At 25.4% G+C, this 128,807-nt stretch overlaps 5 protein-coding genes, 1 long non-coding RNA gene and 1 pseudogene across 6 annotated transcripts; 1 reads left to right on the plus strand and 6 right to left on the minus strand.

Annotated features, from left to right (window-relative positions):
• Nucleotides 1-6,148: 6,148 nt before the first annotated feature.
• Nucleotides 6,149-9,743, minus strand: LOC145835180 (uncharacterized). The gene is made up of 3 exons (XR_014369837.1): nt 9,614-9,743; nt 9,103-9,169; nt 6,149-6,293 (listed from the first exon to the last, which is right to left on the minus strand). It is a non-coding gene; the product is annotated as an uncharacterized LOC145835180 (long non-coding RNA).
• Nucleotides 9,744-10,377: 634 nt separating this feature from the next.
• On the minus strand, nt 10,378-14,758 carry LOC145834762 (uncharacterized). Its single transcript, XM_082942272.1, has 2 exons — nt 14,372-14,758; nt 10,378-11,659 (listed from the first exon to the last, which is right to left on the minus strand). Exon 2 carries the CDS (start codon nt 11,505-11,507, stop codon nt 10,446-10,448), a length of 1,062 nt encoding a protein of 353 aa, XP_082798398.1. The 5' UTR covers nt 11,508-11,659; nt 14,372-14,758; the 3' UTR covers nt 10,378-10,445.
• A 9,844-nt stretch (nt 14,759-24,602) lies between these two features.
• Nucleotides 24,603-38,879, minus strand: LOC145833876 (NEDD8-activating enzyme E1 regulatory subunit-like). The gene is made up of 7 exons (XM_082941112.1): nt 38,735-38,879; nt 35,126-35,229; nt 31,445-31,661; nt 30,374-31,073; nt 27,220-27,391; nt 26,180-26,268; nt 24,603-25,122 (listed from the first exon to the last, which is right to left on the minus strand). Exons 1-7 carry the CDS (start codon nt 38,877-38,879, stop codon nt 24,969-24,971), a joined length of 1,581 nt encoding a protein of 526 aa, XP_082797238.1. The 3' UTR covers nt 24,603-24,968.
• A 5,631-nt stretch (nt 38,880-44,510) lies between these two features.
• On the minus strand, nt 44,511-69,454 carry LOC145834341 (uncharacterized). The gene is made up of 15 exons (XM_082941751.1): nt 69,129-69,454; nt 68,988-69,056; nt 67,013-67,255; nt 59,788-60,009; nt 58,046-58,365; nt 56,938-57,097; nt 53,289-53,433; nt 53,012-53,097; nt 49,890-49,949; nt 48,674-48,748; nt 47,979-48,101; nt 47,539-47,733; nt 46,377-46,514; nt 45,581-45,892; nt 44,511-45,074 (listed from the first exon to the last, which is right to left on the minus strand). The coding sequence occupies exons 1-15, from the start codon at nt 69,441-69,443 to the stop codon at nt 44,997-44,999; spliced, it is 2,541 nt and encodes an 846-aa protein (XP_082797877.1). The 5' UTR covers nt 69,444-69,454; the 3' UTR covers nt 44,511-44,996.
• A 13,249-nt stretch (nt 69,455-82,703) lies between these two features.
• Nucleotides 82,704-87,165, plus strand: LOC145834104 (TM2 domain-containing protein almondex-like). The gene is made up of 2 exons (XM_082941450.1): nt 82,704-82,947; nt 86,242-87,165. The coding sequence occupies exons 1-2, from the start codon at nt 82,712-82,714 to the stop codon at nt 86,609-86,611; spliced, it is 606 nt and encodes a 201-aa protein (XP_082797576.1). The 5' UTR covers nt 82,704-82,711; the 3' UTR covers nt 86,612-87,165.
• Nucleotides 87,166-91,877: 4,712 nt separating this feature from the next.
• On the minus strand, nt 91,878-96,835 carry LOC145834608 (uncharacterized). The gene is made up of 10 exons (XM_082942078.1): nt 96,741-96,835; nt 96,295-96,455; nt 95,579-95,691; nt 95,154-95,257; nt 94,923-95,028; nt 93,485-93,630; nt 92,919-93,038; nt 92,628-92,795; nt 92,369-92,492; nt 91,878-92,271 (listed from the first exon to the last, which is right to left on the minus strand). Exons 1-10 carry the CDS (start codon nt 96,817-96,819, stop codon nt 92,037-92,039), a joined length of 1,356 nt encoding a protein of 451 aa, XP_082798204.1. The 5' UTR covers nt 96,820-96,835; the 3' UTR covers nt 91,878-92,036.
• A 9,776-nt stretch (nt 96,836-106,611) lies between these two features.
• LOC145834228 (uncharacterized) lies at nt 106,612-108,243 on the minus strand (annotated as a pseudogene).
• Between the last annotated feature and the right edge of the window lie 20,564 nt (nt 108,244-128,807).

Genomic DNA, 128,807 nt, shown 5'->3' on the forward strand with positions numbered 1-128,807 from the left:
TGTGTTATATTTTTATTTTACTGATCAAACGCTTACTTTATTTAAATAATTGTTATAGTTGTGTTACTCTTTTTTAATTTGTTAAAAACTTAAGTTTCTCAGTACTTGTATTTATTTGTTTATGTTTATTAAAATTTATATGTAAATACAACAGACGTTAAAAAGTTCATTCCTTATTTTATTATTTCTTATATGAAGTTAAAAATCTAAAGCATGTATCAGTTAAAAAAGCATAGCTATCAAAGAGTAATAGTAATCCTATTTGTAGTTATATTATTATGCTTTAGAATCACCTTTTTTAGGTATAACTTCTTGGAAATTAAGGTTTTCGTCACTCGCTTTAGAACCGTTTTTGATATCCACAAGAAGCATCGAAAAAAGCTTGACTAAAAAATTAAATACAGTTTACTTTATTTTAATGTTGTGAAAAACTACTCAACTAAAAATTTAGATTAAGCATAGTAAAACTTAGGAAAAATTAAACTTTTACAAAATAATTTTGCTTTATTTGAATGTTATTTGTTTTAAAAAAGTTCGTACAAGTAATTTTAAACAAACAAATCAGCTAAACTTACTGACAACTTCTCGATCAAGGTCATCTACAAAAATGTTAGACATCCAGTTTCTTGTTAATAGATTTATTTTTTGATTTGGGCACAACAAAACTTTTAAAGTTCTTTTAACAAAACTATTAAGTTCAAAAGAAAACTTTTCTTTTTGCAGCCAAAAGAGATAGTTTTTATCTTCAACTGAAGCTTTAAGCCATGGAAAACTTAACGCATTAATATAGTAAAGACAAATACCAGCAGACCACATAGTTTGATGAATCGAGTAGTTATCATTGTTTTTATTTATGTTTTCCGGTGCTACATAAAGATCTAACATATCCACACTGTCAAATTCTGATTTTTCTAGATCTATGGTAAGGTTACATTTGTCATCAATGTAAATGGACTCAAGAGTAATGATTACGAATTTATCTCTAAAACATTGTTGTAACAAAACTAGTTTGAGCACGAGTTGTTCACTCCATTTCTGTCGCATTTCTAAGCTTGAGTTCTTAAGTTGCTGGCGTATCTCAGCTACGTGACATACTGAATTTTTTTCATCTACTTTTGTTGAACACAAGGAAACGCTACTTAAATTTTTATTTTTGTGTTTTACTCCGCTAGGAGTTGTTGTTGCATTAAATTTACTCAGAGGTTGACGATCAAATGTAGTAAATGATTGTACTTTTGAAGATTTAAACTTTTCTTTTGCGTTTAGTTTTAGGTCCATAATGACAAAACGTTTTTACAAAACTAAATTAAAGTACACATAAATATTCTTTGAACTAAATTATTATCTTATAAAACTATTTTTTATTCTTTTTTACCATAGGTTATTTAAATATACTACGTATATGATAAAGTAACAAACTTTATATTTTAAAGATTACAGTTCTATCTAATGGTTATGAAATAAACTCACTTTAGAAAGTAAAGCTTGTTTATAAAAATGTAAATTTAAATCACATATAAAACATTTTGACTTTACATTAAACAAATAGATGTACAAGTGAACATATGTACATACATAACAAAAACACATTGTTAGTAGCTAACCTTAAAGAAAAAAAGTTAAGTTTTACAGAAATAAAGTTTTGCATATTTATGAAGATTATAATTTGATGCCTGAATGAAAGAAATATTTAATTTCTTATCTTTTGAGACTAATCTATTATTTCAAAAACGTTTTTGAAAAAGTTTGAAATCATAGCTTTTTTTGTCAACTAAAATTCTAAATACCAATGGTTACTCTGACCCGTGTTTTGAAAATACCTAACATAGTGAAAAAATGAAAATAATTAACATATCATACCCTTTTTGTAAAAAACATAAGACATTTTTGTAAGCTATAAGATATAAGCTGTTAATTTAGTCTTTGGTTATATAAAGTGATTTTTAACCTCATACTTTTTATTTAAAAAAAAAAAAAATTCAACTTTATAGTTGAAAAAATTAATGTAGGAGATTTGATGTTTAAGCTCATTATCCAACTAATCATGATACATCAAGACTTCATTGTTGTTAGATTTATAACTTAATTTCTTTAAATAACTTTTTGTAATTTACTTTTGTTAGAAAATAATATTAAGAACAGTCATACAGCTTTCAAAACTAAAACAGTTATCAACTGAATTAAAATCAAAAGACTTAAGTAAACAAAGAATTAGAAGTAATCATCTGAATTAAGTTTGAAAAACTTTAAAGCTTAATTAGCATCACAACAATAGTTAATAAAGTAAATAAATTTTTGTTAGTTTATTAAAATTAAAAGTATAAAACTCCATAAATCATTTGAAAAGTCTTCTTTTTATCACTTAGTTTATGAAAAAGAATCTATCAAAAAATTAAGTTGTGTAAAACATTTTTTATTTTGATTTTCATAATTAACAACAGACTAAACTTTTTTTTTTATCCTTTTAGTTAAAATGTTTTGTATTTGTTTTTATGCGACTTTTATCATAAATACAGAATTTTACTAAATTTCAAAAAAAAATATTTCTGTTAACATTTAAACTACTTATGCTTATTTTTGGAAAATTTGTTTAAAATTCGTTCTATAAAGAAAATAATAATGTTCATTTTTTAGGTCATACAATACTACTTAAGATACAAAAAACTATGATTGAACTAATTTAAAGCAATTTGTTATCAGCAAAAGGTTGATATAGATTACTTGCCTTGTAAACAAAAATGAAACAGTAGTAATTTTCAAAATGAGTCTAAATTTTTAAAAATCCAATCAAAGAATTAATGATGTTTTATAAACATACTTAAAATAAAAATATTTAAAGTTTACGAGCTAATCGTTTCTTAATAAAGATCCCAATGAAGAAAGTCTCGTTGAATTAATAACAATAATTTGCACAGTACTTTTTTTTACTCAACTAACATATGTTTCTCTGCCTATAACTAGTTTACACAGTTCCACGGAGTTCTAAAATATTATTATGTATTTGTATTATATTTTTAATTAGTCATAAATTAATAATGATTTTGGCTTATATTTTAGTAAATACACATATTCATCTGCTTGACCTTCTACTCTTTCCTTTCAGTACTTACTTTTAAAGAGCTCCGTGCATTTATGTGAAGTTGGTTGAAAAATAGAAGCAGTTGTTATTTGAATTTAAAAAAGACTGTGATTTTTTTTTGCTCACTTTACTATAAAATTAATACTCTTAATAAAAATTGTGCTTATTTTTCTTAAGAAAATTTATAAAGAAAATCAAATCTTTTAAAAGTAGTGTTAAATATTACCATGTTAAAAACATATTGTTTTAATTTTCTAGATTTCTCACTGTCTATAAAGATGATAAAGTCTTTCTCACTGACTATAAAAATAAATAATGTTCGATACATTTTTTAACATTTTATTATTTTTCTGCAATCTGAAGAACTTTGTTCATTAAAACAAAAAAATGTAACGTTCATTACGCTTTTCAGGATTGGAATAGTAAAAATGTTAGTAGCCTATTTTATACCTGAGGTAAATTTTAAAAAAGTTTGAATTTTAATCGAAAAATCAAAGTACAAACTAAAACAAAGCAAACAAAATTTGTTTGTTCAAACTAGTTTTAAACATTAAAAAAGAAGAAATTTTTATTACACTACTAATTAATTTTATTTCCAACTTTGTTTTATGTTTTTTTTTAATTATAAATTAGAATTTGACGCTACTTTCATCATAAAAAGTACAAACAAAAAATAAATAAGTTTTAGATGACATAAGATCAATTTTTCTAAGCACCTATAAACTTATTAAAACTAGTGATTTTTTTCTATAAATATTGGCCGTTGTTTTTATTAAATCGCTCGCGTTTATAATTTTTAAATTTATTTGGCTTTTATTAAAAATCATCTAATTTTAAAAATATTAACATAACTTAAAACAGAAAAAAGCAAAGCTAAAAAGTTATTTTCACAATCAACAACTGTGAACTTTAAATAAAATATCTTAAATCAACAAACTTAACTACTAACTGTTTTTGAGAACAAAACTATAGTGTTACTTACTAAATTTAAAAACAAAAAAATCAGTATCTCAATTTAAAGTGTTTGTAATTAAAAAAAAATCTACCGCACAAAAAATTCTATACCTCTGCAACCTCAACAGTTGCTTGTAATCTAAAGAGCTGGTTAGGTCTAGAGTTTTTTTTGAGAGCGAGTTATGCTCCCAGAGTACAGAGGGTCACCTTTAAAAAGTTCTAGATTCGTTAAAATTTATTAGAGTTTATATTACAGTTTAAATATAAACTTTAGCCTGAACACTTAGTAGCTGCCTATGTTTCATGCGTGCTGATTTTTAAGCTTAATTTCTTATAAAATCCTTAATATTATACACTTAAATTCACGTAAAGTATATTACCTTAGAAGAAAAATCTACTTAAATCTACATTATTAAAATTTAAAAATAAGTTTAAAAAAACCTTTAGACTACATAAGTCTAATGAAAACATAATAAATTACAATAATTTCATTAGAAATATATCTTTAATGCTTCTTTAGTTAACTATAAAGAAGCTACAAAATCATAAAAAAACACACAAATAAATACTTTGTTGATCTGCAATTGTTGTTTTAATTCGTATATTTTCTTAAGTTTTTGAAACTCATGTAACTTTAGTATCATTATAGCAACTCTTTTTGTATTCGAAAACTTATATTGCTAAAGCTTACTCGAAACTTTTTGAATTTAAATTACGTCTTTAGCCATAAAAAAAAAAGTGTTTTTTAAATTTTCTTAATTTTATGTTCGGTTTCTGTTTATTTGTAAATAGTTTAATTAGTTTCTAATTTAATTTTGAACACTTTCTTGTACAAAACGCCCTAATTTTCATACTTTAACATAGTAAATATTAAATTTTATAATCTTTTTTCTTGCTTGTTATCATTAGCTAAATCACATTAAACTAGATACGCTTGTGATATTTTCATAATGGTTTCAAGAAGATGCAACTCTGTTTTATATTAATTATTTTTTTTTCAAATAGTTTAAATGTTCTTTATAACTTTCTATAATTTTTTTAATACCTTTAGTAGCTTGTGCCTAAACTACAACTTAATATCCATAAAAAATAGTTTTATAATAACTATTTTTATTTTCTTCAAAATTTAAGTCAAACACATTCTAAAGACAATTATTATGTTTAAAGTATTTTAAGTAAAAGTATTTTAAGTATAAAAAAAGTATTGTATGAAGGCTTATACAGTTTTATATAATAATATAAAATCTGTTGTTTCGATCGCAATAAGTAAACACAAAAGTATATTTTTATAACAGTAAAGTTTTAAGAAACTTGTTTTGAACATTTCGTTTCAAAATCGTAATTAATTAATATATTACTTAAAAATAAGCTCACATTTTAGTAAAAGCATTAAATCTGAAAAAAATTAAAAAAGTCCTGGACAAGACGTTAAAAGGTATCCGTGGTGTTCGACTTGATAAGCAAAAAGTTCTTTGTGCACCAGGTTCTAGGGCCAAATATTTTGAGCTTCTTTTTTTTTTGTTGTTCAATAAGCTATAACAAAAGACATATTAAAAAACTATTTAAAAAAGTTGCTTTGACGCTGAAACTTAATTTTGCTTTTTTATTTAGAAGATAATTCAAGTTTTGTAAAAAAAAGATACTATAGGTTGAAGCTAAGTAGGAGTATTTAAATATTATAAAAACTAAATCATATAAATAATTAAATACTATTTTATAGCAAGACAGACGACTTTTTCCATTATAACTTTTATATAAAATTTAAGAGCTTTCGGAACTCACTTACACTAAACACTCACAGATTAGTTAAAAATAATATAGATAGAAAATAAATACTTAATAAAGACAAAATTAATTAAAACGATATGAAATTAACAAAAATATATTTTTTAAACAAAAAACCATAAAAAAAGGATCATTTAAGTATGTTAACAGTTACTATTGATCCTTTATCAGGACCAAGCTGATTATTTAAATTTATTTGAAGTTTTTTAATTAGTAATAAAGCTTCTGTAGATAAAAGATCATTATAAGAACTGCACGTTTTAATGATTTCAAAACAATTATAAATGTCATTATAATTTGTACAATATGCACAGTTCTCAATATGTTTAAATACTGCACTATTAGTTGGAGTCACATTCTCTTTGATTCTTACAAAAAGTTGTCTTTCAATCTCACCAAAATATTGGTTGTTCAGATCACCTGGACACGTAAACTTGTAGACTAAGCAACTTTGATACACACGATTTATTGAGTCCTATAGAGAGAAATATTTAGTATCTATATCTGAATATAAAAAAATTACTATACTATTTAATAACATAAAACCTCTGCTAAAACGTTTTTAGCTATATGTATAAAAAATTACCATATAGTATACTAAACGTTAAATTTAAAAAAATTTAAAACAATGTACTAAATATTAGTTTCTTTTAAACAAATGTAACATTTTAAAAAGCTTTTCAATTGTTTTAACTTTTTTGTAGTACACTAAGAGTACTTCGATTGATAACTTAATTTATGTTTATCTGTATATTTATATGTAATTATATGTAATATATGTAATTTAAGTACATGTAAAAAATAAAACACACCAGTTATTTTGTTAGATTTTTACTTAAAAAAACAACTAAAAACAAATTTAATAAAAAAACAGTTTCAAAAACTTACTAAACCTTGTAAGTACTAATTAAGATATTATATAGAGCTATTAAATACCCTTACAGATAACTCCTCTTTATTTTAAACTAATGTTATAAGTACTTTGATCTAGAATATTCAAACTACATTAAACTTTAAGTCTACATTTTTGTTAAGGTTTTGTTTTTCAGATTAAAAACAAAAATAGCGATAATTCCATACGTAAATTTAAATTTAATAAAGTTATTAAAAGAGTAAGTGTTACTTTTATAGGTCTTAAATTTAAACTAGGACGTAGAGTAATCTTTTTTGTTGTATCTGCAATTAGTCAAACAAACAATAAAAACAATATTTATCTTTATTATTGACCTATTGTAAGAACCACTAAAAATATAATTTTTAAACAAAATAAAAAAAGCATTTTGGTAAAATAGCAGAATTAAAGAATAAATTTCAAAACAGAAAGATTTCAAAACAATTTAAAGTTATTAGATCAGCTTGAAAAATTACTTTTAAATATCTTATAAATTTCAATTTGACTTTCATTAAAAAAAATAATGCATTTTTTAATTCCTAAAAAATTATTTTTTGTTGATTAATTTAATCTGTTTAGGCTAGTTGTGAAATTTAGCATGTTCAACAAAAACGTACTATGAAAAACGTGTCAATTAGAGTTAATTTAATACTAAAGTTAAACTTATAATTGTGAACATCATCTAAAAAAGCTTCATTGTTAAATTTTCAGAACTAACAAGACATTTTTTTCCTTAACAATAGAAGCTTTACTTTTAAGAGTTACAATTTTTTGACATTTAAAAATTAGCATATTAATGTAAAGTATATCTGCTTCTGAAACAGTTGGTCCTTTATTTTTTCAATATATTTTTTTAATGTTAAACCTGCAAAAAAGTTTAATGAAGCAACAAAAGAATTCAGTGTACATTCTTATACAGAGTTTGTTTACTTTTTTCTTATAATATTTTTATAATCTTTTCTACAAGCATTCATTACATTAAAAATCAATTAATAAATAAGTTTATTTTATGTGTGGGTAGAATTTTTTTATAACTGTTCAATATTTTTTTAATTAAAGTTAGTCAACACTTAAGATTTCATACTAGTTAATATACTTATTGTTTCAAAACTTTATTTTGCAAACTATAAAGTAGCTGAGATCATTTTGTTTGTTTTCTAAAAATCAAAACATACAATACTAGTTAATATTATAAAGATTAAATAAAAACAACCAAAAATTGGGATTTAAACATCTATCATTAATCATAAATTGATTTATTATAAATTACATTTTTCCTATAAAAAATGTCTAAATATTTCAAAACAATCATCGGATTTTGATGAAGAATATTATAGTAAAAGTTTACAAAAATCATATTTTTAACACTTCGTTTTCAAACTACACGTTTTTTTAATTTTACTTATATTATAAAAAGAAAAACAGATAATGATTGGTATAAATTTAATTATTCCATCTTAACTTTATCATTTTTTATGTCTATTTTTTTTTCTATTGATAGTGCAGTTAAGTAAAAACTTAGTTTAATATCTTTAACACGAAATGATAACTATCAAAATTTGTTTGTTGTAAACTTAAAAAACGCGTGTAATTATGGTATAATTAAAACTTTTTTTATTTAAACTCAAATTTATACTAATACAAAAATCAATTAAGTTTAAAAAAATTATGATATTTGTCACCATTGTTGCTAGCTCAAGTTGTTTAACTTCAAAATTTTCAAGTGGTTTTAATTATGTCATTTTTGTTGTAGGGAAATACTCAGCTAGGACGAAAATATTTATACTAAAATAATATTACATTCTTAAACTACACACAAATAAATCATTTATTTAAATTATTTCTTTATTCAAATATGGACTTTAACTTTTTTATTTGAATTTAAAAATTTTTAATATGAGTAACCAATTAAAAACATGAAAAAATGCTTCTTTTAAACCTTATAACTATAAAGAATAAAAAAGCTTATCAATTATTATGACTTTGAACGCTTTTAAACTTAATTATATAAACTGTTCAATAGTAAATTTAAAGTATCTTATGAAATTATAAGTTAAATTATTATAAAATACAAAATTTATTTTGTCAATCATGCTATAAATAAAATAACTTACTTTTCAGTATCTTTTTATTTACTAAACAAAAACCTTACTCCTAATAGCAAATTTTGCTCAAGTATTTTACATTTAGTATAAAAAGGTTAAAGGTGTATTGTAAAGTTTTATTTTACAAATTTTTTATAACACTATATATGGTAGGTTCCCCATTTTAGATTAGAACAATTTATTTATCAATTTTTTTAAAAATTCAATTATACACCTGATTCAATAATTATAACACAGTCAAATTTTTTTTATCTTAATGTTTAAGTAAAAATGTATTAACTACTTACTTATACTTTATCCTTCTGTTTCAAAATACACTCGTTTTTGTTTACACCATTGTTAGATTTTGTTGACCTAGAAAAAATAATTTTAAAAACATTGTCAAATACACTATCAACTAAATATAAATTAGCATAAAATAATGAGTTAAGCTCAAGCTAATAAAAAGATTAACAGTTTAGCCATGCTAAAAGTACATGCAAGCTTTATTACTTTGTTCCACTTTGCCTACTAAGTATAGAGTACTATATACTAACTTCAAAATTAAACAACATAAGATAGAAGTTTAATTATATACTATGATAAAAAACAATTAAGTACAAAAAAAATAATTATAATTCTTGAAAATGCTTTTGAAAATTTAATTAAACCATGTTTTTAAATTAATTTCAATAAACCCTTTTTAATTACTACTCGTTCTATCTGGTATTATGTTCCAAATAATGTTATAATTAAAAACTTTTAGAATATAGAGCTTCAAAACAAAATAAAAATGCTATAAATAAAATAAGATCTAACCTCTAAGATTTTTTTCTTAAAGTTTATAGCATTGTAAATTTCAAAGATGCATGTACGTACTTAAAAAAATTCTTTGCATTTTCCTTCCAAGTTTTTTAAACACTTTTGTTGAGAAGTTTTGCTCAATAACACTAAAAAAAAATTCAATGCACCTCTATAAAACTAATAACTTATGCTACGCAGTATCAATTTAAAAGCAATATTTTGAATTTAATTGCAGGTAAAGTAAAAACAAACAAAACAAAGTTAAGTTTCAAAAAATATTAGTTATGAAGAAATGTTATGACTTACTGCTACTAAATATAAACTAAAACTTGGCATGAACAATGCAACAATCAGTATAACATAATTAAATTCTATTAAAAAGTAGTTTAGATATTAAAAAGAAAAAATATCATATCAATTTAAGTATCAGAAAACTAACTATTGCACAGAAAGTTTTAAAAAATAAGCTTAGATTATTAATTTTAAGAATGAAAAGTGATTAAACAGATGTAAGAAACATTATATATTTTAAATTTGTTTCAATTAATTATTTTTCATACATTAGTTGAAAACTACAGATTAAACGTTACGTAAAATAAAATAACAGTATACACCTAAAAACAATACGCATAAATATATACAACACAGACAACTTAAATATTAGAGAAGTGCAAATAGTAATAAGCCTAATTTTAAGATACAAAAGTATAACAAAATTGACTCAGTTGCATATCATACTGATTTTTTCATAATAGTAATGCACAAGGAAACAACACAATTAAAACAATTTTTGATTAATCTAAAGTTTTAACTTGAAGAGTTATAGTTTGCTTGAGGTAGAAAAATTTCACAGTGATATATTTGTGCTGTCTGAACTTTTTGATATATTTTTACCATGGTTTTGTTCTTTGCTTGTTTCTAGCTCTGCATCAAACAATTTTAGATCCCCTTCATTGTTTAGGTGCCTTCTGATTAATTCATCAATTATTTTAGGATTTTTCTTGCACTCATTTTTGTACTTTCTTTTAATTTCTTTGTCAGTGTGGCTCTTCATAATGTCACTCATCATGCTAAAGTTTGAGCCACAACACAGCAAAGCCTCATAAAACTTTTCTGTTTGAGATTTACTCCATTTGCACCTTTTACTGACAGGGTTTACTCTAAAGCTGTTTTGATTAACTGGTGGAGCTTCTGTTTGGTAAGTGAGTTCTAACTCGGTTTCAGGAGATACAAACCGCTCTTCAACAACTACAATGTTTCCACTACAGTCTAATTCGAGTCTTGGTGCTAATAATGAAGTTTGTTCAACTACTTTTTTTTCTAATGGCTTTTCAGGACTTTTTACACTTTTATTTTTCAAATCATTCTCTTTTTTCTTTAATCCTAGCTCTTTACCACTTTCTTCTGGTGGGTTTATGTATAGATAATTAAGCAAGGTCAACTGGTCCTTATTTGTGTCTGGCCATTTATTACTGTTATTACGCTTCATTTGCTCCAATATATTAAAAAAATGATATTCTGCTTCTTTTTTGTTAATATCAACTTTTCTACGTTTTTTAGGTATCTTTGATGGAGCTGCTAGATTTAAAGACTGAGAATTGTTTATGTGTGGATAATTGTAGTTAAAAAAAGAAGATTGGTTATTATGATATGGAAATCGATTATCATAAAAGTATAGTCCAGCATTCACCATATCTAAAGGTGAGGGCTCAGAATTAGAATTTAGCATGTCAGTAAAAGTTGGTTGATAATAAGGCAGTGAATGGTTAAAAAACGAGCTAACACCATGTGCTTGAGAGTAGTAAACATTTTCAGGGTAAGGACTACTGCTCAAAAAACTAGAGTAAGGCGAATTCGAACTGTAGTGACCAGAAAAAGAGTTGCTGTTGAACGAACTTGGTAGATTCATTTTTAATGTGTTAAAATCATTTATTTCAGAATAGTCATTTTCTTGGTAGTGTAATTGACGTTGACTAGAATCATTGTAGTTGCAGTTTAATTCTGTTTGAATATTTGTTTCACATGATTCAGTCTGTGATCCACTATTTGATTCATGGATGCCTGTTTAACAAAGAAAGTTAAGCCTTTTCATTCAAAAATAAACTTTTTTTCAGTTTATATAGTAACACCTAACAACATTAAATTGACAAAACTAGTAATTTTTCAATTGTTTTTAGGTAAATCTAGTTTAAATAATTTAAGTAGTAGTAATTAAGTCATGCATATTTAATATAAAAATATACTTAATAAAAAGTATAGTAAGATTTGAAGGTGTTGGTTTTGTTAAAAGTTATACTTGTTATCATTTTTATATTTAACTTATTTTACTTGTACATTTTTTGATAAATAGATTTAATTTTCTTTTTTTCATTCACTAAAAAATATTATATGTAGTGTAAAACTAAGTTGTGAACAATTTAAATAAAAATAAGTGAGTTAGTTTATTGTAGTTTTCATAGGTCTATGGATTTACTACAGTTTCTTGTACTATGTTGCTGATTATATTTAAAACTATACTAAAAGTTATGGTTATTCCTTTTGCTTATATACTGTAGGCCATTTAACAACTAAAAATATATTTTTTTAAATATTTAAAAGCACTAAAGTTTGTTAAATGTAAAAAAGAACTTGTTAGGATAATGTTTTAAATATGAATTCTGGTGGTAACTCTTGATGGAAATATAGTTATCTCTAATACTTTAGTGTTCTTTTTTAGCAGTTTTCTTAAATCTAGAATAAAACAAACTACAACAGTTCTACAAGTAGTTATAAAGAAAACACATCCCCTTAATAATGAACCAACCTTAGATATTACTAAATACCAAACAAACAGTTTGATTTAGATTTTTTAAATAAGGCATTCTATCAATTTATTACTCCACAAACAATACAACTGATTACTTATCACAAAAAAAAACTGTTAAGTAATACTGTGCTTAAAGGGGTGCCAAACTGTAAGTTTTTAGATTATAAAAATGTTTTTTTTTTTTTGAGATATAATTAGTAAAGTTTAAAATTTTTAATGCGAAAATATAAAAATAAAATCTATAGTTTCTTATTGTCTTCTATTTTCTAAAAATTACAAAAATCTGTTTTTTTCTTCATTTCTGAGGCAATTAGTCTGAAATACTTAGGAAAAGTTCCTGGTAATTTATGAATAATTTTTATTGTAACATTTAAAAAAAAAAAACTATGATCAAAAATGCAACAAGAATTTATTAAATAAAAATAATCTTACTCAAAACTTCAAAACTATGATAGTATTGTTAATTAAAACTGTATTGAGATTGTTTGAGATGGATTGCTTAAATTGTTAAAAACTATAGATTAGCATAGTATTTTTAGTTCACCCACAAGGACATAATTAAACTCTCTCACTTAGTACCTTTATACCTCAAAACTTTAAACACTACTTTAAACACTATAAACAATTAAAGCATGAATTTTTTTTTAAACTAAAAATATTTTAAAAGAAATGAATTATAAAGTAAGTTCCTTTCTCTTTCTATGACCTCAACTTATACATTTAATTGTTTTTGGTTAAAATAAGTTTTTATTTCATTTGTTCAAAGTTTAAAACCTCTAATCAATTGATAACTATATAACATAGTAGTACCACAGATGTTTTGGTGTTAAAACTTTATTTTGACTAACGGCGTTTCACTGCTCTCAAATAAATTTAAGAACAGATCTACGGAGTCTATCAAATATTAATACGCATTAGAAAAAAAGCATGTATAATATTTATGTGAGTAGTAATTATAAACAAACTTTATGGTTTAAAAACAAACTTTGGAATAAAAACATAAAAATATAAAATTGTCTACAAAAACTACAAATTTAATAAATGCAAGTACTAACCTCAAAAAAACTCTAAGAATAGGCAAGTTTTTTAAAATAAAACAAAAATTAAGTTGTGCAGAAATGTTACGTCATAATAATTTTAACAAACTAATCAATAAGTTTTCCAGCTTAAAAACAAACTATGCAGCAAAATGTTTACAAAAATTTTTGCATAGTTTGTTTTTAGCAGGAAAACTTATTGATTAATTTGTTAAATTCATTATGACGTAACATTTTTGCACAACTTAATTTATGTTTCTTTTATAAAAACTTGCCTATTCTTAGAGCTTGTTTGAGGTTAGTACATGCATTTATTAAATTTGTAGTTTTTGTAGACTATTTTATATTTTTATGTTTTTATTCGAAACTTTGTTTTTAAACCATAAAGTTTGTTTAGAGTTACTACTCACATAAATACTATACATAATTATACATGCTTTTTTTCTAATGTGTGTTAATATTTTATAGACTCCGTAGATCTGTTCTTAAATTTATTTGAGAGCAGTGAAACACTGTTAGTCGGAATAAAGTTTTAATACAAAAACATCTGTGGTATATATTCTGATAAGCTTAGCTTATCAGGATCTCTAGGATTTAACGCCTTATAATGTTACATCTTATAACATAGTAGTATTAAACTCTAATGAAAAAAAATAGCAAAGTATAAAACATAAATCCAATGTCCATTTGTAAACCAATAAGCTTTTAATATTTGTAGAAAACCATCAGTGTCTTATTTCAAAATTAGATAAACTTAAAACATTATACAAATTGAAAGCTTTTATTCATATACATAAATACTAATTTTCTACTATTTTAAGGACAATTAGAATAAAAAAATTGATAGACTTTTGAAAAATTTTCTTGCTAAGACTTTTATAAATAAAAGTATTTTTTAATAGTTTTAGATAAAAATTAATCGTAATTTACCTAGGTGAGCTGTTTCATTGGGTAAACTTTCAATTCTAAAGTTGTTTAGAAGAGTTGAACTTAAAGTTTCAGCATTTTGAAGCTCTGGAATTGAACTTAAGGATGTTGCTATTAAATTACATGGTTGTATCTTATTCACTTCATCATATATTACATTTAAAGATGTTTTTGAAATAAAACTGTTATCTTTTTGGAGTTGTGTGTCACTTTTTGACACAACAGTGTTTTTTACAAGTTCTTTTTGACTATTTAAAATTGAAACATTATTACTATCTTCACCTTTCAAAACTTCAGTATAGTTATCATTTTTAAACAAATTGCTCTTCTTATTTTTTAAGGAATTTATAATTGAAGATTTAATTTTCACTTTGGAAACTACAGGTGCAAACTTTTTCTTTCTTTTCATACTTGAACTATTTAGTGACAACAAGCAAGCTTAGAATTATTAGTTTGACAACGGGGAATTACATATGTGTAACAATGTGTAGTATTTGATAAAATGTCTTATTACGTGTTTTAAAAAAAGTATTTTTTACTTTCTACCGTTGCCACAAAACATCGGGCAAAAAAGTTTAACATAAATTACTTTGTAACCAAAAAACATATAAAAATATAGATAGATCTAAAAACTTTTTTTTAACTTTTACTTTTATCTTAAAAGATAAGTTTTTAAAAAAGACAAAAACTCTACAAAAATATAGGTTTTTTTTTAATGAATAAGTACAACAACATTCGCTCTATTTAAAAAAATCAATACAGCAGTTTAAGAACTTTATAATTTTCATACAGTTAAAAAATATTTGGCTTTATTTAAAAATGCATACGAAGTACTACTACTCTATTGATTAAGATAGTAAAACTTTTAAAACTTCTATCAAAAAAAATATTTTAACCAACCTGATAGTATTAAAAATGTTTATAATTACTAGAACTTATCAGTTTTAAACTAATGTGTGGTATAAACTTCCAATAAATAAGCTTACGAACACCATAATATTAACCTGTTGAGTGTAAAAGCATATTACAAACTTAAATTAAGAACTTGTTGTCAGTTGTTCGTTATGATTTTAACTGGTCAAAACCTTTAAAGTACAATCAAGAAACTATGTTTAACTGCAACCCAGGATATGTAGTGTACGTGGATTTTTTTTGTTAACTATATCAAGTTTAAATAGTTATTATGTTAAATCAGTTTATTCGCTTAAACTAATTATACACTACAACTTATTTTAATAAAATGTTTTTATTTCACTTTTTTAGACCGAAAAACAATTAAGAACATAAAAACAGTTTTAAAACAAAAACTTTATTTTGGTTTAGTACTTTAGGTTTTATACTAAAAAGGATCAGATGCAGCAATGGGTTGAATTTCCAAAGTGTGTCCTATTTTGATTTTGCAATTTAAATTAAAAAACTATGTTACAAAAAAACTTAAGTTTAAACAGTTTTAATGTTTTTTGTACCTAGTTGACAATTCAAAACTATTTAATTCGAATGTTCCGGATTTGGTTTTATTAAGTTTTTTTTAACAGTAAACTTTTTGTATTATTAGAGTGATAAACTAAAAAGCATTAGTTCTTTACTATATTTATACAAAATAAATTTTAACTAGTTAGTAGTTTTTAAATTTTAATAATTACGTTTGTGTTCAAAATTTTAACAAGCTTTCCTAAAACAGAGTTTTTTATTCATACATTGAGAGTGAAGTATAGTAAACATACAAACAATCAACAGTGACCGCTGATATTTCATAAACAACTATAAAAAATACCTGATATATAAAACTTAAATGCGTATAAAAACTTTTTAAATATTTATTTATCGTAATTAAAACTTTTTTGCATATAAAAAAAGTTGTTAAAAATTAAGGAAATGAAATTTTTGTTTATGTTAATTTTTTTTCACTGTACTTAAACTTTCTTGTTATTCTTTACACCAGGGTTTAAGTTATTTACATTACCACGACCCTCGGTAGAAAAAAAAAATCGCCAACCTACTCGGAGATCGGTAGTAAAACCTCAAAATATCTAATTCAAGTTTCAAATCTCTTGTAAATTGTCCCTCAGATCGTGTTTTCTTTCAACTCTTAATAGTTATTGCTCCTTACTACCCTAATAAAGTGTTTTAGTACTTGAACAATATTTAAAATCAAAAATAAAACCTTTTTTTTTTGTTTAGCAAGAAAAAATTTTGCTACTAAAATAAATCAATTTAACGTTTCTGCTGTGTTTAATTTATTTATCATAAGTTGAAATACAACAAGTTAGCTAGATCCAAAAAGTATTAACTATATAATGAAACTGGTTTTAATGTAAATATTGTTTGAAACTATGAACTAAATCAAGTTTTATACCCTTTTATCAAAAATTGTCATATACTTAATCTAACTTTAATTAAAAAATAGCAATATAAAGTTTTTCTTATTGAAAAAAATAAAGCCGTTTTTTTTTTTTTTTCCGACTGGATAGTCTTAATCAAAATAAAAGTTATTTTTTGTACTTTACAGCTAACTACAAAACAACTATTCAAAATATAAATTTAAGCGTTTCTTAACAAAAGATCCTTGCGAAACAAGCTCACTGGAATATATAATAATAACAAGTTATACAATAACAAATGTAATAAAAGAAGGATACTGTATAATTTGTTATTATCTACAAAATATAAAGTTGATAAAACCTTTTGATGATAAAGTAAACAATTATAATGTTAAAAGGTTTCATATTACTAAAGTGTATTTTCAAAGTTTCTGTGTATGTGTGTACACTGACGTTTTTTTTTTTGGGCTAAAGTTACCGTTTTTTTTTCGTTTTTTCAAAACTAATAGTTTTTATTAATATTCAACTAATTAAAAAGTTTTATTTGTCTTATTGTTTCATTTGATAGTTATAGTTTAATTTTTTTTGCATAAAATTATTTTTTAGTTTCAATACATTTTTTAACTATTCATTTTTAATCTTTGTTATTTTTACTAAAGTGGTTTTTATTTATTTGGGAGTTAGTTTTTACTAAGATGCTTATATATTAGTAATCTTAATTTGCGTTCATGGTCAAGATTATTTCTTTGACACTTTGTGCGCTTTTTTTTTAATTGTTAATTAATTACTTACGTTTTTTAAATTAACTAATAATTAAGAAGCCATCAATTTCGATTTCAGATAATGTTCACTAAAACTTTAATATATCACTTAATTCTTATGACTAAGTTTCAGTTTATAGTTAACTTTAAGGCTTAAAACTGTATTTAACAATACCTTTGATGTAGAATACATAAAAACAAACATAAACTTATACTAATTTTTATTTTTCATACTCTTGTTTTATAATTTCTTTTTTACACAATAGAAACTGTTGTTAAAAATCTAAAAAAAAAACTATTTATACTTATGTATTATTTATTTATCCATTGTAACATCTCAGTTGCTAGGTTTCAGCCAATTATATACTACTAGTTTTTTAATTACATTATGCTCTTTTTTATCGACCAGTAAACTTTTAAATTTGTGTAATAAGTAGATGCTTAATAAATTTAGCTTTGAAGTCAAAATTTACAAGCTTTAATATAAATTCAAGTTAAGATAAATTGAAAATGTTAAGTCAATTAACCATTAAAGCAAAACTAGTTATAACAGTTTTTAAATGCGCAAACATAAAGTTGCCTAAAGTTCAAAATATTAAAATAATGTTTCAATTAAGTAACTTAAAAAGTAAATTTGAAATTAGATTCCTGTGAAAGCTAAAAAATATTTTTTTTAAACTTTTACCATGATTTAGTCTTAAATAAAATTTTTAATAAGTAAATTTCAAGGTAGAGTCCTAGTAATAACCATGTAAATATTATTTATTAAAAAATAATGAAACTTTTCAATGTAGGCATAAATTCAAAACAGTTACTGCTCCAGTCATGGTTGAACTTGACTTTTTGTTTATTTTTTACGTGAACAATGAATGGGAGCTCATGTCATCTAGATACTCCTGTACGCCGCAAGCGGATGAAATATTTACGAATTGTGAGGGCGATCCGACATTAGACGGTCATCTCAGAACAAAGCATGAAAACAAGCTGAGCTTAGCAAATTTGAGCTATGAAGGTTCAAAATTGTACATAATGAATCCAAACCATCATGACTCGTATTACCCGTATGCCGGTTACTTTCTGGAAATGGATCAGAACTCAACTACCAGGCAACTTCTTCAAAGATCAAATGATCTTTTTCCTGCATCAAAGCCCCTAGTAGTACTGAAGTTGTTTTACGTAACAAGTCCTTGAGTCTTCAAAACTTCGTAAATATAGTTGCGAGCCGTTTTCCTAACAAAGTTTTTCTAAATTTCTTGTGTTTTATTGATATGCTACGAACATATGTATGCATCTCACTGCTTATTTTTAATCGTAGTAGTCCGTTGGTATATTACTTTAGTTTGCTATTATAAAATAAGAATCAAATTACGTCATGTTTAAAGTTTTGAATTTAGTTATTTTGATGTACTAATTGTTTAATATGCTCCTTAATAAATCTCCACAAAATATAAATCCTGTTTTTATTTTGAAAGTATATTTTTGTTATAATAGTTTATATATATTAAGTTAAAGAAGCGTAAATTTCATTACAGCTTAAAGAAAAGTGATCAAGCTAAAAAAAAAAATTAAACTTAGTCTTATATAAAATACCATCCTCGAAAACACTGGCGAAAGGCTACGAAGCCGAAGCTTGGACTCTCGTATGCCGTGAGACAAGCTCAATCTATCAGAAGTTTGATATAAAATAGTGCACATAAATAAAGAACATATACCAGAAGATATTACAAGCTAAAAAATGAATAAAACAATATTTATTTATTCTAATTGAATTTGTATTTAGTTACGGTCAAACCAATGTTTTACTAAAAGCACAATTATATTAAAGTTTTTGAAGCTCCTTAACTAAACACAACACAATAATATACAAATTTAAATACAAAGAAAAGTTAATAATTATAACAACATCTAGCTTACTGTTGAAACTTTTCTAAGCATTATATTTAGTATAGAAATATAGTGGCTATTGAAAATATTTCTTAACGAACCTTTTTGCAATGATTTAACGATTAACTTTTTTTTGACAAATTTTTTTGTGTCAATTACGTTTTATTTGTAGCAAAATTTCTTTAATAAAATCTTTTAAATAAACCATTCTTTTCTTAGACATGTTATAATAAATACTTCGAATGTTGCATTAACACTTTTTATACATAACCATTAACAATTAACAAACTAAGAAAGTTAAGTCATAAGATATTTTTGAAAGATATATAATCGTGTACTTATACTTGTAATTAAAAAGAAATTTGAGCAACAAATAAGTACATCTAGATGCATTTTGTACTTAAAAAGTTTAAAAAGTTAATTTAATAAATAAAATGCAATTTTAAAAGGAGACAAACTTATTTTCTTATACAAAACTATTTTTTGATTATTATTATTATTTTAATCTAATACTTAGTTTTTAAAACAGCATTAAGTTGAAAATTTTTGCAGGCTAATTAGGTTTGACGACCTCTCAACTAATCAATATGGTTTTAAATTTTTAAACTTTTGTTGTGTTTTCGTTCTAAAATTTCAGATTACAAATAGATATTTATTTTTTTGAAAGCAGTAAAGTTCAAGATTTAAATTGTTTTATAATAACTGCAATAACTTAGAATGCTAATTTAGACTTATAAGTGAATTTACACAGTGAGAAAATGTTTTATTTCACAAGTTGTAATTAAAAATAAATATTAATAAATAGTGAAATTTATCTATATCACTCAATAAACGCAGTAACATGTTTCAAATATTGTAAATAATTATTGAAGTATGTAAGTAACTACTTCACAATTGATAGGCTTCCTTACTTATTGAAAGTAGTGATTTTTTTGCAACTAAAACAAATATAATTGACAAAAACTACTTTGAAATAAAGCTGTCATTATAAATATGTTATATGGTTTTCAAAGTTTCAACATTTACTCCTGTTTTTGATGAATAAAATCAATAAAATGCGTGGTAACAAAAAGTTTTACTAAATATACTAGTTAAATTTTAAACAAAAATTCTTACAAAATTTGTCGATCATTACTGTTTACTCAGCTATGTTTTAATAATATTGTGCATTGAAACTAATTACACTATATGTAGTATTTTGTCGGATATTTTGTCAAAGTTTTTTTTATATATGCATAAACACGTTCCTGGTATCATAACGTGTCTATAAAAAAGAAACAGAGGCAATTTTACTCTTTTGTATTTCTTTTTTTTTTTGTATTGTATGTATTTTTTTTTTGTTATAATTCAATGTATGTAAACAAATATGCATTTAGAAATAAAACCTTTTAGCAAAGTATTTTTAGTGTGTGTTTTTCTTATAAATTTAATTATTTTAAACTAAAAAAAGTTTAATTTATTATTAAAAATAGTTTTAATTTTCAATTAGAAAATAATTATTAGTGATCATTCCTACTCGTCTGTTTAACTTGTTTAAGGAGTTAATAGTATTTGTCATTTAGTATCAAAAATTTTATTTTATTTTATTTTATTTTTTTTTTCGAAAATTGATTTGTTTGGTTACAGTAACTTTGGTTTAGTCTAGGTTTTAGCATTTTCTATCTGGTTGTATTTTTAGATTATTCTTTAATATTAATATTTTGAATTATGTTCAGAATACTTAAAAACTCCTTTTTTTTTCTTGTGCTTACAATTTTTTTTTTCTTTTTGCATGCAAATGTAAAACAATAGTTATAGATGTTTTTACTTTAGCATAAAATAAGGTATTTGAATATTAAGCTTAGATAACTGTTCTAAGCAAACTTAAGTTTTTTTTTTTGAGGAGATTAAGAAAAAAAATCTCTTTTTTATGTTAGCAAATGTTGCTTGCTTTCTATTATTAAAGTCTAACATTTGGACAAGTATTCAAAAAATTTTTTTTTTTTAATAGAAGGAATATTGTTGTCGTTAATATCATTACTGTTAAAGTTATTATATATATATTTTTTCTTTTTAAAGGCATAAAATTTACATTATTTATCTTCATATTTTATAAAAGTTAAGTTCAGTTATTATAAAAATCACTTCTTTAAAAATTCTTAGATATAAAATTTACAATAGTTTATTTAACTATTCAAATGTAAAATTGTTTTTACTGTTCAAGTTAAACTATTAGATAAATAAAAAATTGCCTTTTTAACAAAAATACTTATAAAATAAAACTTTGTTAGAAAATTTCAATGTATTACATATTACTTTCTTTAAAGAAGTTGTAACCTGTAATTCAAGTATTCACACGTTTGTTATTAATGTTGTTTTTTATCTACTTTCAAAAGTTAATATAAAGTGACATGTATATTTTGTAGTTCATATGTTACTAAACAAGATTCATAGTACATTATTAAACAAAAAATTCAGTTAATATTCGTTTAGTTTTATTTTCTTTCATTTTTCTTTTCGTCTAACTGATTGTTTATCACTAAAGATTTAAATGATAAAAAAACTATGTGTAATAGCTCGTAAGAAACTTTATAAGCATGTGGTATACGACTCGATAACCGAAAGGCTCCTTTGTACACCAGGTCCTTAGACCAAACTTTTTGAACGCTTTTTTTTATTCTTCAATAAACAATATATATTAACTGTTTATTTTTAAAATTATTTTAACCTAAAGTATTTTAAATGAAATATTATCATTGCTTAATACTAGTCACAATACTATTAAGCCTTCCGACTTGCTATTAATGCCCGATTTAGGTAATCCTGCTTTACATAAATTTTTTCAATGTAAGCATTCAACTCTTAATTAGTAAAGAAAATATAAAACTATAGTTTATTTAAGTACTAATATAGGAAGGTTTTTGAACGTATTTATGTACCATTTGCAACTTAATATCAATAGATTATTCATTTTGTTTTATATACAGCGCAACAGATAAAAACAGCGCAATATTTGAACATCTTTTTAATTCCACACCCTGTCAAAAATCTGACATAATTCAAAACTTTAAAGTTTTGAAACGATGTAAGCAAAGCGAACTCTACAGCCAAGAGTCAATATTGATTGAGGAAGAGCGACCTTATTCAAATACGCAAATAGCATTGAATGGAAAAACAAAGTTATTAACAATCTATTAAAAAACATATCTTTACTTTAGTTTTACTTGCTAAATCTATCTAAATTTTGTATTTATTTGAATTTATTCATACGTCATAATTTAAATTTATTTTTAAGCTGTTCACTTACCAATTTTTTTTTAAATTTCATTTAAATTTATCACTTGACAATGAAACTCGTATAGTTTTAAAAAGCTTTGTGTAATAAAATATAAAACAAAATTAACAACCTATTGATATTAAGTTGCAAATAGTATATAAATATAGTTTATTTAAGAAACAAAACAATAAAACTAAACCTAGCTTAAATGTTTAACTGATTTTTATGTTTTACTTTTAGCATTACATATCAATTTCATATTTTTATCAATATATTATCAATTACTAGTTTGTTTTACAAAAAATGCTTATAAACGTTTACATTTCTATGTAACTGATATTGAAATAAATATAAACAAGCTTCGAAATCACACCCAGAAATTTTCAACTTCGAATTTAAAGATATAGCAATTCTTTAGAAATACCATAAAGATGACTTATTGCTTTTTTAAATCTAATTTAAACATAACTGTAGGTATTTTATAAATTAATTATATAAGGTATGAAGTTTTAAGTACAAAATAAAACCTCTAAATTTTTAAACTATAGGTATTTCAAATAAGAATCGGTCTTTTGGTAACTTATGTTGTTGTTACCAAACTGTTAGATATATTTTATACTGTTTTACTTTTAATTAGTGATCTACCGGATCCAAGTATCCGGCCTGATCCTAATTAGATAAAATTATCCGAATTCGGCCAGATCCAAAATTTTTGGATCCAGTAGATCACTAGTTTTTTTTAAATAAATATGCCTAATTATTTAGCTTAATATCTAGTTTAACACAAAAAAAGTGTCATAAATCGAAATAATTTTGTCTTACTTTTAATTCTTAAAAACTACATAATGTTTACTGATACGTTTAAAACAATGTTCTAGAATTTTCTAGTAATAGATATATTAAAACAAATTTAGATATTTTTTCTTAAGCTATTAAGAGGAGTAAATAATTTTTAATTTATCAATTGAAAAAAGCTAGTTCACAGTTTTTTTTTAAAGCTATTTGTTATCTAATACTAAAAAAAATAAACCTACTTCTTACATTCGTTTTTCTCTTGTTTATCTGGTTTAAAGATATTTTTATATTTATAAATCAGTACATATACTCACGTTTTAACATGCATACTATGGTGCATCTGTTACCCCTCAAAAATGAAAATTTTAGAATTTTGCGTTGGGAAATTACATAAATAGACAGCACAAAAAAAAAATAGCTTACTAGCTTTAAGCCTGTTGGCGAAAATTACTTTTGAAAATTTTGTTTTATACTTGTATATTTGTTAAGAGAAAAAAGGACTATTTCACTAAGAATTCATTTTCTTCTACGTTTTTTGAGATAGTTACCTGAAACGGTTTGAAAATGTTCCTTGCCACATTTATAAATTTCTGTATAAACAAAGTTTGAAAAAAAATAAAAAATTTATGCAAAAATAACGCAAAAAAATCAGTTATTTTCTTATTCTTTTTATCATTCTTTTTTTTTTAATTTTGTTTACACAGAACTTTATAAATATGGCAAGGAACATTTCCTAACCTTTTCAGGTAATTATCTTAAAAAACGTAGGAGAAAACAATTTTTTAGTGTTATGGTCTTTTTTTCTCTTTTTAACCCGATATAAAGCAAAATTTTCAAAAATAATTTGCTCCAAGCTAACTTTTTTTGTGCTTTCTATGCATGTGATTTCCCAACGTCAAAAAATTTAACTCAGCGAAATTTCAAGATCAGGACAACAGATGCACCCTAATGCATACGCTTTAGCTGTTAACTAAGGTTAAATAAAAGTGTAAGCTATTTTTTTAATAGAAATTTAGTATGAAAAACTTTGTATAAAAATTTTGAAAGTTTATTTGAAGTACCTTGAAGTACATATTTCAAAAAAAATGTTTGTAGTAGTTGTTTTATTTACTATTTTTTAAACATAACAATTTTTTGAGTGTAACCAAGTATTAAAAAAAGACCACTCTAAGCAGCACAACCTAAAGACAATATGAAATAATAAAACTTTTCTGAATAAGCTATTATACATAATTAATAAAGTTTAAGTACTACAGACTTTATAAAAATATTGCAGTTTAAGAAACAAGTTTAAAAAAATTCAAAATAATGCTTTAAACAACGTTATCGTGTTTATTGATGTGGTAATCTTATTTTCTATCACAAATAAGTAAACCAAGCTGAAATTAATGATAGTTGTGTTTCCTAGATAAAATACACACTTCAATATACCACATAGCATTACAAACAAAAGCATTCGAAATGCACAAGGTTGTGCAACATAAAAATCACTGCATCATGAAACGAAACGAGACAACTTTCCTACGAAAATCAACTGAAAACAAAACATCAGTTGACCACCAACAAAGTTCCAATCAATTTTATCAAATATCAAACGAGCTGGTGGTTGAAGTGATGCCATTGTACACAAAGGTGTGGCATATTGGAACGTACTGGCACGTGATCAGCTTTATCACCTCCTGCGCCACCACGCCTCCCATGAACGACGCCACCGAGTTCAGCTCGGTTCCGTTGTACCTGTGTGACGTCACAATGTTAACTTGGTTGGAACGTAGTTACAGGGAGTAATAAGTTACACTGTAAAAAAGAATTTCATCATGGAAAACTAAAAGTTTGTTGAAAAGGTTTATGTACTTTTTACAAGTACTGCTTGTTTTAATAAACATTAAATCTTTTCTGTTAAGTTTGCTTTAAGGATCTCTTTTTAAATAAGTTGTCCAAAATAACTTACTTTGTGATGTATTCATAAATGTGCTATTTAGCTTACAATCCTACTAATTTTTGTAATATTTAATTTTTCAAGTTTTTAAAATTTATCAACTATAATCATATGCTCAAGAAAACTATTACTTTATATCTAAAAGCGAAATGAAGCTATATACAATTTTTTAAAGTTTTAAAGTGTAAAAATTACTACTAATTTTTTTTTAAACTTTTGTAACTTTAATTTTAAAAAACTCAAAGTTTCCGTGATTTTTGTTCATAACTCAAGTATTTTTTCAAAACTTCTCAAAACCAAGATTTTTCTAGGTTTTTTTGATTAAATTCTTTAACTCGAGGTTTTTACAGGTTTTACGGCAACCAAAGACTGTAAATGATAAACTAAAAACATACAAATAAACTAATTTTAACTACTTGTTCAACGAGTAGATATTTAAGAGAAAACTAAGTCAAAAAAATAAATATGTTGTTTCAGAAAGCACATTAAAAATTGTGATAACCAACTTTTAAAAAATCACAAAAATTCTTCAAAAATTTCTGTAGTGCATACAGGTATATAGTTTAAACTTTAAAAATATTTATTTAAAAAATCAGATAGTTACTGAATTTCACAGCAAACGAATTATCAACTTATGATTCTTATAAAAATAGAATAGTTTAAAATTTGTAATAAGTGTTAACAATTACAGTTTGATGTCAATGTATTCAATTATTTTTAAAGTTTGGGTTCAAGTATTGTTTGTTATCTATTAAACAAACTTCGTCATCTTTTAAACTTATCTTTTTAAAATAGCTGTTAGTTATACTTTACAAAAATAAAAATGTTATTTATATAGTACTATTTTAAACGTACTTGCATGTTTCTTCTAAGTATTTACTTAAACTTTTATCAAGATTTCCGCATGAAAGTCCCCAATCTGATATCAAGCTTGAAGCACAACACTAAAAAATTATTTCTTTTTTATAAAATCTTTTAATCAACAACATTTTTTCTAGTCTACTTAAAATACCATACTTTTCATTATAAGTTTTTTTATGAATTTCTTAAAGGCTTCCTAAATTTCTTTTAAGTTTTTAAAAAACTAGTTTTTTTGTCCACTTTTAATATAAATAGAAATAAAAAACAGTTAGGAACAATTAAAAACCACTGTCTCAGTCTTTTACAAAACACTAAGAGTGAAAAGACCTTTCGTTTATTAAATAAACGAAAAATCTTTTCAATGTTAATGTTTTGTGAAAGACTTTTTCAGTGGTTTTTTAATGGTTCCTAACCATTTTTAATTTTTATTTGATCAAATTTTCAAAAACTGTTAAGTTTTCAAAATCAAAAGAGGCAGACTACCTCCATTCCATCATTTTAACGTTTAGTATAACATTAAGCTTAAGTTTAAAAAGCTGTTTCCTATAGTATAACAATATTGAGAATAAACTGTAAAGCTACTTTAAATTTGCTTTCTATGAAAAACAGAATAATAGTACAATAAAAAAATTTAACTTAATGATTAATTTTTTGTATCTAATCAAAATTTGGTTTCTTTACATGTAAAAATAATTTTAAAATTACAGGTTTTTCTAGGTTTTTTTTAAATTTCTTAAATTCCATGTTTTTCCAAGTTTTATTCGTGTAAGTTCTTAAATTCCTGTTTTTTTTTCAGGATTCTAGATTTTTTTGCTACCCTTTAATTATTTTTACAGCTTTAGAAACATAACTCATTTGAATATACTTATTTCTTTTAACAACAGTTTTAATAATAAAATTATAAGAAAATAGTTCAAGATGCTTTTAACAGTTAGGTACACTTTTTTTAAATAGTCGTGCAACCATTAATAGTATTCAACAAAATTTGTTATGATACTAGGAGTTAAACTAATTATCAATTAAAAAATGCTTACTTTAAGTTTGTCAAAATCACAATTGTTAGGTAGTCTAGAATGTAGACTTGTGAATCTCTGAACAGATCTGACGACTACGTACCACATCAGGTTTTCTTCGTTGCCACTTTTGATTCTTTCCAAAATATCGTTTCCTAAGCGAGTTTTAAATTCATCTTCTAGACTTTTGGATCTGTTTAATGTTTCATTAACTTTTTTCAGTTATGATACACAAGGAAGTGATATAAATTTCAAGTTTTTAATTAAAAGAAACTTACTTACTAAAACATACTACAAAACATTTTTAATTACATTATAATCTTTTACTTTCTCAGTATAACCTAAAAAGTAGATTTGTTTTTAAAAATGGAAAATAGTATAGCGTAAAATTTATCTGAACTTTTAACTATAGGTTTACTGGGTATAACAAGAATCAAATTTTCATTCCTACTATAATATATTCTTTAAATTTGTTTCAAAATGCATTTTTAAGTTATCAACCAACTTAAAATGTTTCTTACTCTTTGCTGATATAAAAATGTATCATACATGGTTGCCACTGATCAAGCTAGGAAAAATTTCTTGACTTTTTCCTGACTTTTTACCAAAATTTTCCTGACTTTTTAAAATCAAACTCTTAAATCAAACCTATTCTAAAATACATAATCTAACACTTGAAACTATATAAAGCTTTCAATCCAATTTTAATACAGGTTAAAACAACAGTTTTTTGCTGAATTCTATCATCAAACTTCCAGTACGTCCAGGGTTCGTGCGCGTCAGGCTAAGTCAGGCTAAATCATTTTTTTTTGAAAAAAGTTGAAAAACGTCAGGCTTAAGCAGTTTTTGTGTTTAAAAATTTGAGAATCTCAGTTTTTGTCAGTTCAAATGCATGAAATTTTTTTAATTAAGATCAAATTGAGATGTGAATTTATTTCTAAATAAAGATTTAGTTATTAAAGACAAAATCAGTCAGCATTTGTAAAAATAAGTGCTTAAAACCTTTTGTTGAATCTCTAAAATAATTTTAAGAATCTTCATTATTTTGTTTTTAGTAGATTATATACGTCATAATTATAAAAATTCATAAAAAAGTACAGTTTAAACATTACAGTTTAGTTCAACAACTTGACTGTTTGTTTGAATTTGTTTACATGAGCTTTGTTTTTCAGAGCTTAGTTGGTTAAACTGTTTTAATTTCTAATATAAAGGCTTTATACCAAAAACTTTATAGATTAATACTCTTAGCAGTTTGTTCATATATTTTATTTTCTGTTTATTCAAAGTTATTAGAGATATTCACAAGACTAAAAAATTACTTATGTAATATCATGATTATTTTAATTAGTTATTTTAAAAATTAAGATGCTTTAATGATAACATAAAGTTTTTGAGAGATGTGTTTAATTACATTTTGTTTTTCTTTTACAGACTTATTCACATTTCTGTTTTAATAAAAGCTTCTGGTCCAGTCATGTAACTTATAATTGACGAATTCAAGTACTAATTGACACGAACCTTGTATATGGGTGAGAAGTGGTGGATGTAACTAAACCCCAAAATTTAATAAAGGTATTAATTCATTGAAGCAGAAATTATAATGACAAGTTAAAAATATTCAAGTTGCTGGGTAAGGGATTGATAGATATTGAAAAATAATTCATTTAAATTTTTATTTTCCTTAAAAGTAGTTTTGTGAATACTAAGTAGTTTTGTGAATACTTTTATTGTGTTAATTTGCTAATTAAGACCCCCTGATACCCAAAATGCCTTCTGAAGGTGATTTTTTCTACTTTAAAAAAATGTCAGGCTAAATAGGTCTCTGTCAGGCTAAATGAAAAGAAATTTCGCGCACGAACCCTGTACATCACTTAAACCATCTGTGTATGATTAATGTTTGTAATAAACAGCTCTATCAGCAAAATACTTGTAGTATTACCTTAAAACAGAGCTTATCTGAAAAAAGACGCAATTTTTTAGTATTTCCTAGCATAAATGTATCTAAATAAACGAAACAACATATAAGTAACTTTAACAATTAAAACCTTAAATCAATAAGGAGCTTTCACAACTCAAACCTTAAAACAATAACGAACTTTTACAGTTAAAACATTAAAACAATAAAGAACTTAATCAAATACTGTTTTTTTAAATGTGTGTACTAAAATTTATTTTTTCCGTTTTTTATTAGCACTTCAACCTCTTCATCTAATGAAGATATGGTTTCCTTCATCTGAACTGCATTCCGCTTCATTTTCTTGGCATTTATAATCATTTGCCTCATTTTATTTAAATTGCTCTCATCTGCTGCCGCTACACTTGTTGAAGAGAATCTTTTCTTTAAATCAAGCCACAACTTGTGGGCTTCATTTCTTTTCTTTTGGCACTCATTTATTTTTACTTTCATTTATAAAATATTTCCTCTTATCATTTAGTATAAAATTTGTGACAAATAAATATACTCTTATTTACTTTAAAAACTTAAGTTACTCAACAAAAAATACAAATGAACTTAATCTTGGCATATACCTGTCTTATAACTTATTTTATAAATTTAAACAACTTTGAAAAAATTATAAAGAGGTAAAGTATACACATTAACTTGTTACATAAAATACTAAACTAACTGCTTAGTTATAAAGAACTCAATTATTTACTTGAACAAAAAACACTTTGATTCTAAAATTATGCTAGATAAACTTTTTGTATGTATCACAGTTTCACTATGGAAGTGTCCTTATTACAGATCATTAATACTAAAAAGCTTACAAAATCTGCTTGTTCAAGTAGGGTAAAAGTAGGTCTTTTGTTCAATATGTTAATAGAAAATTTTTGCAGTTTTAAGTATAATGTACTAATTTATACCAGATGAAGGCATTGGAAGTTAAATAATTTTGTAAATTTCTAGGAAAATTTTTTAATTTTTTTTTTTTGACTTTAAAGGACTTTTAATTAATTTTTACCATTTGAAGGCTTTGGAAAACAAGGATTTTTGTAAATTTAAACTGACAAAATCTGACTTTTTTTTTTATTTTATCAAATTTCCTGACTTTTGTCATTTTTTTTTAATTTTTCCTGACTTTTCCTGATTTCCTGACTTTTCCTGACCGAGTGGCAACCCTGATCATATACAAAAAATACAAAATTTTACTTAAACAGTCAACCATTTATAAACCTGACCACTTTCAGGTTTTGCACGTTTTTGCAGAACCTCTTTATGTCCTCGCGCCCAACACGATTGTCCATGTCCATGCAGTCCATCTCCTTGTACGCGTTTTCCACAAAAACTGCCATCTTTTCCAAGTCCTCTGTCGCCTTCTTCTGGTACACCTTCTGCAACTCAATGTATCCTTCCGAGTCCGAAACCATGTCCGGAAGCGTCCCCGCCAGAGGTACTGTGCCCGTTTCCGTGTGAAAGCACTTGAGTGCGCGACAGAGCACCCAAAACGGCTTGCTGAATGGGTTGAGGTCCATGACCGAGGGGTCAGTGATTAGTTTTTTTATATTTGAGAAATTCAGGGGCACTAAAGCTTTGTTGACTTTAGTGAGCGCCTCAGAAAAATTTTCCTCGTCTTCAAAAACACCGTTTTCGTTTTTCAGTCGGCCTTCCATTATGAATTGGCCGAACAATTTCTTCTGCTTGTATGTTTTAGGCACTTCCCCGTTATTTTGCTGTTTCCAGGAGTCCAGGAACTTGTGCATTAGGACGAGGTAGGGAACGTGCTTGTGCTGTTTGGAAGTCATCGAGTGCAGATCGATGGAGGTGAGGTAGCTCTGGAGTTCAGGAAAGGGAGAAAACAACCTGTAATCGTAGTCAGGGTGTTCTGGGTGTGACTCCACAACACACATTTCCTTGTAAATTAACCTCGTGTAACCTTAAAAAAAAAATTTTTTTTGATATTCACTCTTTTTTTTAACTTGTAACTATGTAATACTATTTGTAAAGAATAAACGTATCTTAAATTATAGCCTATTTTTCAATTTAATTTAAAAAGTTATCTGTTAATTTTAAAATATCAAAAACTGTATAATTTCGAAATATTTCATAAAAATATAAACATTTAATAATAAAATTAATTTAAAGTATTGTCAAAGTTTTAATTTCATTATTGATAAAAATTGTTGAAAAATATCCAACTTAAAATTAAATCTTTTAAATTTAAAACTTATTATTTAAATTTATTCCCTAAAAAAATACACTTTAAAAACAGAATGAGAATTTTTTAAACATTGTTCAAAACTTCACCTACAAAACCAAACGAGTGGCACAATACAAGAGGAATGTCACTTTTCCATAAGATATGACTCAACTTTATTAAACTTTGCTCGTCCATGTTGCAAGCAATGACTTGCGTGAACTTTGTAAAGAAGGAAGGATTGTCGTTTATCATGACTTCTGGCTTCATCAGTGAAAAACTGCCTACTACGTCCGGGTTCATTTCTTTTAGCAATTCTGCAGCACACTGTTATTTGAAAAAAATTTATTATTGTAATTAATTTCATAATTAGCAAGTAATAGTTTTGTATTAAGCTAGCGTAAAAATTAATTTTAAATAAAATTTCACAAGTCTTCTTATCGAAAAAACTGTGTAAACATAGCATAAAATTTAACTTAATTACCAACGTGTTTATCTTTTATACTCAATTTTTTTAAACCTCAATAAACTAATATTTGTTGAAGTTAAAACTACTTATGCATAATTTTTTTTATGGAAAAAAGTGTTCTTTTTTGGGTCTTTTTAAAATTTTTCATCTAACTTTTTTAGAAAATTAGAATTTCTGGGCTACATGACAATTCGAATTCTTAAAAATTACTAAATTGGCCAAAACTCAAAAAGTAATATATTTTTGAAACAAAAAAACGTATGAAGGTTTAAATGATAACTACAAACACATTTTTTGTTTAAAGAAAAAAAAAAGTTTTAAGGAAAATGTTTAAAATTACTAAAAAAAATATTTTAAAATTTATTCAACCGACATCTCAAAGAATGGTTTTAAATTTTACAAATATAAAAATTGTTTATTAATTTTTGAGTTGCGGTCCTTTAATTATTTTTAAGAACTTGAATTGTCCAATTTGAATTGTTGGCACCCGAATTTCTATATTAAAAGATTTTAAACTATTTAAGATTGTTTTTCTTTAACTTTATTATGGTTATTACTTGATATTTTTAAGCTAATTCAATAGTTATAAAATAAGGGTTAATCAGCATTTAAGTGTGTTTTTAACTAGTATGCACTTCATAAGTATAAGGAAAACTCGTATTGGAAAGTTTTCCTAAATCTAAAACTAAATAAAAAACAAAGAATCATAATACTTAGGAACCAAACAAATCTTTGAACATAAACATAGGTATCAGTGGCGTAGCGTGTATTTTGGTCAGGGGGTGCGCAAATTTTTTCTCAAAAAATCCTCTAAATTAAAACTTTTGTAATTAGCTATAAAAAAACTTTTTATAAGTAATATAATTGAAATAAATTTATTAAGTAAAATAAGTTCGTTAACTGTTTTAAAAAATATTTATATATTACAAAATTAAACAATTAAATAAAAGTATAAATTTCATCAGAATTACTTATACTTGCAAAAATGTTAACTTACTAAACAAAAATTGTATTATTACTTACAGTAAACTTTATATCTTTAAAAATTAATATATTCAATAAAACGAAAGTATCTGTATTATTTACGACAAAAATATCAATCTCTTTAATATACAAAACAACAGTGATAACAACACATCATTGCACATAATTTTAATAAAGTTACACAGAAGTTAAAATAGACCAACTTAATAACTGTTATGACAGTTTATTACAACTTTGTAAAATAGTTAAAAGTATACTTTTTAAATTTAATTCATTTGATTGTATTTGTTTAAAATAAAAATCACAAACAAAGTTTATTTCTCATAGGTCGACACGCTTTTTATTGATGTTTACAAAAATAAAGTTCAGAAAACTAGCAATGTCTTAACAATGTAGCATAAAAAAAAATTGTAAAATTGTTTAATTTTTCTTTAAGCGTGACACATTTTTGTAAACTTTTTGTAGAAAATAATCTGCTATAAGGTTATACTACAGCGGTGCGCTATATTAATTACGTGCTTTTTGAGTCTAAATTCTTATGAAGTTAATAAACTTATAAAATTTTTCCTTATAAAGTTTTTATCAACATCGGTGCGCATTTGCAATTACATACTTAAAACCTTTTTAAATTAATGCCAAACACTTATTAAACAACTTTGATTGTGCAAAGTATTATAATGACAGTTATTATTCAATTATAAGTAAAGCTCGTAATGATTACCATCTAAGTGTTTTGAAATCTTTATTTATAAAAACGTTTAAACCTATTTTGTGTAAGCAACAGTACGTTTCAGTGGCGTAGCGTGGTATTTTGGTCAGGGGGTGCGCAAATTTTTTTCTTAAAAAAAATCATAAATTAAAACTTTTGTAATTAGTTGTAAAAAGATCTTTTTATAAGTAATATAATTGAAAAAAAAATCATCAAGTAAATTAAGTTCAAAGTAACTGTTTTAAAAAATATTTTTATATTACAAAATTAAACAATTAAAAAAGTATAAACTTCATTAGAATTACTTGCACAAATGTAAACTTACTAAATAAAAATTATTTTTACTATACAGTAAACTTTATATCTTTAATAATGAATACATTCAATAAAACGAAAGTAACTGTTTTATTTACGAAGAAAATATTAAAATCTCTTTAATATACAATACAACAGTGATAACAACACCTCATTGCACATAATTTAAATCAAGTTACACAGAAGTTAAAGTTGACCAACTTTATAACTGTTATTACAGTAAATTACAACTTTGTATAATAGTTAAAAGTATACTTTTTAAATTTAATTAATCTGATTGTATTTGTTTACAATAAAAAAACACAAACAAAGTTTATTTCTCATAAGCCGACACGCTTTTTCTTGTATGTTTACAAAAATAAAATTCAGAAAACTAGCAGAATAAAAAAAAACTTGCAAAATTGTTTAATTTTCCTTTAAAAAAATCTGCCATAAGCTTATACTACAGCAGTGCACTTATTAGTTGCGTACTTTTTGAGTCTAAATTTTTATGAAGTTAATGAAGTTATAAAAATTTTCAGATTGGAGTTTTTCATCACAACATTGGTGCGCATTTTCGTTTGCACCGAATCAGTATATTGGGTAATTTCTCTAACTTGTCACTAATGGGTATTCAAATTTTTGTTTAATTTTTCGAATACTAGATAAAAATAGTTGAAAAAAGGCAAATCAAGCAGAAAAAATAAAGGATAAAGATATTACATTCTTTTTTTTACTTTTTTTCTTGGTGGCACGCATGCGCCAGTGTCCCTCCCTACGCTACGCCCCTGGTAAGTTTATAATTATAATCTTTGTAAGTTGTTATGAATTTTATTTTATTTCAATTTTGTTGCTTATTTTATTGTTTGTTTTGTTATTGTTGCTTATGTTATTGTTTGGTTTGTTATTGTTGCTTATTTAAGTTAAATTACAGTGTAACTATTTATAAATATGTAGTTATGAATTGTGAATGTCTAATTAATTTTGCTCACTTATGCTAATTAGTGTTAATTGATTTTTTTTTTCTGATGAAACCTTTAACTATTTATTTACTCAAAATTTAATCTTAAAATAAGTTGCTAACATAAGTAGTTGATAAGATTTAGCAAAAACATCTTTGATTTTACTTGTTTGTTTGTTTGAATAAAAATGTTTTTGAATGGATCATGTGTTAAATTTCTGTAATAAACATAGGTGTTAGAGTAAAAAGTTAAAATACTTTTCAATTTTCTCTAAATAAAAAAGAAGGTATTATAATTGTGTTTTTATTCCTAAAATAGCTAGATACTCTTGCAGGTTAACAATCATACACAAAAAAAAATCATAAGTACAAACTTCAGCTTTATTTTTGCCAACTTGATCAAAGGGAACAAAAAAATCATTGTCAGCATCTTCACAACTTATTTTGGTATCATCAACTATAATGAAGTTTCCAATTCCTTAAAAAATTAGAAGTATCAATTATAATGTAATTATATTGTTCAATTGAAAAAATAAAAAATCTTAAATGAATTAAAACAATTGTATTCATAAAAACATACATCAAATTAATTCTAAAATCTAAATTTTCATATAACAATATAATCAACAAATCTACAAAATTGCTCAGCGTTTTGTCATTAAAACCTTTATATAAAATCAATAAAAACGAGCTTTAAGTAAGTGACAACAATTTAAATAATAACCACTTTTTTTATGTAAAAACAATAATTAAAAAAATTAAAATCATAAAATTGCAGCACAGGAATAAATAATAACATTCAAGTTGTTTACAAATTTAATATCTTACAATACAATATCTGACCAAAAAATCCAATATAAAAATTGTCCATCTTATGACTTAGTTGTTTTCAAGTATAGATGTACATTGTACATACAAGCTTTAAAAAAATTACTCTACAGAAATTTTGAAAAAAAAAAATTCTGGAAATGTTTTTAGAACTAAACTTAAGTTTGTACACAGGTAAATAGTTTATACACAGACTACTTTCATTTCTAAAAAAAATAAGTAATTAATACAAATAGTAATGTGTAATCTTTTCTAGTCTATGCATAGGTTTTTATATGAGAATTTATTTCGTTTTGTTCTATGTGCATACTAAGTTATTATTTATCGTACAGGACTATTTGTTTGTAATTTTTTTATTTTATTTTTTTTACTGTGTTGTTTTTAGATTTTAGTTTTCATTGAATGTAATTTGTTTGTTTCTTTTTTCGTGTGTATTGTTTAAGCGGCTCGGGTTTTAATGCCCGAGTCCATCTTTGCACAATAAACTCCAATAATAATAATAATACCACTTATAAGGAGCTACTATACACTATTGCTACACAAATTTGAAGTAACAAAAAAATATGAATTTAGAATAAACTTTTACTCATAATGTTTAATTATGAACATAGTTGCCTTCGTGACATAAGTACTAACTATATGTATATTAAAATTATCAAATCAAACCTGAGAAAAAATTTTAAGTAATATCATCCATTACTATTATTAAAAAAGAAATTACAATTTTTTTAAACAATTTTATGAAAAAAAAAACTATTTTTTATTAAATTATTTGATATATTAAATGGAGAAAGAATTTTTAACAAAAATCTTAGCTTGCTGTAGTTTTAATTTTAGTATCATGATCTCTTATCTTTATTACAAACACCATAATACCTAGTCTTAGTTTCAAAACTCCAGACTTCAGAAAATATCTGGTCTAAGCTTTATACTTCCTGTTAATTATGTCAGGGAGTTATTTTTTATTCTTAATTACAGAAAAAAATAGAATTTCTAGTGTAGGTTTCAATTATTTCTGGTTTAGCAAGCCAGAATTACATGTTCGTTGGCCTCAGTTTGCTGACTGCTAAGTTTGTTAAATTTCTAGAGACTTTAAGTAGCTTTTTCAGGAGCTTACTCAATAAATTAAATCTACAAAAGGTTACTATTTTAAATAATATGTAAAAATAGTTTTTCTAAATTTATTTGAAAAAATCGAGAATATGTCTAAACTGATTTAATTTTCTAAATATTACTTCAACTTGATACAATTTTCACTAATTCAAAAATAATAGTTAGCAAAAATAAGGGAAATTAAAAACCTCACTGTATTTTTAAATTGACTCAATCTCAAGTTTTAAGTGAACTAATCATTCTTATGGCAGTTAATTCAAAAATTTTACAAGTGAGAATGTTAATAGATGAAGTTTAGTATTAATACTGTTTTGTTACGTGTTAAACAAGCTTTTTATGCATGTCATATTAAGTATAATGTAATCTAATCAGAATATTATTATTGATAAATACTTTTGACTAACTAATTGAACAAGTTTTATCAAAAAGATTATTTTTTAAAACAATAATATTTTCTATGTAAAAAGTTCATTAAAAAGTATTGTTTTTAAAATATTTCAAAACATTAAAGTATATTGTTACTATTTTGTTAATTACATAATTATTAAAAATGATATGGATAAAAGAAACGTATTTTGTAAGTGTACATGACAGTGGGTCCACAACTGGAAATAACAAATAAAAAAAATTTGAATTGATGCTTAAGAAATGTTTGGGTTAAGAGCCAAGTGTCTAGTGCATAAAATGCTTTAAACTAAACTAAAAAAATCCATCTATAACAAAAGTAATGCCAGTTGTTGCAAGGCATTTGAAGGGTTTTTGCATAGTTCAAATTTTAGTGTCTTTAAAATCAAAAATAAAGTTTAAAAAAACTTTTAAACTACTACTTTAACAAAAAGATATTTTATTATTATATTCATTGTTTAAAAACTGTATTTTAAAAATTTGTTTAACATAATAAAAGTATATTTTATAACTTTTTTAATAAAAATGTGTAATTGTTGCATGTTTTTTTTCTAATTGATAATCTAGTAAACTTTATAAAATTAGGATAACTTTCTTCTACCTTACTTAAAGTATGTATATATTTTTAAAATCTTAGACTTATAGAATAAAAATAAACAAAAAAAATATGGTGTTAATATGTAATTTTTATATATTAAATAGTTTTTTTTTTATTTTAGCCAACTGGTTTTTTAAAACAACCTTAGAACCTATATTTTAAATATTCATTAAGTAATTTTAGTAGAAAGAGTTCTTTTTTTATTAAAACTTCATACTTTTATCTACTAAACAACTACAAGCTGTAACAAATTAAAGAAATTAAAATATATTTTATTTTAGTTTTATGACAAGTATATTTTCTATATAAAAATCCATAGAAATTTTTTTTTATAAAAATTACTACTAAAAGTCTTAAAACTTTTGTTCAGTTATGATTTTTTATCTTTTTAATTTTATAAGAATTATATTTTAATTTAAATGAAAAAAATATAAAATTATAAATAAATAGACCTATAGATAACAATTTTTTTTCCCATTTTATACTTATATAAATAGAAAACTTTGTGGATAACTATAAATTATTGTGACTTTAAATTTAAATTAGTTTTTAAGAACATTATATTTGAATATCTTATTGATACAGGATAAAACTAATTATTTACAAGCTCACTAATTATTAATACTTTCTGTTTTTCATAGTAAGTTTCAAATTTTAAAGTTTGTTTTTAATATGAAATCTTAAGGCTTTTGTATCTTTTTTTTTTGTTTTAAGATAATAGAATAATTCCAAACTTGAAAAACCTATTCGTTCATCAATAACTTTAGTTTAATGATAATAAAAAAATATAGTTGTTTCATTAAAATAGGTAAAAAATTATAATACTTCATATAAATTTTAAACAAAACAACATTTTTTCAAACAAACCAATTTTGTTTAAAGATACTGGTAAATTATTCTAATTTATTGTAGGTTATTATCACTACTAAATGAATGTTTCTAAATAAGTATTTCAACAAACTAGAGAAAATAGTTATTTTAAAATACGTACAGAAGTATTGTCCAAAAAAAAAAACCATTACTATTATTCATTTCTTACCTGGCAATACTAAATTTTTTAGAACTTCATTTCCAGTTGGTGTTACATTTAAAAGGCAAACTGATGCTTCAGATAAAGATTTTTGACCATGGTTTCCCCATAAACGAAGCTGTCTATCATACTTTTTTTCTTTTTCTGTATTCATTTCTAGTAGTAAAAAAAGAATTAATAATGCTCATAAATGATGAGATTTATTCTTTATGAGTTTGAAGTAAAAATACGATTGTTGAACTAGAAAATGTTTGTTGTTTAAGCGTAACTATAAAGATATCAGCAGAATTTAAATACTATAACAAATTAAAAACACTTTAAGTTACAAAAACATACTTGGAGAGTAACAAGTTAACAATAAAGAATATCAAGTATTCCAATTAGACAACTTTATAAGTTGTTTAAAACTAAAAAACGCAGTCATTATTTTATAAATATAATATTGTTAATTTATACACTTAAGATATAATACCTTTAACTGTATTTACAATTATTAAGGGTATAGGGATGTAAGGGACTTTTTTTTACATGTTGATCTTATTTTAAAGATATCTAACTAAGCTAGCAGTTGCTTTTTATCATTTTGTAAAATTCAAATTAGTTCTAGAGATGTTAAGATATAAAGTCAGAAAGCTCAATAGGTTCCTTATGGAAGGACCAAAGTAAATGGCAAAAAAAGACTATTTAATTGAAAATCTATCTTCTCCTACAGTTTTTAAGCAATCTTTCCAAAACTTTTTTAGTTAAATCTTAACTAAATAATAAAAACTTATTTTATAGGATTTTTTTTTCTATTTTGAGTAGTAAATTTTTTATTAAAAAAAATAATAAATTGACTTTTTTTTTTGGTCATAAAACTCTTAAAATTTTGTGGTTATTTGTTTTAACTCTTGCAATAGATTTTTTTACTACTAACTCAAAACATATTTCCTGAAAATTTGAAGTTAATTGACCAAAAAATAAAGAAGATAGATTTTTAGTGAATTTTTGAAAATTCTGAGAACATAAGCAATGACTATTGTTTATTAAACGACAAAAAAAGTATTGTTTATTAAATGACAAAAAAAGCACATAAAATATTTGGTCCTAGGACCTGGTGCACAAAGAAACCTTTTGGTTATTGAGTTGTACACCACGGAAACCTTTTAATGTCTTGTCCAGGACAATGAAAAGTTTTTCCGAGATACATTTGTATCAAAAATTTTTTACATAACTGACAATATCTCAAAAGTTAATAACTTTTTTTTTTGTGAAAAATATATTGTAGTATATAATTATAGCTTTCATATAAAGTCTAATGTAAATTTGTGAAAAAAAAAACTTATAACTAGCTTAATTTATATACAAAAAAAACTTGCTGTCTTTTTTTATGTAAAACTAGCCTGAGATGGCATGCAATTTTCTAAAAATTCAAAACTACCCTGACCGGCCTGAAAAAGGCAACACTGATATGATAATTATATACAATTTTTTTTTTTAAGTAAATAGTTGTTAATATAGTTGAAAAACTATTTACTATACAACAGTTGTAAAACTATTGTTCATTGAATGACAAAAAACGCTCAAAAAGTTTGGTCCAAGGACCTGGTGCACGAAAAAACCTTTCGATTATCGAGTCAACACCAGAAAAGTTGGTAATTCCCTAGGATGATGTTGCACCAAAATCAAAGTGAAAATATATTATATTCAATGTCATTTTTAACCATATTTTTTGGCTGAAAACTGGTATTTTATAAATACAAAATTAAACTTATATATCATAAACTAATAAAACTTAAATATTTATTTGCTTTTATTTGACAATATAAAGCAATTATATCAATACATTAATTTATATTTATTACAATATCATAAAATAAAGTCGATTAAATATTTTAGTTCATCATAACTGAATTTAATTCTTACTTCGTATTTATAAAGCTTGTTTAAAACAAAGTATCTTTTTAAATTAAACATATTAGGCTTAAAACATTGATTTTTAACCAAAAAATATGGTTAAAAATGACATTAAATACAATATATATTGACTTTGATCATGGTGCTAACATTTTTTATTCAGTTTATGACAAATCAATTCAGTTATATTTTAGTTTTTATATAGCCTGTTTAAAACAAAGTATCTTTTTATACTAAACATATTAGAATTTTAAGCCTAAAGTTATGGTTTAAATAGACATCACACATAACATAACTTCAGTTTGATATCGGTGCTACATCATCCTAGGTAACTACCAAGGATTTTTACTTAGTATCACACAGTGCAATTAGGCTGATACTTAAGCCATCAATTATGATTACTTTATTGTACTTTTTATGTTTAAAATGTATGAAATAAATTGACTAAAAATGGGGTTTCTTTAAAGGGGGCGTCCCGTTATGAAAACAATTTTGATTAAAGGATTAACAATAGATATTTTTAGTAGTTTATTAACGCATCAGCAGCAGATGTAAGGTCGCTTCTGATTGGCTAATAGTTTACTTATTTTTTATTTTTACTTCTAAAGTAATAAAAATTATATTAGGATTTTTTTTATATAGTTGGGTAATGTTGTTTTGGTATAAGGGTGTAGTTTAAAAAATTTTTGTAAGAGGCGTTAGGGACAATATAAGGTTTGTTGAACTTAAACGAAAAGCCGCTAAATTTTTTTGGTTCAAGGACCTGAATACACAAAAAGACTTCTCAGTCATCGAAATGCATAAGTCATCAAATAAGGATATAGAATAAAGATGTTCTTAATATTCTGTTCAGCAATCTGCTGTATTATCTTTTTACCTCGTTGGAATAATGTTACAAATGAAAACATTATACAAATAACATTAAAACATTACAACTGCCGCCGACTCTTATTAATCACACAAAATATCTACGCTAATAAACATGGTCAAACTCAAATCTCAAAGGATCTGATGTAAGGAAGAATCTTTTGAACGTTTAAATTAAAATATTAGTCTTGAAATCTTTTAGTTCAGTAATAAAAAACAATACAAAAAATTGAGAAGTAAGATGACATATAAGTAAAATAGTGACATCATTTGCAAACAAAACAATAAAACTATACATTAAAAACTCCACTATTCATCGAGCACATCAAAATTTCTAATATATTCTGTAACCATGAGACCATAAGCTATTTATTGTAAAATAAGCTGTGTTGCTTAAACAAATTAATATATTTTCACAATAGGTTTGATTTTTTTTTATAAATTTCTCTGTTTTATGTAACGGAAACAAATATATTTTTAACTTCTCAAAAAATTATCTAAAAAACTAATTTTTGCTCAAAGAAGAAGAAAAAACTAAAAATCAATACAATACTTGTAACACTTGCATACTAGAGAAATTTGTGGTTGCCAAGACTAATACCAAAACTATTAAATAAACGATTCAAGCTTTTTTATTCTTGTTCACATTTCAAAAAACAAAACTTCAAACCTTAAATCTTGTTAGTATTGTATTGTTTTTTTTCTGTATAAAAGTTCATTTATGGCAACTTTTTAAAAAACTTAAATTTGATAAATATTAATGTTCTGGCAAACTTAAAACTTCTAATTCAAAACATATACAAGCGAATTTTATACAGTTTATATAATTTATATTCCAATAACTACGTGCTAATATAAAGGGTCGTATGTTTATTTAAAAAAACAAAAATTTTAATTGTAAATCTGTAGAAGATTGTAATTGATTTTTGATGCTTACGACCATCTAAAGTTAAAAAAGAAGCAACAAATAGGTTTTATTTGTTTATTGCCATTTTATTCATCTACAACTAAACTATAAATTCAGAATTGATTAGAAAGCAAAACGAAGTTTTTAAATATCAGTAAATTTATTTTAACTTACCTATTTATGTTCTTAAATCAAATCTAATATAACGTAATTTTAAAATATAAAACGCTTTATAAAATAAGGATTTACTTATATAGTTATTTATACACTGTTCTGTGTAAAAATAATGAATTTATTTGTATTCTAAACTTCTTAGATTTGTTTTAAATATTAACCAACTTCTAAATTCATAATTTATTAGTACGAGTTCTATATGTTTTTTCAGAACTGTTTATTTAATGCACTGACGAGCTCTTTGACAAAAACTTTTTTGCTGGATAAATTTTTTTGAAATCAAAAATGTATTTTTACTAATTATATAATACTTGAGGTAATTAAACTAGTTTGAAAATTCCAAGTATACTTTTTCATATACAAAAAATAACTATTTAGATTGTTCTTATATAAAAACATAGTTAACTCATATTATAGCTTTACTACAAAACAAGAAGTAAATGCTCTACAGTATTTAGTTGCAATTAATTTAGTTAGCTATCTGTACAGTAGTCTATTATGGTGACGAAATAGTCTAGATTAGGGTATGCGTATGGTCTGCAACGTAAATAGAAGATTGAAAGTAACTTTTCGAAAACAAATAACGTAACCTCAGTTTAGTTTTTAATAAATACTAGCGCACAATGGGCTGGCAAGAGGTTTTAGTGGCGACAAAAAAATACTATTCATGATTGGGTAAAACTTGATTTTTAGGTTTCAATATTAGAAGTTCGGTAAGTAGAAGTGCAACCAGTTTTTTTTATCAAAAATTATCCTAAAATATTTCATAATTAATTCGGGATTAAAACTACAAAGATACATCTAAAATAATTGCATATATGTTTTACCATTTTTCTTGGATATTGTACAAAGCATGTAAAAAAACGGTGTTAGGGAACTTAAAATTGTTAATATGTTTAAGTTTTATCAAAATTCGATGGTACTTTAAGAACGATATAACTCAATAGCCTCTTTTTATATTTTAAAGTGAGAGCATTTATAAAAGAAAAAATAAAAACAATAGGACAGATAATTTGTTCTTGAGTTTGTACAAGCTATACTTTGAAGCCTTTAAAGGTTTGAATTAAAAATTTTGAAAAAAATCAAGTTTAACAAAAAAGGTAACGTATTTCATATTTTACTTAATCAAATCAACCTCATTAGAAAAAATGGTAAAAAGAATATTTATTTAAGTATTTAAAGTAATTTTGCAAAAAAAAAGACATAAGTTATGAAAACGTTTAATTTTTTTTTAATGAAAAAAAAACTGATTAGGTTTTTGCATACATTTCCTTAATTGCTTAAAGTAAAAAATAAAGTTAACCAGTATTTTAAAACAACAAATGCTATTCAATAAAAATGGTTTTACTTTGTAGTCACCAAAAGATTCAACTGCCATTTGACTCTTTTCAGCCTACTGTGTAGCTCTTGTAAAATAAATGATTATTTTTTTATCATTTTGATTTTACAAAGTTTTTGTATAACTTTTAAAACAATACATTTTAACATCACGCAGGCCGTTAAAACTTTTCAAGTAAAAGTTGCCCAAAAGAAATTATCCCTGAAGGCGATTTCGGTTAGGGTCAAAAGTGAGGAAAACTGGTAAATCAGTAATTAGATTAAGTAAAATGCAATATCTAGTAAAAAGCAGCATTTCTTTGATTTGTGTCGAGGGGAAATGAAGAGTTCGGGAAACCCTGGTCTAGATCAACATAATATAAAAAGTTACATTATAAAACGTTATCCTAAAATGTGAAAGCGAATTTCGTCAAGAGCGTGAACATTTTGAAACATTACATGACAATTTTTGGTATAAGGTAAGAAAAAGTACTCAGTTTGGTTTACCAGCACTTTTATTCAATTTCATTATTTTGAGTTACTGTAAAAAAAAATGGTATTTGTTGCAGTTCTTTTTTCCGTTATACTTTTATTATTGATAAAATTAATCAAATCGCAGCACAGTAAGCTAGTGGGTTGCTTTGTTATTAATTAAATTAACTTCATCCGATCGACTAACAAGACAAAAAATATATCTATAGAGCTTTAGCAAAACTTCTATGAATGTCAATATCAATAAACAACATTAATATACAATTTTGTTAGATGTGGCTAATACGAACAAAATGTTTATTTATAAACGAAAAAAAAAAGCTACCTATTTTTAATATATTTATAAAATTGTGTGATAAACTTTCTAAAATTTAGTTCAATTTTGTTTCAAATCTATGTCAAATAACTACATCACATTATAATCAAATAACACTTGTGACTTAAAGTAAAAATACTTGAGAACCACTCATCGAAAATGTAAAACATGATGACTGCTTCAAAGAGTTTACTAAAAACTTAAATTAAAAAAACATGCTTATATTAAAAATATTCTTTATCTTCTGGTACAACCAAACAAAACGTTCTATTTTTAATGAAACTCTTTCACATAGGTCACTATTATTTTGAAAAGGAGCTCATCAGCTTTCGCATTTCTTGCATTTGTTCTTTCAACAGGTCAACTTCAGATTTCCACTCCTGATAAATTAATTGTCAAAAAATAAGTAGAACTTTGTCCAAGTAGTTAAAAATTCCGTATACTTTTGATTTTTATTTCAAATTTGTTTAATAGAAAGTAGGCAATAAAAAGACAAAGAATAGATGTCTGTTTTTATCGTCGCAACTGTTAAATCGGTTCGTTTTAAAATAAGAAAAAAAAAAAACTATTTAGTATGTAATTGTGCATAAGTGCAGAGCAAAATTTACATTAAGTTATTTTCACACTATAATTTCTTACTCTGCTATTAAGTATTTTTCTCTAGTTTTCTTAGCTTTTTATCATATTTTTATTTTATAACATGCAAAAGAAATAGAAACTCATAATCTTTTATTAAAAAATCAACTTTAAACATCAACATTGTCCTAGGACCAACTACTTTGAGCGCTTATTTTGTGATTCAATAAACAATCTACATATGGTTATAGTTTGGAAAAAGATATAAAAAAATAAATGTTATCAAAACATAATAGCTTTAGCAACCAACTTTATTGCTGTTAACATCTGCAGAAGTCACTTCTTCGTTGTTGACGACTTCGAAATTTTGAACTTCATCGTCAACATCAATTGCGTCACTATTAACATCTGACACGGGTTCTCCAATGCGTTTACTCATCTCATACATCTCATATTTCTTCAGCTTCTCTCTACATTTAGCTATTTTGTTTTTCAGTTTTGTTCTTTCGGCCTTGTGGTCCTTTATGTTTCTGGCTAGCGTTCTGGTATTAGCTTTTTCTTCTTTGAGTTCTTTTTCCAGTTTTTTGCTTTTCAGCTCCAATTTTGTACGTTCGTGATCAGTCTTTAAGATTTATAATAGTTAATTTAATTTATTTTCACTAATATGATTATTAAACACTAACTTAGTAGTCCTATACTAAATTTTAGTAATTAGGTATGACATTACTATAAAAGATATTTGTACAGTAAACGTTGTGGGGAGAAGATTATTTTTTAAACCTGCCAATGAAAAATTTAGTACGAGTCTTGGAAAAAGTACCAGATAAAACAAAAGTTAGTTTTAATAAAACGCTCCAAAGAGTTTAACCCAAAAATATAACATAATTTTATGATGTTTTAATCATTAAAGAAATTTAAACAAAATTTTATAATGTCGTAGACATTACAATAAAATAAGAAAAAAAATTCTTACGAAAATTAAATATACAAACAACATATTATTTAAAACTCTTTAGACTTAAAATATGTTTGTTTCACTAAAAGTATGATATTATTGTTATTTATATTTAATAAACATATTTCAAAAAAGAGATAAATCAAATTACATTGACAAACTGTTTCTTTGCATCAAGTAGTTGTTCTGTTAATTTCTCACTTTGTTTGTTCTTTTGAGCTAACAACTTCTTCAACTCATTATTTCGACTTTTCAAAGATAAACATTTTTCTTTCCAGCATTCCAAATTCTGTTTAGAGTTTTCAAGAAATACTGTTTATAAAGCATACTTCAAAAAGATGTTTTTATTAGTCAAATAATGTTGCATTTAGCAGGGTTCGTGCGCAAATTTTTTAAAATTTAGTCTGATTTTGACCGATTTAGCATGATATTTCTTAAAGTAAAGAAAAATTCCCTTTACAAGTCATTTTGGGTATCGGAGAGTCTTAAATTAGTACTATTGTAGTCTCTGACTTTTCAATTATGTTGAGTTTTAAAAATCTATAAAAAGCAACTTGTTAGTCAAAGCTTAAGTTAAATAACAAACTTAGTACAACTCAATAAAATAAGACTAAATTGTAAAAAAGATGAACTAGTCAAACTTATTCAAAAAAGTTAGTTATTTTATACCAAAATTAGGAAACAAATCACTTTTGTGTTTAAAAGCATTTTAAAGATATAATTTTAAGTAATAAACTAAAAAGAAATAAAAGTTTTAAAGAAACTTATGATAACTTTATGGTCAAAAATTAAAAACCTCGTTAAAGTTTTCAAGACTACTAAAATTATCTAAAAAATGAACAAATATTTTCAATTATCAATTTAAATATATTCAATATTAGAACTTTTAAAGTAATATTTTAACTTGAGTATTATAAAATATTTTACTTTACCATGTTTATATACCTCGCTCCATTCTAAAGTTATTTTGAAAGTCTTAAATAATACAAAAATAAACTTAATCGAAAAACACTGTTTTTATTAATAGTAAATTGTAAAACCTAGTCTACTTTTGACCTACGTCTACTAATGATTTTTAACATAATTAGCTAAATCTACTTATACTTTTGAAGCTTTTTGATACCAATATTTTTAAAAGCGTTAAAATTACTAAAGTATCAAAAGCTTTCCTACCCTATAAATTTTAAAAAAATTAAAAAAAAACTTTTTACAGTTTATATTCATTAATAAAAACTAGAACTACCTAAATGATTTAATTACGTAAAAAACAAACATACTTAAACCTAAACCAAAGTATGCTAATTATGACTTACATCAGGTTCAGGGCTTTGAACGGTGTTTGGAGCTTGCAAAGAAGGATCGAAACAAGATTCGAAATCAATCAAGTCAAGATCAGAGCTGCAGCCAGAAGCATTCGGAACTCCATCATCAGTTGATTGTAAGAAAGATGCGGAACTTTGGCCATACGAAGAAACTGGAATTAAATTCGCAGAACTTTCTGCAACCACCTAAATGTACCATAGTTTCAAAAAAACGTGAAAAATATATTAGAAAGAATAAATATCAAAAATAAACACTATTAGCTAGATTAATAAATCAGTTTTGATTCCACCAAAAATGTTTAAAAACTTTTAAAAAGTATAAAATGCATATGATTTTTTGACTACAATTTAAATTAATCTAATTTTGATTCTTGGTGTAAAAGAATAACCATAGTTTAAACCAAGAAATATTTAATACTTTAAAAACTAACATTAGCTGTAGTTGGACTAAAATCCAGTATCTGTTTTTTTACAGGAGACTTTTGAACTTGAACATTTTTTCTCTTTTTAGCCACTTGATTTGAAGAACTTGATGAAGGTTCATCACCACCAATCTGATAATACATTAATTTGTATATTGTGGTCAGTTTAGAGATTAAAACTCCGATATTTTACAAACTTATTTATTTTTAGGATTTAAAGCCCATTGGTTATTATAACTTTGAGTATCGACTTTAGATATAAAAACTTTTTTAATACAACACTTAATTAAATGAGTTTTTTTAATTTTTATCATGACTAAAATTTAATTTAGTTTTACACTATATAATTGTTTTTCTAAAAGCAATAAATCAGAAGATATTATTTTATTACTTTGCACCGAAAATCAATTACAACAGTATACGTGGGGTAAAAATATTTTTAATAAAAAATTATAGTGTTCTCTACATATCACTACTACATCGTAATTTTTTTTTTAAATCTTCGTATTTTTGTTTAACCGACTATATAACCTGCAAGTTTTTTTTTTTCAATTTCTTGCACACCAAAAATACATTATACACTTTGGTATATTTAATTTAAATATTTTAATGAGTTTAATTAAAAATTCGTTAGAAATAATAAAAGTTATCAAAATTGTAGAAAAAAATTCTTAACAGAAAATTCTGCTATAAAGAAATCTTACTATTGTAACTTGATGACACGTTTCATTTAGTGTTGTGCTTTCAGACAAACCATCGTTAACTATCATCAATGAATTCTATAAAAGAGTTTATTAAAACTAGTATACAAAACTTTATCAAACTTTTTCACCACTAAACCATTTAATCAATGTAGCTTTTTTAATCACTTCTAGATTTTTTTAACTCTTTCCAGGTTTTCTAATCTTATTCAAAGTTTTTTCGATGAACTAGTTTTCCAGACAGCTAAGTTTAAAAATAAAACTTAATAGAAAGAGGTGTTTGTATTAGTTTAAAGATAATAAAAAAAGTATTGTGTTGGTGCTACTATAAGTTAGTTTTATTCTATCGCAATCTGCAGTATTTTTTTTGAATCAAATTCTTTTAAGTCTTATTCATAACTTATGAACATCTTGGAACCTTTTTAGAAAGTTATAATTTTTTTATCTTAAGGTATTTTAAGCGTTAGCACTTAAATAACTAAGTAGTATTGTTACCTATTTGAAATTTGAAAACAGATTATAAAATTGTTTTAGTTTGTAACAAATAAAGCATTAGATGATTTTTCTAAAACACTTTCATTGAGTGCTTTTTAAGATGTTAAATACTGACAGTAACTAATATTAAGAATAATTTTAATAGCTGTTACGCTAGTAAAAATCACTTTTGCTTATGGTACATATACATATGATATACTTAAGCTTTAAAATTAATTTTGTATACTACTTCCTTTACCATAATAAATTTATTGGTTTACATAATGAGTTAACTTATTTTATCTAAGAAAATTCTAAGTTTAAACAAAAGTATCGAAAGCCAGTTGTAAACTATAGAATATTTTTATTAAATATTTTTTCCTTCTGTTTAAAGATGATTTTTAAAAGATTACTAATAATTTAATTTTATAATGCACAATTACCAACAACAATTTGATAAACATTGTTAGACAAAAAAAAAGTGAAATATTTAAGATATTCAATCCATTATTGTTTATAAAACCGGGATTTTTCTAAAATATACCAAATTATAGATTTTTCCATTTTTTTACCAGCGTTTTAATTACATGAATTTACACGCATCCAGAATAAATAGCCCTGTAATTAATTTTAATAAGTCTTTAAAACTATAAATAAGTATAAAATAAACCTTGTCTTTTGATCAAAAATAAGTTATTTTTTTGTTACAACATTACACATACAAATAATAATAAACAAAAATAACATTAGCTTCATCTGCAGAACTGAGCAAGTCATCGGTGTCCGACTCTTCGGCTCTCTTTGCCTGAAATATTAGAAATGAGTTAGCACTTATTTTAACTTGTTTAAACATGTTTCTGTAAGTTATGTCAGAAAACGTACTACAATAAGTTATATTTACTTTTATTAAAGCAATCACTCAGACTTGTATGATTTTTTCAAAGCTACACAGAGTTTTTGAAAAAAAACTGTTTAAGTTGCTAGACTCACTATTTTGCAGTCTTTTAGTAAACTAGCTAAGTTGTTCAATTTATCAACAAAATTTGTAATGAAACTACTGTTTTTTACTTATTATCTTAATGTTTTGAATGTCGAGTATGTAGAGTCAGTGTACAAAATAACAGTATATGAAAGTATATATTAATACCTATGTATGGAAGTTGAATTGCAGCTGTGTGCAATCAACTAAAACACTGAACAAAATAGTTATTTTTTTTCATTGATTTTTAGTATATAGCACTGATATTGAAATTTTGCATTAAGTTATAATTAGATCTGTTTTTAGAACTGCATGTTGTATGTATATAAGTATTAAGAGTTTTTATTTAACAATACTTAATTGTTTTAAAGCTCTTAAAAAACTTTAAAGTTAACATTATTTAAAGTTTTAAAGTATTTTCACCTAAACTTAAATTGTTATAAAGTTCTAATTATTTCTAAGTGATTTGTAAAAGTAACTTTTAATTTTGAAATAGAGCTATATAGAATATTGTTTTGTAGTTATTTTTTACAATAGATACATCGCTCACACTGTATAGTCTGATTTGTATTAAGTAGACTAGATAGACTTTAGTAATTATAAGATAGTAATTAAACAAGGCATTATTTAGTTCTGATTATTAGTCTTAACAAATTAAGTGATCAACAATTCAAGTTACTTACTACATTTTTAAAAGAAACAAAAAACATCATTAAATCCACTAATTATTCTACAAGGTATGGAAATAGAATGATTATTATGTAATATATAAAACCTAAATGAAAGTTATGAGGTAATTGTGATAAAATTTTTGAAATACAAAGTTGTATTTTACATTACTTATTTTTACTGATAAAAAGAAAACTTTCTAATAAGTATATAAAAGCTGTATTTTTCTTTAATTAGTGAGGAACTTATTATAATTGAAACAATTATTTTTATAAAAACACTAGTTTTATTATAACTATATAATTATATTAATTATAATTAAACTAATTATAATATAATAAGTATTTATAAAACACACTACTTCGAAAAGTTTTGAGTGAAAAAACATTTTAAATATATAGACCAGGGGTCGGCAAACTGCGGCCCGCGGGCCACATAAAAAATTTTATTCAACTAGTTTAATATACTAATATTTTTGAAAACACAAAAATAAAATTTTAGTGTTATATTTTAAGAATATTCGATCGCCTAAATTTTATTTGTTCAAAAAAATTGTCTTTAATTACTCTTTTATAGCACATAAAAAACGTTTCTTTTTGACCTGCCGACCCCTGATATAGACTAAAGATCTTAAAATTTAAACAAAAAAAAAATTTCTTATAGAGCTAAAAGTATTGTTAAGCAGTTAGTACTTTAGTTACACTGAAAATGAAATAGAAAGTTATACAAAAACAAACTCTCTTCGTAAGGTAATATGCTTATAATAAAAAAAGTTCTGAACAAAAAATGAGACTATATCATAAACAACATCAAAGTTTCATATTTTTCTTCAACTCTTTGCAGAAAATATCAATGTATAAATTTACTGACTTTTCCCACTAAGTTACAGCCATGTTTTTAGTTATAATTTATGTTTATTTGTAAACAACTCAGAATTTACGATCATATAAAACTTAAATAAAAACTCGAAATAACAGTTTAATATATGTAAATCATTGTAAAGTCTTTACTTCAGTATTTACGTAATATTTTACATATTTAAAATGAGGAATACTATATGCGTAAATTAAGATTAGATTAACTAAATTAAACTATTTTTTTAGTTTAGATTAGTAGAACTTGCTCGAGATCTTTTCAGACTGAAAAAATTTCATACACTTTTCATCATTTGAATATTTCATTTAATAATTTTTTTATTTAAATAATGTATACATACTATATTTTCTATCTTGCTTTTTAATTATAACGTATTAATGTGAAAACATTTTAACTTGTACTTTTGTAATGAAACTAACATTTCATTTTAATATTTTAAAGCTCGTGAATAAATATGTAATTTTTTGTAACAATAAAAGCTTTTCCAAAATATTTTTCATTATTCTCAAAACAAGCTTTTCCAAATTTACTTAAAAGCGGATGTTGTAAACTGTTTTACGCAGATTTCGTGACGTGTTTCCAGTTTTGAAAAAAAAAAAAAATTTTTTATTGTTAGGAGTTACATTTGTTTTAGTGCTTATAAAACGGAATTTGACTTTCATTTACTCACAGTAGCAGTTTCGGCAGAGCATTCGGCAAGTGAGCTTTAAGTTAAGATGCATTTTAAGCACGTTAGATTTAAGAACTAATGTTTTCTTGTGTGTTTAACTTTAGTTCTCGTATAGAGTGATGTAATTGTATCTTTGTGTTGTTTAGTTTATGTAAATAAAATATAAGTGTTGTTTTGATTGTTGTACTAATCTACTTTACTAATCCCTATTACCCCCCTTTAACATCTCTGTAACGAGACACTTTTATTATTTTTTGGCATATGTCCAATTGTGTTTAAACTTTTATAATAAAAAAATCTTACTTAATAATGAAAATGTTATAATAAAAATACAAGTAGAAAATACTTAAATATTGTTAACCACCCTTATGCTATAACTGATTGTGTAAAAATCTTTAAAAATTAAATTAAAATGTCAAGTGTTATTAAAGAAGTGAAAATGTTTTTAGAGGTATAGCAATATAATAAACTAAACTGTTTTCTATTTAAAATTGTAAAACTGATACTTAGCATAAACGTTAAATAGATAAAAAAGAAGAAGAAAGTTTTCAAGTATTTGATTGGAAAACTTTAACAATAATGAATTTTTCACAAAACTCGCTAATAATTCCCTTCGTATTTGTAAAATTCATATGATAACTCAAACTCAAGTATGCCGTAAAATAACACAAACCCTGCGAGTAACATCTAGTAGACTGGCTTTTGCTCGATCCTTGTATATTTTCTGCTCGTTATCAAGTAGTTTTTGCCATTGCTCTTCTATTTTTAAAAGTTCATTAATTGTTTTTAATCTTTATTTTTTTAAATAATACATAAGCAAAAACTTTAATATTGTTATATCATACAAAAATCAATACAGAAACTTTTAATTAATTATTTTTAAAGTTTTATTTGCTACAACTGTTTATGACTCTATGATCAAAAAATATATACATCGCAAAAGTACTTACTTAGAATACGGTTGAGAAAATCAATTTCAACTTGAGGATATTTTTCAAGAATGAGGTTCATTTGTTCAACCTTATACAACATATAAGCTTCTTCATATATTTCTGTACTGTTTTCAGCTAGGTCTGGAGAACCAGAAATCTTCCTCTAAAATTTAAAAAAGGTACTTAAATAAACTTGAACAAAGAGCATGTTAACTTCAGTAAATAAGTAACTTTTTTAACCCCACTTTTTTTTTTCAAGAATTAAATCTAGAAAAATTATGCTATCGTTCAAAATAAGGGTTAGCAACTTTTTTAGTCAGCGAGTCCAAATCACAAAAAAAAAGTTTTTCTCGAGCAAGAATTATTTAAATAAAGGTTTTGTAATTTTGAATATTTTACTTAAAAAAAATTAAATACTCTCTAAAAGCAAAATCACAATCAAATAACCTTTTAATGACTACTATTTCCAGAGTTGCCAAATTTTTTGAGAATCTTTTTCCAGGCTTTTTGAATTTCTTCTAGGTTTAGTATAAAACTATGTTAAAGGTAAAAAACTGTCTTAAATAGTATAAAAGATATTGTAAAGATACTGTCAATCTACTTTAAATGTGTTTTTTAATAAAAAAAATTTGATGATTACCAAAAAAACATTGTCTACATGGTAGATTTTTTGTGTCAAATCCAAATCTCATTACTTTACATTTTAAAGCTGTATAAAATTCCAGACTTTTTCAGGTTTTTTAGTGATTTTCGTTCAAAATTCAGGCTTTTTTCAAAATTTCTCAAATTTCAGGTTTTTCCAGTTTTTTTAAAGCCTAAATTGCCAAATTTTAGTTTTTTCGAGGATTCCAGGCTTTTTGGCAACCTGTATTTTGTACTGAAATTAAAGAAATCAAATTTCAATATTTTTCTTATAAAAAAGTTTTTTTTTCTTCTAGTTTCTTTCAAGCTAAAAAATAAGTCACGGTAAGAGATTTCTGCCAACTTAGCAGATCCGGCCCACGAGTCACACATTATCCACCCATTTTTTAAAGGCTATAAAATTGGAAGCTAAGAATATTGAATTTAAATAATTTGTGGCAATTATAAAACTTCTATTTTTAATGTGCAACATTACTTGTTTTAATGGTTAAGGTAAGAAAAAATAGTTGTTTTATTTCAATCTATAAAAAGATTTGCAATTTTTAAGCTATGCTTCAAAATAACTATATTTCTTTATTTAAAATTATAATACTATATTTAATAATTTAGTTGACTCTTTTAATGATAACACAATACAAAATAGTATTTAACTAAATGCATTAATTAGGTCTTTAATTAGTATTTTTTTTAAATCAAATGCAATTGAAGACTTATTTTTACTTTTAAATTTACAAAAAAAAACTTTAGGTTTTCAAAATATACTTTTGTTAAGTTTGTATACAAATTATAAAAGTAAGAGTTTTAAAATGTTGTAAGGTCAATAAATATTTAAAAAGATTAATTAATAATGACAAACAAAATAGCTACACTGAAGCTAAAGGGGCAAAAGGAAGGTCGAGAAGCTTTTTTAGAAAACTTAAGTTGGTTCTTATATGAAAAACAAAGTTTGAACTATAAGCTCATTTTTTACTAAATATAGAACTTGTATTTAATTTTTGAGATATAGTCAGATTTGAAAAACGTTTACGAACGAAAAACCTAAAAGCTTTTTAATGTCAATTTTCTCAGATATTCAAAAATAGTGTCTCTCTTTTTTGAGCTATAGAGCTCAAATTTTCAGGAAACAGTTCATCAAAAGTTTAAAAGCTGTTGCATGTTGGAACTTTATTTAACAAAAAAAAAATGGTAGATAAATATTCAAAAAAGGTTGTTTTTGAATTTTGTTTTTTTAAGAACTTCTTTCTGCAAATAAATGATTAAAGTATTAGTAATTGATTGTATTAAATGAAGAATAAGATAGGTTTTAAGTCAAATATTAAGTAAAAGTAATTTTAATTTCACCAACTTTAATCCCTTATTCTTGAAAAATTTTATTTTTTTATTTTGTTTGGCATTTTCTAAAAGTTAAAATAATTTACAAAATAAGATTACCTTTTAAAAACTAACTTAACCCCTTATGGCCTAAAGGGTTAATAATCGCTTTAGTTAATTTTAAAATGTTTAAAAGTTATATAAATTATCTATGGCCAATTAATTATCAATTAATTGAAATTTAGAACAATTTTTGAAAACTCATTAATAAGCAAAAGTATCTGACAAAATAAAACTTACAAAGTTATCTATCTAGACCAGGGTTTCCCAAAGTGGGCCTAGTGGCCCCCTTGGAGGTCATGAGCAACAAAGGGGCCACAGGGGGGCCCTGAGGTTATAAATTGAAACTAACACTAGGTATTCTAGAGTTGATGATGAACAGCAAAAAAAGTTTCTAAGTGTATTTAATGGTAGTTTTTTGAATAATCTTGTTGGAGGGTGCCATAGCTTTTTAACTTCTTTAAAGGGGCCTTTTGAAAAAAAGCTTGGGAAACCCTGATATAGACTTTACTATCTCAAAATTTCAATTAAATTGCAACTCAGCTTAACAAAAATTTAGTAATAAAATATACAACCAATTAAATCCTTTTAATATTTTTCAAACTTAACGAATTATCAACATAAAAAATCAGTAATTAGCTTAAACACCAAACATTATTTGATCTACCGTGTCTTCAAGTATCAGCACATATGAAAAATTATAAATACGTTATCGTTCGCCTGAAGCACCGCCCTGGTTTGGTGGGCCAGGACGGTCGTGCGAAGAGTTGGGATTAAGGGTCGAGGGTCTTTTCTGAATGCCTAGCTCTTTTAAACGAGGACTACTGCGCGTGCCGTCGTCGTCACCTAGCGCCGATCGTATGTTCTCTTTAGAGAACATACCTTTGTTAGTCTTATTCGGTTGGCTCATACTAGTATAGATAGTTGACAAGTTAATAAACGCACTATCACTTGAATATAAACACGATGTACTTTAAGAATAAAACACGTTTTGGTTTCTCAAACAACGTTAATTGAAAGTTACTCTACGTTAATTACACTTAAATTAAATAAGTCTAGATTAGATTAGAAGCTGCTTATACTTTACCAATAAGTAAACTTAAACTTGGGTAAATCTAACTTATTTGAAGTCAACAGAATATTAAACTTTTACAAAATTTATTAAACAACACAAATTAATACAAGAAATAGAACTTGAATGCCAAATCAATGTAAAATACTCACGAAATAAGAATAGAACCTTCTAGCTCGAGTGGCTGCACGACTGAACGTCGTTTCGCCACAATGATTCAAGAAGTAAACAAATCAGAAAAAACCCCTAATTAGAAACAACTCTAAACCGCTACCAAGCGGTTACAACGTTATAGTAAATACAACAGCACAGAAAACTAAAGATGAAAAACTAATATTAGTTTTTTTTAATGTATTAATCCTAGTTTTTATAAAACTAAACTAATCTAACTCTCAAATAACACTTAAGCTATAAATTTTAAACTATATTTAACTTATAACTGCTTTTAAAAAATTTATATTAAGTTTGTTTTTATATCAATGTTTACTTAATATTTAGTTCTAAAAAACTGTATTGATTACTTTTTCTGACTTGTAATAAAAACACTACAACAAATTAAAGATAGACTTAATTAAGACTTACAGGTCTTAGTTGCAACCTAGAATCATTGTCTGGTTCTATGTACGACATCAAAGTGTACAGTTTGTGACTTTTGTAGTATTTGGGTGGCAACGGTCCACTGTGGTCGACTACTCCTTCCAAAAAATATGACATTTTTGCGGATGAAAATTTTTCGGCGTTTCTGTATTTAAAAATATACATTTTCTTTAAGTACTTTTACTTTAATAAAATGATAAAAAATTATAAAATAGAATTAAAACTATATAATTTGCATTCAAAAGAGCAGGTATAGTTAATTCTTTAGTCAGATGTGGTTGCAAAGTTACATTAGAGGTTAGTGTACATCAGAATTTCCCAAAATCGGCCAGGAGGTCATAATTTGAAACTAAATATTCTGGAGTTGATGATGAAAGCAAAAAAAAAAGAAAAAAAAAGGTCTAAGGTGTTTTAAAGGTAGTTTTGAAACTTATACTAGATATGCTGGAGTTGATAATGAGAGAAAAAAAAAAGTTTTAGGTGTTTTTAATCGTAGTTATTAAGTAATCTTGTTGGAGGGGGTCCTAGCTTTTTTAATTTTTTTAAAGGGGCCGCCTTTTGAAAAAAAGTTTGGGAAACCCTGGTGTATATCATCAAATGTATATTAGTTCAAATTTTTACATTCAGGTCCTAATTATAAATTATTTTGCTTTCAACACTTTATAAGTATTTTAGTGAAATGTTAAGCTATTTTCAGAGATTCTTGATTTTGTTCAAGGAATTTAAGAAAGTAATTATTTTAGATTTTTTTCATACTTCAGTTTTATCTTTAGATTATAAGAGGACTAGAAAACTCTTAAATAAATCTTTTTACATTTTGATTAAATTATAATACTACTTTTTTTAACTCCTTCAATAAAACTTTCTTTAAAAACTCAATGAAAGAACTTGTTGTTTGTTAAGTAAAAAAATAAATAGAATTTTAGTACTTAAAGTTAGTAAAACTAATATAACACATAGCTCTATTGTACTTAAAAAACACAAGTCTAAATTTATGAAAATAAAAATTTTGTTTTAGAAAACTTTAAAAATTATAGAGCTTATAACACGTATACGAAATGTTTCTAATGCATTATTATTTTACTTTACTAACTTGCAAAAAGCGATTTGCAGATTGTGCTTAACTTTGCATGAAGGGTAGTGACAGTACATCTTGGCCTTAAAAAATGGCAAAGTTGACTTCCTTGAGTCTTTCTTTTTCAAGTGCCTGTAGTTCAGCCATACGTGGCAAGTCATGTTTGGTACCTGCTTTATGTAATCGGCCAACCTTCTGATATAATCTTCTTTAACTTCCCATTTTTGCAAGTCAACTATTTCTGATATTTTTTCCTTATTTAGTATCCAGCTGAAATCTTCTTTCGGTTTTACTTTTCTGACATTTGCTAGATGTTTGTTGGCTCGTATTGGACTCTCCTGTTAATTTAATTCTTATTTAATCTATAGTCAGAGTTCACACTGAAATTTTGAAAAAAAAAATTATAGGTAAATTCATAAAATATAGCAAATTTATAGGAAAATCATCAAAAAAAATTTTTACATGTTATGAACATATTTTTAAGGTAAATAAAATAAAACATATCAATAAGCGTTTATAAGCACGGTCTTAATAATAAATTTATGAAAGCTTCAAGGTTTTTGAACTCTAATTTTAGTTAAATAAGCAAACTTTAGATAAATTGTGTTTAATATAAAAAAGAAAAAATTATCTGCTAGGTCATCCATAGAGTCACACTTTTGTACTGAGATTTAAAAGCATTTGATTTTAAAATATCATTAACTTTTTTTACGTGTTTTTTCGCCATGCGGTATTGCTGTTTTGGCTTTCAAATTTCAATCACCAAGCAAAAAAATCGTAATTTATAGGGATTTTTAAGAAAATTGCAAATTTATAGGGATTTATAGGGAAGTGGGAACCCTGTATAGTTTTCATAATATAGTTTTTAAGTTTAGTAACACGGTTTTAAATATTCTAAAATAAATGAGATCAAACTCATATTGAAATGAAAACAAATTTACATAATTTCAGGTTTATTAAACAATCAAACTGCCTTTAGAAATAATCAAAAACTGATACAAGCGAAATTTCATACAACATTTACAAGTTATATTCAGTAGTAATCTAATTGAAATTAAATTTATTAGGCTAGCTATGTTTGTAAAAATATTCTACATAAAATAAAAAGCTCAACAAATTAAATAATGTACAGCAATTTTACGAATATAGCTATCCTAAAGAATGAAGTTTGAATTAATTTACAACATCAAAAATTTTGTAAATTTTGCATTAACTCCTACTTGTATCAGAAAATGGGTCATTCGATGTCCACCCTCACTATAACTGTTAGTTGCTTTATCAACTAAAATATTATTTTTAATCTTCATCATATAGTTATTAAATATTCAGATTTCTACCAATATATTACAAAACGTGCCATCTAAAATTCCAATTTTTTATAACTGCTAAGTTTTTTGTCTTAGATATAAAAGTTTAAAAAATAGTTATAAGCAACGTTAAGTTTCCTACACATTTGAGTTTTTAACTTTAAATCTAAATAAAAAACTTCATTAAATTTTTTAAGAAAAAAGCATTGCTTCATCACGTTATACTTGTACCATTAAATTAACCTAGTTATATAAAAATAACTCAACAACTAGCTAAATTTCTAGTTTAGAAAAAAATAGTGTTTACAATACAAAAGAATTAACTTTACTTTTTTAATACTGTCACACCAACACAATATACCCTTTCACTTCTTTACTTTTATATAGTTAAAATATTGTTAATTTTTAATTGTTGCAATAAAATCTATATAAAAAATTACAATAAAATCATACCATCAATTCATCCGAAAATTTATGATCGTCTTCTATAATCTGGACCTGCAATGGATACAAAGGTGCTAGAGGCTGTACTGACAAACTATTTTCATCTTTTTTTCTTTTCAGATTAACAGTAACCATTTTCATTTTATTTGCTTTCGTGCAATCTTTATTTGTACTGTTGCTGTCTTTACATAAATCAACTTCCACAGTAGCTGGTGTGTTGCCTTTACTATTCTGTTTGTATTTTGTAAACATCTTAGATGGCTATACTTTGAGTTTTAGAAGTAACAGTTACAGTTCTCAATTTAGGTTCAAGGAGTATTAAATAAATAAGTCTGTTATAAAACAATGTTTCACTTTATTAAACTTATTCAGTAACAGCTGAAGTTTGAGTAAAAGTAACTTAAATTTATAACTAGTAGAAAATAATAAAACTATTTAAACTAATTAGAAAAAACTACTTAAGAAAATCTACTTTAAATATATAATTTGAAATTTGTTTAAATACTAGTTAAAAAAATAAGTTTAAGCTCTATGACTTAGTTCTATAATGATAGTTATAGGCTAGCTATGGGCCGAAAACCGTTATGGTATTGTGGATAAAAAATAAGTTTACGTACATTCAGGGTTCGTGAGCGAATTTTTTTTCATTTAGCCTGATTGAGATCGATTTAGCCTGATATCTTTTTTTAAGTAATGAAAATCCCCTTTAGAAATCATTTTCGGTATTGGTTACTATTTAATAAGTACTATCGTAGACTCCGACTTTAACAAGTTTTATCTCAAAATTGATTATGAGCTTTAAAAACCTACAAAAAGCAATTTAATAAAATTAATTGGACTAAATTGTGAAAAGGGTGATTGAACAAACAGTTAAGTTGTTTTAATTCAAACTGTTAGGTTACGTGATTTTTCAAATTAGGTCAATTCAAATTCCTGCAATTCAAATTCTTAAACTTTGCTATATCTCTAAATGTAAACTGAAGTTTAGAAAAATAAAAATAGGGACATTGATCTGATTAAAAAGATCATGATTATGAAAATAAAATTATAAAAAATTCTTATAATAAAAATTTTTTGAAGAGAATACTAAAAATATTTATTTTTTTAAGTTTTCAAATTATATGTTGACAAATAAATTGAATTTGAAAATAATAAAAAATGCACATATAGGTCTGATTGTTATAATCATGATGGTTAAACGAAATCAAAAAAATAATTAAAATAAATAATTGATTTTTGCTTCAAAAATCGGAATTCAAATAGTCAGAATTTGAATTGTCTGAATTTTAATGTCGTGCACTCAAACTGTAATGTTTCAACTGTATAATTCTTAATTAACTTTCATAATTATGACGTATGCAATCTACTCAAAACAAGATTAAAAAATACTTAAATTTCTATTTGAAACTCAAAAGTTTCAAGTAGTGATCTACCAAGTCCAAAATTTTTTTCGGATTCGACCGAATTCGAGTCTTATTTTCAAATTTGGATTCGGCCGAATCCGAGTCAGAGTCCAAATATTAAGGTTTTATAAACTTTAATTGCTTTTGAATCCTTTATGTCCCAGAGTTTCATAGAATTATAATCATCAAGGCTAGTTTGCCTGATAGCTTCAAGCTTTCTTTTCTTCAGAGGTTCGGGTGCAGCACAACTTCATCTTTGTCTAAAAATTCACTTTGAGACTTTTTGTAACTCGCGCTGTGTTGAGTTTTCAAATGCTCGTGCATGAAAGAGGTTGTATAAGACTTAGACTTGCTACTTCCTCTCTTTATCTTAGCTCCGCAGATACTGCATACTGCGATGGAGTTACCTTCCAAACTTATAGTAAAGTATTACCAGACTATTGAAGACATTATTTATACTGTAAAACAAAAATAACTATAGAATAATAATATGACAGTATCATAAAACTAAAATGAACTAAATCTTAATTCTAAATAACACTTTAATTTCTATGTTGTGTAAACTATACTTTGATAAAGCTGTTAATATAGGTCGTAATAGTTTTGTTCTTAAATTATGTTTTTATTTAAATAAAACATTTTATGGACACATGAAAAAATTCTATTTTAAACTACTATGCAAAACATGATGCTACAAAATACAAACCAATATATCTTTAAATAATTATTAAGGACATGCTATTAAAAAGCTCAAGCTTTATTTATACTGACCTAGTGAGTCAAACTTATTTCATGAAATTAACAATTTAATTATATTCTATTTTAGCATTTGTATATATTTACATTCCTAACATAATAAAAAAAAGGAAAAAATTAAATATAAGTATAATATATATAATAATATAGAGCTAAAAATTTGCGAAAATCTGCTTCAATATAATTTATTTTTTTCTTATATTACCGATTAAATTTATTAATTTTTCTTGACATAAATTTTTGACATTAAGTAAAAATTTTAAATATAAATAAAACATTTCTAAAATCTACTAACATAATCTCCAAAATTAAAAAATTAAAAAATTAAGATTTATAAAATTGTGAGAATATATAAAATTATATTTATCATATACAAACTACCAACAACATTTACATTATTAAGGGTGGTCACTCTTAAAGTCAAAAAATCTGCCCTGAGTGACCTTAAACTGTCCTGAGTCACCTTGAGATTTTTCAAATCCTTAAAAAAAAATATCATCCTTTCGTCATCAATAAAAGTTAAGTTTTTAACAAAATTGGTTATAAAACAAATTATTGTAAATAATTCAACTAAATCTCATTCAATATATATAAATACTAGCCTAAAAATTTGACAGTCTTAAAACTACCCTGATGTACTTATTAAAAATTAAAACTACTATGAGTTTCCCAGAACCTCCAAGAGATTTTCTAAACTTTTAGAATACCCTATGCTTCCCTGAGTACCTTGAGTGTTTGGCAACCCTTGATTGCTATAATAAATAAAAGATAACCAACAAACTGTTTAAAAAAATATATTTTTTGTAAACTATACTTCTGCACTAAAAACAGTATAGAATCAGCCAAATCATTTATTTAAAGCTGATGTATTAAAAGATCTATAACAAATAAAGGTTTCCACTTATTGCTAAAAACAGGGTTGTCATATGTTTTTGGCAAATTTTCTCCAGTTTTTCAAAAATTCCTCCAGGTTTTCGAAAGTCCACGCTATTTGGTCTATTTTTAGTTTAAAGTTTATTTCAAGGTTAAAAACTGTCTTAAATTGTATGCAAACATTCAAAAGATACTGTAAAGCTGCTTTAAAACTGTTTTTTTTTAATAAAAAAATTGTGATGATGTGAAAAAATTATATCTATATGATGGATTTCATTGCGTCAAATCAGAATTTTACTACTTAACATATAAAAATTGTAAAATTCCAGGTTTTTCAGTGATTTTTGTTTAAAATTCCAGGTGTTTTAAGTTTCACAAACTCAAGATTTTTTCAGGTTTTTTAATCTAAATTGTCAAATATCAAGGATTCAGGTTTTATGGCAACTTTGTAAAGAGAATGGTATAACCTTAATTGTTTTAAGATTTTGTTTTCATAACAATCTTTTAATCCAAAAAATAGAGCATCAAATAAAAAAACTATTAAAAATTTGTGAGCTATGTTTGTTGGTGGACCAACATCCAAAGTCTCAGTTGGGTCTGGTTGACTGTCTGTGGGAAGATGTCAACCTGACCTTTTTTCCCCATTTTTTTTCTGCAGACGGGGTGACTTCCTAGCACGTTTATGCTTAAGACCCTATGCGGGCAGTTTGGTATTTGTATTATTTAAATTAGACATAATAAAAATAAAATCCTTTTACACTAACTTATTATAATGTATCAGTGAATTTTTATTTATCAATACTAAAGACTATTCTAGACTACATGATATAAAATAGGCAATATAGTATGGGTGAAGTATCTATTATACAAAAGAACCACGTAACAATTTTATAAAATTTCTTTCTCAAAAAATATAAGCTGCTTTCAAAACTTTTAAAAATCACTAGGCAAATATTTTTTAATGAAATTTTGCATAATTGATTTTAAGCCTTATTTATCATAACTGCAGCAAGCTCTAAAAATTCTCGTAATATTCAGAGTACAACAATGAATAATTAAATTAGTTGTAGCAGTTCATTGCAAATTAATTAAGATTTTATTGTTAAGGGATTTTTTACTTTTAGAACATTGTTTTTCAAATAAATGTTATAATGTTTGAAGTCATAACATACATATCAAAAATTAAAATTAACAGTTATATATATAAAATATTATCAAAAAATATATAGATAAAAGTATTCAAGCATCTGCTTTAATGTTACATGTTTAAGTTGCATTTTTTTTTTGTTTAGATAATGCAGCAGTTCATAACAACGAGCAAACATAAAATAACTAAACATATGATGAATAAATAATAGCGGTAAACCAAAAAGCTGAGATTAAACGCCTAAACTGTTTACTTAGTTTTATTTGTGAGTCTAACAAAAACAATATATCATAGTTTTTATACTGTGTGCAAAACTCTAAATCAAAATTGATAATGCTTTTATAAGTGAGAAAGCCCATTTTTTAATCCACTCAAGCGTAAACTCATTAACTAGTTTTACTTTTCATTTGACTTTTGACAAAAAGTTAAGTAAAATTCAAAAAGTTTAAAGTGGTCTACAAAGTCCAAAATTTTGGATTTGGCCGAGTCCGAATCTGAATCTTATTTTGAAATTAGGATTTGGCCGAAGCCGAAACCAATCTTATTTTGAAACTTAGGATTCGGCCGAATCCGAGTCCAAATCTTTCTAGTTTCTAGCATTTGTTTTAACAAATACTGACTGATTTTGTCTTTAATAAGTAAATTTGTATTTAGAAATAAATTCACATCTCAATTTGATCATTAAAAAAAATGTAAATAAAAATGGTAAGAACCACTAAAAAAAATTAGTCACAGTCTTATAAAAGCACTTTGAAGAGATCTTTCGTTTATCAAAAAACAAACATTTTCAATTCTTATTCAAATATCATTCTTTTTCAATAAGAATTGAAAATGTGTGTTTTTTAATAAACGAAAGATCTCTTCAAAGTGCTTGTATAAAACTGTGACTGATTTTTTTAATGGTTCTTACCATTTTTATTTATGTTTATCTAAAATTCAATCCTGTCCGGTCTTTAAAATCAAAAGAGGAAGACTACCTTCATCCCATTTTAATTTTTTTTTTTAATGTTTTTATTTTTTTTAATAGAAAATTTTCAAGAACTTGAGCTGAGAAAAGATTGTCAAGTTAAAAAAAAAACTGATTTAGCCTGATGTTTTTCAACGTTTTCCAAAAAAACTGATTTAGCCTGATTTGGCCTGATGCGCACAAACCCTGTACATTGTACATATTACGTTGCAGTGAAAATAATTATAAACATTGTGATACAACCAACAATAAATTAAATAAACAAATAATAAACAAAATAAACATATAAAATAAAATATTTTTTTGTTTTAATTTCTTTGTCTGCTTTGATTTCATAAATTATTGTTTTTCCCTTTCTTTTAGTCTTTTGTGTATAGTAGATTGCCAATTAAAGCGGTCATTTGCAAGCAACTCTAACTATACATTTCTATTATTCAAGCTTTCAAAGTCACGCTTGTATACATCCTTAAAACTTAGTTCTTTAACTTTGTTCTTTTGACAGCTTTTGCTATCTCCTTTTTCTCACATATCCAAGTTTTGCAGATTTGTTATTAATATAAATATTTACCAGATTAGTGCAAAATGCTTAACTTAATATTGCAATTAATGTATTGCTTCCATTTGTATCTAGAAAATTCCTTAACTTTTTTATGTGAGTTTTCATGATGCTATTGTAACCATACACACTGCTTTTAGAAGTACCTCCTGTGCTGCATTTGTAGTTTTTCTTCTGTTATTGATGTTACCGTTACTTTGTATCAATAATTTTTTTAATTTTTAACAGAACATAAGCTTTTTAGTCAGCCATTGCACATTGAATCTTGACATTATATATCTTGTTTTCTAGTTCTATAAATATTGTCTTAAGTTTTTTTGTTGTGTCTCTGTATTACCAATTTGATGTTACACATGCAATTATTAGACACAGTTTACAATTATTTTTAATTTTTTGAACATTATTAAGATTACAGTGCTGTTCTGAATTCAATGCATGTCTATACTATTTTTTCAAATATTTGACTGTTTCACAAAAGGGCAGGTTGAAATACGTTTTTCCTTGGTTTATTATACTTCTTTTTCATTTATCAAAATTTAATGTAGTTTTTAGCTTGTGTTGAAGGTGTCTTGTTGTATGCATATATTTTTTTTAATTAATATTTTGATTTTAGGTGGTTTAATAAGACAATTAATATCATTTTCCTTTGGTACTTTTATGATTTTAGAATGGGTTGAACTATTGCTTGCTTATGTATTTTCTTTTTCGCTGACTTGTGATTTATCTAAAATTACATCAAGAAAGTTGTACCGATATTTATGGTTATTTTAAATTCGTTTTTTTTAACATATTTGCTTTCTTTTTCATGCTTTTTGAATTCCAGTTATTTCTTTGTTCAATTATAACAAGTGTGTCATCCCTACACATATTTATAGATAAATTTATTTACTCAAACAACTTATATTTATCTAAAAGTATCTAAACTATTTTCTTAAATAGAAAGCTATATTTTACAGTTTATTTGGATGTGCATTTTATTAAAAGTAAATTCAGTAACTAATATATTTATCAGTGTTAAACTGCAAGTTTTCAATACCTTGTTTTAGTTTTCCATTTTATAGGTTTAATTTCTAAACAACTTAAAATTAATCTTTTAACTACTAGTTTTCAAACCTTGATGAAATTTTTTAAGTTAATTATAACAAAATTTTTCATCAAACTTTTTCAAATAAGTTCTTCTTAGGTATATTTTTTAAGTATAATTTAGTTTTTAATATTTTATTAGCTACAAATACAGTTTGTTAATTCAAGTTTAGCCTTAATTTCTACAATTATGTTGGTTTTAACATTCAGAATTGAATTATTACCAAGTTCTTTGATAAAGTAAAAACTTATAACTAAAAGTATGTACATCTTTGATTTCATATATTAAACAACTTTTAAACATTAAACTATTACAAAAACAACTACAATAGTTTTATTGAAACAGGTTAAATAATTTTACATATAACAGTATATAATGCTACAAAAAATAATAAAAATTTAAGATTTTTTTTTATTTTTCTGTTTATAATATTTTTTACATCACAAACCTTGTTACTTTCACCATTCTTTCTTTTAAATATTTCATCTTCAACTTTCTGTTTTAAATCACTACTACTCACATGCCAATTTTGGCTGATGTTACTAACAAGATATGGGATGCAGTCTTCAGCCTCTTTAATTTTCATTCCAGTGTAAAGCAGCAGCTTTGCCCCTTCAATGAATTCTCCTTTTCTAACAAAAGAAAGAAAATCTACGTCAACCGCCGCTTTTATGAACTGTTTTTTGTTGTTCTGAAACATAAAAATCAGTATACATACAGCACATAAGCTATCAAACCCAGGTTTTTCTACAGATTTAATTATGACACAGTTACTAAGTATTATTACTCTCATCTAAAAATAACAGCAACATCACAGTTTTTATTTATACTTAACGATGAGTATTTAATTGAATACTAAACACAATTAACAAAAATTATCATTATATAAATTTCAAAATAAAGTTTATTTTTATGTACATTATTTTAATAATTAAGTTTATTATTATTGTACATCTATTAAGTTGTAATAGAGCAGTGCAAAAAAGCATCAACTTCAACCGTAATTTATACTTAAACACCAGCTTATAAACTTACTAAGTATTTACTTTTCCGTAATTCAATAAACATACTAAAGTAGTGTTTATCAAAGATTAAACATGGACATAAATCATTTGTTCTTTCTTACAAATAAAGGAAGGAAAAACTTTATTAAAGTTTTTTAAAGCAAAACTAGTAAAAAATAGCATGTATGTTGTAATGAAAAAGTATTATTATTTAATGATCTAAGCTTTTTTTATTAACACCATGAAAACATTTCAATTAGAAATTAAGACTTAAATACAAAAAAATTTGCAGTGAATTTTAACAACATAAATTTCGGAATAAAAAATTTACTGTTTAAACTGGATTTTTCGAATATATTAACTTATAGAATAAAATATACTTAAAATTATTTGAAGTAGATAATTTATTAATCATTATTCAAAAGAAAAAGTTGTTTTCAATAACTAAAAATTTAAGAATAAACAAAGTACATGGTTGCCACTGATCAAGCTGAGAAAAATTTCCTGACTTTTTCCTGACTTTTTACAAAAATTTTCCTGACTTTTCTAAATCAAACTCTTAAATTAAACTTATTCTAAAATACATAATCTAACACTTGAAACTATATAAAGCGTTCAATCTAATTTTAATACAGGTTAAAAACAACAGTTTTTTGCTGAATTCTATCATCAAACTTCCAGTACATCACTTGAACCAATTGTGTATGATTGATGTTTGTAATAAACAGCTCTATCAGCAAAATACTTGTATTATTACCTTATAAACACAGCTTGTCTGAAAAAAGACGAAATTTTTTAGCATTTCCTAGCATAAATGTATCTAGATAAACAAACGACATGTAAGTAACTGCTTAGTTATAAAGAACTCAATTATTTACTTAAACAAAAAATATTTTGGTTCTAAAATTATGCTAGATAAACTTTTGTGTATATATCACAGTTTCACTATGGAAGTGTCCTTGCTACAGATCATCAATATTAAAAAGCTTACAAAATCTGCTTGTTCAAGTAGGGTTCTTGTTCAATATGTTGATAGAAAATTTATGCAGTTTTATTAAGGATATTTTACTAATTTATACCAGATGAAGGCATTGAAAATTAAATCAAATATTTTTGTAAATTTCTAGGAAAATTTTGAAATTTTTTCTGAGTTTAATAGACTTTTAATTAATTTTTACCATTTGAAGACTTTGAAAAACAAGGAATTTTGTAAATTTAAACTGACAAAATCTGACTTTTTTTAAATTTAATCAAATTTCCTGACTTTTCCTGACTTTTTTTCAAAACCCCCCATTTTTTCCTGACTTTTCCTGACTATTGTAATTTTTTAAAAATTTTCCTGACTTTTCCTGACCGAGTGGCAACCCTGAAAGTATAAAATACAAAACTTATAACATTTTTTCTTAATATCTAACTAACCTTTACATAGTTACCTAAATTTTTTATAGTTGACTCTTTCAAAAAGCTATTTGATTCATACTTCTGCACCTATGAATAAAAAACAAAATTATTATTATAAATGTTTTTATTTATCTGAAAAACTTTAGAAAACAATCATACCTGCTGAAGGCCAACTTTAAAAGTATCAGTAATACATGGTTTTTTAGTAATAGATTTTAAAATATTTTCAAGGCGTGAAATTCTAGACTTTAGATGTTTCTTGTTTTCATTCCAGTACTTCTTTATGGAACTCTGTATTTTCGATTTTTCCCTCTTAGATCTTTTTTTCAAATTAATTTCATCTACTATTGCTGTAATTGCAACATTTTCTTCTCCTGTACTAATCGAATTTAAAAAACTTACTTTGACTGCTGCATACACAAATATATTCTCATTTTCTTTTATTTTACTAATTAAGCTTGAATTTTTATACATATCAAATGAAAATAAATCTGAAAATAATAAATTAATTTCAATAACTATTAAATATATTTCCTTTTTTTCATAAATTAATTGTATAATTATAACAGCTAACCATTATTATTTTTAAGTCAAGTTTTTTAAATTTCTAAAACAGTTTATAAAAAAACTAAAATGTTTATTTAATAAAAATACCTAAAGATACATCACTTTCATGACTAAATTTTATTAGTTACAACTAGTAGGTATGATAACTAAAAAGTCATATTTGATTTTAAAATGTTATGAGTGTAATATAGTAACACAGTATCTCACATAAATAATATAATATCATTTAAAATTTTCAGTATAAAAAATAGGTAGGTGTCAAAAAGGGTCACTTTTGCACAAATAATATTTTGCAAGAAGAGTCACTTTTACACAAAGACACTTATGCACTGGTAAAAGCTTTTTTTTCTACTTTAATTTACTTAATTTATTTTTTTTTTACTTTAACAGTTACCAACTCTTACCCTTGGCAAGTAACTTTTTTTTTCTTCTTCTTATTATCATTTTTCTTTTTTTTTACTATCACTGCTTCCCCTAACCGTTACCCTTGGCCAGTAATTTTTTTAAATATATTTTTTTTCTTTTACTTAATTTATTTTTTTACTATCACTGTTACCCTTAACCTTTACACTTGTTTGGTAATTTATTTATTAAAAATTTAATATTTTTTAGTTCTCTTGCAAAAATGTCACTTGTGCAAAAATAAGAAAAAATGTCTTCATGCAAAAGTTACCCCTCAGGCACGAGTGATTTTGTGCAAAAATTTATTGTTCAAAAAATATTAACAGGGTTGCTATTGATTTAAGCAAAAAAGTCAGTATGGAGGTTTAAAAAAATTCACTTACATCAAGCTAACTTGAGTCACCCTGAACTTTTAAGAAAATACAAAACTAAGTATGTGAAAAAACTGAAAAAATACTGTTAATCAAGCTTAAATAATTAAAATACCAAAACAATAACTAAAAAACAACTCCCATAGTTTGCAACTCCCATAAGAAACCTATTACTGCCTTCGACTTTGACCGGCTATATCTCAAAAATTATTTCGAATTTTTAAAAGCTGTAAAAAACATCTTGTAGCTTAGTAAAACCTATATAAAATAAGATCAAAAACCAAAAAAAAAGGTGTTTACCCCTACGAACACTCAACAATTTATATATCACTTGAAGTTATTAAAAATAAAAATAAAATTCCAATTTTAATAACAGACACTAAATGAACCATTTAAAGAGCAACATTAGTTATATTTATTTTATCTACACTCAACTATTAAGGACTATAGAGGTGTGTAACAGCTTTTAAAAAAGTAACAGGGTGACCACTGGTTTTTGAGAAATTTCTTCCAGGTTTTATGAATTTTTTCTAGGTTTTTAAAGTACACATTTTGTGATCTCTTTTTAGTTTAAAGTTAAATTTAAGGTCAAAAACTGTGTTAAGTAGTATACCAACATTGAAAAGTTACTGTCAAGTTAATGTGTTTTTAAATAAATAAAAAATTGATGATGAAAATAAATTATCTATATGATACATAATTTTTGTGCAAAATTCCAGTTTTTCCAGGTGTTTTCAAATTTTCCCAAATTCTAGGTTTTTCCAGGATTCCAGGTTTAGTAGCCACCGTGAAGTTATAATTTGTTTTCTCATAGTGTTTTTTGTGATAAGTATCTCTAGAAACATAAAGTTTTGAGTAATTTTTGTTGTAGATAGTTAGTTTCACGAAATCTTTAGATCAGATAAAAAGTTTTCTATATAATAACATGGTAGTCATTTATCTTGGAATCCTTGAAAAACATGAAACAACCTAAATTTGATACATTTGTAAATCTAAAATTTTCAACAAAAAATATTTTAATTTTAATTATAATAATTAAATTATTTTTGAACTCAAAAAACATGTTTACATTCAAACAAGAAATATCTATTTTAAGTTTAAGGTCTATAGCACAAAGCCTAAAAGGTTATTGTTCTTTAAATATCTTATAAAAATCACTATAAAATTACATATATCTTTAGTTTCTAAAATTTTTAAAAATTTTATTAAATCATATATACAGGGATGTTTAAGATTTTTTGAGAACTTTTTAGGTTCTTTTTTTCTGAAATTGAAAGTTTATTGGTCAGTTTTTAGTATAAACAGGGTTGCTACTTGTTTTTTCAAAAATTTTTCCAGTTTTTCTTTATTTCTTCCAGGTCTATTTTCAGTTTAAAGATAAGTTTAAGGTCAGAAACTGTGTTAAATAGTATAAAAACATTGAAAACATACTGTAAAGCTACTAAAAATATGTTTTTTGATTAAAAAAAATTTTTGTTGATAACAATTTTTTTTTTATCTGATAGATTTTTTGAGTCAAATTCTAGGTTTTTCTAGGATTTCAGGTAAAGTGGCAACCCTGAGTAAAAGCAAAGTCATGTTAAAAAACTGTTATAAATGATATGAAAAATTAAAAAGATACTTTAATAGTACTTTAAATGTGTTTTTTTAATAAAAAAAAAATTTATATTCTACTTTTTTGTCTGACAAATTTAAGTGTTTTATCAAAATATTAAAATTTTACATGTGAAAACTGTTTAAAAATTCAAGTTTTTCAAAGTTTTATTCACAATTTCTCAAGCTGAAAGTTTTTCCATGTTATTTTTAACTAAATTGTCAAATTCAAGGTATTTCAAGATTTTTGATAACCCATAGAGTTAACAAAAGTTTTTTACATCGTTTTTTAAGTGTTGTCAAATTCTTCCAACTTTTTGAAAAACAAGTTTTTTGGTTTATTTTAGGTATAAAATTAAATTTGAGGTAAGAAATTGTCTTAAATACTATAATAACATACAAAATACACTGTAAAACAACTTTTAATGTTTTCTTTTTAACAAATAACTTTTTAAATGATACATAAAAATTATTGTAAATTATAGATTTTTTGTACCTAGTCAAAATTCCATTACTTTTAATGAAAATTATTAAATATTCCAGTTTTTGAGTTATTTTTGTTCCATAACTCTAGGTTTTTCCAGGTTTTTTTTTTTGAATAGTTACAGTTTTTTTCCAAAATTCCAGGTTTTTTGGCTACCCTGTAACTCTATATATAAAATAATAATAATTTATATAACCAGTAAAAATCATTATTTAGTTTACTACATTTTTAGTTATAAAATAATAGTACATGCTAATTTTCATTGTAAAATTATTTAACCTTAACTAATGGCAATGAAATGAACTATTGACTGCTTAAACAAATATTAAGCAGGCTAATGTAAATCATAATCTCAAACAAAAATAATCAAGCATAGTAGATATATTTAAAACTTTTTTTTTTCTTTAGAACATATTAGTTTAAGAAATTAAAGAATTGGGCTTCAGAATTTTTCTAAATTATTGTAATTAGTTTTATAAAACTATAAAACAGAATTTTAATTGGTAAGTACTGAAATATTTTTAAATTTCATTAAACCTAAAAATTAAAAGGACTCTAGTAATAATATTATGAACAAATCATTATGATTTCATAATCAGTAATATTTAAAAGCTTACCTATTCATGGTTGCCATAGATCAAGCTGAGAAAAATTTCTTGACTTTTTACCAAAATTTTTCTGACTTTTCTTAATCAAACTCTTAATTTAAACTAACTCTAAAATACATAATCTAACACTTAAAACTATATAAAGCTTTCAATCTTATTTTAATAAATGTTAAAACAACAGTTTTTTAGCTGAATTCAATCACTAAACTTCCATTACATCACTTGAACCATCTGTGTATAATTGATGTATTTGCAATAATCAGCTCTATCAGCAGAATACTTATATTATTACCTTATAAACACAGCTTGTTCATTATTATTCCAGCAAGATGTTTTTGAAATGTGGTCCAAGGCCAAAATTTATTATGTATGATAATTTTGTTCAGGCCATCGCACTTTCAGGCTATTGCACTGTCAGGAAACATTTTTTTGTTCAGCTCCACCAGTTTATTACACGAACTAGCTGAGTAATTGTGCTTGACAGTGTGCAATGCCCATAACAATTCAGTGTTTGTGGTTTTAATACTTACTTACCATACCTATTGATGGGCTTATACCCCTGCTCTCACAACTTGCTACTCTTACCACTTACTCCACTGGAGCTTGATCCAGCATTATAGAAAAATTATTTGATTCAGTAAACTCCTGGCCTTTTATTTTTATGTCCAGCTCCATTCATATGTACAGTGAGTGCTTTTCTTCCCATATTTGACAGTGACAGAGTACATGAACACCACTTGCATTTAAAGTTTTGTGTATATATCACAGTTTCATTATGGAAGTGTCCTTGCTACATATCATCAATACTAAAAAGTTTACAAAATCTGCTTGTTTAAGTAGGGTACTTGTTCAATATGTTAATAGAAAAATTTCGCAGTTTTATTAAAGATATTTTACTAATTTATACAAGATGAAGGCATTGGAAATTGAATAAATTTGTAAATTTCTAGGAAAATTTTGGAATTTTTTCCAACTTTAAGGATTTGTAATTAATTTTTACCATTTGAAGACTTTGGAAAATAAGGAAATTTGTAAATTTAAATTGACGAATCTGACCTTTTTTTTATTTTATCAAATTTCCTGACTTTTGTCATTTTTTGAAAGTTTTCCTGACTTTTCCTGATTTTTCCTGACCATGTGGCAACCCTGCCTATTAGTTTTCAGTATAAGAATTTTGAAAATAGACATTTTGTATTAAAAATAATGCGACTTTCCTTATTCTACTACTCTTAATTTAAAAGGAAAATTTATTGGTATAGATTTTCTCAAATTAAACATAACAACAATGTCTTGTTTTTGTACTTACAATTTGGTAGTATTTTTCAATATTACAATATTAGGTTGAAATGCTCAAAACACATGTCAATATATTTAGTTTCAGTAAAGTTTTCCAGTTACTCTACTTAGTTAGATATTTCTTATTGTGCTCAAAACTCTTTTTAGCTGGGTTAATAATTGATGTACAGTAAATTGGTATATGATAAAAGTACAAGTGCAGATTTGATAGTTTTAAAACAAATTTTAAAAAAAATTAAAATAATCTTTAAAAACATTTTTAAATTCATTATTAATACAAAATTAGAAAAAAAGTAGCATGTAAGGTTTTTTATTTAACAAATAATAAGCTTTTAGAGGACACGTAAAAAATAATTAGACGTGAAAAGCGAAACTTTTATACAGCCAACATTTATTACTAAACCTTTTTTTTTTTAATTTTTTGATAAATTTGCTAATAACTTACTTTTTAGCACAAAGTCTGTTTAATTGCTTGATTATCATGAGAAAATCGCAACATAAAACAAGCACCTCATTTATAGTTAAACCAAAAAGAAACTTTTGTACAGTAATCACATTTTTATATTTAAATAAATTTGGCAATCCTGTTTAAAAACATATTAGACACATTTTATTAAGAAAATGGCCACACATGTACTCTTGCATTAAAATATAAATTGAAATAAACTAACTTTAATAAAATATTAAGTGTTCAGCTGATAAAGCAACATCGGCCTGCCATGTAATCCTTTCAGGCAATTATTTTATACATAAAAAATTCGATGTATCAGTTTTTTAAAGATAAAATGAAATAACCACCATAAAACAAAAAAAAATGGCGCTAACTTAGGTTAAAAACTTCTTTATAACTTAAACAATAATTTTAGAAATCTACAAAATTTAAAGTTAATGGTTTATTAATACAGATTCAGCAAAATTAAAATATCTGAGACAAAGAACATTTGCTAAAACAATAAATAAAATCACTGTTCAGATTTTTTGTCAATAACTATAAAACGTAAATATAAGTAATAAGATCATTTAACACTGTTTTGTTACTATTAAAGGTAGATTTTTATTTCTTACATGATTTAACCGGTTTAAAACTTTGCTATTTAATATTTTCTTTTACACAGCTCTTAAAATTTTAAGAATTAATTATTATTTTGTTTAATTTTGTTTCAACATTAGATTCTGAATCAGAAGCAATTTATAACTTAAAAAAAGAGCCAAAAATTAAAAAAAATAGTCTTTAAATTTGGTTAAAAGGACAACCTGATAACCGAAAGGTTTTTTCGTACAGCAGGTTTTTAGATCAAAGTTTTCGAACGTTTTTATTTTGCTGTCCGTTAAACAATACTTTACCAAAGCTAACCTAAGCAGTTTTAGTAGCTTAGTTTTTTTAATAGTTCTTAATTAATGAAAAAATAAAAGCTTAATGTTTTTCATGCTTTAACAGTTTTGTTTAATAAACTGTTATAAGTAAAAACCAAATTATACAGTATCCTTATTTTATTACACAGACATAATGCATTAACATGTTTCTATGTTTTAACGCATTAACACACTTTAACTGAGCTTTGTAAAGATATAAATACTGTAAAGAAATGATAGAAGCTAAACTAGGTGTATACTGTATACCAAGTTAGCTTCTATTCTTTCCTTACAGTATTAATTTTTTTTACAGAGCTTAGTTGAAGTGTGTCAATCCGTTAACACAAAGAAACATATGTCAGTGACCAGTGTAATATAAGAAGTATACTATACAAATTGTTATTATTATATATTCCAGTGAACTTGTTTCACTAGGATCTTTTGTTAACAAGAACTTAAATTTATATTTTTGATAGTTATAACTAAAAAACTGGATTTAAAACGCTGTCGTTAAACTTAATAATCGTTAGCATGTTTCTGGCATAAAACTTAAAAAAAATATTCAAAAAGAAAAATAGTCAAATCAATATTAACCATGATTTTACAACTGTCATTGTGGCACCAACGAACGCATTTTAAAAATTATTTAAGCAAAACGTTTTCCGTTAAAACAAACAAACGTCTTATCAGTATTTCTGAATATTCGTTTCTGTCACCCTGAATCATAATAAGTATAAAATTTTTAGGATTATGTTATATTGTTTCTTATATAACTTATAACAATAAGTTACACTTACAACTATTTAGATTAAGGTTTCCAAAAAAAATGCAATTTGGCCCTTTAAAAATTTTTTGGCTATCACGATAAAATATTTAGTGAAAATAAAAGATATATTAAAATATTTGATTACTGGTATTTAGTAAAAGGGGTGATTATTTTTAAAACTTGTGCTAAAGGGTCAATTACGAAATAAGTTTGGGAAACCCTTGTTGAAGCATTTTAAAATATATTGTCAAATGTGGGTATCACCCTACTATAAAAAAGACTTTTATAAACAAAACCATACACAAATAATGTAGAGCTTGTATTAACTATTTTTTATGAACCAAAACAACTTTTTAACATAAGTTAATGGTTTTAAAATTGAAAATATATTTTTGCTGAATTCATAAAAAAAATACTGAATAGCTTTTTTATGTAAGGTTTCACTAAATAAGTGATTTCATGATTCCTGAACACAAGACCTTTTAAGGTACCCAAGTGATATGCAACTTGAAAACTGAAATGTTTTTTCGTGCACCACGTCTTAGAACTATATATTTTGAGTGCTTTTTTTTATCTAGTCTCAAACTCTACTCTTTGCATCAATAAAAATTTTTGAGAGTGTAGCAAATATTTGCCTGGGGTTTTAATTTTATGATTTTCTCCACCTTTTGTGGTTCTTAATGTTGAAATTTTATCTTTTTTTTCTTATCTTTTTGGTAGAAAAATATCAGAAAATACTCACTCTCCCCTCTGCAACGACAAGCGTTTTCTGAAGGTCAAGCAAGTGAGTTTGAGCTCATTACATGTTATTCCACCTGCCCTATCTTTAAATTTACTAAGAAAAAAATTACCTTTTAACTAAGAATAAAACTAAAAATATGTATGTAATAAAAAAAAAATTAACTAACTGAAATAAAAACTAATCCTAACCCTTTATTGAAAAAAACCTTTAGTGACCTGTCATTTAGCAAACACTCACAAGGTTAAAATCTCAACACCAAAAACCACAAAGTGTGGGAAAATCATGAAGCTCAAATCCCCAAGTAATTATTTGCTGATGCTACAACAAAAAACACACCAACAATCCAATCATGTGATCACTGCCACCAGTGTGAACTCACAATCAGCTGCTGCAAACTCAAATAAACAAATATCTAATTAAAAATATTTAGTTCTAAAAAATAAAAAACTAACTAGAATAAAGAAATACTGTAAGTAGAAAAAAAAACTATTTGTATTGAAATAATATATATATATGTATATCAACAATAAAGTCAATAAATAATAAGAGTTTTAAAAATTTGTTAGTATTAACTTTGTACAAAACTCACAAAATAATAATAATAATATTAAAAATAAATAATAGTTTAATAATAAAATAAACATTATTTATGACTGTTGATTGACTTCTATCTTTTAAATAATCTTCAAGTAAATTTAACATTGAACCTTTCATATTATAATTTTTATGTTTAGATATTAGAATTTCATGATTAACCGTGTTAAATGCTTAAGCCAAATCCAAAAATACAGAGCAATTTATTAATTTTCTCTCTCAGCCTCAACTAACTCATCAACAATCTGATTCACAGCTAGTTCAGTCGTACTATTCTCTCTAAACCATACTGTTTTTCATGTTGCACCTCATTCAACAAAAAGAATTTTTTCAATCTCTCACACATTAAAAACTCAAAAATTTCGAAAATGAGGATAAAAGAGAAAGAAAATGAGGTCTGTAGTTATTAATGTAATTTTTTTTACCAGATTTATAAATAGGGATTACCTCAGCAAATTTAAGCAACTCAGGAAACACACCATACTCAACACATTTATTATACAATTTATAAAAGATAAGGAGAAATTATTTTTGCACTGAGATTCACAAAACAAATATTAGGGACATCAGAACGCACACTTTTATTTGGATTTAAAGTTTTAATATAATTCAGAATCTCACTATCAGAAATTTTATTAAAGACATAATCATTTTTAACTGAATCAGACAAATACTCATCATTCTTTACATCAACAACATCTTTTCTCTTTTTTAACAAATTGTCAGCAATATTTACAAAATTTTTATTCATTAGATTGCCTACACATTTTGGGTCATTCACAATTTAACCACACTCATCAAGCACACCTTTAATTTTACAACTAGACATAGATTTAGTGGATTCGATATTATTCACAAGTTTCCATAATTTTTTACTGTTTTGTTTATTCTTTTTAACTAGTTGTTTATAATAAAGTCTCTTGGAACATTTTATTACTCTGTTTAATATATTTCGATATTTTTTAAAACTAACAGATTTTTTTTGTTTTATCTTTAATGGCAAATTTAAACATTAAGTATTTAAAGTTAATTGGATTATTATACCTTTTGTTATCCACGGTTTAGCTTTTAGTTTTTGTTCTTTTTTACTTAATATTTTGACTAAAGCATGATCAAATACCGTCCCACTAAAAATACTCTCAAACTCATCCCAACATTTATTAACATCTTCACAATTTTCAGCACACAGGTTCATGGCTCTTGATTTTACACTCAAATTGTTCAGAAATGCTCCAACTTCAAAATTACTGAAGTCCTGAAAGGACCTCAGATCATAATACTCATTTTTGGACTTTTTGCATTCAATTTCACAGATAACAGGCATATGATCAGATATATCATAATCCACAACATTAACATTTAGCTTTTCACAATCAAAACTAGAATAAACATGATCAACCAAAGAACTAGACAAATAATCAGCAGAATGCCTAGTTGGCAAATCAACATATTGCAAAGCACCAGCACTAGAAATACAATCCAAGTAGTCAAAAGTACGCTGATCTCTATTAAACAAGTTTATATTTATATCACCACCCATTATATAACATTTATTCTATTCATCTAATAGGTCTAAAACTTTAGGGAAATTTTCTTTAAAATTATCAAGTGCAGTGCTTGGATGTCTATATACATTACCAACTACAAAAGATTTATTGTTTTACAAGTTTAATAGAGATCCACAAATCATCTACATCACACTGCTCAAAAGACACACCTTCTACAACCTCATAAGCAAGCTCTAACATAAGCAAGCTCTAACAAAAAATGCAACACCATCAGATTGATTACTATTAGACAATTTATTTACAAAATCATATCCATACAACTTACCTACAAAAGTTCTCAGATTTGTTAGCCATGTTTCACACACACAAATCACATCAGGCAACCCCTCTGTTACACTCAAAAATTCCTCAATTTTATAAAGATTTGCATTCAAGCTTCTTATGTTCGTTAAGACAATACTAATACAATTATTCTTGTTAAATTTCACACTATACAGATCTAAGTAACTCTCATTCTTAAATTCAGAAATACTAGGTTTAACAGATTCATAAAAACAATCAAAATCAAAGTTGTTAACATTCTGAAATGTAAAAACAGACTCCTTAAATATTTCACAATAAAATTTGTAATCACCTTGTTTGTATAGGCTTAGTTTCATTTTATTTTCAGAAGCACACTCAACACGACATTTTTGGAAACATATAAAATAGGTTAAACAATTTTTTAAGTTTATACAAAACAACTTACATTTAAAGCATACAGACATTTTTAGCTCACAGGTTTCACAAAAAAAGTGTAAATCATTTTTGCACATTTCTGCAAACTTTTTGATTGATACTTTTGAACATTTAAGATGTATCCATTTAAAGCAGACTTCACAAAACAAACAATCATCTAAATTGAGATTTTTTAAAACAAGATTTGCAGAAATCATCACTCCCAACATTAATTAGTCCTAGGTTATTTACAGTCTATACAATAAAAAGGATCTTCATTATTAACATAAAAATTTAACTCATGTTCAGATATTCCACAACAACTTAAATGGAACCATTTTTCACAACTATCACAACAAATAGAATTAGTTTTTGGAGGTTGAAAATCTTTTTGACATACACTACAAACAGATTCTAAATCAACTAATCTATCTAACTTAAGTTTTAAAGAAGTCATTTAAACATATAATAGTTTTTATTATATTTAAATAATAAACAATTAGCTTATTGTTGGTTCTGCAGTTTTTCAATATCTTCAACTGAGTTGATAACATTCACTTTTGACTTCTCATCTTTTCTCAACAAAATTGTGCCACTTGAGGAACATGCATATTTCCAACCTTTTTCTTTTTGAAACCTTCTAGCAAGATAAAGAAGGTTCCTACTAGTTTTTGACAAATTTTCATTAAGATAAACGTTTCAGCCTTTATGTCAGTCAAATCAGCATCAATTAACTTCTTTTTTCTTTCATAACTTTAATTTTTGATCTCAAGATTTAAATGTAACTAATATAGGATTAAACATCCTCTTTCCTTCCTTCTTCTCTTGGTTAGTTCCAGCATCTATGGTCCTCAAGCGCCTAATTTTTCCGACCTGATGTCTCTCCATTCTTGGATCTACTTTCTTTAAAACCTTCATTGAAACAATCTCAACATTTTCATTTTCACAAGTTGGTACACCCTGTATTTCAATTGCTTTTCATCCAGTTTTCAACTGATTCAGCTTAATGTTTGCTTGCTTGCCATTTTTTTCCATATCAAACATTTTTTTAGTCAATTTCTCATTTTCCAATTTCACAGTTTTTACATCCTCCTTAATTTTTTTATTCTCTGTCCTCATATCATCAAATTTTGAATACAAAAAATCAAGTGAATGCTGCAAAGAGTAAATCACTTTTTTTTGATCAGCTAACTTAGCAGTAACTTCCTTCATTTGAGTACTAAGCTTATCAGTTGACTCTTTATGCACCAAAGTCAAATTCTCAATCAATCTTTTCTACACAGCACTAATAACTCTCTCACCCATGTTCATTTAATAATTCTATTTTACTTATATATAACCTTATTTAAATAGAATGAATCTTGTAAGTATTTACTAAATGAAGTGTCACCAAATGACTTTTCAGTTAAAATAGAAAGTTAAAATAACTAATAAGTCTGTTTTTTAGTTTTAATATAAAATACCAATAATATGTAGAAAATTGTTACCCCAAATCTTCTCTTTTGCACAACCTTGTTTATTATTAGATTTCTTTTTCCTTTGTTGCTATTTATTATCAATTAATAACAAATAGTTGTTTTAATTAACTTTTTTACAGGGGCAAAAGTTACATTTCATGCCATTTACTTGCTTGTCCTTAAAAAAGTGTTTTTTATCAAATAAAAAGATAGACTGATGTTTTTCTAATGTAAAAAAAACTTTATTGGTATTTATTTATTAATTGTTGCTTTTGTAGAAAGGACAATAAGAAAAGTGTGAATATTAATGATTGTAGAGATCAAGATATAAGAGTTAAGATGGTATGATCTCCATGGTAGATTATTGTTTCCTTGGTCAATTGTCAGTAATTGATTAAAAATACCTTTTATAGTTTTTTTTAAGTGTATTTCTTTGAAAATTTATCGAAAAAAAATACTTTGTTTAAAATTTAAATTATTTTTATTATAAAGACTACTCAAACCAGTAGTTACAAGCTAATGGTGTGCAGCTTAATGACCAAATAATCAAATTTTTTGCTACAAACTACTTTGTTGAATATTTAAATTCTTTTGTCTTTTACTATTATGCACATTAGATTATTTATGATTACAAATTAGTTATACTTGAGTGATAAAACTGTTAGTTATTCAATACTATAATGAAACTTTGTGACTCTATACTAATAAATGTAAATAACTCTTATACAGATAACTCTGAATTATTTGTAGTTTTGGTTTATTTTGAATTTTAAGCATTTTCCACTCTTATGACAATAAGTCATAAGTTAAATAAGAAATAACTATAAACAAGAAAATTCTTAACCTTTTACTTTTAAAAACACACTAAAACATGAACCAAAAAAATATTTTGTGATATTTTTTGTTAAAAACGAAATAAAATAAGGTCATTTTTTTTTTTTTTCATAAAATCCTTTTCATCCTCAATAAAAAAACTGTTTTTAAAACTGGTTTGAATTTTTACACAAAAGGTTTCTGTTTTTTTCAACATGTAAAATTTTTTTGCATTGAAAACTCAATGAACATATTTTTTGATACCCTAATTCATTAAGTACTCATTTTTAAGCTAAAATAGTTAAACAATATATTTCTTTTTATGTTTTTTAGTAGTTTTACTTCTCTAGCTAAACTTATTTGGTCACACAGTCAAAAGAACTAGATTTAGTAAGACCTTAAGCTACTACTTATATGCAATAAATTTATGTGATTTTATGAAAAAACATTATATATAGACACAATAAAGTAATGAGTTATATTCAACTGCTTGTCTTTGGTTGTCTTGTGGGGATAGTACCTGTGAATAAAGCACAGATGGAAAGTGTTTGTAGTGCAGATTCGTGCAGTAATCTTCCTGCTTCATGCTATCATTGCAATCAATCAGATGATTGTGATTATGGTAGTACGGTTGATCTTCCTTGTAATGTTTCTACTGGTTCTGTATGCAGTGGCCCAAGGAACTTGACTAAAACCTTTCAGTGCAGGTAAATTGCTACCATGGAATGTTTTAATTAGTTTTAATTAATTAGTGCTCTTATGTTATATTGAATTATGTTTATTGAGAATCTTCAATTCAAAATTTTATATTTTTTTAACAATACAATGTTTCACTCGCTCGAATCTAGTCAAACGAGATCATCAATTGAATAAAATTTGTAATTTTTTTTACAATAACATGCAAGAATACATAAGGCTAAACTTGAAACAAAAAACTAAAATATAAAACTAAATAAAGACTAAATAAAACTTATAGTTTAAAGTTATTAATATAGGAAAATCATAATGTAATTAGGTTAGTTTATCTTAAGTTTTGGAAAGTTTAAGCTTCTTAATGATATTATAGTCTTAAAACTCAAACAAATAAATAACTAAGTATACTAACATTTAGCTTTGATAACTTTGATTGTTATCTTTAAAGTAAAAAGTACACAAAATTATTTAGAATCTTATTTAATTTCGTTTTTTGCTTTATTAATTAATCTCTGATGCAATTGTAAGGCTATATAAATTTAAAATTTTCTTTATTTTGTAACAATTGTAACATACTGATGAAAATTTGTTGATATATATATGTGTTTAGTAAAATACCTTGTTTGTTTTTAATCAAGTACAATAACAGACTAACTTTTAAAATTTTAATTAATAATACATTTCTTTAACAAAGATTTTATTAGTATTTGTATATATTTTATTCTTTCAAAATTTTATTACGCAAACTAAGTTTCAGTCAAAAACCTCCTCAGTGCTTATATAAAATCTAAAAATATATGTAACAGTCATGGAAAATTGTAGTTAAACAATTAGAAAAAACAAATTTATACTTAAAAAACATAAAAAAATATAACCTTAAGGTTGAGTTTATGGAAAATTTTAAATGTTAGTTAAGTTTTGAAATCAAAATAATAGCTGAAAAAAAAAATTATTATTCATTTCTAAATAGTAAACGATCTATGAAGATAATAATTAGTAAAAAAACACAACACAATGAGCTACATAACTCTATATTCCCCTTAGCTTATTAAAAGCACAAAAATTAATCTTTGTTATAGGGAATTGAAAAAATTAAACATTTTTTAACATATATTTAAACTATTAAAAAAATAAGTACAATTTCATCTAAGCTTGTTTTTTAATATAAAGCAACAATACTAATTTAAAAACTATGAAAACGCACACAAAAAAGAAAAAATTATCTAGGTGTCCATGCTATGTTTTCCAAGTAAATCGGGAATCATCATTGTTTACTTTACGTTCAAACCTTCCTAAAAAATTAGTTCGCTAGAACATAACCATTTCTTCCCAGACCCACTGAAACATAAACATGCTCTTCCTCTACTTGACTTAAATTAGCACTGTTAAAAAAGTTACTAACATCATCAAAAGAATTATAAAATCATAGCTTGATATATTTTAATAACTTCCATCATCAAGTATCTGTCAATTAGCTTACTTGTTTTTAATATATTTATTTGACTTTGGATTCTACTGCAATAAAGATTATACTTTTCTATATTGATCATAATATCTGCTGCTTCTATACTAACTCCCTGGATGAGTAGTGATTTCTGCAGGTAGGATTTGATCATCTGCAGTCTACAGCCTTGGCGGCTAGATGATTCATGCCTTCCATACCTTCCATATTTTTTATTTACCTTATTCTCTTGTGGTCTTAATATTGACTTCTTCTCTGCAAACATTGCTGCAAATCTTGTTTTTAAAAGCTGCTTCTTATTTTATCTTTTCATGTGCAATAGCTATGCAATTTTTGTAGAAAGAGAGTTGCTATACTTCCTTTGAAATATTGTATCCTTCCATGTTGCTCATTTAAGTGCCTCACATGATTGTGCTTCTCCTCGAATATCAGGATAAAATACAGGGGACGCGAACGAGACTGCTCACCACTTGATACGGTAGAAAATGACCTTTCAAGTCTTAAGGTACTTTTCGTCCTGGTTGTTGCTGACAAGTTCTTTTCTTACAGTATAAATACAGTTAGCTTAGATACTATGATTTTCAACACATAGTAAGTATTACTGTTATTTTTGTGTCGAAATATTTTAGAGAGCAATAAAACTAATTTTTCCAGTCACATTGTACGTTTTTTTTTGACCAATTACCAACCTTAGATTTCAGCTACATATTAACCCCTGATGGTTAATGCAAAAAAAATTGTATTTCTGTTTTGATCATGTTAAAAGTTTTATTTACAGGGTTACCAAAAACTTGGAACCCTGGAAAAACCTGGAATTTTAGAAATTTTTAGAAAAACATGGAATTTTGAGCAAAATCACTAAAAATCTTGCACTTATGTTAAGTAATATAGTTTCGATTTGACACAAAAAATCTATCGTATAGCTAAAAAACTATTGTCAATATCAAAATTTTTTTTTATTAAAAATCACATTTAAAAAAGATTTAAGATATCTTTACAATGTAGTTATACTATTTAAAACAGTTTTTTATCTTAAACTTAGTTTTAAACAAAAATAGACCTTAAAATATGTAATTTAAAAACCTCGAAACAATTTTGAAAACCTTTATAAAATTTATCAAAAACATTTGGCAACCCTGTATTTAGTTAAAGTTTTGTAATGTGCTTTACATAATATTACAAACATAGTTTTCATTAAGATTCATAAACTATAAATAAATTACATTAAACATGAATTTTTGTATCAATAATAACTTTCTCATTGTAATTAAATTTCTGAAAAATGTAGTACCAAAGTAACTTAGCGATGAGTAAACTATTTTTTTTATTTTTTGATAATAAAAAACTTTATTTATACTCTTGCATACTCAGTAAGTTAAGTCGTAAACTAATGCTACTTAAACTTTCTTAAGTTCTACAAATTAAAAAAAAAATCTTTTTTAGAGCTGTATTAAAGTAAAAAATACGAATAAAATTCTTAGATTATTAAATTATTTATAAAACATTTATAGTTTTAATTTAAAAGCTTAATCCAAAATAAGTTTAAATTTTTTCCTGTTTTTTTTTAAATTTATTCTTTAAACTTGAACACTTTTACTCAATTTTTCTAATGTTTTGTTAATGATATAAGTTATACTTTATCTATGTTGGTTAACTTTGTCATAAATTTAAGACATCTACTTTTGAATTTAACTGTAGTTTTAATTATTGCTGTCGTATAAAAATAATGATTTTGCAGTTACTTTTACACTTATTTTAATGAATAGTTTTTGCTTAACAAATTGTTTTTTATCTTACTTTTTTAAACTTTTATTTATTGTTGTCGTAAAACAAACAACTTACAAAGGTACTGCTACCTTACCAGCGACCGTGAGCACTCATGCGTGCAACGGAACGCGTCATGTCACGTCTACGCCAGTCCCCGCCAGTTCACCACGGCAACCTGCCGCGTGCACCCTGACACTTTCTGCTTGGGTAACCGAAAGTTCCACAAGATGCAGCCCTGCAACTGGAGTTCTGGCAAGTCGAAAACCTCAGCGCTGCTCTGGTCGGCAATTTTGGGCGGTTTTGGAGCGGACCGCTTTTACCTGGGGTACTGGAGAGAGGGAATAGGCAAGTTTTTCAGCTTCGGCGGAGTCGGCGTGTGGACTTGCGTTGATTTTTTTCTCATTTTGACCGGCTACCTCACCCCTGCTGACGGTAGCTTGTACGTTTGAACATGAAAAAAAAAATTCAATCTCACTGCCTCACCATGCCAAGCTTATAGCTTTAAGTTTAATTCTAATCTTTTCAGGGTTGCAAAAAAACCTGGAATTCGACAAATTAGGATAAAAACATGGAATTTGAGAAATTTTGAAAAAAACTAGAAATTTGAACAAAAATCACTAAAAAACCCGGAAAAACCTAGAATTTTAAACAACTTTTACATCAGTTTAGATTTGACATTAAAAAATGTAACGTATAAATAAAACATATTTGTCCTCATAAAGTATTGCTATTATTAAAAAACATAAATAAAGAAACTTTTAGATATCTTTTCAATGTCGTTATACTATTTAGCACAGTTTTTACCTTAAACTTGACTTTAAACTAAAAATAGACCCTAAAACGTGTATTTTTAAAAACCTGGAAGAAATTTTGAAAACCCGGAGAAAATTTTCCAAAAACATTTGACAACCCTGTATTTTAAATTTGTTATTTTTCGACAGAGTTTTTTTAATTTGTAGTAATTTATTAATTTTTTGTTTACTTAAAACAGTTTTGAAGTCGTTAATTAAAATAGTGTTTTCCGTCTATTGTTTGTTTTTAACTTTAGTTTAGGCTTAAAACAAAAAAAAATTAACAAAATTGAATAAAATTCTAGGTTTTCAATCGTTTTTCGAATACTACTAGATTTTTTCAACAACTAATTGGTATTAGTATCAAATTTTATAAAATAGTGATATTAATTGTTGAAAAAATCTATTAGTATTCGAAAAACGATTGTAAACCTAGAATTTTTGTCAACAGTTGATATTAGTATTAAATTTTATAAAATAATGATAGTGTTTTAATAATATATTAAAATTTGCATTGTTTTTAAATGTGGTAAGTACTGTAAAAGCTATCTAAATATATTTTTTATACTTAGTCAACTAATACTTTTTACAATTTTGTAAACTATAGTAAAATATCATATTTTATCGAAGGACAATAAAATGTTTAAGTTTTTTTTTGTGGAGTACTTTATTAAATTTAAAATTAGATTATGCAAAAAACTTTATTTATTAAACAGATGTTCTAAATAGTTCAATCATAGTGTAGAAGTTTGTTAATTTGATTTCGTTTTCAACTAATTACTTATAAAAAAGTAAGGACTTTATTTTATTTGAAAAACTACTATTTTATATCTGGCTTATTCAGTTTTAGTTGAAAAATTGCATATATTTTAAGTCATACTTTTAGATTAATATTTTAACTATATTTTTGTTAAAAATAAAACAATTTAATGCAATGAGTGAATAAAAAAAATATTTTTCAGTTTTTTATTCTGTTTTTTCAGTAAAATCTTTTCGGTATCTTTAAATCTTGAATCAGGACTTAGAAAGTACTTTGATTGTTGTAAGGTGTGCCTTAGACAAACATAAGATTAAATTAAAACTCATCATAAGTTATAATGTTAATAGTATTTTAAAGTTATACATTTCAAAACAGTAAAATTAGATTTTAAAACTATGGTGTTTTAAGACTATCTATATTTTTAAACTGGGCAAAGTATTATGCATTTGTTTTCAAAATCAAAAAATTTAAAATTAGTGTTAACAATGTTTTGTTTACATTGCTTTTAAAAAGTATAGTATGTAATAAAAATAATGTCCGACATTGTTTTTTTTACTATATATGTTAATACTAAATACAATTTTCATTAAAAGCGTACAAAAAAAATCTGAATAGCAATAACTATTATTTATGAACACTTAGTGAGTTATAAAACGTTTTACACTGTTTAAAAAAGTTAAAAGGTATAATTTTATAATTACCATTATACCTGATATTATGTATTTTGTGGCTTGAATTGATTATATAGAGTAATATTTTAACAGCTTTCACTTTTAAACTCATGGAAATGAAAATTATAAAAGAAAGTTTCAAAATGAGAAAACAAATATTTTTGTGGATATTTATTTTGTATAAAGCCTGTGTTTTCGTCTAAAAACTGTTTACTTTAGAGCAGGGGTCGGTAGATTTTTTACAATTCCCAAGCCAGTTTTTTAGAAAAATTTACATGCAGGCTGTATCACATAATTAATAGTATTTCGGAGGCCTTATTTAATGAAAATATTTGTGGTAAAAAGTATTATCTAGTTTAAATAATGTGATGAAGTATGCAATAATTAAGCACCACTTATAAGTAACTAACAAAAATAGAACCTAGTTATAAGGTTTTACCACAAAAACGTTTAAAGTCTAAAATTTTAAAACTCTAGAAAAAGTCAGAAGTTTTAAATGATTCAAAAATAGTTATATTAAATTCACTAATAGTAAAATATCTCATTAGCAGTGTGTAAAATTTATAAAACCTCTTATTGTCAACATTGATAAAAAAAAAACTACAATTAAACAGTTTTTTTTTGTTATTACCAACAAAATTCTTCCATCGACTAATCAGTTTCAGACATTAACTTTTTTTTAATTTTTACATTCATTGATATATTTTCAAAATATTACTAATTATTAGTAATACTCATACCACAATAAAAATATCTTTCAAAATTATCGTTTGTTTCATATTTTTAATATCGTTGCTTCAACGAAATCATCAATAAAGATTAAGTTGTTTGTAAAGTGAACTAAATACAATTTTTTATTTCTGTTGTGTAGTTATGTTTTACTTATTTTTTCTATTAGGATTTACAGTAAAACTTAGAATAACAAAAATTTCGATTTTATACTAATAACTAAACACTTTTTTTTAGGTTTATGGCAATCTTTATTTTTAATAAAGCCACAATAAAAGTGTATCAATAACTTTTACAAAAAAAAAGTACGCAATTTGTCAATATGTAGTATAACGAGTTTCATAGAATGAAAAAAAACATTTAAGCTTCACCTAGTTGTATTTGTAGTAAAGAATATTTTTTGCAGTCAATCTCAAAATCAGCAAGTGTAAACAATTATGCTTTTAGAAAAGATTTAATGATTAATAAATAACTTGCAAGACAGACTTTGTTAATTAGAATTTTTAAATTTATTGTTCTTGGTAAGCTTTTTTAATTTTATAATTACAACTAAACGAGTAACTGGTAGTTTTCTAACGGAATCATTTTTAATCTAAACTACTATGCATACCATTAAGGTATGTGAGTTTTAAAAAAAAGTTTATCTTTTGCGAATATATCTATCATTGTATTTAAAATTGGTTTTCAATTGACAAAAGTCAAAGTTCTTAATGCGAAAGCAGAGATTAATATTTATACCACAAAAAAAAACAAACAACTAATTTTCGTATTGTTTACTAAGTTTCAACGTTTAACACGTCTTGTCAGAACAATATAAAGCACATATCAAAATTTTTTAAAGAATTACAAAAAAACACATATTGACGTTTCAACTAAAATTGACTACTTTTAGTTAGCTTATGTTAAAAACAACTACGTACAAGTTAACTTATTTTTTGCTTTGTTTTTTTTTTTTTTGTTGCTATATTTTGTTATTGATTAATGTGTTTTGTTCTTTTAAAATACATACTTTGATTATTTAATGATAACTCTTATTTGATTTTTTCGATATCGTACTTTTGTAGGCTACATAAATGGCATGTTTTGTTGTTTTTCGGTTTTGTTTTAGTTCTGCAAAGTATTTCCCATTTTTAATTATAGTCTTTGTTTGCGTCTTTTAACTCCCATATATAGTTCGATAATTCGGTATTGTGTCTCTTTTATTGTTATCAAAGCTTGCCTTATGATTGCTATATCTGTTTTCAAATTTAGTGCTTGTTGAACCCACGTAGAATTTTGTTATATTGTTTGTTTTTATAGTAGCTCAATAGATTACATTTTTTGATAGGCAGTTATTGTTTAAAGGGCATTTTTCTTTACTGCAGTTGCAGGTTTTCTCTTGCTGTTTGAGGTTTAGGTTGTTAAATATTTTATTATTGTGTTTAAGAATTTTTGTTTTGAAATTTTCCATGCAGCTATAAAAAGTTTTGAGTTTTTTCCTGTTAAAAGTTTTTTGGTATGGGTGGTTTGTGTCAAAGTGTTTGTTTACCAAGTTTAAGAATTCTTTGCCTATTTTAGTGGCTACATTTAGAGAAAAAACTTGACAACCTTTAAACATAGATTATAAGACTAAAATATGTCCAGGACACGTTGTTTTGTGAGATTTTGCACATCATCAATTAGATAAATAATAAATTACTAAAATTCTTCTACCTGATTACAAACTAATTATACACATTTTTGAAATAGTACTAGACAAGACGTTTAAAGCTATCCAATCGGTGTGCGGCTCGATAACCGAAAGGACTAAATATTTTGACTTCTTTTTTGGTCGTTCAATAAAGTTTGTTTTGCCCTTTTGTAAGTAAGTTTGTTGTAAGTTTTGTAAGTAATGATATACCTTTTCCTTATTTTCAATAGCTTGTAAAAATATGTTTTAGTTTTTAGAGTTTTGTTTTATTGAGTTTATTGACAAAAAGAGTAAAAGTCTTAAAAACGTTTTCAACATTAATGTGCAATAAAATTTGTTGGTTTTTTCAGAGAATCATTCAAATATTTATTTAACTTTTTAACTTGAGTAGAGCATACTTTAACCTTATCTTTATTTTCTTTTAAGTAACAATTTAGTTTTTTTAAAAAGCACTGTTTAGAAAAATTGTTTATTATTGTTCCTAAAGACTGCTTCAAAAATTTAAGTTTGCTTAAAAAAATATTTTCTTTGACTACAACTAGAAAATACTCCCTTTTTTACATAAATTTATCAAACAACAACTTACCAATTAATATAGTGTAAAGCATTGAATTTAGTACAAAATAATAAATTATGAGCTTTTGATAAAAACAATTTATCAATAAAAAAGTCAACTATCCAAAAGTTTAGTATAGAAATAACATAACACAAACTAAAAAACATTGTTAGGTTATTAATTATATGCATGTAATCAAAAAAATAGTATAGTTCTTTCCACTTTTAATCTATATTTTATAAACTTAACATACGGAAAGAATTACTCAAAAGAGTGATAAGGTTTTATTTTTTGTTATTTTTTTGATAGTATAATGAAGAAATACACTATAAAGTCTAATATAAACTTTAACATTAAATAGTACTTTTCACTAAGCTATAGACCAGCTAAGTTAGTAAAACCATAAAACCTAGCAATCATAGTTAATAAAAAAAAAAATTAATAGCCTGTTTAAAGTACTTAAAAAACAGTTTAAGAACAGCAGTATAACTGTTTGATGTTTTAAAGATCGTTAAAACTAAATTAATGACTATGGATAAAGATAACAAATGAGAGCTTAATTAAAAAAATACTAAAGCAAAAACCAATATATTTTTTAAAGGTTTTGATTAAACTTCTTGAAGGTCTAGAGAAGAAATATAGCTATATATTATTATTTTAATTTACATAAAATTAAAAATAAGTTTAAGTTGTTAACTTCAATCATTATTTTCATCTCCATCAACTTCGTTTTTCGTAACAAAAACATCGTCACTTATTACATCATCATTTTTAAACATATTTTCTGAACTGTCACAACAATTCGGTAAACTATGATCCGAACTTTCGGATTTATTTTGCGTTTCCTGACTTTTCGATCTTTTCAGTGACAGTTTACCACTAACTGTATCCAAATTTTCGTCGTTAGTTTTTTTAGGAACTGGGACATGAGGACTGAAATTTTTTAACCATTAATTTTATTTTAACAAACTAGAAAAAAAAAAAACTAAAATGCTTCTTCAAAGTAAAAACTATGAAATACCGGACTAACCCTCTGTATTTCAGCCAGAGACCAAGTAGAGTACTAAACAATAAAAATGTACCCACTAGTGACGTCATAAAAGTGACAAACGGAGTGAAAAAAACTCCTTCGTAAGGATCAGGAATAATTATTTCTGTAAAAGCAAAAAAAAAACATATAAATACTGTTAACGAATTAAAGCTATTGTTTAACTATAAAATTATTATTTTACAATTTAGAGCTGTTGAGCAATAAAATTTTCTTAAGCTTTAAACTATATGGCTATCACCTTTGCAGTCTGGCTTGGGTGAGGACCAGTGTCTTGATTCTTGGCATTCTGATACATTGTTACCAATCATTTCAAACCCCGAGCTGCAATTATACTCAATCTTAGTACCTGTGTGGTACCTCATAAACTCACCAATACCCTCCAAACCTGGATTTCCACAACCTGTCTCTATAAAATTTTTACTCAGAAACACAATTGAAAATATTTCTAAACACTTACGTTAAACATAAAACTTCTCACGGTGAATTATGCTAGTGAAAAAAAAAAGCATACATTAAAACAAATTCTAACCAACTTCACAGCTGTCACCCTGAAAGAACTCTCTGCAGGAACACTGATGCTCCCATCCAGGAAGCTCCTGACAACTTCCACCATTTATACAAGGATCACTGTCACATGGTCGTGGTCGAGCTATACAAAAAATAATAAAAATGAAAACTAAAGTTAATTAAATTGTATATTTAAGTCATGTTTGCATAGATTTGTTTTATTTATAAGCTGCAGGTTTGTTAAAAATTAAGTAAAAAACCTTTCCGTCACCCGATACTAAAATAAACTTGACAACTGAAAACATTATTGTTTTAAAGATTGAGATGAAAATAATAATTTTAGGAAATACATTGAAAAACTACAAAAACAGTCAAATAATTGTTATAAAGTTTACAAAGCTGCTTCTAACAAGTTTATTTTTATATTTACATGTTGTTTTTGATTAAAGAAACGAATTAATCACATTAATCTGACAAAACTATTTTTTTGAAAAAGTTATCAAAATACAAAACAAACAAACAAAAATATACCTTAAAATCGATCAGTTAAATCTTGTTTAAAAACGACATCTGGTACAAATTACGAACCTTGCTCGCAGTGATAGCCAAGAAATGCGATTCCGCATTCACACTCGTAATGATTCTTCTGTTTAGAGTCATCACACCTTCCTCCATTTTGACAAGGATTCGATTGGCACTCCGAGATATCAGCATCACAGTACTCTCCTGTTGTTCTGCATTGAACATTTGTTTACTGATTTAATATCTAGAAGGTGGTTTTTAATTTAGAAAAATACAAGTTTTTACCTTCGTCGTACTTACAGTAAGTAAATTAGTTGTTTTAATTTTTCGACGAACTATCTTTTAGTTAAAAGTTGTATTCTCTAGTCCAGTGCTTCTGAAATGGGGTTCCGCGGAACCCTAGGGTTCCGCGACGCCTCTCAGGGGTTCCGCAAAGCCTTTCGAAATTTAGAAAGAAATTTGAAAGAAAAAAAAAATAAATCATAAAACTTCAAAAAAAATGGAACACATAAAATGGAAAACACATATAATTAAAGCATTCATTGATCTGCTTAGTCTTAGTAAAGCGTGCAGTAAAATTTCTTTTACCATTCACCACCACTTATCTTTGCGAGTCCGGCTTTTCGCATGTAACAAACATTAAAACGAAGCAAATAAACTGTATGCTGACTCCAACCTTATCTGCCTGTCTCTGTCTCAGTCTATTCAAAATCCAGCCGCGCATTGACATGCTTGTTGCTAAGAGACAAGTTCAAGTTTCGCACTAAATGTTTTTTATTTATTTTTCGTTAGGCATCTTACCCGTTTATTAAAGTAATCTGTGAATTTGATTAGCGTCATGTTCATTTCGTTATTGTTTGTAGCTCTCATTTTGTTTTTATTATGCAAGGAAAGATTTTTATGACGTTGCGATTAATCATGTTTCTTTTAGTTTATTTATTTTAGAATCATAAAATACCTATTGCCTCTGTCGCACTTTGAGTTTGACTCGACTTAATACTATTACAATTGGTATGATTTCTAACAATTATATAGTTTTGCTAAAAAGTTCGTTTTTCACTGAAATTATTTTGTATTTTGCAGGAAATATTATATTAAACATTTTATGTAAAATTAAATTAGGGGTTCCGCGGAAAAGTTGAACTTTGGAAAAGGGTTCCGTCATTAAAAAAAGGTTCAGAAGCACTGCTCTAGTCAGATATGATTATAATTATACTTTACATCATAATACTAAACATTATTTAAGCTAATTTTTAAATAGTTATGCAAAAAACTACATTAAATACTTATATTTATCACTTAGATAATTTTTTTTTGAACATGTGCTAAAACACAATTTCAATTTAAATTAAAAATGAAACATTGATAAACAGCTAACTATTGAAATTGCTCAAAAGAAAGCTTATAATAAACATTATATAAAACGCTTATGCATTTTTAACAATTCTGATAAAACCACTGCAGCAAAAACACATGTTATTTTGATAGGTACAAGTAAAACTACCCAGGGATACATCTACACTTGGCCATAATTCCGTCTTCACTGTAGCATCTTCCTTCGTCCCCGCAATAATCGTCAAGACCATCACACGGATCGTAATTGTTCTCAACTAAAAAACAGTAACAAAACGAATTATACTGAATCGATGCAAAAAATATTGTGTAAATTAAGTTGAACAAAAATAAAGCAAAAAGATGTTAACTAATTACAATTACATGTTTTTCAGTAACTTACTGCTGTATCCAAGTTTAAATCCGCGATAATTGACCGAATCGTCACTGACAAAATGTATCCAAAGTGAACCCAAACCAACAATTTTTTCCTCGTGTTTTGTGTATCTAGAAATGCAGAGCATATGTTATTTTATATTCTTTTAGTGAAACCTTTTTTATTTATTTTAATGTTAGTGATCGAATTTTTAAAACAATTTTTATAAGATAGTAAAGTTTTGATAAAGTTTACGTTTTTAGATGTTTTCAATTTAGATTACATAACGATTTAAAAGTTTAAACTAAACGCGTAAAATAAAGAGTTTTAGATAATACTTTGATGGTTGATTTTCTTTCTGTTTATTTGTCTAAATTTTACATAATCAAAACAACTTTGGCATAAAAATTGTTTCAATAAATAATAAATAAACTAATGTAAGTATTTCTTACCCGCAATATCTTCTACCTCCAGTGCTTTCAACTGTAATATTGACATAATCAAAGTCACATGTTATATTTGAATCATCTTCACCTATTTCTATTCTTGAATCCAAAAACTTTACCTTCATTAATATAAAGTTAATCAGATTCTGTTTTAGCAAAAAAAAATAAAATAAAATCTTACAGTGGATAAAAATAAAGTTACTTGCTTTACAGAGTTAAAAATTAGGAAAGTTTTTTTAAACTTAAAATTATTCTATAATATTTTTTAAAAGACTTAAGTGTATTAAATTAATAAAAATTCGTAAAAGTTGAAAATAAAAAAAGGTGTTATTCAAAAGCAAATGTTGTGTCTTTTATCGTTAATTTCTAATAAAGAATTATTTAAAATCTAAAAACTGAATAAGTTTGTTGAAATAAAAAGGCTTTACAACAAAATAAACGCTTTCTCAAAAAAATATTATTGATGATTTTTAAAACTTTTTTTTTGGTTAGTTTGTTTTAGAAGTGTTTATGAAGTTCAATAACTTATATAAACCTTTGTCTTGTAAAAAATTAAAAAACTTCAGCACAATAAGACTTTTTACTTGTTTATAAAAAATAAATTAATTTACAAATATAGTTATAATTTTTACTCGGTTTATAACAATTTACATTTCACTTTCAATTCCGGTAAGCTTTAATGAATAGTTAATTACGAATTAAACTACAAATAGTTTTCTTACGATGTTTAGAGTGTTAGGGGCGCCTATGTTTTTCCACATGCAATCTGAATCGGATGGGTAAGTGTTGTCCTTTTCTTCAGCGCTAGTTGGGTAGTCGGGACTAGTCAGAATTTGTAGATCTCCAACAACAAGTTGGCCTCCACACCCTTGACTTGATATACCTAAACAATTTTGTTCGTAAAAAAGTTCTAAACCTAAAGCTTTGCTTTCAATGCTAACTATATTATTCTTTTTGTTTCACTTTACCTTTTGTTCTTCATTTTATAAAAAAATAATAAGCTAAAAATATTAATTAAAAAGTAATCTGAATTTCTAATTTAATTACCTTATCGTGTTTCTTTATATATTTAAGTAAAAAGAGAAATAAATTAAGCGTAAAGCTAAAAATATGAAGTGCTAAAATCTAAGTGCACATAAAATACATTAAAACCTCTCTATTAAATAACCTTTTGAAAACGACAAAATAAGAACAAATTTAATCAAAACTTTCATGCTTAAGATCGGTATAAACTGAACTACTAACATATTTTTTGTTTTGATCTTACAGTAGCCACTTTAAGTGGGCTGACTTTGAAGTTTTTTTCTTTGTCATGACAAGTGCTGAGCCAATTGTTAAGTTAAAACAACTACTTTTAGCTTTCACACAAAAACCTATTATATTCAGTGGTTTTTAATTGTGTCTCGTGTATGTTTAGGGCTGCTACTTGTTTGTTTCTTATTCTGCTTCTTATAAATTTATTTTAAGCATATTGACTGGATTAAACTTTAGTTATCAATAGTTTTTTGTACTACTAAACTATCTAAAAACTTTTTAACAACTTCTTTTTAATAACTTGGTTACATATTTTTTATACTAAAACAAAATAATGATAGTTTTCTCATTTTATAGAATATTATAAAAATGAATAAAACATTTTAAACAAATACATTTTTTATAACTATGTTTTATTCATTTTTAGAAAATTTTGATAGTTTTGTATGCTTTATTTAACTTAAAAACAAAAACACCCCGCTTTCTAACTTTTTAAAGGTCAATTATATAAATTAGTAGAAAATTTAGCTTTTTAGTTAATTAAAAAACTGCTACTTTTGTCATAAAAATAAAATAAATCTACTTTGAATTTTTTCATTTTGTAACAAAGTTAGTTATAAGTTATACAAAACTTGAAAATAGTTCAAGAAAATCAAACATTCTCTAAACGTTTAAAGCATAAAGCTGTGATGTTGCCGACAGAAGATAAAAATAGTAATGTATCGAACCTTAAATTTTAATGTTGTTTTACACAGTTTTTTTTTGTACTGTTTTTTTTTAAACAAAGAAAATTGAACACCATTTTCACTTAATTAGTTTATTATTTTAGTTTTAGAATAAAAAATTGTGTGTATTTTGTTTGCTAGTTTTAGGGCTTAAATATTTTTGTCTAAAATTAACTTATTTGACTATTTTAGTTCTAAACCATCTCTATCGATAGTTCATTTTTTACGTTTTAATCTTATGATTAATTGTTCAAGAAAAAGTTCGGTAAAAACAAAAAGCTAAAAAGCTTATCTAATTGCATGTTCTTCTTTATATAGAAAGTGATATAAATAATAAGTATAATATTTCTTACCATTAGAATGTGTTAGTACTTAACTAATTTTGTAATAAAAGAATCGTAAAACTTTTATTTTCCATGTAAAACTTTTACTCGTATCATTTATAAATCAAATTTTTTTTAAGTGTTCTTATTTTCTTTATGTTGAGGAACAATTAGTACAACCAATTTTAAAAAAATTATTAGTTTATTTTACTTAGTAAGCTATGCTTGTCTTTAACCAATAAACATACTTTTTGCCGATATTTGAAAGTATAAAAATATTTAACAAGAAAAGTTTAGTTTGTTAATAATGCTTAATTATGTTGAATATTAAACATGATCGAAATAAAAAAAAGGACATCTTTAGTAAATTATAGAGGTTTAGTTACTTTATTTTCTATACATTAAATAAAACTCAAAAATTAAACTTTGGAACAACAACAGCCCATTTTCTGTTATAATAGCCAAACATCGCGTGCGTAATGTCCGGGACAAGACATTTAAATTTATTCTTGGTGTGCGACTCGATAACCAAATCGTTTTCGGTGTCATTTTTTTAATTCATTAAGCTATAACAATGATAATGGCGTTGCTTTACAGACCATATTTGTAAGTAAACACTTAATAATAAATACTCAATAGTTTGAAAATAATTTTTATGAAATTATATTTGTTGTTTTTTTTTTTGAAATATTTATAAGATCAAGGATTTTAAACTGATAGCACTTATTTAATTTAAAGTATTATAGTTTAGGTTTAATTTGTAGTAATTACTATTTCTTCATAACTACGTCCCGATTAAAAAAAAGTTTAATACAACTGTCTGTTTTGAAAGAGATTTTTTCATACAAAACACTTTTTAGAAAACTTGATAGCATAGAAAGGGCTTCCCAAAGTGTGCCATATATTTGCCAGTTTAGCAAGTCAGTATACGAGTAGCTACAAGGGGCCATAACCCCATAGCAAAGGGGCGATAAGGAAATACTTAGAAACATTTCACGAGAAATTTGAAGCTCTTTAGATGTTCTGCAATTTGTAACAAGTGGTAACGATCATATTTTAGTAACTGAAAAAAGGGCCGTTATAACAAGGAGTTTGAGAAACCATGATCTAGAAGCTTTGGAATATACTTTTAAAAGTTTTTATAGATAAGCACAAGTACTTCTAAACAGAAAAATAGTTGATTAACTCTAGCTCTATATATTGTTATTTGAACGATAAAAACGATCGCTTAAAATATTTGTTCCTAGGACCCGGAGCACGAATAAACCTTTCGGTTATCGAGTTGCGAACCACTTGGATACCTTTTAACGTCTTGTACAGGACTAAATTGAGTGAGTCTCATAAAAAACACTCATTTAGAAGAAAATAAAAGACTTTTAAATATCGCGTTTATTAATTTACTAAAACTTATCTACTAAACAATGAAAAACTGTTTTCGATAGTATCTGGCTATCCTCCAATCATTTTTGGTTGTGAAATTTTTCACTTGGACACAGAAATTTTTTATTAGTATGATGTTGTTTCTGATTTATTAATGATCTAAAGAGGAATGAAGCAAGGCTGCGTCGTTGCATCAGCTTTTTTTTTTGTGGTTTGCTGATCTATATTGTGAAAGTACGCTTTCTGCAAATGAGCTGCATTTAATATTTGACACCCGCCAATTCATCCTTATTGTCTTGAGCAAACAAAAACATTAAACATACTTTTTTCTGATCATACAAATTATGGCTCATTCTGCTATTAATCTGCAAAAGCTTCTAAGTCAGTTTTTAATATCGTGCTAGATTTCAACCTCACAATCAACATTCAAAACAGTTAAAATCAAGGAACATATTTTCAATTAACAACCAAGATCTGTACAAAGTACATTGAAAGTTTCAAAGTTTTGTTTACCTGGCTTTACAATTACCTCAAAACACCTGGCAATAATTTACACACTGCATTGTTTCTAGAAGACAAAAAATTTACATTTATGAATATTTTTAACAGACCTGGTGTGTAAAAAAAAATATTTGCCAAGCTACCCCCCTTTTATTTACTTCAACAATTTAAGTTAAAAAAATGTTATTTGTAAAATAGCTTTAACTTTTAGAAAGAAATTACATACTTGAAGTAAAACGGTAAAACATGACATTTAACTTAACAATACTAATACATGAGAAGAAAACTGTTTTCAAAATATAATAAAAAGTGTTGGATTAGGGAAATTAACATACTATAGTTTTCAAAAAAAAAATAAAGCGAATTTTTATAGTCATTTGAAGTTTGATAATTTCTTATTTTTCTAATTGATTTATCAATTTTCAAAACTGTATTTACATCTAGATATAAAAGTATAATCATAGGTAATTACAAAATATAAGCTTCTGTTAGGGCTTTAGAATGTTTTGTTCAATTATTTGCAATAGGTTTGTAGGATAAATCAAAACTAGCTATCCGTACAACGTTTGCTGTTTATCAAGTTTGTGTATCTAATGTAGTACTCTGATGTACAGAAGCAAAATTTGAACCCTTTTAAGTTTTAAGAAGAACAAAGCCGAGCTGTACCGGCCTAAATACTGTGTTTTTCATACTCAATCTTATGTTCCGAGATTGGAATGCAAGCAAATCACTGCCTTATAGAAAGTTGTTGTTGGCAAACATAGAGTTTGTTGACCAAGAACACGTTACAAATACGAGCATAAAGAACAAAAGAATTGCGTTTGCGCCTCAAAATTTATGAGTAGGAAAAGCTTAGACACCAAAATGTTGTGCTCTCTCACTAATAATAACAACATGAAAAAAAAATCAAAGACATAAAGAGAAAGGGGAAATAAGGATCAATTTTTATATATGTTTCATTTTGCCGAAATCATTCTGTGTCTTCTTTGTTTTGTGTTCTATTTTCTTGTGTTCTATTATTTACTTAATGCTGTACGCACACAAAATAAGCAAACTTTGGCTCATCGTTGGCGTTCATAACAGTGATCATTTACTTCATAAAATGTTCGAGGGATAATTACGGGATATTTGAAACTTACGTTAGATATAATTGGGTTTCTTTTAAAGAGTAACAATGGGGTTGATAATTAGTAAGGCGGCAACGAATAAGGTACACGTAATAATCTGGGGTTTTTAATAAATAGTAAAAAAGGTTTTAGGGGTAATAGACGAAATATTTTAAACTTTCACTAGATATTCTTGGGTTTGTAACAAAGAGTAAAATAAAAGGTCACGTAACTGAATTAAACTGCCGCCCACCAAGTTTTTTTAATTCCGAAATTTTGTTGATCTCTAAATAAAGTAGGCAACTGTGTTTTAATATTCTACCAAGGGGCGATTATAATAAAGAGTTTTAGAAATATTGTTTCAAGTATTGTACGTTAAATTTTTCAAAAATAATTTTATAACGTTATAAAATAGTCTAATTTTTTTTTTTAATTTTCAAGTAAGTTTGAAAGTATAATTATGTAGGGTGAATTAAAACTGTTGAATAAATTCAAATGTTTAGCAAGACTTATTTTAGTTAGACCCTTCTTAAAAAATATTTTAATAATATGGTTCTTTGATTTAAATTAAAGTTTATCTCCCACGATGTCACTATAAACTACACACAGCTTAACACTAGGTTACACAAATATTTAAACAGTTATACATGTATTGCTAATTTGTATGATTGATTTATAATTCTCAGAATAGTAACAGTTGCTTTCTAAAAATTTACTAATAAGTGAGAAGCTTTTACTTAAGAAATATATTTGTTTATTTGTTAAGATGATGCACACCTTGCTAAAAAATAAATATTTCACATAATTAATCATTACAGAACTAGTAATAGTTTTAATCTTTAAATGAAAAATCTTACATCAAGATAGCTATAGTTTTGAAGGTACTAAGGATTAGTTTTATTATTGTGATCTACCGGACCCACTACTTAAGATCCGGCCGGTTCCAGATATTTTTTTTTAGTTTAGGATCCGTCCGGTTCGTGTTACGGATCTTTTTTTAATTTAAGATCCGGCCCGATCCAGATCCTAAATGTATTAAGTTTTACGGAGTTCCAATAGAGAAAAAAAAAATCAAATATTAAAATACCATTAATTAGTAAAAATTGTTTAATACAAATAATTTGTTAAAAACAACACAATGTTATTGTCTAAATGTTTTGTTTGAACACTAGGAAACAGAACGTTTTAAAAAAATGTAAACTTATACAAAATCTCAGTTTAAAAGTTAAATTTCAAGCTACTTATACGACTAACTTTGAATTTTGTACTTAAATTAAATTTAATGTTACAATGCTTTAAAAAATAACGAACTTTTTTTTATGAAAGGCTTTACATTAGACTTTTACTAACAATAACTTCTTTAGCAACTGTTTATATACACAAAAGTAAGTAATTTAGTAAATAATATTTACTCATATCAACGCAATTAAGCTACAAAGAAACCTATTCTTGTTTTTCAAGTTGTGATGAAGAAATAAAATTTTCCGCCAAATTTTGCAGCAATCGTTTCCGCTTTTGTACGTACAAGTTACCAGCTTCCCAATTAACCTTTCAGAATAAACAGAAGATGGTGGTGCCAAAAGATACTTTTTTGCAAACCTGGCAAGATGTGTATATTTTGTTCTTGTTTGAGTTCCACCAGAATTTGACTTCTTCAGCAGATAAATTATTTTCTAGCCAAAAAAAAAAAAATTCTGTCTCAATCTCTTGATTAACTGAATCTTGTTGGTTACTTTCGAGATTGTTGCAATTTTTTCCAATCTAAATGTAGAATAAAACAACAAATTTTTTTGGAACATCATTTTAGGTAGTTGAGCTTAAGGTTATTAAGCGGTACTAGAGGAACTTGACCACTTTGACCAGTCTCACAACAACTATGATTTTTTACTTGTGATTTCAGTAGCCTTACAACCTTCTATTTGAGATTAGCAGGGAAAAAGTCAAGTTGATACCGTGGATTAATAGCTGTTAGGAGTAAAAACAAGTCGTTATCATGAAAGTTAACGTGTGTTGTTATTAGTAGTATAAAACCTTCTTTCAAAAGCCTCTTTTATATTATCTGCCAAGGTTGCTAAGGTTGTAGAACTACTTTGACCTAGTGGACTATATGCTTGATGATTAAAAAACTTTTGTAGTACTGCTGTATGCGGGAATACACTTGACAGCAATGTGTTGTTTTTACTACACTTCTGCGTTACTATTTTAAAAGTTTCGAGCAGTTTATTAAGGAGGCTAACAAGTTTCTATTCATCAGCTGTAAGAATATTTTCGGGTTTAAGTTTATTGTTAGCCACGTAGTTCTATACACTTGTTTTTAATTTTTATAATCTTTTCAGCATTAGGTAGGTTGAGTTTCAACTTTTTTCAACGTCTTGCACAAGAAAGAAGACTTTTTGCATTGACACTGATGGACCTAAAGTGACCTGGATTTTTTTTAGTTTTTCGCACGCTGTAGAAGAATGATTAAAGTGGCTTATAATTTGACGGGCCTTGGCTATTAACTTACTTATGTTACTTTTTGAAAACATTGAATCTTTAGTTATCAGTTGAAGCGTGTAAGTGAAACAGGGTACTGATGAGGAACCTAACATCAACATACCAGCCTTCATGTTAAATGCCTTGTTGCGCAGAAAAACGTGAATGCGATTCATATTAATACCCCAACTTTCAAACATTTCCTTTACGTTTTCACAAATATTAAAGCCAGTGTGAGAACCTTTTATTTCCTTACAGTTCAAAGCTTTGTGTTTGTACTTAAAGCATTCATTTAAAAAATACTCTGTTAAGGAAAGATATGATGTCTTCGAATTTGCCCATATGTCACTTTCAAATGACAAAAACGAAGCATCTGATAACTCACTTTAGTTTGTATTTCTATTTCCAAACTTTCATGAGTCGCAGGAAGCATTGTAACAGTGAAGTATTTAGTGCTCGGAATCAAGTAACCTGGCTCTATAGCAGCCAACAGGTGATCGCTAGTAATTGAAAATGGTTGGTTGTCCATAGCAATCATGTTCATAATTTTTTAATGAAACTTAAATGATTTTTGATCTTTTATTTTCCATTGTTTAAGAGGGCGATAACTCTGAATACTAGCTTGGTTCATTGCTGTTAGCTTCTGTTGTTTTGGAGTTAGGGACGAACTATCGCTGACTGCTTTATTGGATGATGATGATTATTTTCTAGCCTCTGAAATTTCTCTTTGATGTTTTGAATTCAAATTCTTTAGTAAAGAAGAAATGCTGTACGAAGTAGCATTAACTCTTTTAATGAGTTTATTGCAAAGTCTGCAAATTGCATAACAAGGGTCTTTCTCACTTACGTTGAAAATTTTCCATGCAATTGACATTTTTAATTAAAGAGAAATGAACTATTTGATTGTTATAAATTATATTAAAAACAATATGATTAGTCTTGTATTTCTTCAGGGTTACCACTATTTTTGCCAATGAAGCCTTACTGGGTTTTTCTTGAGCTTTAAATTATTATTCAAACTTATTGAAATGCAATTTTTATTAAAAAATATGGTTATAAAGAATTTAATTCAACTAAATCTCACTTAAATTAAAATTTAGATTATATACTTTCTGAAATTCTAAAAGTTCTTAAATTTACAAAACTATCCTGACCGTGTGTAAACCCTGTTTCTCATTACTTATTTAAAAGAAGAACCTCACCATATACCTTTAAACTTATTGTAATGGAACTAAAAAGGTTCTTCTCTAAAACTTTTTCAAATTTTCATCATAAGTAGATTAGAAAATGGTCATATTCAAAATGAGAACTTTAAACTTTTTTATTAATTACTATATGTACCTGCATTTTTACAACTAATGATCGATTAAGTAAAGTTTAATTGGTCTGTTTCGCTTTACTAATTTTATATATATTAAAACCACAATAATCTAAGTATATAAAACTGAAAGAAGCTGATCGCGTAAAACAGTCTTTCCAGACTAACTGAATACGGAAACGGCCAAATTTCAATCAAGATCCGGATCTTTTTTTTTATTAAGATCCGGTTCCAAGCAAAAGATGGCTGGTTCCGAATCTTGGATCCGGTTGATTACTAGCTATTATTGAATTCTGAATTTAACTGATTAAAGATTGTTTTTATAGAAAACTCTTCTTAACATTGTTGAATTCGCATTAACCTTTAAAGTAATTTTGTAAATATTTAAGATTCAGTAAAAGTATCTGCACTCAATAAGCAATACATTTGTATCATTGGGTTGTTGATAAACTGTATTTTATAACAAGATACTGAAATTTATTACTTCAGTTCCAGAAAAAGGTTCAAATTTGAATTAAGCACTCCTTACTTTTTAAATCCATTACAATCTTAATGAAAATTAAGTTTACCATATGTATATATAAGGAATTTAGATGCTTGTATTTACTTTCTTATTAATGATTACGTTTAATCATCGACCTTTTGTTATGTTTCTGATGCCTTTGATTGTTTGATAAATGGAGAGGTTTTCAAATTGCAACAAAATTTCAAATTTAAAAGTATCCAAAAAAAACTACAACTTAAATATAAGCTCTATACTAGCTATTTAAATTTTCTATTAGTCAGAACTAGATATTTTGATTTTAGGAGATAATCCTTTATGCGAAATATGTTAAAAGTTAGCTGTACAAACAACTTTAATATATTAGAAAAAATCACTTTTAATAAAATATCTAAAACATTTTCACAAAAATGAGTATACTATAAAGCTTATTAGTATCATAGTAATGTGTGTAAACGAAATACATGTCAAATATAGTCTTAATATTATCTTATTTTGATTTACTTACCCTAATAAAATCTTAAACATAATCTATTTGCACCATGTACACACAGGTAGTGATTATTAATCTAAATTTAATGATAGGTTTGCTAATTCAACACAAAATGTTTAGCTAGTGTATAATATTGTAAATTGATCTTTTACTTCACAACCTTTTTTTTATTGCGTACAGATTTTTTTTAATGACAGTTACAAACACTTAATAATTATACAGGGTGACCATTGGATTCTTTCCAGCTTAGTACAACCCTTTTTTGGTAAAGAATTAAACTTAAGGTTATAAAACATATCCAATAGTAAAAAATAGTACTAAGTCACTGTAAAAATAGTAATGCTAAAATATAGTAAAAAAATATATTAAAAAGATCTAAATAATATATAGTTTTTTAGTTCTTTCTTATCTCAAAATTTCATGAATCTTTATGTCATAATTATTCAAAATTTCAAGTTTTTCGATGTTACTTTTGCCAAATTTTTTTCAATTTAAGTTATTCTAGCTTAAATAGCTACCCTCTTTTTGGTTTGAGTCATAAATTTTTACGTTAATATTTCATATTAAATGATATCAAATAATCAACTAAAACATAAAAAAGTTTATTTATTACGTAATATTCTTTAACACCTAAGATTAACATTGATATTTATTTTAATGTGACTTATCGATTAAAATAAATGCTAACAAAAACAACATACAATACAATAATATTTGCTAAAAAAGATTTCTCTAATTAAAAAAAAACTTTAAATACTAACAGGTCTAAAACAATTAACTATTATAAACAATCACATATTTCAGCAACAATTATAAAATTGTTTACAAAAAAAAATCTTAAATTCTAAAATGATCTACTCAAAAGTTAATACATTACACTAGTTTTTTGTCCTAAAACAAGCTTATATATATATTTATTAAATCTAAATGTATTAAAATACTTGACTTAAAATACATTGGTTCTAAATTTAATATTTCCTATAAACATTAAACCTTTTAAGAAATGTGATACTGAAGCTTGGAACCACCAAATTCCATGTCAACTAGTAGTGACCTGGGGTCATTGGGATTTTTGCGACAGTAAATTTCTCCCTCAATGACTTCGCCTGCTTTTACATCAAGAGGTTGAGGAAGGAAAAATACCGTCTGCTTCCAATGCGTGGATCGCTCACCTTTCTTAACTGGGCAAGTTGGCAAATTAATACTTCTCTCTGGCAAATTAAAATCAACATCAAAGTAGCCAACTATAAAGCGAATTTTGTCATCAGCGTTTGAAGTCAGAGAAAATTTTTGTTTGAAGTCGAGCTGCTTTTGACTGCTATCTTTAGTTATTAGCAATTCAAAAACTTTAGCACTATTGGTCACAATGGAACCAGCAGGCACATCTAACACAGTTGCTTCTTTCATAACGGAAGTTTTCATGCAGGACATTTTGAATCCATATACATCTTGCCAGTAGTCAATGTACCTATTGTATATTTGTGAGCAATTAGAAGCGCACAAGTAAATTTTTGCTTGATTTGGCAACAAGAATCCGCCTGGATTCAGCCATTTGCCAGCAGCCTGCAACACAGAATCAAGCATGGACTCATACAACAGAAAATATCCCATCCATTCGGATACGATTATATCAACTTTCTCTGGCAAATTTATCTCTTCAACATTAGTGTGCAGCACTTGTATTTTGTCCTGTAGGCCATTTTCAAAAATGTTGGCAATTGCTGAAGTTACAATTTCAGATTTTTCAACTGCATAAACTTTTTTAGCTCCAGCTTTTGCAGCAATCATGGACAAAATTCCGCTTCCACACCCAACATCCAAAACAACTTTATCCTTGAAAACTGAAGGGTTCTTTACAACAGCATTCTTATAGGCAAGTGTGCGTATTTGGTCCTGCAACATTTCTCTGTGAATATCAAAATGATCATATGATTGAAAATATCCACTGTCTTCATAGTCCTCATCATCAAGCTCAGCTTTGCGGCAAGCTGACACTGATCTACTTATTTCTTTGCTTTTGTTGATCAATATGTCTTGCATCACCAACTGCATCTGCTTCATTTGGTCCTTCAATTGTGTTAACTCAGTTGTCAGCTTAATGTTTTCCTTTGCTAAGTTTCCTTGCCCTTGATTGAAACTTTCTCCTGCATCATTTTGAGTTACTTCTTCAAAAAACTCATTATCACTCTCTGTTCCTGAATTGAAAATATTGAACATTAGAAGTGGATCATCAGCCAGAACAGGTTTCAAATACACTTCTCCCTCTAGCCATAAACTTTTAGATGCATTAAGCTCATCAAAAGTCGGAGGCTCTTTTCCTGAAAAATTTGATCTCAAATAGTTGATAAGTTTGACATAACCAAAGAAATTGTTAAGCTTTAATTCAACATTTACAAGATTCCAAATGTTGAAGTTGCTGTTTAGATTTAAATTGTTGAAGTAATCTTCTACTGATTTGTACAAAGTTCCAGTAAAAATACAAGGGAATTCATTTACCTCTTCATTCCATTGATTCCAGGAACCTTCACTTGAACAATCTGAATCCATCTTGTTGTTAAAAAAATCCTATAAATTTAAGATACTACTTTACAGAAAATTCTATACAAATTAATTGAGAGTGAAATCTAAGTAAAATAACTGAAAATAGATAAATTTGTATTCAAACTAATATCTTTACATAGTCTTAAACACTTAAATCAAACTAATTTATTTAAATTAAAAAAAAATGAGTTAAGTAAACCTATTTCTTTTGTATTTGGTACAAAAACACTATTTTTCGTCATGCAAAGTTTAAATCATTTTGCACATTTTTTGTCATATATAATAAATTGTCCAAATATTTTTTTGCTTATCATAAACATGCACAAACTATAATGATAGACCAAAATTTTTTTCAAATCCTTAGTTGATTTTTAAAACTAAGCTTGAATAATAAAATAATAGGTCACTTGAAATTAGTTTATAACTTTTCATTATAAACCCAAACTAAAATAACTTAATTTTTCAATTTCATAAGTAAAGAATAGCAAAAAAATTAAAGCAAAAATGCACATTACAATCAGGGTTGCAACTATTACACAAAAAAAAAACAGTCCTAAGTTCATCCCTAGTTTTTAAAATTCTGTAAAAAAAAATTCAACACTTCAAAATCAATAAAAAATAAGTTTTTCAACAAAATTGGTTTCAAAACAAAAAATATTATAACTAAATGACTTAAATTTCATTCAAAATCTTATCATTAAAAATAATTCAAACTAGCCTGCTGTATACTAAGATTAAAAAAAAATTAAAACTTTCTGAGCTATCTTGAGTATGTGGCAACCCAATGAACTTTTAGAAAAATACTAGAATACCTTGATAAGTGTAGGAAAGAACTAACATATTTCAGGGTTGAAGCTAGTTAAACCAAAAACTACCCTGAGTTACATTGAAGCTAGTCTAAATCAGCCTAAGTTTGTGAGAAAACTGAGATACAATAACTAACTTGAGCTATAAACTGAAAAAAAATAACTTATAAGCATCGGGGGAAAAAGGTATTTTAAAAAAATAACTTAAACTATTTAGAACTTTGAGTATAAACTGTAAGTCAGTCTTTATAAATACAAACAAAACTTATGACATATAGTCATTTCTGTAATAAGCTTCTTATATAAACATATGAACTGCGCAACTTTTTTACTGTCTACTTAATTCCTTCATTTTTCAAGAAATGTTCCTTGCATTAAAAGAAAAACTTATATTACAACAATTCATTTTTTTAAAAATATATGACCAAAAAATTATATTTTTAGTAAAAACAAGGCTACAAAATCAGTTTTTATAGTAAGAAAAAGTTGAAACTTATTAATTTACTCATAAAAACTTAACTTTTAAACTTTTGTAAACACCTCAAATATTTTTATGCATTTGAGCTGACAAAAACTGACATTTTGTTCTGAAAAAAACTGACTTATTCTGCTGTGTATGTACTCTGAATTATTCGAGAGATCAATGAAAATATAGGAAACAGAAAAAATAATTGGTGCTGAAATAACCAAAATGTCAAATACAGAAGATTTAGGAGTTTTATCATTTTCATCTATGAAATTTCATTTTTTTCTAAATACAAATGTTTAGAGATATCTAGTGTAGTAGGAGCCCTGTGTACTGTAAAATAACTAGCTTGTAGTGTTGGTAAAGTGGCCACAGGTTTTTGAGAAAATTCTTCCATGTTTTTTAAAGTACACGTTTTCAGGTCTATTTTTAGTTTAAAGTTAAGTTTAAAGACTATGTTAAGTAGTATACCAACATTGAAAAATACTGTAAAGTTACTTTAAATATGTTTTTTTTAATAATATTTTGATGATGACAAATTTTTTTTTATCTAAATGATAGATTTTTTGTGTCAAATCAAAATTTTACTACTTAACATGAAAAAATTGAGTACTTAGCTAGGATGAAGTCGCACCAATGTTAAGCTGAAAGTATATTATATTTAATGTCTTTTTTAACCATAATTTTATACTTAAAGTCAATATTTTAAGCCTAAAATGTCTAATCTACAAAATACTTTGTTTTAAACAAGCTTGATATAAACAGAGTAAGAATTAAAGATATTTTTAATAAACTAAAATATTTAATTGATATTAATTTACATTATCATATTCAATATAAACTGTTGTATAGATATAATTGCTTTATATTTTAAAATAAAAGCAATTAAGTATTTAATTTTTGTTAGTTTATGATAATAAAATTTAATTTTATTTATGTATTTATAAACTATAAGTTTTTAGCCTAAAATTATGATTTAAAAAATACATCTAATATAATATAATTTTAGCTTGATATCATCTTAGGTAATTACCAAAAATTGTTTAAAATTCAATTTTTTTTTTGTGATTTTTGTTCAATATTCCAGATTTTTTCTAATTTCTCAAATTCCTAATTTTTTAGCCTTAATTGTAAAATTCTAGGTTTCTTTGAGATTCAAGGTTTTGTGGCCACCCTGTGTTGGGGTAGATAAGAAAAAGTAAAATATAATAATATTAATAGACAAATAAGATCAGGGTTCCTAAGTAGGCAATTTTGCTCCTTAAGTGGGATATTTGATGTGTTCTAAATTACTAAGGATGGGAACATGTAATGGGTGTAATTAACTAGTAAAGGTGTGTTTTATAAAAAATGGGGTGACTTTTAATCAAATTTCCAACTACAAGAGTGTAAAAATAAGTTAATTTTAAAAAGACTAACTTTTTGAGTAAAAAATATATAAACAATTTGTTTCATTAGGTAAGTTAGTTAACATTTAAGAACGTTTTTACAAAGTTTGACAAGATTTTAAGTAAAACTGTGGAAGTTATGACCATGGCAAGAACAGTGTTAAGTTCTTAAACAAATACTTTTTAATACAGCGCTAAGTTTTAAAAGCAGATCATTCATGTAACAAAGGTAATTTTAAAATGACTATAACTTTTTGAGTACAAAATATATAAACAATTTGTTTCATTGAGAAAGTTAGTTATCATTTAAGAACGTTTTTACAAAGTTTGATAAGATTTCAAATAAAACTGTGGAAGTTATGACCATGGCAAGAACAGTGTTAAGTTCTTAAACAAATACTTTTTAATACAGCGCTAAGTTTTAAAAGCAGATCATTCATGTAACAAAGGTAATTTTAAAATGACTATAACTTTTTGAGTACGAAATATATAAACACTTTGTTTCATTGGGTAAGTTAGTTAACATTTAAGAGGGTTTTTACAAAGTTTGACAAGATTTCAAGTAAAACTGGGGAAGTTATGACAATGGCAAGGACAGTGTCTCTCTTTTACTCTCTTATACTTTTTTTTACTCTATGACTCTTATAGTATAACGTTTGAAATGATTTAGAGTAAATCTGTTTCGGTTATGAGACTATTATAAAGTTTTTTATTTAACAGTATAAATTTATTATAATTATACTTTTACCGTACTTTAAGTGTGTTTAAATTATATTAGTTAAATTTATTGTTATAAATTAAACTTTTAATATACATTTTACTTGTTACAATTCTTAAACACATTTTATTCGGTGTTTACCATTAAAATATAATATTTCATAGGATGTTGTTTTGATGATATTTCAAATTTCAAACCATTTTAGGATACAATGTTAAACAGCTACTCTCTCAATTTTTAACATTATGAATACATTTTTTTACTGAGGTTTACATTGTTTTTTTTATAACTTCTTTTAAACTAAATTGATTAATTTTTATAAATTAAATGTTATTAATTTTTCTAACTTTTATTGAAAGTTTAAACTTTAGCCAAATTTAGCTGACAAATAACAGTGATTTGTATAAAGTTCTAATTTTTATATTATACATTATTATATAAAGTTTTAAATTAAGTTGTGTATAACTGTGGAAATTATTATGCAAGTACAGTGTTAAGCTCTAAAACAAATACTTTTACAAATGGCGCGCAGTTTTAATAGTAGTTTTTTTCATTTAATTTGTATGAGACTATAACGTTTTTGTTATTATTTTTACTAAATTTAAATGTTATTAGCTTTTTTAAATCATCAATGATGGCTTAAAGATTTCCGAGTCATATATCAGATTCTTAAAACAATCTTTAAAAGCGCTTATTTTTTGTTTAATAAACATCATGAGTATTTTTATTTACTTTTTTTTTATTTTGTTTTTTTTTGATTATGTTTTAAATTATCAATATATATTTTTCAAACTTAAACTTAAATTAGAATTTTTTATATATATTTTTTTAATTTCATTCAAAAATGAGTTTGTAAGTCAAATTATTACTTTAGCCAAAATTAGTCAAGTTTTTACTTTAGATAACTTTTACTTTAGTCAACATTAGCCAGTTTTTACTTTAGCCAACATTAGCCTTGATGAAGTTATTCAAGCCAAACGTTTTCTGACTTTTTAAAAATCTTAGCCAGAAAAAAATCTTAGCCAACCAAGATCTCAATTGATATAGATATATTTGTTTAAAACTAATTAGTAAAAATGTAAATAAAAATAACTTTTTTATCTAAACTAAATTAATAAAACAAAAAAAAAAACTAAAATCCATATGGGTTACAAAATGTTTATCTTAGCTATTATTTATTTTTAACGTTATCAGACCACTTTAAACATTCAAAGTAACTTTTGATATACCATTCATCAAAGTTGGTGAGGTTAATCTTTTTAATGCAATATTTTCTGGTTTGCTCCTTCTATAAATAAACTGCATCAAAAATACTTAAATATTAGTGCTGTACTTTCTGCAAAAACTTGTACAAGATTGGTTAAAAAACACAGGAGTAAGAAATTAGTGAAATAGTCATTTTTTAGATTGAGAGTTTTTTAACCATCAAATTACAACCACCCTTTAGCTTTAAATCTAAACTTAAGTAGCAGTACTTGAGTTGGGACAGATTATAAGATTTGCTGCACTTCTTAGGGAGCTTCTGATTTGCTAATATTTAATTCATTTTTATTTTAAGTTATTAAACTTTTTGGTAATTACCTAGCATCATGTTGCACCATTTTCAAACTGAAATTATATTATATTCGATGTCTATTTTAACCACATTTTTAGGCTCAAAATATAATTCTATAAATACATAAATATAGTCAAATTTATTTATCATTAAGTAATAAAATTTGAATGTTTAATTTCCATTATTTCATAATATAAAGTAATTTGATCAATACAATAACTTATATTGAATACAAATATAAATAAAAGGGATTTAATCCGTAATTTTTAAAACAAAGTATATACCTTTTTCAGACTAAGCATAATAGCTTAAAACATTGATTTTTAGCTTAAAGTTATGGTTTACACAGGGTTGCCACTCATTTAAAAAAAAATTTCCGGTTTTTCCAAATTTTTTCCACGATTTTAAAAGTACACATTTTTGGGTCTATTTTTAGTTTTAAGTTAATTTCAATTTACAAAACTATGTTATACAGAATAAAAGCATTGAAAAGATACTGTAAAGTTACTTTAAATATATTTTTTAATAAAAAAAAAGTTTGATGATGACAAAAAATCTTAACTATATGATAGATTTTTTGTGTCAAATTAAAATTTTACAACTGAAAATGTTAAAGTTGTTAAAAATTCAAAGTTTTTTGATCAAATTTCCAGGTTTTTCCAGGTAAAGTGACAACACTGTTTAAAAAATATCAAATATAATATAATTTCAGTTTGATATTGGTGTGACATTATCCTAGGTAATTACTGGCCTTTATTTTTTTTTTTATATATGGGTAAGATGGGTTAGGGATAAAGGTATAAGTTTATAAATAATCTTCTGTATTATCACTTTACCTCAATTGCATTATATTATGAATGAAAAATATTCTAAAACCATACAATTGCAGCCGACCCGATTATAATTCTTGTAAGACTATCTCACACAATTTAAAACTACTAATCACAACAGTGTTTATTACATTGAAAACAGGGCAGAAATACTTTTTAACTAAATGCTTTAGTCTAATTTATTAAAACTAGAATTGATTGTCAAGTATGTACTGTGTTCTCTTGACTTGACGATCAAAGTAAAAAAATATACACTTTAGAATATTTGCTTTTAATACAACTTAATTTATAAACACACTTCCTTTAAAAAGAGAGAAATTGTGTAAATGCGTGACAAAACTGATTTGTTATAGCAATTACAATGTCAAAAGCTTACGTGATATAGGAGCTGAGAAAAAAAAAAAAAAAAATTATTTTATACAAAATTTTAATATTTTTAGCAGTTGTTTTGATTTTAATAGTGATTCATTTTATTGAAAGATAAACAGCTAATTTTTAAAATCTATTTTTACTTTTTTTAAATTTGAATTTAAAATAATATAAATTTATGTATACCAAATTTATTTTACTGGTTTCAGCTATTAAAAATACAGCTTTTTCGCGCCATATTAATTAATATCAAACATTTTTAGACTATTGGATCTTACTTTTTTTTTAATTAGAACATTTAAAAAATTCTTTATGTTATAATGCATTTTATATGTAGGTGTCAAAAAGCACAAAAGAACTCTTTTGTACGAATTGTCAATTTTGTTTTACCAAAATTACTTTACAAAAGTAATTCTGTTTAAAATTGACACCCATGAAAAACTGTCGCTCGTGCAAAATTGACCCTTCATGGAAAATTGACTCCGTGAAAAATTTACTATATGCAAAAAATATGCTTTGTGCATTTGTGACCTATTTACTTTTAATATAATTGGTATTACATTAATTTTTATGATTAGTCTAATTTCAGTTGTACTTCGTTTTGTATTTTTTACAAAAGCGAAAGTTAATGTTCTATTTCGTTTGTTGTAACAATAAAAGTTTAATCTTATTATGAACGTCAAAGTGTTTAGCTTAATTTGTACTTCGTTTTCTATTCTAAGCAGTTAGTCAAGTCGATATATATTTTTCGGGAACGGGTCACTTTTGCACGAGCGTCACTTTTGCACGAAGACACTTTTGCACGAGGGGACACTTTTGTACGAGCATCACTTTTGCACGAGGGGACACTTTTGCACGGCGACTCTTTTGCACGAGCGTCACTTTAGCACGAGGGTACACTTTAGCACGAGGGGTCACTTTTGCACGAGGGGACACTTTTGCATGGCATCACTTTTGCACGAGCGTCACTTTAGCACGAGGTGACACTTTTGCTCGGTGTCACTTTTGCACGAGGGTGTAATGAATACGTGCATTATTCATTGTTTAAAGTTGAGCTCAGAGAATATTTTGAGTTAGATACGCTTCATTGCACGAGCCAATTAGAATCATCTGATGTAATGTTGAAACTAAATACTGATGCAACGGGGCATCAAGGGTGATAAGCAGTTTCATGTAAGCAGTGAGTTTGGTGTGCAGCTGGAAGCAACAACAGATATCTTGAACTATTTTGTGATTGTTTATTTTAAGTATTGTTTTGTTTTAAAAGTCAATATTTCAACTGATGATTAATTGTTTCAATATTTAAGCGTGGTTTATATTTTACAGTTTCTTGTTTACTAAAAGTTATTTAATTTTTAGTTTATTGTTTTAAGTCTTTTGAAATAGATTTAAATAGATTCCAGTTTTTAAAGTGTTTGTCATAGTAATTTATATTTTTAATATTTTGTTTGTACTGTTTTGTGGTTCTTTGTATAATAGATTTATCACTCCAAACTGTCTTGTCTGATTTATATAAAGTAGTCTTAATTAGAATTTAGTATTTATTAGATAGTAATTAAATAAGGTAATATTTAATTATTATGGGTGGTACTAATAAGTTTAGTGTACCACAATCCAATGCTACAAGGAGACACTTTTGCACGGCGACTCTTTTACACGGAAGGTCACTTTTGCACGAGGGGACACTTTTGCACGGCGTCACTTTTGCACGGTCGTCACTTTTGCACGCAGGCTCATTTTTGCACGGATACATTTTTACACGTCAAAACTTTTGCACGACGTTACATTTGCATGTCGACATTTTTGCAAATCGTCGTTTTTGCACAGCGTTATGTTTTTACGGATATACTTATGAACTGCGAAAGTTTTAAACAATCAGTCAATTTTGAACGGAGCTTAACTTTTGCACGCTTCTAATTTTTAGTTAGACGAATTTTTATTAAACATTGCAAGTTGTTTCGAATAAATAAAATGTGGTAGTTTTATAATGAAATTTTAATGTAAAGTTTTTATTTGAAGTTTTACGTAGAACAATATAATAACGTACCATAATACATTAATTCATATTTATAACCTTAATTTAAACAAACTAGATGAATACACATTCTCTAATTTTAAATAAAAAAAAATTTTGAATACTTAAAATAAAAATAATCTGAATGTTGTTAATTTTTAAACAGAAAGATAAACTTAATTTATTAAGGCTTTAAAACACGAATCTTAAGTATTATTTTTTACTTATATCTCTTGATGCTAAAATTAGCATTATATAGTTGTTAAACAAATGTTTTTAATATATTTCAATTTTAAACAATTGTTAAATAAAAAAAAAAATTAGTTAGTTTATGAAGTGTAAAGGTGTTTGAGATTTTACTTGATGTTTATTTTTTTTATTTATTCTCAATTTAGCATGAGAATTTAAAAAAAAATCTAAGCTTAAGATAGCACTTGCTTTTTCAGTATTGCATAACAAAAAAAATTTTACAATTAAACCTGGTTATAATAAAGTCTTATTTTTATATAAGGCCTTTATGAATTTAACAAGTTTTAAAAACAAAATTTTTAAACTTATTGATGAAAACAGTCTAGAAGTGCAAATTTTTTTTGTAAGCAATGATAAAATAGATAAATTTGTCAATGAATTGAAATATAAAATAGTACGAATACCAGATAATATTCCTTCGTATTTTATTAAACGTACTACTTATTCTATAATTTTTCGAATATATCATCAATCTTTAATTGTTCTCTGGCAAAAACAATGGAAAGTTTCATTTGTTATACCAATACACAAAAAAGGTAGCAAATACAACCCTTCAAATAACATTTAAAAAAAACTTGACAAGTAGCTTTGGCAGAACCTTTCAACATATAATTTAAATAAAAATACTTGATCACCTTATTTTTCTAACAACCTTATATTCCCTAAACAATTTAGTTTTCTCCCTAACTGAACGTTCAGTTTTCAATTACTAGATTTCTAATACTCTTGGTTGGTACCTTTTTTAAGCAATATGTCTACTAAGTTATCTATACAGAGTAAAAGCTTATGAATCTGTATCTCCATTTGAAAAAAATAAAAAATATTGCAATACAAAGTTTATATTTGTCTGGTTAATTAGTTAAAAAGTTTCTGAATGATATAGCTTCAGAAGTTGATGTTAGCAGCAACATTAGCCTTTTCGCAGATAACAAAAAAAAAATGTTTTACCAATCGAACACAACTTTACAATATTAATTAGATATAATTTACGATTAGCTTATGTAAATCAAACTAAACTAAAACCCTAGTAAATTTCAAGTTCTAAATATTAAAATAAACACTACTATCTTTACTTTTGTTTTTAATATAAACAATATCAACATATCTTCAACTGAAGTGTTTAATGACCTTTGAATTATCATTGCTAAAAATATTAAATGGATTACCATATTAATCACGTTTACCGAATTGCATCAACTAAATCTTTTCAAGATTTAAAAAGCTTTCAGTCTCCGGATATAAACAGCCTTACTAATGTTTTTTTCTAATTTTAACTCGTCCTAAGTTAAAATATAAAACGCAAATCTGTCCTACAATATTAAAAAAAGATATTAACCATATAAAATCTGTTCAAAGAAAAAAACCATATTAGTCTTCAACCGCTGCAATATTTTAATAATGAGGCTTGGCAGAATTGTTATCTTATCGGTCAGTTTTAATATAGAACAAACTTCAAATTTAGTTAGTAACTTGCAAAAATTTAAGAATTTCGATTAAAATAACTAGTTTTATTTGAATTAAATTTTTGTTAGTAAAACTAATAAATAATTTTTATCAACAGTTAATTTAATTTAAAAATTTCTTAGTTTATTGTTCAATTTTATTAGCAGCACCTTTACTCTATTAATGATGAGACCTTTTTCAATTAGTTTAATGTTTATTCATTTGGCAAGTCGATTGTTAATGTCCTTGGAGCGTTATGTTTTTATTTTTGTTGATAGTCAATGCATTTAAATATTTGATGTTGATCGTTTTACATTAAAGCGTAAATAAGTATAAGTGTGTGATTAAAATTTTGCTTTTTATGTTAGCCTATAAATTTTGTGTCAAGTTATGTTTTTATCATTGTTTTAATAAATATTTTTTTTGTTAATTTTAATTTTTCTGTATGTGTCTTTCAGTTTAAGTGGTCTAGGTTTTGATGCCTAGGTCCATCATATGGACAAAAAACTTTTAATCGTATAGTAAAATATATAAAAAGGCATAATTGTTATTTAATATATTAAAATTAAAAATAAACTAGAACAATGTACTTACACTTAAGTATTTTTTTATCTTAGTTTCTAAATAACATAAGTTTTTTTGTTCCTAGTATGAGTCTTTTATAAATAAATTTATTTTATCTTTTCGTTCGTTTGTTTCTAACTCTTTCTGTTTAAGATTTTAAATCTTTTATTTTTGCCTCTAATATAACTATTTTATAAATCTTTAGTTTTCAGCCTCTTTTTATGTTACAGATTTGGTACTAGCTAAAAAACTTTTAATCGGCATGCGTGCAAAATTGATGTTCCGTGCGAAAAAGTCATCGTGCAGAAATGTCGCTGTGCAAAAATTTCATCCTAAAAATATGACGTTGTGCAAAATTAATGTTGTGCAACAATGCTGCCGTAAAAAATTGTCATAGTGAAAAAGTGTTGCTGTGAAAAAGTGTCTCCTCGTGCAAAAATGACGCCGTGCAAAAATTACCACGCGTGAAAAGTGACGACCGTGCAAATGTGTCCCCTCGTGCTAAAGTGATGCTCGTGCAAAAGTGACGCCGTGCAAAAGTGTCCCCTCGTGCAAAAGTGACCCCTCATGCAAAAGTGTCGTCGTGCAAAATTGTCACCTCGTGCAAAAGTGACGCTCGTGTAAAAGTGACACCCACCCATATTTTTCACAGCTTAGAATTTATAAAAATATTTTTTATTAATATGTTTTCAATTAAATTAATTATATAGCTTTTATAAATATCAAAAAATTGAACTGATATCTTGTGTATTAAGGTTTTTTTAATCTTTTTGGCAAGACTTTTTTTTGTTAGTTTTTATAATAAGGTATTTCAACACTATAGACTTATTTATTAACAAAAGAAAGATGTTTTTCAATTTATTTTTGTTATTAAATTAGCAGTAATATAGTACTTAATTTTTATGAGTAAGCTTGTATTCTAATTACATTACCAGAAACTTAAAAACCGGATCCTACGGGTCAAAAAAAATTTAAAATTTGGATCCTGCAGATAAGTAATAATAACATTGAATTATGATAAAAAAATTATACGTAAGATACTTAAGCTCTTTTACAGAAAATTGTAGAAAAAATTACAAGAGACTTAAAAAAAAATTTAATTATTGATTAATTAAATGTAAAGAAAACTTTGAACAAAAACTAAAATCAGCCTAAAGGTGTAAAATCTAAATTGCTTTTTCACTATAAAAAGTGTGAAATTATAATTTATTTAAATATGTGCTTTTCAACATGGAATTTTTACAGTATATATTAGTTAATAGCCAGTAATATGCTGTATTACTAGTTTGTAGTCAGTAATAATAGGCTGCTTAAAAATGTTTATATTCTATTTAATTACTTTACTATTTGTGATTATACTAAGAATTTAAAGTATAACAGCAGTTGTAATAAATTTCTCAGAAAAAGTTTTTAAGAAATTTTAATTAAAATATTTTACTGAATAGGAAAATGTTTTTTGTCTTTAACAAAAAGCTTACTTTAAAAAAACATTAACAGTTTTTTAAACAAATTAACAGTTTTTTAAACATTAACAGTTTAAAAGTGACTTTTTGTTTAATTTAAAAAATATATATCTAAATATGTCTGATTAAGTATAAAATTTATTTTTAAAAACTATTATTTATACTATTAATGTCATAAAACACTACAATGAAACTAATTTATTAACTCATTAAAGTAATAAACAAATAATTACAGCTAGATATTTTGTTGTTTTATTGACAAACAAAGAATGTTAATTTTTTTAAGTATGCTTTAAACAAAACAAGGAACTAATAAAAGATGTTATGTAAAAGTTAAAAAAAATTAAAAACTTTTGTTCAAAAAATATGCAGTTTTAGTCTTGTTAAAAGTTTCTGACTTACTAAAGCTAATAAACTAAACTTGTAAGTATTTATAAACAAATAATATACGTTCTTAAAAGTTTTTGATATTCAGAATAATATTCAGAGTAATAAAGTGGTTTAAGTTACGGTTTTATTAATTAAAATAGTAAGTAAGAATATTACGTTTTAGCAGACAAATCTGATTTTACATAATATATTATTTTTAAGTCAAGATAAGTATTTTATTCAAAAACTATGTTTAAGATTGAAAGTAGAAGTTAATAAAAATAAAAATCTAACATTTTTTTAAATGCGTATTTTAATTCTAAATGGCAAGGAAATAAAACTAGTATAAAATTGATAAGCTATCTTTAAACTAATAAGGCACAGTGTATGAGTTAAGTGAGTTTAACTTTATTATTTTTTACTTTTACGTCAAACTTTTCTTCTTACCTTGAGTTTTAAGCCTTAAAATACAATGTATTTAGATATTTGATACATGTTTTGTTCTACATTTACAGAAGTTAAAATTAAAACTAGTCTGTTTACCTGTTTTAATAAAATTTTCATTTAGTTTTACACGACTATTACGGAGACAGGTCAGAAATGCACAGCATTATTTAATTACATGTTGTCACTCTTTCACGGGTTACACTTCTACTAAAAATGTAATCTTAAGCTTTTAATTCATCTAAATCTAAAACTTAAGTTAATTTTTTTTTGATAATAATTTTGCAAAACGTTCGTTTTTTTTAAACACTTTAAAGTAAGCTAAATGCACTTAATATTTATATATAAACTGTATGACTTGTTTTAGTATTATATACTTAAGTACCTGAATTTAAATTAATTCTTAGCAAAAAATTATTTTTCAGACATGTTAACATATAATTTTAGCATCCAGCAAAATAAAACTACAAACTACGCTTCAAAAAACTTGCAAATAGTTGCACAGATAATAAATGTTCTCAACTTTGCATTTAGTCTCTGGGTGTTTTTATCACTTAGAAAATTTGTTAAGCTCAAAAACAAGCTAATGATTGCTAGCAACAACCTCAGAAAGAAAATTGTAGTTTTCTCTGCTTACACACCGATAATTCCTCTCGTTAGGATTATCTCTTCCCAAGTTGTTTTGTCTATCAGTTGGTTTGCAACGCAAAAAAATGACAAACTTTGCGAGACAGTACTGGATGTTTCTATGATTCTTTATTATTTAGCATTGTTGCCAGTCTTCAACTTTTTGTGGGTCAAGCAGCGCTTTTTGTATAAACAGCCGTCTATGCGACACCTCAACACAACAAAGTTGAAAATTTTAAGCTACTTTTCGGTGTTTCTCGCATCTGTCGCTGGAATGCTGACTTGTGTATTATTTGTTATTCCAAGTAGCTTTGTAATGCTGACTCCATCGATGGAATGCAAAAGAAAATCTGATGTTGTTCCAATTGTAAAAGATAAAATGTATCACATTTCATCGATGGCGGTTATTTTAGGAACGCAGCTAATTTTGTTTGTGCTTTTTGTTTACCCTCTTGTAGTGTACAAGAAAGGCAAAACAATGAACAAAAATCGCTTGGTCGTAAAGAAAATTACTGCTACATTGATACACGCAGCAATAAGCAACGGTATAATGACATCATCAACCGTCATAACACTAGTTTTGTTGACCACCGTCCTCAAAAATTTTCCAAGTCATATTTTAAACTCTTTCTATGATTTAGGAATGTGCTTTATCTTATTTTCCGTGGTAGTGTCTTTTAAAAATTGGAAGAATATTTTTACTTTTTCACTTCGCAAGACATCAATGAACAGAAAGTGTACATACGCTGCTAAAAGTGTATATAATATAAATGAAAAAAGCTTAAAAAGTTCGAATAGCTTAAATGAATAATTTTATATCTGTTCATCGATGTGTTTTACACAAATCAATCATTTAAATCAAACTATATTTCTTTTAACTTTTTTACCGTGTTTAGTATCAAATTTAATTGGTAGAGTAAAACTATTTATTTTTAGTTTTGTTTTAGAGTGTAAATGTTTAATTCTTCTATTTGTTTGAGTTAATATTATTATTACTATAACTAATATACTTTGTTCAAAAGTGTTTAATCGCTATGGACAATATTTAACTAGTATTAGTTATTTTATGAAAGTTGTACGGTAAAACATGAATTTTCTAAAATACTTGAAATTCAAACCAAATCTAGGTCAGGAGTGAGAATTTTTTCTAGAAAGCATGTCAAATTTATTAGTTAAAGTTTGTTTTGGGCCGAACTTGTTAAGAAAGTCTTCGCGTAAATTTGGTAACTGTAGTTTAAAATTTATACTTTTTTTAAGCGCAATCGTATCGTAACAAAGTTTCTATTTGCTGAGCACGGCTGTACACTTATAATAAAAATAAGAGTGTATCAAAATATTTGTTCTAAAAGTTGTTTTCAAGCATAATAGTAAGTCGAGGGCTAGAGATTTCTGCTTGAACGCCTGTACGTTGCTAAAACCCACCCCATTCTAGGTGTTTGATAGTTTGCAAATAGTTTTTTTGTTGTTGTAAATTAAGCCTAAAATATCTTAATTGCTTTGTTATGAGATATTTAAAACATAAGGGGGAATAAGAATTCAAATAAAAAAGTTATCATTTGCTCCTATATGAAAGATAAAGTTTACTTTTTATGATAAAGTCGTTTTGTATGTCTTACTAAAAATACTTAGAATGATTGAGTTTGATATAATAGTTTATTATAGAAATTGTTGAAACAACACTGTTTTTATAATATTTTAATTATAACTTAAATGAGCTGTATTATATATATCTTCCAAATTTACTCAAAATATATTTTTATGACAAAAAACAACTTAAAATATTTATTAATATTAATTTATTGTATGTTCAAGTAGAGTAATTAAATTAAACTAGTTGATGCAAAAAATTAAAGGAGAGACTATAAATTTCTACAGTGCCGTATTTTTTTTTAACTTATAGTTAAAATAAGTACATCTAAACTTCAAAAGTTTTTCATCATTATTTAGGTATTAATGTTATAATTATGATTTAATAAATCAGATTCGTATTTTTAATACGTATCTAATGTTATTATTATTCGTATTTACAATAAATTTCAACACACTTTGAAAAATACTTTTGTAAACTTAGGTTTACTAAATGAAAGATAATTTTAAACTACAGCTCTTAAAAAATATATATTTTACACATTTCTTTAAAATGTTGATTTATATTTTTGCTAAGGACAATATTGAGTATAAGCATAAGCAATGTTGATAACTTTTTTAAACTTTAACATTTAAGATTATAAATTTTAATTAACTTTTGTACTTCATTCATAACTTACTATTCGAAAGAAACTTCATACTTACTATTCTAATTACTTATAAGGTAAATTTTCTTGATAAACTAGTTGTGATTAAAAAAAATATTCCTATAGATTTAAATCAAGTACTCTGTATTTGAAGAAATTTTAACAAATTAATTATTTTACTGTGTTTGTAAAAGTTTAACTTAAAAAACATATTAAAAGTTTGAACCGCATTGTCACAATAAAGCTATACTATTTTTAAATAAACAATGACTGTAAAAAATAATTTCTCTGGATTTTTTTAAACTTATCCAGAAGTGTTTATTTAAATAAAGTTAAGGCTTCTTTAAGAAGAAAATAAAGTTGAAACTTTTAATGATAAGTGTTAATCCGTAAGATATGGATTGTATGAGACTTTTTTGTAATAAATAGTTTTCTTTACAACATAGTAAAACTTTATATGTTTCAATTAAAATGTTCACGTGTTTTCTTTAATTTCCTTAAAATCAACGAGTAAAAACAATTCAAATGACTTAGTATATAAATATTAAAAAAAACATTTGAAGGAATATTTAAAAAAAAAACTCTTCATAGAAAAGGCAGCGCACCAGATATTTAGTTGATTACATAAAAATATTTGAAATATGCTTTACAATAATCAAGTTTTAGTTTGTAGCAAAAAATTTTCTACCAACACTATTAGCACAAAAAAAGAGGGTTGTGAATTAAAAAGGAAAAATTTTAATGAAACTTAGTTATATAAAGATTGTAGTAGAATAATTCTAATATAAAATATACAAGAAAAGATAGTATTCTTTTTAAATACTATAATACTTTGAGCACTTTAGTGACTATGTTTTCTTATTTTAATCTCAATGTAATTGTTTGTTGATAAGACTTAAAAAATTTAAATAATAATTTAGATTCTAAATTTTAGAGGATATTGCTATTATCCTACAACAGGTGTCATCAAACTGCGACCCACAACCTTAAAATTTTAGCCGTTAAAAAAAGTTTCTTAGGTATATTTCACGAGAAACTTTTAACTTACACTAGATTCTCTGTGATTCAAAAATGAAGAGCTAAAAGTTCTTAGGCACATTTCACGGGCTAATCAAAATTTACACTAGATATTTTGATTATTAGTTATAAATGAAGAGTAAAAACTTAACATAAAAATGCGGCCTGCAAATATTATTTTTCTATTGTTGGCCCGTGACCACCAAAAGTCTTTTAGCAGTAAGACTTTTTATGGGTAGTTTCAAATATTGGGTACTTTTGATTGCAGCAATTGTGCAAAAAAAAGTACCCGATATTTTGATGACGTCACTAACTTTAGTTTGGGTAGTTTTGAAGCTCAAACTTTGTACGGTAGGTCTTTTTATGGGTATCCTTTTATGGGTGTCCTAGTTGCAGCAGTTTATTTTTGCAAAATTTTCCAAAACTGTTTAATTAATATATTTTAATGACGTCATCAAAATACTTGGATAAATTTTTCATACTATAATTATAGCAAACAATGTAGAAGCAATCAAAACAAAATCTCATTGTTTACACAGTAAATCTATATAAAAAATCTTAATTATAAACTTATTTATGGTATGTTGTATTGTTTCAAATGATGTAAAAATGTTTAGAAAGATGTCTATTAGCTTAATTTAAAACTTTATATATATAAAAGCTTATCTATTGCTTAATAAGTGCTATTATAAGGCTAGGTCTTTGAAACATTAACAGAAATTGAACTTAAGAAATTTTTGTTAGATTTACATGATTAAAATTGTTTAAATACTGGTTTTGTTAGTGTTATTTTATAAGTATTGTTGATATGTGTAAGCCAAGTTTTAAAGTTAATTGTTTAAGTAATAAATGTTAATATAATGTTTCAAAAACTTTGGCTTCACCTCATAAAATATGTTATATTCTTTATTTTAAATATACATTATTTATTACACAGTGTTAGTAAAAAACTGTTTTAAGTTAAATCAGAAAAAAACTGCAAATTTCAGAATTTTTACTGTATTTTTAATGCAGTTTTTATGTAAGTTTAGTTGTAAGACTTTTGAACCAAGGATTTATTTTTATTTTAAAATAATTAATAAGCAAACAAAGTAAAGCTATTTTGTTAATTTGTGTAATCAATTTATTATTAGACATTTTTGTAAATTTAATCTACTAATATGGCAGAATTAACTAAGTTGTTTTTGATCAAAGTATATAGTTATTTTTTATCACTAGATTTTCATTTATTTCGTTTTTATTTAAATTGATACAAAAAAAAATTTAAAAGGGTTGCCACTTTACCTGAAAACCTAGATAATACTGGAATTTGACACTTTAAACAAAAAAAAAAAGGAAAAATTAGGAACTTTAGAATTTTTGAAAAAATCCTGAAAAAACTTATTTGACAGTTAAGGCAAAAAAATAAAACCTGGAAATTTAAACAAAAATCACTTAAAAACCTAGAAATTTAAATACTTTTTACATGTTAAGAAGAAAAAATTTTCATTTGACACAAAAATTCTACCATATAGATAAAAAATTTGTCATCATATTTTTATTTTTTTATTAAAATACACATTTGAAGTAGCTCCACAGTATCTTTTCAATGTTTTTATACTAATTTGCATATTTTTACTTTGGTTTAAACTAAAAACAGACCCAGAAATAAGAACAAAATTGCTATCTAGGCCGAGTGTTAAGCAATCGTCGATGACCTATTAAGTGGTTTAAATAAACGGATGGAAAAATAATTGTTATAAATTATTGAAATAAATTAATTTCATTTCTTAATTTATTTAGTTTGTTTTATATTTATTAATGTGTTAATATATATTAGATATATAATAACATTGTTTTTTTATTACAAATTAGAAGTAAAAGTAAAACTTTAATCCATTTTTTTTTAGTTCTATGTTAAGCTAGTACTAACAAAATTGCGTAATACTTGTTGTTTTATTAATTTTATGAAATATAAAAAGATTTTTTTGTACTCCCAGTATTTTTTTTAAGTATTTTTAAAGAACTTAACACTTTCAGCTAGATATTCTTTTATTTAAATTTGCAACAGTTGATTGTGAGTTCACACTGGTGGTATTGATAATATGATTAAATTTTGAATGTGTTTTTTTTTTGTTGCAGCGTCAGTACTAGTCTTACTTTGGTTTTTGAGGTTCATTGTTTTTTCCAAAACTTTGTGGTTTTTGGTGTTGAGATGTTAACCTTATGACAAATGAAGTGTCACCAACGGATTTTTTTCAGTTAAATAAACAGTTTTTTTAAATTAATTAAATTGTTAAAGTTATTTTGATATTAATTTTAAAGGGGCAGGTATAATTACAGGTGATGACAAATTGCTTGCTTGACCTTCAAAAAACGTTTACCGTAGTAGAAGGAAGATTAAGTCTGAAGTTATTCTACCATAAAAAAAAAAGTCTTTGTTTCACAAACTTAGAAGTTCTTTAGCCATAGTTTTTAAAAGCGTAATAATATCAAAACATAATTATTTACAAACTATCTACATATTTGATAGTTTTCAAGCTTTATCTTTTATAAAAAGTTTATCTGATATAAAAGTTATGTAAAAACATATATTTCTTGATTGATATTTTTACTCAGAAAAGGTAGGTCATGATATATAACATTATTAACTTTTTTAAAATCTGTGTTAAGTAGTTAACTAAAAAAAATGCATGTTTAGCAAAATATCAAGGGAATTTATACTTTTAAGAATACAATAGTTAATGAATATAAGTATGAATTTTAAGTATATAGAGAAGAAAAATTTGACAAAATCTATCATAGAATTTTTATTTTTTATTAATCATAAAGTATATTCATATATATTTTTTCCTAAGTACATAAAAGCAAACTTGAAAAAAAAAACGTATTTTTTACTATTAGTCAAATGAGTCATATAAGTACACTAAAATTAAAAACTACCTAATGTGTTATATCAAAAAAACACTTAGTAGGTACCTTTACCTTTTATTTCAATAACAAGCTAAAAAAACCTTAAAATAGTCAAATTTAGAAAACATACTTAACCTGAACGAGGTATGCATTGTGATAGCTATACTTTACGAAAAAATGATCAACTACAAACCGGAATAAGGTTTCAGTTTAGCAAATAAGTTACCAACGAGAACATTGTGTAAAACTACTTTTAATGTTTTTACACAAAAGTTTATTGAAAATGCTTTATAGTGCTAAAATTTATGCCTGCTTTAACGTGTTCATACTTGTAAAACATTAAAAAAAAACAATTCGTACTGAGTAAGCACTTATGTTTGGCAACGTTTAGACTTAATACATTGCCCGTGTAGTTATATATTATAATACTCCTCTATAAAAATAAAGTGTGATAAAAAATAGCTTTCAATACTGCGCTTAGAAAGTTAAAAAGTAGTGATCAAATGGTAAGATGCTTGAGCAAAAAACGGTAGCTCACTGTTTTTGAATATACAAAGATGTTTACTAATTTGTTTAATCATTTGCATTTATTTGGTATTGTGTCGTATTATTGTTTTGTTTGGTACTTAGGCATACATTAGAGTTGTTATTAAAACATGTTGTTTTAAACTTAATGCCATATTAGTATGTGTTTAATGCTCATTTGTTAGTAGTAATGACTTTTGATAAATCCGGTTAACTTATATTTACAAACTTACCCATAATATATTTAAATAAAATATTAACTTAACTCGTTACTATATGAACTTAAATACTTTACAAGGGTAGATGGCTATTTATTTACTATAAGTATTGTAAAAGAACAGTATAACTTACTGATTAAAAAGTCATGAATTCAGCTGAACACAGTTCAATAGTTTTTTTTTTCTTATTCTTTTTACATAGTTATCTTCTCAATTACTTAACGTATTCTACGCTAGCATAGTGAAATGTTTTTCATATCAATCTTTAAGGCACACCTTATTATACCTCCAAATAATATTTTATTTTGCACTATTCGTTACGTTGTATATTTCATACAAACTAATTTAATAATAAATCATAACCATTAATATACATAACCAGTAGTTTAAACTTTACAACAACAGTTAACCATGAAATACTAAATG

This window comes from Thalia democratica, chromosome 4 (genome assembly GCF_965202585.1).
Source record: "Thalia democratica chromosome 4, ktThaDemo2.hap1.1, whole genome shotgun sequence".
Lineage (NCBI taxonomy): Eukaryota > Metazoa > Chordata > Thaliacea > Salpida > Salpidae > Thalia > Thalia democratica.

Coding starts and splice junctions, on each gene's coding strand:
- LOC145834104 (XM_082941450.1), top strand. CDS start 82,712: ATGAGTTATATTCAACTGCTTGTCTTTGGTTGTCTTGTGGGGATAGTA. Junction 82,948..86,241: donor ACTAAAACCTTTCAGTGCAG/GTAAATTGCTAC, acceptor CAACTTACAAAG/GTACTGCTACCTTACCAGCG.
- LOC145834608 (XM_082942078.1), bottom strand. CDS start 96,819: ATGTTAGTAGTTCAGTTTATACCGATCTTAAGCATGAAAGTTTTGATT. Junction 92,796..92,918: donor GGGTGACAGCTGTGAAGTTG/GTTAGAATTTGT, acceptor AAAATTTTATAG/AGACAGGTTGTGGAAATCCA. Junction 92,272..92,368: donor CTCTGGCTGAAATACAGAGG/GTTAGTCCGGTA, acceptor AAAAAATTTCAG/TCCTCATGTCCCAGTTCCTA.
- LOC145833876 (XM_082941112.1), bottom strand. CDS start 38,879: ATGAATACAGAAAAAGAAAAAAAGTATGATAGACAGCTTCGTTTATGG. Junction 31,662..35,125: donor TTGGCAAAAATAAAGCTGAA/GTTTGTACTTAT, acceptor TTCAAATAACAG/TGTGCTGCAGAATTGCTAAA. Junction 25,123..26,179: donor TACTTAGAAGAAACATGCAA/GTACGTTTAAAA, acceptor GACGTCACACAG/GTACAACGGAACCGAGCTGA.
- LOC145834341 (XM_082941751.1), bottom strand. CDS start 69,443: ATGTATAAAAATTCAAGCTTAATTAGTAAAATAAAAGAAAATGAGAAT. Junction 60,010..67,012: donor AGAATGGTGAAAGTAACAAG/GTTTGTGATGTA, acceptor AAATACAAACAG/AATAGTAAAGGCAACACACC. Junction 53,098..53,288: donor TTTTCTCAACCGTATTCTAA/GTAAGTACTTTT, acceptor TTTTAAAAATAG/AAGAGCAATGGCAAAAACTA.
- LOC145834762 (XM_082942272.1), bottom strand. CDS start 11,507: ATGAATCTACCAAGTTCGTTCAACAGCAACTCTTTTTCTGGTCACTAC.